At 40.2% G+C, this 144,179-nt stretch overlaps 1 protein-coding gene across 1 annotated transcript; it reads left to right on the top strand.

Annotated features, from left to right (window-relative positions):
• Nucleotides 1–45,340: 45,340 nt before the first annotated feature.
• On the top strand, nt 45,341–115,229 carry LOC122542173 (kinesin-like protein KIF18A). The gene is made up of 17 exons (XM_043679611.2): nt 45,341–45,692; nt 52,670–53,030; nt 58,840–58,997; nt 63,009–63,113; nt 67,039–67,149; nt 69,637–69,831; nt 71,596–71,772; nt 73,823–73,897; nt 77,473–77,579; nt 85,169–85,331; nt 88,127–88,291; nt 89,017–89,138; nt 90,603–90,850; nt 100,586–101,198; nt 102,041–102,127; nt 106,639–106,712; nt 111,046–115,229. The coding sequence occupies exons 1-17, from the start codon at nt 45,558–45,560 to the stop codon at nt 111,186–111,188; spliced, it is 3,039 nt and encodes a 1,012-aa protein (XP_043535546.2). The 5' UTR covers nt 45,341–45,557; the 3' UTR covers nt 111,189–115,229.
• Nucleotides 115,230–144,179: the final 28,950 nt, after the last annotated feature.

Here is a 144,179-nt window from a genome sequence, read left to right as displayed (position 1 = left end):
ATACTGCTGAACAGAAAGCGGAAATATTCCTTAAGTTAACTTCTTACATGAATCACGAGCTGACAAGCTTGTAAGAAATGGACACATGTCTGAAATATAGCCAGAAAGAAAACTACCAGTAAAACTCAGTACATACTTGTCTTGTATACCTCAACATGAAGCTTTAGTACATTCTTTTCCCCCCAAGGATTAGTGGCTTCTTTTTTACTTAACCTATATTTCTTACTCAACCAGTTCAGAGATGTTATTACACACCTCTGGAGCAGGTAGGACTTGAATCTTGGCCTCCTTGTCCAGGGATAGAGACATTGCCACTGTACCAAAAGAGGGCTTGCTTTTAAACTGATTTTTCACTCCAAGTGGAAGGTTTTGGAAGGAGGCCATGTCAGGGGTAGGGCAGCAGCTCACTGCATTAAAATAAATAAGTTGCACAATCTAAAAGACAAGAACAAACACAGTCAAACACCTAGCATCTTTTGACAGAGTGTGATCCTGTGATCCTGCGAGGCCAGATTTTATATGAAGATATAAGGTTATTCATTTAGAATGCCTGTACCAGCTGCCTGGACACTACGTGGCAACCTCGTACCTTGAAATTGGAAGAAACCACTGATTTAAGTCTGATGCTTATCAATTTGCCAAAACAAAAAGCTCGTGCCTCTCGGGAATCCTTAACATTACAGTCAATGTTTTTACAAGATGGTATCAAGGCCTGACCTGTCATGGGCATGAATCAGAAAATTCAACTAATCATCGATAAACTGGTTATAAAACTAGTCAGTGAGGAAAGAACACTCTTGCTATATTCAGGGCAACTGGAAAACATGCCTGAGTGACTGGTTTAAGGCGCCCTGGATTTTACCAGGCCTTGGTAAATGGGCTACAATATCTTTTAAAATGGTGGTTTAGGGAGGGGTGCACAATTTCCAATCTCTTCAAGACATTGTCAGAGTGTGGACCTCAGAAGATGGATGATTAAACCAATTAAGTGCTCAATTTTTAAGGTCACCTTCCGCACCGAGCAGTGTTTTAATTGTGTCAAGAGAGAAGGCAACCATATGGGAGACTTCCACTTAACCTCTAGAGGCCTCCCAGTGGTTTCTTATGGTTAGTCTTAAATGGTTGCTCCTGTCAACAAGAGCCATGCCTAGAAGTACAGTGTTGCCATTGAAGAGTTCACTGCCTTCCAACTCACATTTGGCCTTTCGGGGGTTAGTTTAGATTAAATGGGCTAAATAGTGCTTTTCTGCTCTTGGTTAAATGCAGTCTTGATGTCAAAGGCTGAATTCTCCTCTCACCTGTGGAATCCAGATATTCACCAGTGGATCTCACAACAAGGAATCATTGAGGTAAATCGCACTGATATACTCAAGGGACAATAAGTATAATTCATTTCCTGGATGTGGGTGTTCATGACTGATGTAATATTCCTAAATTCATGAAAGGAGGAAATGGGATGTCTTTATTCACTCATGGGATGTAGGCATCACTGGTCAGCATTTATTGTCCATCCCTAGTTGTCCCTCGAGAAGGTGGCGATGAGCTGCCTTCTTGAACCACTGCAGTCTGCCTGCAGTGGGTTGCCCCACAGTGCCAGTAGGGAATTTTTGACCCAGCGACACAGAAGAAATGATGATATTTTTCCAAGTCAGGATGGTGAGTGGCTTGGAGGGGAACCTGAAGGTGGTGGTGTTCCCATGTATCTGCTGCCCTTGTCCTTCTAGATGGAAGTGACCATGGGTTTAGAAGGTGCTGTCTGAGAATCTTTGCCAAATTTCTGCAGTGCATCTTGTACACGCTGCTGCTACTGAGCATTGGAGATGGAGGGAGTGGCCATTGATGAAGCAGCTGAAAATGGCTAGACCTAGGACATACCCTGAGGAACTCCTGTAGAGATGTCCTGGAGCTGAGTTGACTGATCTATAACAACCACCACCATCTTCCTCTGTGCCAGGTGTGACTCCAGCTAGTGGGGAGTGTGCCCCTGATACCCATTGATTCCAGTTCTGCCAGGGCTCCTTGATGCTATGCTTGGTTAAATGCAGTCTTGATGTCAAAGGCTGAATTCTCATCTCAACTCTGGAATCCAGTTCTTTTGTCCATGTTTGAATCAAAGCTATAAAGTGGTTAGGAGTTGAGTGGCCCTGGCAGAACCCAAATTAGACGTCAGTGGGCAGGTTGATGAGTTGATATGTTGATGAGGGTAAATGAAGAGATGTACAAACACTATCAGAATAAACCAGTTGAGCCAAATGCCTTGTTACAATGTTCTGTAATATATTCTGTAATATATATGATACAAGTGCCTAAAACAACATTTCTGTTTGATGTGTCACCAGTTTGATTTTACCCTCCTTCAGGAGGAGAAAGCATGAATTTACAGATGACAGCCAATGAAACTTTGGACATAATAAACACCAGACACTGTCTACTTCACATTTTTCTCCTCAACTCTTGACTTGTTTATATAGAGCTTAATGTCTGTGTACCTTCAATCTTGTTCAGAGCTCCTGGAGTGTAGTGGTGAAGACATTAGCATAATTTGGTCGGTAATGCATTGCAAATGTGGTAAATAGAGACAAATTTAAGGGGGAGAAGTGAAACCATGTGTGGCTGAGGAGGGAAGCAGCCACTGGAATTAAATCTGACAGAAATTGTCCACAATTTATGAAAAAGAAAACTGAACTGGCCCATCACCTTACAAGGCAAAGATCAGTCATCATTAACTTTCCAATCGCTGTAGTTCAGCTGCAGTAATGGCAGTTTCTAGGTTTAATCTACAATTACACATTGTAGCTCACTCAAAATAGGAGATTTGAAACATGCTTACTCTGCGCATTCCAAAGTATCACTTAAAGAGATAGAGAGAAACTGTTCATATAATGATCAAGAATGTGATGGCAGATTTAAATTGATTTATGAAACTTCACAAATGTGTGTGTGAAGACAACTTTTCACTTAGTGAATGGCTTGGTTCTGGAATGCACTGCCTGGAAGTGCGATGATGATAGGTTTAATTGAGGCATTTAAGAGGACAGAGGATGGTTATTTGAATAGAAACAATGTGTAAGGGTATGGGAAAAGGCAGGAGAATGGCACTAAGTCAGAATGCTCATTGGTTAGCCAGTGCCGACATGATGGGTTGAATGGCTTCCTCTGTACCATATCACTTCTGTGATATGCCTGCCACTGCATCTTATAGATCTACAGCTCAGTTGGCTGGATGGTTGGTTTTCCATGCAGAGTGACGCCAACAGCTGGGTCCAATTTCTGCAGCTGAGGTTTCTGGAAAGGAACTGCCTTCTCACCTCACCCATTGTTTGAGGCATGGTAACCTTCATATTAAACTTCACTAATTTTCTCTCTCTCTGTTGAATGAATGACTGAATTAGTTTTATTGCCACATATTCAATAGTATAGTGAAAAGCTTATACATCACTACTGACAGCGCCATCTTAGGTACAAATATACCTTGGTCCAGCGTTTTTAGATACATTAGAACATACAACATTACAGCGCAGTACAAGTCCTTCAGCCTTCAATGTTGTGTCGACCTGTGAATCCAATCCGAAGCCCATCTAACCTACATTATTCTATTCTTGTCCATATGCCTATCCAATGGCCATTTAAATGCCCTTAAAGTTGACGAGTCTACTACCGCTGCAGGCAGTAGGTTCCACGCACCTACTACTCTGAGTAAAGAAACTACCTCTGACATCCGTCCTATATATAAAGCTAAATTTAAAGCTAGCCATCACCATCCAAGGAAAAAGGCTCTCACTGTCTACCCTATCTAACCCTCTGATTATCTTAGATGTCTCAATTAAGTCACCTCTCAGCCTTCTTCTTTCTAACAAAAGCAGCCTCAAGTCCCTCAGTCTTTCCTCATAAGGCCTTCCTTCCATACCAGGCAACATCCTAACAAATCTCCTCTGAACCCTTTCCAATGCTTCCACATCCTTTTTATAATGTGGTGGCCAGATTATACGCAATACTCCAAGTGCTGCCACACCAGAGTTTTGTACAGCTGCAGCATGACCTCATGGTTCCGAAACTCAATCCCTCTACTAACAAAAGCTAACACACCATATGCCTTCTTAATAACCTGATCAACCTGAGTGTCAACTTTCAGGGATCTACATACATGGACACCAAGATCTCTCTACTCATCTACATTACCAAGAATCTTACCATTAGCCCAGTACTCTGCATTCATGTTACTCCTTCAAAAGTGAATCACTTCACACTTTTCTGGATTAAACTCCATTTACCACCTCTCAGCCCAGCTCTGCAGCTTTTCTATGTCCCCCTGTAACCTACAACAGTTTTTGGCACTATCCACAACTCTACCGACCTTAGATTCATCACAAATGTACCAATCCATCCTTATAAAAATGATGGGTTTATAAAAATGACAAACAACAATGGACCCAAGACAGATCCTTGCTGTACATCACTAGTAACTTAACTCCAGGATGAACATTTCCCATCAACTACCACCCTTTGTCTTCTTTCAGCTAGCCAATTTCTGACCATTAAATCACCCTCAATCTCATGCCTCCGTATTTTGTACAATAATCTACCGTGGGGAACCTTATTAAATGCCTTACTGAAATCCATACACACCACATCAACAGCTTTACCCTCACCCACCTGTTTGATCACCTTCTCAAAGAAGTCAATAAGGTTTGTGAGGCACATCCTACCCTTCACAAAACTGTGTTGACTAGCCCTAATCAACTTATTTCTTTCGAGATAATTATAAATCCTATCTCTTATAACTTTTCCAACACTTCACCCACAACTGAAGTAAGGCTTACTGGTCTATAATTATCAGCGTTGTCTCTACTCCCCTTCTTGAAGAAGGGAACAACATTTGCTATCCTCCGGTCTTCTGGCACTATTCCTGTACAAGATTTTAGAAAATAAAGAAATAAAAGTGTTCAGCATTGCAGAAATAAAAGTTCAGAATAACAGTCTTCCAACCCATACCATGCTGGCACATAGCCTCCAATCTGCAGTGGGCCCAGGCTTCAGACTATGTGGGCTTCACCTCAAGAATCAGGAGGCTGTGAGATCACTTCAGCCCACCACACCAGGTCAACGGGATGCCACTTCGGGCCGAGAGGATGCTACACCGGCGGGAGGCTGCCCTGCCATGCCGGGAGATCACCCTGGGAGGCCACTACACCAAGCCAGTAGGTCGTCATGCCACACTGGGCAGTCCTCTGGTACTATGGCAACTTCACCTTAATTGATCTATCTCCTAGCCCAGTATGCTAGTTCACTTCAGCCAGCTTAGATTTCATGTCCACAGTGTTGCCTTTAATTATGTTTAAAATACTAGTCTCACAGCCAATCTTCGCCCTTTCAAGCTGGATGCAAAATTCAATTAGATTTTGATCAGTGCTACCTAGGGGTTGCGGAGACATTTGTCTGTATCAAAGAACTTAAATGACATCAACTGTAATTTAGAAATTGCACATTAGTCAGGAAATTGAGTACAAGAGTCAGGACGTCATGTTGCATCTTTATAAAACTTTGGTTAGGACAACTTAGCGTAATGTGTTCAATTCTGGTTGCCGCATTACAGGCAGCATGTGGAGTCTTTGGAGACAGTGCAGAAGAGGTTTCTCAGGATGCTGCCTGGATTAGAGGGTATGAGCTGTAAGGAGGTTGTTTTCTTTGAAGTGGCAGAGGCTGAGGGAAGATTTGATAGAAGTTTACAAAATTATGAGATGAATACATAGGGTTGATAGTTAGAATAATTTTCCCAGAGTTGAAATGTCTAAAACTTGGGGGGAAGCATTTAAGGTGAGGCTTGGGCAAGTTCAAATGGGTTGTGATTGGTAAGTATTTTACATCGATAGTGGTAGGAGCTTGGAGTGCACTGCCTTGGGTGGTGTTGGAGGCAGTTACAATGGGGGCATTTAAGGGACTTTTAGATCAGTACATGAATATGCAAGAGATGGAGGGATATGGACCAAGGGCAGGGCAGAAGGGATTGGTTTAATTTGGTGTAATGTTCAGCACAACATTGTGGGCCGAATGGCCCATTCCTGTGCTGTACTATTCTATAACCTATTGAATATTATAAGAATTGATATTATAGTTTGAGTAAAGGGTTTTCACATAATTACACCCATTGAAGTGCCACTGAAAGTTCAATTTGAGTGTAAGGGGCTTGTAGAATGAATGAATTGTGAACGTTGCTAATTCCACTGCCGCAAGATCAGTTGTCTGGATGGCAACAATTGCCTCCGCAAAAGGGTGGAATTGCCATGATTTTACCATTAGATTTGTGGCGGTTTAATCGGAGGGCCACCGCACCTTGGGAGAGACTGAGAAGGAGAAACATCCATGGTATCCTTACCATGGGAATTGAACCCATGTTGTTGGTATGGCAATGGCATTGTCAATGGACTGGTCTGCCAATTGGGCTAAGTTGACCCTTCTCCCAGTATATAAACTTTGACTCAATTGGTAGCATGCTCATGTCTGCCATAGAAAGTTCTGCGTTCAAGCCCAGTGAGACGTAAACACAAAATCCTGCTCATTATGCTGGGAGTGCTGTACTGTTGGAGATGTGTGCTTTCACATGAGACGTAAAACCAAAGCTCCGCCGGTCTTCGCAGATGCATGTACAAGATCCCATAGCTCGTGGGGCAGCATGTTGGCTGTGGTTAGCACTGCTGTCTCACAGTACCAGAGACTTGGGTTCAAATCCACCCTAAAGCAACTGCCTACGTGGAGCTTGCATGTTCTCCCCATATCTATGTGTGGTTCCTCCAGGTGCTCCAGTTTCTTTCCACAGATGTGCAGGTTAGGTTGATTGACCATGCTAAATTGTCCGTAGTATCCAGAGATGTGCAGCTAGGTGGGTTCGCCATGGGAATTGCAGGATTACAGAGATATGGTAGGGAGAGTGGGATGCTCTTCAGAGGGTCAATGTGGATTTGATGGGCTGAATAGCCTGCTTTCACATTGAAATAAATCATCGTAGATTCCTACAAAGAGCAGGGAGAGTTACCCCGATATCCTGGTCAATTTTCATCCCTTAACCATTAGTAAACCAGATTGTTTGGTTAATCTCACATTGCTAGCTGAGGACAAATTGATTGTTGTATTTCACATACTGCAAGTGTCTACAATTCAAAAGTAAATCACTCGAACGTAAACTACATCGTAAGGTTGCAAAAGGTGCTATAAAAAAAGCTTTTTCAACTTAGGTGGTAAAACAATGCCATCCGTTTTATCAACAAAAAAACCAGCTGAGTCTTTGAATATAATCGAGGTTGAGTTAGACAGATTTTTGACTTGCAATGGAGTCAGGCTTATGGGGAACAGGCATGAAATTGCTCATTTAGTCCACAATCAGGGTCAAAAATAGAAATAACTGGAAAAGTTCAGCAGGTTTGTCAGCATCGGCAGAAAGAAATGAGAGTTATCATTTCAGTTCGAGTGACCATTCCTCAGAACCAAAAAGAACGCAAAACAGTTAGACAGACAAAGGAGTGGATAACAATCTGGCTAGGAGGGTAAATACCTAATGATGGGGACTGTTAGTGGCTAACAATGGGTGGTATGTAATAACAGACTGTGATAACAAGGCCTGGTTTCCGGGGGCTGGGGTAAGGAGATGGGAGAGCTCAAGCCCTAAAAGTCATTGAACTTGATATTCAGTCCAGAAGGCTGCAGGGTTCCCAGGAAAAAAATGACGTGCTGTTCTTACAGTATGTGACGAGCTTCACTGGAGCACTGCAGCAAGCCTGAGACAGATATGTTGGCCAGGGAACAGGATGGTGTGTCAAAGTGTCAAATAAGTGGAAACTCAGGGTCTTTTTTACAAACAGAATGCAAGTGTTCTGCAAAGCGGTCACCCAGTCTAACTTCGTTTCCCCAGTATAGAGGAGGCCACATTGTGAGCAACGAACGCAGTAGGCTAGACTGTGTGAAGTGCAGGTAAAGTGCTGTTTCACCTGGAAGGTGTGTTTGGGCCCTTTTGATCTTATTGAATGGTGGGAACAGCCTCGAGGGAGCTGAAAGGCCTACTCCTACTTCTAGGTTTGACGATGTCGTGATTATTGTGTTGTTGTTTGCATCACATGCTCAAAGTACACTTTTCCCAGGGACCAGCTCAGGCAAACTGAGCTGGGCAATGTCCAGCACACATTTTTCAATCTCAGCCCTAGTGCTCCAGATGTGTCTGGTAATTCTAATGAAAATTTTACACATCAGATCATAAATGGTCATAAAACTACATCCACTTAACATTATTCAGCTATATTCTGTGAATGTTGTCATTGGGGACCACACATGTAATCCAGTAACTGTAAAATATAGTGCACATATATGGGTTTTGTGATACCTTACATCAAATGCATGACAAATCATTATTGTCCAACACTTAAACATCAGACATACATGGGAAATCAGATAGGGTTAATTGAATTTCTAATGAGTAAATCAATAGAAAGAGTAACCGATGCCATACTTTTACAGCTATGCATTAAAATAAACATATGAACGTTAATCTTTTTTGTATTTATGATAAGACATTAAGATAGAGTTGTGCATGAATGTTTTGTGTTTGTGGTGACTGCTTCACTTTCTAGCGAATTGAATGGTGGCATTTCTTTATTGATAAGTATATACGCACAAAAGAAAGGTGCATTTATATAGTGCCTTTTTCAACTTCAGAACTTCCCAAAGTGTTTTACAGCTAGTGAAGCACTTTTCACTGCAACTGTTGTCATGAAGAAAAGACAGCAGCAAAATGATGAATGGAAATCTCCCATAAACAACTGCTAAACAGCAGTCAGCTAATCTGTGATGTCGATTGATAGGTATTGTTGCCCAGGAAGGATAAATGCTTCTACTATTCTTTGGAATAGCGCCAAAGGATCATTTACATTACGTTGTGAAGGTAGACCTAGGGCCTCAGTTTAACATCTTACTTGAAAGACAGTACTTTTGGTAGTGCAGCACTTGCTCAGTATTCCAATGAGCACATCAGGCTAGATTTTGGTATTCAAGTTTTGCACAGGGTCTTTAATCCACTGCTTTCTATTCAGAAGTGAAGGTGTTCCAACAGAATCACAGTTAAACCTTTCATTAGTTAAAGTGGATGCACAAAATTTACGTATGAAGCAAAAACAATATCAATATTTTTTAGAAGTTCATTAATGAGAGTTGGACATTGCTGGCTTGGGCAATATTTATTGCGCACTGATCATAGTCACAAATTAGCCATTTCTCAGGACAGGTCATAGGAGGCTTGGAAACATCTTTATTCATAATTTGGTGACCATGCAAAGTGCAACTTTATTACAGGAATGCATTCTCAGCAGGATGATTGCAGGGGTAGGGTGGGGAGTTGATGGTTTAGTGGCATCATTGCTGGCCTGCTAATCCAGAGAAACAGGTAATGTTCTGCAGACCGGGTTCAAATCCCACCATGGCAGAAACTGAATTCTGGAATTAAGAGTCTAATGTTGACCACGAATTCATTGGTGGCTTTTGGAAAAACCCACCTGGTTCACTAATGCCTTTGAGAAAACAAAATCTGCTATCCTTACCTGATATGGCCTGCACGAGACTCCAGAGCCATAGCAATATGGTTGACTCTTAACTGCCCTCTGAGCAATTAGGGATGGGCAATAAATACAGGCCTAGGCAATGATGCTGTCATCTCATGAATGATTTTTTAAAAATAACTCCTGAGAATCAGGTATTGCTGTAGGGATCTGGGTTCCAATCCCACCAGGCCAACCTTTGGAATTCAATAAACTGTCTAATGATGTTGATTACTAGGGGGGGGTGGGAAACCTATCTGACTCACTAAGTTCCGATAGGGAAAGAAACTTCTAGCCTACATGTAACTCCAGATCCATAGCAATAATGCCCTTACCTTGTGAATAAATGGAAGATTCTCATTTTGTGACAGCTGAGTAAATTGCAAACTTTACCCATCACTCTGTTGGGATCGTGAGTTTGAGAGTTAATGTAGCACTCTGCTCCAATCCAGTACCTACGTCAGTTGTCTTGTAAAATCAGTTTCACCTCACTCAAACAGTGGTGGACACATCATTCATGAATTCAGTCATTGAGAGAGATCAGACAGAAGCAGACTCATGAGACGAAACCCAGAGGAAAAAAAATGACAAAGATCAAAGTACATATGCAAGAGGCTGGGAAGATGTAAAGTACTCTTAACAGGAATCAAAATGGAATCATTAAATTGATAATGTCAGGTCACAAGAAGGAAAGGCGTGCTGCATTAACACACAGCTCACTGACCCTGTCTGCGGCTGGACCCTGTGAGACTGATAATGGACGGAATAAAGTTGAAAGGAAATTATAGCCAAACAGCTTCCTTCCTGTCAAACCCCCCAACGCAACAATCAAAAAGGAATTTCTGTCTCAATATTGCTAGTCTTACAACTGTGATTACAAGAAATTTGCTTCTACATTCTACATCCTCCCAGAGGGCTGAATCACTTCATCAATGATTTCTTTTTGTTAAAAATAAAGTTCATGCATTGATTTGGGTAGCACGTCGAATCACAATTTCAAAATTGTCTCTCAGTCATTCCAGGTGAATTAAGTGTAGATGTGCCTAAAGAGTTTTGATTTTGACCTAACCTGATGCAGGATGTTTGGATTCAGAATTTATTGTGGTCTTTTTTATGCATTCATGGGATGAATGTGTCGCAGGCTAGGCCAGCATTTACTGCCTGTCTCCAGTTGCCTTGAACTGGCTCTTGAATTGCTATAGTTCACTTGGTGTAGGGACATCCACAGTGTTTTTGACGTGGGGGACAGCTTTATATTTCCAAGTCAGGATGTAGTGTGGCTGGGAGGTGGACTTGGTGGTGGTGTTCCCAGGTGGCAGTTAATATCTCATTAAGATACAAATCACAGAATCCCTACAGCATGGAAAGAAGCCATTCAGCCCATCGAATAGCATCCAACTATCCCTTAAACTATCCCTGTATCTCCCAAGGCTAATTTTCGAGCCATTCACATAGCCTGCACACCTTGGACACTAATGGCAATTCAGCATGGCCAATCCACCTAAACCCACACATCTTTGGACTGTGGAAGGAAACCGGAGCACCCAGAGGAATCCCACACACACACACTCACACACACTAGGAGAAAGGGCAAATTCCACACAGACGATTGTCCGAGGATGGAAGCAAACCAGGGTTCCTGGAACGGTGAGAACCACTGAGCCACCATGCTGCCCATGCCAGCTAACAGATTGGTAAGATACTGGCTGACATAACTGGTGAGCGCCTGACTCTAGCCAAATTGCGAAACAGCAGTCAAGTATAACATAAGTGTAACCCTTTCATTCCTTTCTTTTTATTACAGTGATGACTTATTCATTATTCATGACCAGAGGAGGATTTGATTGTATTAATTAATCCCCACATTATACCCATTATCAAACACAGGCAGATATTACACATAATCCACTCAAAGTGCTGCGATATTGTTTGTCATGTGCCTGCCGTGTATATATGAAGCCTACAGAATTCTCATTTACTTATTTTTAATTTGCTCACAGGATATGGGTGTCACTGGCTCAGGCAGTGTTTGCTGCCCATCCCTAGTTGCCCTTCATTTAGAGTCAACCATCTTGTTGTGGGTCTGGAATCACAAAATCACACAGAATTATAACAGAACAGAGGCAATTCAGGAGTTCTGCCTCCACCAATTCTATTACTGATTACTTTTACCTGCCTTTTCCCCATATCCCTGCACACCATTTCTAACCAAATAAACATTCAATGCCCTTTCAAATGCCTCAACTGAACCTCCCTCCACCACATTTCCAGGCAGTGCATTCCATACCCTACATTTTTGCTGACAACATTTTTTGCAGAGAATGGTGCATATGGAATGAGCTGCCACAGGAAGTGGTGGAGACAGGTACAACTCCAACATTTAAAAGGCATCTAGATGGGTACATGAATTGGAATGGTTAAGAGGAATATAGGCCAAGTGCTGGCACATGGGACTAGATTAATTTAGGATATCTGATCGGCATGGACGAGTTGGACCGAAGGGGTATGTTCCCGCACTGTATATCTCTATGACTCTATATCATCCTTGCCTTGTTTAGATGTAGGCCAGACCAGGTAAGGTCAACAGATTTCCTTCCCTAAAAGACATCAGTGAACCAGATAGGCTTTTACAACCATCGACAATGGCAGCCCATCACCATTTGGCTAATTTCATCATCTAATCATGGTGAGATTCAAATGCACACTTACCAAGCACTAGACTTGGGCTTACAATTACAAACCCAGTGATATTATCATTACGCCTCCACATTCCCTCTAGCACAATATAGGGGTAATTTTTCACATTAGAATCTTGGTCTGCATCCCTTTATGCAACACAGTGGCAAAACCCTAGCCCTGGCTATACTCCCATCTGGAGTAATGGGAATGGAGGAATCTATTACCTCTCTTAATAAGCTTTTAATCTGTCATTTTGTTGAGTTTTCTGGTGCCTGAAATTTGTTAATACAAGTCTGCTATACAATTTTCTAATCAATCTAAATCTGAAACAATGATAACCAAAAGGACAAAGATTTTTGCTCAGCTGCACAGTCACATGATGCTTTGTCCTTGCAGACTAAAATCAGTATTGATCGCAACAGTACGGTGAGCACTGATCTTTCATCAAAGCAATGCCCTCTTAGTTTTCTGAGAACTTGAGGTTGCTGCTTAAATGTCAAGTCCCGCCATTTGCCCTTCAGTCCTTGGGATCAAGGTTCAAATTTACCTTTGGACAAAAGGAACCCTACCTGCTTTTTTGGGTCATGATCAGGTCAAGGATCAAGTTACATTCAGGAGATTTGTTTACATCTGTCATTGATTGGGACTTGATGTTGGAACGCTACATTTCTGAAATCTGTGGCAAGATATTTGGTGGATTAGGATTTCGGGAGAGGTTGTGCAGATTGGTCAAGTATTCTAAAACTAGCAGAATTATCTCAATAAACTGGAAACTACTGAGAACACACATCTCCTTCAGGAGTCGCAGCTAATGCACAAGTTAATTGTGTGTTAACGCATAATATTTCAGTATATTCAAATCACATAGCATTGTTGTACTTTATCTCGCAATTCTAAAATTCCTCATAAAACGTTTGGTTGGTTTGTCATACAGTTAAAAATATTGCCACTTGCTAGATTTTGCATTCATCACATTAGTTATAGCACACAGAAGTAGCACAGATAAAATGAGGGGATAAAATAGACTGCAAGGGAATTTTAAAATTTCATTCATGGGATAAGGGCGTCACTGGCTAGGCCAGCATTTACTACCCATCTCTAATTGCCCTGAGGGCAGTTAAAAGTCAATCTCATTGCAGTAGGTCAGGAGTCACATGTGGGCCTGACCAGGTAAAGATGGCAGTTTCTTTCCCTATAGGATGTTAGTGAACCAGATGGGTTTCTCCTGACAATCAACAATGGATTCTTGGATTGTGGGAGGTAACCTGGAGGAAACCCACACAGACAGTTGCTCAAGGATAGAACTGAGCCGGGTCCCTGGCGCTGTGAGGCAGCAGTGCGACCACTGAACCACCATGCCAGGCAAAATCATGTATTACACATTAGGCTATTTAGTAAGGCAGGAGCCCATGGTTTTGGGGTACTATGTGGGGATGGATAGAAGATTAGCTAACTAATAGAAGAGAGATTTGCGATGAAGGGGGCATTTTCAGGAGGGCAACCTGTAAATATCGGAGTGCGGCAGGGATCAGCACTGGGACCAGAATTATTTAGAACATAGATTTGAATGAGGGAACTTAAGGTACATTTGTCAAGTGTTTATGGATGGCACAAAGATAGGTGAGAATTTGCATTTGTCAGGATGGCACAAGGAGTTCACAGAGGAATGTAGATAGGTTAAGCAAGTGAGCAAACACGCAGCAGACACACAATGTGGGAAAATGAGAGATTATGCACTTTGGCAGGAAAAATGGTAGAGCTGAATATTATTTAATTGGAGAAAAACTGCAAGATCCTGGTATATGAATCACAAAAAAACTATTATCCAAGTTCAGCAGGTAACAGGTTGAGCAAATAGAATGCTAGCTGTTATTTCAAAAGGGAATGGAGTATAAAAGTAGCAATGTCTTGATAAAACTATCCAAAGTATGAGTCAAACAATAGATGGAATACTGGGAACAGTTTTGGTCCCTGCATTGAAGTAATGATATATTGGCACTGGAGGCAGCACACAGAGGGAGCACTAGGCAGACCTTGGGTATGAAGGGACTACCTTATGAGGAGAGGTTGAGTAGGTTGGAACCAAACTTACTGGAAATTAGAAGAATGAAAGATGACATTATTAAAACATGTAAGATTCTTCAAGGGTTTGACAGGTTAGTTGTGAAAAGGTCGTTTTTCCTTATAGGAGAATCTAGGATCAGATTATAGGGCATAATATCAGAATTTTAAAACTCACTCATTTAAGGCAGAGATAAGGAGGAAGTTTTTCTTTCAGAGGGTTGTGAATTTGTGGAATCCTTTACCGCAGAGGCTGGTTATTAAATATATTCAAACAGGAGCCTCCAGTTTGTCTACTTTGGATCGCAGCATCCACAGCTGTTTTGTCCCTATTAAGTATATATGTTCAAGGCTGAGTTTGACAGATTTTTAGTCAGAGAGTTGATTGAGGGTTATGGGGGAAAAAGCAGGAAAGTGGATTGGAGAGTTATCAGATCAGCCACAATCTCTTTGAATAGCAGTGAATTAAAGGGCTGAATGGCCTACTTCTGTTTTACATTTTACAGTACCTGAAATATCTGGAAAATAGAACAAGAAACAATCTATAAGCAGCCACTGACTACTCAAAGGGCCTGTTCCTGTCCTATGTTCTATGATCAACAATCTCAATCCTCATTACCTACATGAACAAACAAGTTACTCGCTCCATGCAATTTACCATAAATCCGACTAAAAAAAGAATCTTAGCTGCACAGCAACAAGTTCACTCAAGTGGATCAAAAACGACTGATGCTTCCAACAAAAATGGATTGGTTTGAACTTGTTCATTCAGTCAAAACAAGGGTCAGACGTTTCTGTGTGGATACGTATCTGACACACACCTGGAACTCCTGCCACTGCTACTCAGGCAAGAATTGAAGGGATTCAAACTCCATTCTGTGTAAAACCACACCCCTCCACTGAACTGTGGTTTCACACCAATCAATAATTGTTGATTTATTTACATTCCCTGCTCAGGAAGGTGTCAGCCCTAACGCAGTAGCAGCACTTACGCCTCAAGTCAGAATTGCATCAAGTTGCACTACAAGAGTTTTGCACACAAAATCTAAGTTGGTATTCCCAGTACGGACCATCTGGAATGACAGGTCACAGTTTTAGGATAAGAGACAGACTTAAAACAGGGATGAGGAGAATCTGTAGGGTCGTGAATCTGTAGAATTTACTTGCCCAAACAGCTGTGGACTCTGGGATATTTAAGGAGAAACAGGCAGATTTTTAAATAGTAATGGGTTGACAAATTACAGGGAGTAGGCAGGAAAGTGCAGTTGAGGCCAAGCTGAGATCAGCCATGATAGTATTAAATGACGAAGCAGGCTTGAGAGGCTGAATAGCCTTCTCCTGCTTATGTTTTTACATGCAGTAGTGATGGAGCTGTGGCATCTTTTCATCTGAGGTGCTAAACCAAGGCACTGTCTTCCCTCCACAGGTGGGAATAGAAGATTTGATGGGGCTGTTTTGAAGTTGGACTGGTGAGCTCATCCTAGTATCCTGTTTGATATCAATCGACTGCACAGATTACTTGACGGATCATTTTCACATTGCTATTTGTGAGACATTGCTGCGCACAATTTGGCAACCATGTTTCCCCCTTTGCTAGGCTGACTACATTGCAGATGCTCTTCTTTGGCTCATAATTAGTGCAGCGTGAATGCGTGCTTTCCTTTCTTGAAGAACAACCAAGAAGAAAAACCAATGTGATGACCAGTATGTTTATCAATATGCATAGATTTACTTTTGTTTTATTCTCCAGGTGGTGATTCTTGTTTCGTGTTCCACACCTCTTTATAGGGTTACAGAGAAGTGGCCATGCTTGATATGTGAACACATAACATGAAAATATAGAAACCAGGAGCAGGAATAGGTCTTTTGGCCCTTCAAACCTACTCCATCATTTAATGTGATCATGGCTAACTGGCCAACTCTGTACCCTGTTCCCACTTTCTCCCTATATCATTTGACTCTTTCGTCCTAAGGGGATTCCTTCTTGAAAACATTCAATGTTTGGCTTTAACCACTCTCTGTGGTAGAGAATTCCACTCTCTAAGTGAAGACATTTCTCCTCAGCACTATTCTAAAAGGCCTACCCCATAACTTTAGATGTGAACCATGGTTCTCAGCTCCCCAGTCATCTGAAACATCTTTCTTATACCTACCATGTCTATAAAGCGCGCATTGACATGTTACTGAGGAAGTGATGGCCTAGTGGTATTATTGCTGGACTGTTAATCTGGAGACCCAGGTAATGTTCTGGGGACTGGATTCAAATCCCACCACTGCAGATTATGGAATTCAAATTCAATGAAAATCTGGAATTAAGAGCCTAATGATGACCATGAACCCATTGTTGGAAACCCCCATCTGGTTCACTGTTTCCACACTGTAAGTAATCTAATCTAATACCCTTTAGGGAAAGAAACTGCTGTTCTTAGCTGTTCTGGTCTGCATGTGACTCCAGACTCTCAGCAATGTGGTTGACTCTTAAATGCCTTGGGCAATTAGGGATGAGAAAAGCCCTTATCCTGTGAATGAAAGAATAAAAAGAAACTCTCTGGGTATCGTAGCCAGACCAACCCTGTATTTGGCTGCACATTCTGTAAACAGGACATCCATCTACTTGCCCTATTTTAGAACCTTACGATTGAACATGTGGACATATGCACATACACATGCCTTTTCCCTAGGACTGGGGGACTTCAAGACTAGGGGGCACAGTTTTAAGGTGAGAGGAGAGAGATTTAAAGAAGAAATGAGAGGTAAATTCTTTACACAGAGGGTGGTTCGAGTGTGAAATGAACATCCTGAGGAGGGGGTGGATGTGGGTACAGTTACAACATTTAAAAGACATTTGGATAAGTACATGAGGAGGAAAGGTTTGGAGGGATATAGGCCAGGAGCAGGTAAGTGGGACTATTTAGTTTGGGATTATGTCCGGCGTGGACTGGTTGGACCAAAGGGTCTGTTTCTGCGCTTGATGACTCTATGGAGGAGCAGGCATAGGCCAATTGGCCCTTCAAACTTATTCTTCCATTTAATAAGAACATCTGATCTAATCATGTGGAATAGAAGGTGACAGCAAACAATAATGGGGGTACTGGTGTCGTGGATAGTGGAGACCTGATGGCATTTACTGAATATTTAGCTTTTGCCTTTGTGAACGTAACAAAAAACCACGCAAGAGTCCCCTTTTTACTGAAAGGGTTAAAGTGATTTTGATCTGTGGCTCAGCATGTAGCACACTAACAAGGTTGTGGGTTCAAGACCCACTCCAGAGCTTGAGCACAAAAATCAACACACACACACTCCACTGTCATCCTGAGGGAGATGGTGATCATCAGATACTATCTCTTGGATGTATTATGTCCCATTTGCTCGCTTGGGTAGACGTAAACAATCCCCTGACAACTCCAAAGAAAACCAGAGGAGCTATCGCCGGTGTCCTATCCAATATTTATCCCTCAATCAACATCACACAAAAAGGATTATCCAGGCATAACCACCTTGCTGTTTGTGGATCAACACCAGGTCCTTGACCAAGCCAACATCCCCAGTATCAAGGCATTGACCACACTTGATTGTCTGCGATGGGTTGGGCACATCATCTGCATGACCGACACGAGACTCCCCAAGGAAGTGCTCTATTCCCAGCTTCGAAATGGAGGGCAAACCCCAAGTGGACAGAGGAAGTGCTTCAGGGATACCCTCAAGGCCTCACAGATGAAGGGTGACATTCCTACAGCACCTTGGAATCACTGGACCAAGACCATCCAAAGTGGAGGAGGATCATTCAGGAAGGCATTGAGAACTTCGAGACTTATCATCAGGAAAAGCAGAAGCCAGGCAAAAATGGCAAAAGAAGCATGCTACCACACCAATGCCTCCCCACCCATTCCTGACCACCAGCTGCCCCAAGTGTAACAGAGCCTGTGGCAGCTGCAGACTGTACAGCTACCTACAGACTCACCTAAGTGTGGAAGACAGTCATACTCATCTGCAAGAGATTGCCAATGATTGATTTTTGTTCGTGGGAGTTTGCTAGTCAAACGTGGCTGTCACATCTCCTATAACAGTGACCACATTTCAAAAGTACTTTGAATAAAGAGCTCTGAAATGAGCAGTGGTCAGGAAAAGGATGATATGACTGGAAGACTTTCCTCCTTCAGACAGTATTAAATATGATGCAAGTGCTGGTTATCCTGAATGAGGCAAATTGGATGGCGGTTCACAAGTCACACTTTTCTGGAAGATGTTGGTGAGTAGGACCCTTGACCAATTTGCCAGCAAAGGCCAACTGCTATAACCCTGTCGAGCCAGTTAGCTCACAAAGGAATCAAACTCACAACATCACATTATTGTGTTGTAAGGTCGACCCATAGAACCCACATGTCAATCATGAATGGAAACAGTGCAGAAGCAGCAAACATCTCAAAGCTCATTACAGCAGAATTTAGAATTTTAAAAGTATGGTCCCTGTTTCAATATAGGAAACATATTAATTTCTTTGCTTGAGCACTTCTGAGGAAACCATACCCATATTACTTTAACAGTAAGGGCTCTGTTAGCGAGGCTGCTGGTTTTCAATCCAGAGGAAGGCCAACTGTCTGGGTTTAATTCCCAAACTGGTTGAAGTTAGCATAAAGATCCCATCCACCCTCTCAATCACCCTCACCCTTTGCTTAAGGCATGGTGACCTTCAGATTAAATTCATCACCTCTCTTTAGCAAGGAAAGCATCCCTCTGGTCTGGTAGGATAGTGATTTCACATTTGGTACAGATTATTGACAGGGCACTTTTCTGCCAATGATGTTTTTTAAGCACCAAGCACAAATGCGCATTGTCTGCCTCAGGTTATTCATTGCATACAGAGGAGCTGGAAACAGAGACCACCTTAAAGTCATAGCTCCTTCCTTCCAAAATTTGGATCTAATATATGATCATTTACATTTGACATCTATGCTAACAAGAACAGAAGTTCTCTGGGAAAGGCTGTCCATCAATATGGGATCTTTCTGACCTCTGGTTAGCATTTCCTCTAGTGCTGGAATTTGGTGATAGAGTGAAAACCAGATCTGCATCAACCATTCCATTATATTGTGAACTGCACCAGCACATGGCATAAGCCATATTTAAAACTGGTTGAGTCATTTTTTTATTTTCTAGCACTTAAATTTTAGGATTTTATGTGCATATGTAAATCCTTAATCTTGCAAAGGGTGATACCCTTTGTCCTCAAAACATCCTGTGATTACAATTTTTATTTCACTTTCATGCCAACATTTGATATTAAAAGTCACCATACTCCCTCTCTTATTAGATACAGACAATTGTTAGTGGTGTAACCTGAGGTGAGGTGAGGCGTTGAGAAGGAGTGGCCTTCACAGTAACCTCAGACAGTGTGGGAATCGAACCCACACTGTTGGTGTCACTCTGCATTGCAAACTAGCCAACTGACCCCCCCAATTTGATGCTAATATGTCCACATTTGTGTTTTTGCTTTCAATGTCACCTGTCATGTAGGCTCTCTCATTAGGTGGCTCTCTGAAGTGAATTTCTGAAATCTCTCCCTCTAGCCCCACTAATATTATTTATATAGAATAACCTCATAGTATGGATTTTAATTTGTAACAATACTTGGTTGGGGAAAGAATGAAACTACCATTTAAACTCGTGGGTTTACTTCTGCATACAAACTTGGACTGTTGTTTGAAACTGGCGGGAATCACAGCCTGGCCAATGAGGCGGATGAGGATTTTGGGCAGCAGTGGTCCATTGCTATGCACCTGGGGGAACAGAGTCTCCGGCATAATATCATGGTGAGAGAATTATCCAGAGTCAGAGTCAATCATCATTGTGGTAAAAAAAAAGAGGAAAATGTGAATCAGGCATGTTTGGAATTTCCTTGTGTGGTTGCTGTGGCAGGCACTCCTGTTCCAAACGTCAACATAAAAACCATTAAAAGAATCAAAACATCAAAGATTCAGAGCCTCAGAGTCATACAGAGGGAAACAGACCCTTCAGCCCAACCAGTCCGTGCCAAACATAATCCCACCTCTAGTCGAGCCTGCCTGCTCCTGGCCTACCCATTAATTTTATAAGTCCTACCCCTGTCTATTCTACTAAAATGCAATACCTCACACATATCCAGATTGAATCTGGCCATATTACTGCTCACTAGCATGTTGAATTGGCAGATTTGACCATGAGTGTGGTCGGAGTTAAAAATCTTATCCAAGGATACATTATGCCATTAAATCTTGAGATCTGAGTATTAATGAGGCTCTTATGTATCTGTGGGGTATGCCACTAATGCAATCAAACTCCTAGCCGTTAAAATGGCAATTGGTATATATGTATTGGGGACATGGTGAAGAAATGCCCAAACACCATTTTTATTACCTGCCTATCACAGTTGTCAGGGGAGACCTGGTTTAACCAACCTGTTTAAAATTGGGCCTCATATTACAAAAGTAACTGCAGGCAATGCTCTTGGCAACTGAATGGTTTTTCATTAAAGGTGGCACATTGTGTAGGATTGTATAGACCATGTACAGTGAAAGGACATAACCACATTATTCTGATAGATTATCTCTCAGCAGACTAAAAAGCAAAGATCATGCGTGATTGTCCAACTCAGTGCTCTGTTCCTGCTTTCCCTCCATACCCTTTAATTCCTTTAGTTCTAGTAACTATATCCAACTCCTTCTTGAAAGTATTCAATGTTTTGGCTGCAACCAGCTTTTTGTGGCAGATTGATCCTTCCCATTTTTGCAACTCTAGCATGACACCAAAACCACCTTCCCCAGTCCTCCCCTTTCAGTATTCTGCAGAGATTTTTCCTTCTACAACACATTAGTCACTCCTCAGTAACGCCAATAAGCACCATTCTTTGCAAACCTTTCCATTCCAGTGCAGGTGTTGCAATGCCTGCCCTTTTACCTCCTTGTCTTTCACCGTCCAAGTACCAAACATGCCTCCCACGTGAAACAGAGATTTGCTTAAACTTATTACTTAGTATTGTGGAAACACAGCTCAATCCACAAGCAAGAACCATCATATTGATCAAGCTTTTCAGAAACCCAAGTTGTTATTCCTGACTTAGTGCAATTTCTGACATTCTGCAAATTTTCATGGCTGAAAAATACTTCTGAAGAACAATTTTGTTATCATGAACAACTCAGTCTCTATAGTTTCTCTGTGGAATTATTTACCAAATTGTACTGGCAACCTGGGGTTCAGCAATTTTATAAAGTCCATTAATTAACTTCACAAAATCTCTGATTGTTTACTGTCCATGAGAGTTTGAACAAAATGATTCAGATCTTCATGGGGTTTAACCATCTTCAGGAATCAGCCATGTTTCAGCAATTCACACTAATGTCACAAATATTAAGGCCTACTGGCCTTTAACTTCATCTCTCAGCTTATCATCTACTGGGCTGATCCCTGCAAGGTTGAACCTTGAATGGTAGTTAACGATGGGAGTCTGATTTAGACACTCATAGAGATGTACAGCATGGAAACAGACCCTTCAGTCCAACCCGTCTATGCCGACCAGATATCCCAAACCCTTCCTATTCATATACCCATCCAAATACCTCTTAAATGTTGCAATTGTACCAGCCTCCACCACTTCCTCTGGCAGCTCATTCCATACACTTACCACCCTCTGCGTGAAAAAGTTGCCCCTTAGGTCTCTGTTATATCTTTCCCCTCTCACCCTAAACCTATGCCCTCTGTAGATCAGTTCATTCCACACACGAACCTAAGACAAGAATGAATGATTGCAATAATTTCAGTGCTCTAGGATTGGGACAATTACTTAAAATAGTACAATACAGGAACACACCCTTCAGTCCACCATGTCTGTACCGGTGATGTCATTCTAACCTAATCCCATCTGCCTGCACATGGTCCATATCCCTCTATGCCCTGTCTGTTCATGTGTTTGTCTAAATGCCTCCTAAATGTTTCTATCGTTTCTGCTTCTACCATCTCCACACCCTTCCTATAGCGTGGTGACCAGAACTGCACATAATCTTAAGTGAACTCTGAACTTCTGAATGATTACAGGATACTTCTGATGCTGGTGGGTTGAGTCTTCTGGGCATACACTCGAGGAACAGCCATCAGGATGTACTGTTACAGAAAGGGTGGAAATCTTTCTGTTCGGGAATATTCTCCTCACGGTTAATACTGGGTTTCTATGCAAATTCTAAATCAGTACCAGGTTAAAAAAAATAAATACAGGAAACACTGGAAAATTGCAACATCTTAAAAGAGACAAGCGAACATGGGTGGAGATCACTGATAAAAGCTACGGAGTTCCACGAAGCCTGTGGTACATTTCCAGAGAGTTTATTTTCATCACTCAATGTTTATAATGTCTACATATCATACTGTAAGATTATTCAAGAACCTGAATTTCAAATAGTTTCCCATAGCATCAAGGCAAAGATAATATTTTCTTCCAAACTCTTCCATCAGGCAAATGAAACAGAAGGTTGAACACACACGCACAAATAGATTCAAGTACAGCTTTTTACCTGTTGTTATTGGACTGTTGAACGAACCTCTCTAATTTCAAATCTAATGTTGATCTTGCTTTGTGCATCTTTTGTGCAGCCATAACCTGTATGCCTCGCTCTGTTTAAGGACCATGTCCTTGTCCTTCCTGTACCGCTTGCAAAACAAAGCTTTTCACTGTACTTAGGTATATGTGACCACAATAAGTCAAAACAAATCAAGGTGAAGTCACCATAGTCTCAGAAAACCACTCTCTCATGGTAGGGTCACCACACCTCAGGTGGGGGGGGGGGGGGTGAATGATTGAAAAGGAGAATCCTTTTCTGTAAACTCACCTGGTGTGGGACTTGAACCCACATTATTGGCATCAGTCTGCATCACAAAATAGTGATCCAGACAATTGAGTTGAATTCCCCAGCATCAAGGTGCCGTATATTAGAATAAAATAGGTGTATTCCAATGAAGGACAAATGGATTTGAAATTTTTCTGTGTGTCTGCGATGAGAAGACGCAGACTGATTGATACAAAAAGAGCAAACCTATTGGATTAAACATCATCGTACTCTTCCCAAACTAGTATTATTTGTGAATTCTCCCTTTAAAAGAAATGAGCAAAAAAAACTCATGCATTTATCGAGCACTTGTCCCAGCAGAGTAAACAACATCACTCCTGATCACTTTTTCCCATTAATTGATTTCTTGTGCTGCAGAAATGTGCACCACATTTTTTTCTTTGATTTGATGCCAACTTCTATGACATACTGTTGAATGAATGTAAAACATAACAATTTTAAAATAAAAAACAGCATTTGCTACAAAATCTCTTACCGCAAACCTAATGTATCACGTTTCATAATCTTCTGAGGATTCTGATGAATTAATTTGAAGCACACAGGTGGTGTTTTCACATAACTCAAATGAACCACTAACCATTTCATTCATTCTCATTTAAATAAAATTTGCGTGTTTTTCAAACTGGTAAAGCCTGTCTTTACAAACACAAGAATTTATTTTAGACTTGCCAGAACAGTTCCTTGTGGAATGGATATTATGAACCCCCTCCCATAGAAGGCTCCTGAGGCTGGGGGTATTGTTGAATAGTGCAATCCAAGGTGCAAGAGTACACGCTGACGGATGCATTTGGGACAGAAGTCTCAAATACAATGGTGAAAGTCCCTAGTCTAACGCCTTTCAGGCACAGAGCACTCAAAGAATCGAAACAGTGTAGATCCCTTTGGTCTGAGTGCCTGACAGAGTCATTAACTCAGAGTCCATCTCGCCCATGCCGACCAGGTATCCTAAATTAATCTAGTCCCATCTGCCAGCATTTGGCCCATATCCTCCTAAACCCCTCCTATTCATGTACCCATCCAGATGCCTTTTAAATGTTGTACTCGTACCAATCTCCACCACTTCCTCTGCCAGCTCTTTCCATACATGCACCATCCTCTGCATGAAAACATTGCCTCTTAAGTCCCTTTTGTATCTTTCCCCTCTCACCTTAAATTTATGCCCTTTAGTTTTAGGGTCCCTTACCCTGGGAAAAGACCTTCGCTATTCACCCTGTCCACGCTACTGGGAAAACAGCCCCACCCTATTTAGCCTCTCCCTATACCTCAAACCCTCCAACCCTGGCAACCTCCTTGTCAATCTTTTCTCAACTTTTTCAAGTTTAACATCTTTTCTACAGCAGAGAGACTGAATTGAATGCAAAGTGTTCCAAAAGTGGCCGAACCAATGTCCCCGTACAGCTGCAACACAACATCCCAACTCTATACTCAATGCACTGATCAATAGATGACAGAGGATGCACCTAGTAAATATCACAACTATTGCAATTGATTCAGAGTGAAGCATGGTGTATGGAGAAGCAGTATTTTATTGCACACTCTAATGTCCATTTGAAATGTTTTATCATTAGAGTCATTGAGTTGTATAGAATGGAAACAGACTCTTCGGTCCAACTCGTCCATATTGATCAGATATCCTGAATTAATCTAGTTCTATTTGCCAGCTGCCTTTTAAATCACTCTAAACCTTTCCTATTCATACATCCATCCAGCTGCCTTTTAAATGTTGTGATTGTATCAGCTTCCACCACTTCCTCTGGCAGCTCATTCCATACATGCACCACCCTCTGGATGAAAACATTGACCCTTAGGTCCCTTGTATATCTTTCCCTTCTCACCTTAAACCTATGCTCTCTAGTTTTGGTCTCTGCTTCAGATGGTTGTGCCAACTTGTGAAACCATCGAGGGACAAAGGGCCTGTATTGTGCTGTAATATTCAATGTTCTAATACTTTCTGCTGATGTCCTAAACATTACATGACATTTAACAATTAAAGTGAAATTGATTTAGAAAGTTCTGTCTCAATTCAAGATTAAAGATACAGAGTGCAAAACTGAAAATACAAGTGAGAGATTACTCTTAAAATCAAAACAGCTGTGCATCTGGAAGGAATTCAGATTGCAAAACGGTTTGGTGTAAATATTTGCTTGTACCAACGTGTAGTCAATAATTCCTGACCTTAAGCTTGGGATACTTCATGGAAAATCTTACCTTGTAAGAAACTTCACAAAACAATAAACCCGACATCTAAAAAAAATGAAAAGGCCACCAAAGTTAACCTCCGGTAATAAGATAGCCATAGCCTTGTTTAATGAACTTCCTCGACATTCTTGTGGGAAGCCATTAACAATTCAATGCAGAAATTACAAGATCACAGATTTTAGTCCTGCGATGTGATGTACTTGTTTGTGAGCAGATTAAGAGATTCAAGTAACCTCGATATCCTGGTCACGGGATGCACTGAACAATTTCCTTCCTCCTAACACTGTTCTGGGAAAGTGCCTAGGTACAGATATTGGAACATGCTCAGTTATTAAAACATTATTAGCATCTCAATACTGGGCGAAAGTGAGTACTGCAGATGCTGGAGATTAGAGTCAAGAGTGTGGTGCTGGAAAAGCACAGCAGGTCAGGCAGCATCCGTGGAGGAGGAAAATTGACGTTTCAGGCAAAAGCGCTTCATCAGGAATCTCTCAGCTTTTCAATACTATCTAGGTTTTCAAATGACCAACATAATGGAGGACTGTTGGTCCTGTATTAGCACTAATACCACAGAGACAGAATTTAATGGATGAAAAATCTGAACAACATGTCCAACGTAGTGCTCTGTTTTGGGGCATATGGTGGTATTTGGGTACCTGCAAGTGTTGTGCTACATTAGCTCCCCTGATTGACAATGCCTCAAAACTTACACAGCTGTTATCTCCACAACTCTCCAAACTGTTTGCATTGCTCAAATTCTAGCCTCTTTTGCATCACTTTGAAACATGTTGCCATCGATATCTTCAACTGACTGAGCCTCAAGCTCTGGCTCAAATGGTTTTGGGCCCCATATCTACAAATGTGTTGCCATTGAAGGAGATCCAGAGGAGACTTTCAGAGAATGATCCCAGGGATGAAAAGCTTGTCATACGAGAGTGGTTGAGGACTTTGAGTCTGTACTTGATGGAGTTTAGAAAGATTTGGTGGGGGGTGGGATGGGATCTGACAGAAACTTAAATAATCCTGAGAGGCCTGGATAGAGTGAACATGGAGATGTTTCCACCAGTATGAGAGACTAGAATCCGAGGACATAACCTCAAAGTGAAGGGACTACCCTTTAGAACTGAGATGAGGAGGAATTTCTTCAGCCAGAGGGTGGTGAATCTACGGAACTTATTGCCAAGGAGGGCTGCAGAGGCCAAGTTATTGAATGTATTTAAGACAGAAATAGATAGGTTCTTGATTAGTATGGTGATCAAGGGTTACAGGAAGAAGACAGGTGAATGGGATTGAGAAACATACCTGTGGTGGAGCAGACTTGATGGGCTGAATGGCTTGATTTTGCTCCTATATCTTACAATCTGGAATTGCTTCTTTAAGCCACTGTCTCTTTCTTCTCCTTCAAGATGCACTTTCAAACTTACAGTGAAAATCTGTACAATGTTGATTTACTTAAAATAGTTTCACTTTAAAGTTGTTATTAAAATAGGGACAATGTGTGTTTAAAGTTGCAACTTTCAGTTTAAAGTGGTTTCATACAGACTTCCTGGGTGGTCTGCCTACGATAAAGAACTTTCCCCATGGTTCCCCACACTCAGTGCCCCCTGCCCCACTCCAACTCCCTCTTCACCCTGCTCCCAGACTTTAATACTTTCAACTTTAAAGATCTTACTCCTCTACTCCTGCCATTCTAAATTTGGAATGAAGCCCTGAGCACCACCTAGTGATGAGAAACATCCTGAAGTGTTGCTGTTTCTTTCATATTTATAAATAATGTTATATTTATAATTTACTTTGTTTCGCAAGTTACTTCAGCTGAGATTACACACTTTTCATGTAGTATTTCCATCTGTATACATTTATTCCTAAGAATGTACTTAGTGGCCTACTCTGGCTTTAACCGCAATTCCTGTTGCTTCACTTAAAGTCGCAATTTTCAGGAACGGAGCCATAACTTTAAGTGAGAACTTTCTATACCACTTGGACTGAGTTTGTAATCATCCAGCTGACATTGCGAAGTGGGAAAATGGCGTGATGTTGTTTCCTCCATTCCTTTGACCCTTGTGGTGCTCTGTGACGGATTTTGTTTGATAATCCTCCTCTGAAGTGGTTTGCAATGCTTTCAAACATTACAGGTGCAATAGAAATGCAAGACTTTGGTGTTGTAGTGGAAGTTGACTGGTGGCAGAATGGAATTCAGTGCATTTGTATGTGCAGGCGAGGAGTTGAAAATGTTATAATATGAATAAATCAACTAAAACTACAGAAATTTTCAAAATTAAAAGCTTCTAGTTTATTATGAAACCAGGGAGAGGAATTCATGCTGTCAAAGCCGAATTAAAGTTATCAAGTTTGAAACCTCACCTGTGTGGTATGTGGTTAAAAACATGCACACATTATTTCTTGCTGCTCCAGTTTCTAAACACAAATCAGAGCTTGGTCTCTGCTTGTCATATGGTATAAAAGTAATTTTATGCTTTGCATATTATTGCTAAACTCCACTTGCCGCAGGGACAGAGGCATTACAGAAAAATTTAACCAGGCATTGTTATCATGAGGGATACAAAATTTTCGAAACAGATGTTTCCATAAACTAACAGCAGTTTAGACAATGAAAGGCTGTAGTGGTGGTGCACGTCTGTGGCAGATTTTTAGGAACAGGAGTTTTTGAGCCACAGTTTATTAACTTTCCAATGAATGGAAATGGGTGGTTCAAACATTGCCTTCTATTAGTGTCACTCGACTCATGTAATCAAATGTTAATGCTCTTCTCTCCCTTACCTTTCAGCACTCCTTACCTGAATACACAATGTCAGAAGCCTCTTGTGTTACTGGACAACTGATTCAAAGGCAAATAATGCATGGAATGCAAGATCAAATCCCGACATAGCAGCTTGAGAATTTTATTCCTTTTCAAAGATATCTGGAAACACAAAGATCTGCTATCATTCAAAAGCAAGATTGTTCCAAATTGCAAACCTTCTTTTTTATAAAAATGTACTTTTTGTTACTCTTTCAGATGATGTGAACATCTCTGGCTAGAGTAACATTTATTGCCCATCCTGAGTTACCCCTGAGAAGGTGGTGGTGATTCACCTTTTTGAACCACGTAGGCATGACCAATGTGCTTTCAGGGAGGGAGTTCCACGTTTTTGACTCAGTGACAGCAAAGGAACAGAAAACTGGTTCCAAGTCAAGATGTTCATGTAGCTTGGAGGGGACCTTGAAGGTGGTGGCACCTCTGCTGCCGGACGTCCCAAGTCCTGTAGAGAAGTAAACCTGTCATTCTGAGTCAACCTGGTTTTCTGTAACTCTGGTCCTTCGCTAATGTTTTTGACTAGTAACTTATCTGATAAGCTCTTGCAAGCCCCGATTGAAAAGATCCCATCGTTATCTTCGCAGTATAAGTGTAAATGTATGTACCAAGAATAATTGCAGAGATAAGCAACATGCTGACAGGTTGTTGGCCCAGGGTACAAGACAGTTATGGCCCTCCTCAGGTGTCCCTTCCAAATGTAGGGTATCAGGGAGACTGCAGTTTAAGCTGAGAAAGTGAAAACCCCCTGTTATGGGAAAACATAGTATGTTCATTAAAGTCTGTTTTAATTATTCCATCACACCCCTGACTTATTTCTTGGACAGGCTTCAGGATGTCAGGAGGTGGGTTATTTGCCAAAGAATTCTCAGCCTCTGAAATGCTTTTGTAAGCAAAGGGTTTAAATGATTGCCCAGAAACAACTGAACAAATGGTAACCACCCCAACCCCTCTCCCAAACATACACTCAAAGACCTAACAGTCAGAGGGACCTTGGTGTGCCTAACCAGATTCCTGAAGATAGCAAGACTGGTCGATATGGCGGTAAAGGTGACATATAAGATACCTGCCATTATTAGCCGAACCATCAAGTAAGAGAGTGAGGAGGTTATACTGAAACTGCTATCTGGACTTAAGAAGGGAAAAGTAATCATAATCTAAACTTATTCCATCCCCCTTTGCCCATGACACTTTGACTTACTTTCCATTATATTTGGATCTCCTGAATCAAACATTGTAGTCTCAATGTATTCCTTTCCACAAGCATTTTAATCTTCTACCCTCCCTGATCTTAAGCACTTGATCTTGAGAGACTTTTGGTCATCCAACATAATCAATCAAATCTTCACTCTTTAATTTCTTACTCAGCTGATGAGGTTGCAAATCAGCCCTCTCAGCATTGTTGTCACTGTTATTGTCTCTCCCTGAGATACACAGATACAATCTGACTCCCTGAATTCCCAGCACTGTCTACCTGGTCTGCTAAAACAGCTTAAAGACTTCCTTCCAGATCTGATGAGCTGGAGACTGCCAAAATTGAATTGCCCTTCTTGCTGGTATGGATCTTTTCTCTCTGAACTAGACCTGTTTGTGGACACTCTCCAACTGTCTTTCTCTGGGTCATAAGCCTTACAGTAAATGTTTCAGCAATTATCTCATCAGGTGGCTTATATGGGCATGATTTAATGAAAAGGTTGTTTTGACCCAATGCTTTAAAAAAAGTTTCTTACCATTAAAAAGAGTCACTTTTACAGGACTAAAAACCAAAAACCCATTTACTTTTTTTTTTACTTTAGAACCCAAGTTTCCAAATAATAATTTATTAGAAATTTTATCACATTCTGCACAAAAACAATCCTTTTCCACCCTTAATTTGTGTCCCATCCCACTTAATTTTCCATAAAATTTCCTCTTCCCAAGTACTCTTTCTTTATTTTCTTACTTCTCATTTGCAATTAAGGGAAGTTAGCTAGATCTGTTAAGGTGTTTACCAACTTGCACATCACCAATCAGCTTAAGTTCATTATCAAAATATAATCAGTAGAGTGCAAGGAAAATTCACTTGACAGGATATAGAGGTTGATTGGAGATAAGTGATAGACTGAATTGCTCAATGGTGAGCCAGAATAAACTCAACAGGCTGAATCAGCTCCTTGTGGACTTTATGTCAGTACATGTTTATATATTATATGAAGTGACTGGTCATTTATCAGATATAAATACAAGGTTGGAAATATTCAACAGGCCAACCAATATCTGCGTCTTGCAATGTCTTCCACATAAAAGTGGTGAATCCTTTTCAGTTAAATGTTTAGTTTTTCTCTACATATTGCATGTAAGTAATTTGAAATAGCTTGTCTTTACTGAGTTTCAGGTTCAATGTTTTGACATGTCTTCAACTTGGCACACAACAAAGACAGTGTGAGATAAACCGCAGATAAGTGTCTGAAGGTTTCCCTCTCTTTCTGCCAATTTCATTGCTTTAAGATTTTCACGATTGTATTGCTGATCAGAAAATCTGAATCCTTCTTTGACAAATGAGTGCTATGATTGTCGCGTATCAACAGTTCATCTTCCAGAAAAGAATTTAATTTGCGTAATATAGCTTCTTACCACCCTGGAGGAGCACTTATGGTTCAGCATTATGATAATGAGATAATTCGTGGACAGAGCTTTCAGAGTCTCACTTGCTCAGTGAAAGCCAGAAGAATAATTCCTCAATTATGCTCATAAACAATCAATATTGTCCAGTCAAACAGATCAAGTTCATTGCTTTCAATCTTTCATTTGTTAATTCTGTGGCAGTGAATCCCAAAGTGATCAGATTGGTATTAGGAGAAAACATTTAAAGAACTTATTTGTAGGAATTTAAGTGGCTGGAATTTTTCTATTTTGGGGATAAAGTATGGCACCAGGCACATAATTTCCACTACGGCCCTGGACAAGTTATCTTGTGTGATTATGTGCTTCGCACCATGTTATCTATGCAAGCAAGATGTTGCACAGTGACTCAGCAAATTATATACAGTGAGCAAACAGAATGTTCTCATCCCTGATGGGTCCTTCCAGGTCATAGGTTCTGGTATACATTTAAAGAGGAGCTGGACACCACAACACTTGCTGCAGGCCAGAATCTACCATGCAGGCTGTAGTAGTTGCCCCCTACATTGTTGAACATGCCACAAAGAAGCAGAAGCTCACACCACACTTTAGTGACAGCATATCACAGGCAGTGCTGGATTGAGTAAGGTAAAGGAAGAGGATGGCAGTAGGAGGCTGTACCATCAAACCCCTCTAGAAAAGAAGTAACCATGAAGGTTAGTGCCACTGGCCCCCAGCAGCACACTTGTCTGGGGTGCCAAAGAAAACGGATTCACTGCACTCCGTAAAGATAAGTGTCATCATCTTCTCGCTACTAGCTAACACACAGGACGAACCCCCAGGTTAACTCTTCCACTGCATTGCTATCTCATAAACAGTCACAATCTGCAGGGCTCAGTGATATAGAGTCATAAAGCATAAAAAGAAGGCCTTCAGCCCATTATGTCTGTGCAAGTCAAGCACTTAACTAACCTAGTAATATTTCTTTGCCTCTGGCATGTAGCCTTGTATGCAATGGCAGTTCTAGTGTTCATCCAAGTAGACTCCCTAGTGTGGAGACAGGCCATTTGGCCCAACAGGTCCACACCAAGCCTCCGAAGAGTATCCCAGCCAGACCCATTCCCCCCTACCTTATTACTCTACATTTACCCTGACTAATGCACCTAGCCTACACATCACTGGACACCATGGGCAACTTAGCACAGCCAATTCACCTAACCTACACATCTTTGAATTGTGGAAGGAAACCAGAGCACCCAGAAGAAACCCATGCAGACACAGTAAGAATGTGCAAACTCCACACAGTCACACGAGGCTAGAATTGAACCTGGGTCCCTGGTACTGTGAGGCAGCAGTGCTAATCCACTGAGCCACTGTGACGTACTTCTTAAGTGTTGTGAAGGTTCCCACCTCTACCACCCTTTAGACAGTGACTTCAACATACACCCCCACCCTCTGGGTGAAAAATGTTTCAAATCCCCTCTAAACTTCCTTCTCACTTTGAATGTAGATCCTCTGGTTATTGACCCCTCTACCAAGGTGAAGAGTTTCTTCCTATCTATCCTATCCACTGCCATCATAATTTTGTAAGCAACGTTTGTACCACATACACTGAAAGTCTCACATGCACCTCCTGCTCTGAATGTACCAACTCTTTCTAGGCAATATGTTTCCTACTCTGTGAGGATGATCCACCATCTGGCATAGTTTTGCAAATTTGCAATCACTCCTGCACCTACTGCCATCACACTCAATATAAAGATGGACTACAATCATGAAGACAGATGCTGTACATCAAGCTCCTCAGTCCTGTTGAAGAGTTGGCTGGGAAATGCGAGATGGAGAAACTAGGAAACTAGCAAGCAACATTCCACAATATTTTTCTTTCATAAAGGCAAAGACGTTATTCTGCTACTGCGCTTCTTTACCAACTAATTCTTTCCCTTCTCTTGCATGGGCATGAAGGGGACTCAGGCTCAGCACAGCACGAGAGACCAGAACCTGAACCCTCCCTCTTCAGCATCCCTATAAGGGTAACCCGTGAGCCCTCAGTGAAAGCACCAGCAAGGCTCTTACCAACAATCTAGAGAATACATCACTAACAAAAATCTGCAGCCAGTGAAGAAAGAATCACCCATGCCTCTGCACTGAGCTTTAGGGTCATGCTCAAACAGCACAGAGAGATTATCAAGCAAAGATGATCATTGGATGGTATGAGATACACTTTTAAAATCAGTTGAAACAAATTAAACAAAATTGAATAAAATTACAGGGTAACAGCCCCTTAAGGAACAACATAACAAAAATCAAATGTTTGAATTAAATTTACAAAATTTAAATTAAAATGTAATTTTGGGTGGAGTTAATGCATCCCAGCCACTGTGGTACCTACAAGCCACAGAAGGCCTCAAGCATCCCGGTGGACACCACATTCTCCTCTCTGGTTGAATGATGAGGTAAGTAGTCACGCTGCTTAAGTGGTAATTGAAGGCAGATGCTTAACATTGAATAAATCACATTGCCCTTCAGCTGGCCACACATTCCAGCCATCAACTCCAAACCCCTCTTTCAGAAAATATCTGACTTACTTCTTGCAGTCTTGATAGAATCAAAAGCATAGTTGATTTTCTGATCAATTGGTGAGCCTCAGAATTTGTTTTCATAGAGTTCTGGATTCATACAGCACGGAAACAGACTCTTCGGTGTGACTCATCCACATTGACCTGACATCCCAACGTGATCCAGCATTTGGCTCAAATGCCTCTAAACCTTTCCTGTTCATATACCCCATCCAGATGCCTTTAAATATTGTAATTCTACCTGCCTCTATCACTTTCTCTGGGAGCTTGCTAGACACACGCACCACCATCTACGTAAAAATGTTACTCCTCAGGTTCTTTTTATGTATTTCCCCTCTCATCTCAAACCTACGTCTATTGGTTTTGGACTCTCCCACCCCAAGAAAAAGATCTTGGTTATTCACTCTATCCACGCCACTCATGATTTTATAAACCTCTATTAGGTTGACCCTCATCCTCTGACGGTCCAGGGAAAAAGCCCCAGCCTATGCAGCCTCCCCCATTACTCAAATCTTCCAATCCTGGCAATATCCTTGTAAATCCTTTCTGCACCCTTTCAAGTTTAGATGGGTAACCAGAATCATACATAGGATTCCCAAAATGGCCTCACCAATGTCCTGTACAGCTGCAACATGACATCTCAACTCCTGTACTCAATGTTCTGACTAATGAAGGCAAGGATACAAACACCTTCTTTATCATCCTTCCTACCTTTCAAGGAACTATGAACCTGCATCCATAGGTCTCTTTGTTCAGCAACATTCCCTGGGATCCTATCATTAACTGTGTAAGTCCTGCTCTGGTTTGCCTTACCAAAATGCAACACCTCACATTTATCTCAATTAAACTTCATCTGCCACTCCTCGGCCCATCTGATCAAGGTCCCGTTTTGATCTGAGATTACCTTCTTCACCATCCATTTTGGAATCAGTTGCAAACTTACTAACCTTGCCTCCTATATTCACATCCAAATCATCTATATAAATGGTGAAAAGCAATGGACCCAGGACTGATCCCCATGGCACAACACTGGTCACAGGCCTCCAATCCGAAAAGCAACCCTCCACCACTACCCTGCCTCCTACCTTCAAACTAAATTTGCGTCCAATTGGCCAGCTCCCCGGATCTAACCCTGCAAACGTGTCTACCATGTGAAACCTTGTTGAACACTTTGCTGAGGTCCACACAGACAGCATCTACCACTCTGCCTTCATCAAGCTTCTTTGTCATCTCTTCAAAGCACTAAATCAAGTTAGTGAGACACAATTTCGCAAGCACAAAGGCATGTTGAGTATCCCTAATCAGTCCTTGACTTTCTAAATGCATGTAAATCCTGTTCCTCCCAATCCCCTCCAGCAACTTGTCTACCACTGATATAAAGCTCAGCAGTCTATAGTTCCATGGTGTTTCCTTACAGCCTTTCTTAAGTAATGGCACCACTGTAGCCAATCTCCAGTCTTCTAGCACCTCATTTGTGGCTGTCGATGATTCAAATATCTCAGCAAGGGGCCCAGCAATCTTTTCCCTAGCTTTCCCCAGAGTTCTGGGAAACACCTTTCGCTGCAATAAGTCACAAGCTCCCCATGACCCATGGTACAGTTCCCATTCTGAACACCCCAACCATCTCATAATCACTGTTTGCCCAAACAGCATTCAAATTCCTGCTGTCACCCTGCCCATTTTTAAAGTTAAAATCTATGCCCATTTTATTTCCAAGTCCCTCATAATCAAGGTCCCAATATCATTTTTGACCTTCCACTCTTCCAAGATCAACAACAGTCACCCTGAGTTACCTTGGCCCTTACCTTTCAATGCTATACTCTCCATATCTGAATAGAACCCACCTTACTACATTCAATTGCTCCCTTATGACAGTAACCATTCCTTCAACTTGTTAATACCCGTCATTGGAGAGTCTAGGGTCCAGAGGGCACTGTTTCAGAATAAAGGGTTACCAATTTAAGACACAAATGAGGAATTTCTTCTCTGAGACGGTTGAGTGGCTTTGGAACACATTATCATAGAGAGCAGTACCGGAAGATTATTTATGCATATTTAAGACAGAAATAGATAGCTTCTTGATCAGTATGGGAATCAAGAGTTATGGGGCAAGGGCAGGAAGAGGAATGTGAGGAGTTTGGATCAGCCATGATCCAAATGTTTGGTGGAACAGATTTGAAAGGCTGAACAGCCTACTCTGGTTCCTATTTCTTATGGTCAGTACAACCAGGCTAAACCCCACATTTGAGCTAGCTGCAGCCTTGATGGGTCAGCCAGAGAAGACCCAATGAAATTCCCTGGTCTATGGACAACCCAACCTCTGAGTGGCCATGAACCATCCCTCACTGACTTTACAGAGCATCCTGACCAATTTTGTTCGAGTCCCAGGCTGACTGTGACCCAATCCCTGGATGCGAGTTGGACTATCCACCTGACTTACTGTGGTCAACACCCCAGACTATAAATGGCCCAGCCCTAGGATTGATTGTGTTGGTACCTGTGCACTGTATTTGCATGATAGCTGAACGCATTGCACTACCTTCAGCACCATGACCTTCAGGCACAAGCTACTGCCTTGCCTTTCACCCCAAGCTGTCATGGAGACACAGACTACTGCATTGCTGTTTTTCACTTGGTTTCTGTGATGACCCAGGGACACATGTGTCCTTGGTTCTCTTGAATATGCCTCCTCCAGGGGTAGAGCTCGCCAATAAAGTGAAGACAACAGACCAAGGACTAAGTTGACATGTACGCACTTGTTAGAATAAAGGTAGAATACTGCAGATGTTGGAGACTTGAATAAAAACAGAAGGTGCTGGAAAAACTCAGCTGACCATTTCTGAAGTCATATCAAACTTGAAATGTTAACTTTTTTTTCACTGCACAGATGCTGCCACGCTTGTTGAGTTTCTATTTTTATTACACAATCTATACATGTTTTAGAGAATCCAGCAGAGCATCTCAATTGACACAAAATTTAATTGGGAAGGCAAAATTAATTCCAGCGGGATGTGCAATTGAATTGCACATGATTGTCAGCAGGTCATCTCACCTGAGTCAGGAAGACTTATTGCTGAAGTTTATCATGATGATGAGAATCAGATTTTTGGCATGATAAACTATCATGCTTGCCACTATTCTCGCCACCGCACCCAAAGTTGCTAAACCAGACCTCATTACGTGATGAAAATGTACTAATTAACTAGGGCAATATCTTGGAAATGTTCAATTGTGGCATGGAAGTTTAATGTTAAAGGAGACAAATTGAAAATAGTAAAGACCAAGAACAGGAATCAGGTATAACATTTGTTCTTGAGGAAGGATTGCAGGGGGAATTAGATGAGTAACGGGGGAGACAGAATATACAAAAAAGCTGGAGAGATTAGTTTATGGTGATGAAAAATGGCCAATCCAGTTAAGAAAATGTTCTTTATGGTGTTATGACCCAAATTCCCTCGAGAGGCCTATAAGTTAATTCTTCACTTCAAGTCCAATTCTTCATTGAGATATTATGTTTTAGTATAATGGGTTGCACATATACAAATGTTGATGTGTACATGATGATGCCACTTGACATCAGAAAAGCACGTGAGCACAGTCTAAAGAAACGCATGTAATGGAAAAGGAATGAAAGGATGTACTAACACCGTTTCAAGATCTGGCTCCTGAGACCATCCGCCCCAGGCTGATGGCATCCTTTTTTCTCTCTCCTTTTCTTTCTTCATCTTTGAGGCTGGAGCATTGTCAGCAGGGCAGAAGTGTGGAACAAGACTCCTGATAGCAACTTCAGTGCCCGAAAGGGGGACTCCTGGTTATGATAAGCACAGGACCTGGACTCTTTGTGGTGGCAGGGCGTCAGCTCCACTGGTGGTGGTGCCCAGTGTAGCAACCCCTGGCTGCAACAGGTCCAGTGTGGGCACTCTTGGCAGTGTCAACGAGGCAGCAGTAGCAACAGTGGAGCTGAGCTGTACCCAGCTGTCATCGTTGCTGTACCCAGAAAGGGGACTCCATGAGGCCATGAACACCTTGCAAAGCCCTGGAGCCCTGCTTCAGACTCAACTGGAACAGAAGGTGAACGTGATTTTAAGTAATTTCTTTTTATTCTTTTTGTAACTCAAAATGGCACCAGATTATGGTGACAAGACACTTTTCATTGTATCTTCCTAGATATGTGAAAATAAAATCATTAATTCATTCATAAACAGCTGTGTTCAGTTAATCAATATCTCAGTGTATATGAAAAACGTTCCAGTACTGAAGAGAGTGAGAGTGCCTTATTCAAGGATAAGGACAAACTAGGGAAGCTGGAGAGTTGAACACTACAACAGAGCAGCCCTGAAAAATGCAAGGGTAGACAACCAACATCTTACAGAGTCAAGAGGGAATAGAACACAAGAAGGGACAAGGCATGATAACCATAGTGTGCTCTCAAAGTGTGCTGACTGCACAATTTTCTTAAAAGCACATAAGTGTATCTCTAATATATTGACCATGTATGTCTCCTATGGTAGTGGTAAAATATGCTTGTGGGACAGAGGAATTGGCACCACATTTAATTAATACTTCTACTTGTATGCATAGGTCTGATTTTGAGAAGAAAAAACATGATAAGTAAGACAAAAAACAATTCACCTCAAAAATCGATTGTTTCCTCTCTCATTCAATCTCTGCAATCTAAACTTGTAGCCTCTTCATGCAAATGGATACTCATAAAAATATCATTCAGCAAGTTCCAAACAAAACTTGATGCATTAATTGTGGTAAACCCTTCTATTTCTGCCATCGTGCCTAAAATTAATAATGAAGCTGATCTGTCAGCATCAATGTCCTTATAGACAAGGAATCCTTGGCTTTAAGCCAACAGCTCCAAATAACATGGTGATATTCCCTTGAGAAACGAGGGACATTGTATTGCACTAAAGGAGAGTTCTGATGCAAAATCTTCAATTGCTGTCCCACTGGTAACAGTCAGTAACTATGACTGCATTTCTGTTTTGCACGATTTTTAGGTCAACTCCACACAGCCAACATCACAAGAAGTATCATTCATATCAAAAGACTGCAATGTCAACATTTGTTTATCAAGAGTAAAGAAAAAGTACAAGAAGCAAATGTGCTTGCAGCATGCTTACCAAAAGTTTGCTTTAGATCAATCAATGCAAGATACATCTGCATGTTAAAATTTGGGAGTTAGGAAATTCTGAACTGTTCCACAGGAAATAAGCTGATCACAAAACATTGACTGCACTGTAATGAGGTTCAAATTCCTAGTTAATACCCTTTTCTGATTGTTTGTAACAACACCTAATGCTGGATTTGTATGTAGACAAAAGAAATAGGGACATCGGCATAGTGTGCTCACCACTTGATCATGGCTGATCTGGGATTGTAATACCACATTCCCGTTCATTCCTCATATCCCTTCATTCCCAAAATATGTTCATCTTAACCTTAAATGTACTCAGTGATGGAGCCTCTACTACCTTCTAGAGTAGAGAATTCCAATGATATCCAATGCACTAAATGAAGACACACAGAAGGGCTTGATTTTCAATCCCAGATAGACACTAAACATTCTCCTATGGCTAACATGCGGTTTCCTGTCCCCCTGTCATCACAGTTCATTAAGAGCCTATTGCAGCCAATTAATGGAAGCCAACTGGAATTTTCTACTCAGCTGCAGATTCCTATCGGCAGGTGAGTTGTGGTTAAGGTGCTTGGAGGTAGAATCCCAATAACAAACCAAAGAGGACAGGAGTCATTTTTATTATTCATTTTCTACAAAATATAGAACGGAGTACGAGAGAAACAAATGTCTGGCGCCCTCTGGCAATGGTAAGACAGGGGGTAGTCATCTACACAAACTATAAAGACCATGTGTTTCCAGGCAGACTGTCAAGCAATCTTTCTTTCCAAGATCAATCACACATATTACAAAATGAGTGACTCAATTTTGAACTGCCTTCTCCCTCACTTGTCTGCTTTCAATAGGGAAGCATATGAACTAAACCATTTAGAACTGAAACAAGGAGAAATTTCTTCACCCAGAGTGGTGAGCTTATAAAATCTGCGACCATAGATAACAGTCAAAGCCAAAACATGTATGATTTCAAGTAGTTGGATATAGCTCTTGGAGTGAAAGGGATCAAAGGATGTAGGCAAAATCAGGAACAGGTTATTGAGTTAGATGATCAGCCATGATCATAATGAAAAATGGAGCAGGCTTGAAGGGCTGAATGGCCTACTCCTGCTGCTATTTTATTTATTCCTATAATCTTGTCTGTTTCAACAATATTCTTCTGCAATGACATTTAATGCAAGATTAATTGTGAATTTTTAATGAGATTTAAAAAAAAATTAACCAGAAGGGATATGGGACAAGAGTGGCGATTCACAGCTAGGTCACAAAGCAGCCATGACCGCACTGAATGGTGAAAAAAGAAGGAGGGGTGAATGGCTTCCTTCTGCTTAAGTTAATGTTTTGAGGCAAATTATGACTCATACCAGAAAAGGCAGTGATGGTACAGATATCCTTTTTTGGGCCCCCGTTGCTGCTGAGGGAAATTCACTGATAACCTGTAAAATAATACATATGATAATATTCTAAGAAAGTAGCAGTGAGTGATTTGTGGAATAAATAATAACTGCTAACTCTAGCCCTGTAAGATTTTACTGATGTTAGTGATAAGAAGTGCGAACATCACTGCTGCCATTAGTAACACTGATGAGGCTCAAAATTCATAGAACTACTCACTCTCCTGTCCCCACCACCCCACACAAAGCAAGTACCCATAGCATTTGTACAACAAAACATTAGGTCAACTACAGTTTCCAATGAAAAGCAAAATTCAAACTTTGACACGGCAAAAGATTTGGCACTGTCCAGCCTTTTAGGGGCAGGGGTCTGCCAATTGTCACACCACGCAATTTCAATCCCTGTTTGTCACTTGGAATGGCATCAAATGAAGCGCAAATTCATTCCTGCTGAAGAGTGACAATAGGAGGTTTGGAAATAGATTGCTTATGACTGGCTTCTTAAGACAATACATGACTAGAAAATTGTTTTGAAAGTGCAGAAGCCAGAACTAAAGAACAAAATTCAAATTGGGCAGATACAAAATCAAAAATGGGCCATTCACAGCAATTATATAGAATTTAGGATTTTATTTGTCCTCACTTGTATAGGTAAAGGTAGGATAATATTATTTGCGCCTGAAGCAAAATATAATTTCGGAAAAGATGGCATGTAATTACCAGATCTAAGAAGAAAACACGTGTGTAGAAGGCCTTATGCCTGATATGCTGCAAGCTAAATTGATTCAGGTTTGCTTTGGACCTTCAGGTACTAATAATATTAGAGTCTGTCTCATGTTCCTTCAGCCATCTTAGGTTTCCTGTTTCCTTGTTTAAAGGAGAATATGAATATTAATTGACTCTGAATGCACAGTTCAAGTAAGTGATATCTTTGCCAGCACTGTTCAGCATACCACACAATAATGTAACAAGAGATCCTCAAATTCTAATTTTGCCACAGTTTCTTTGTCTGCACAAGCCTTTGAAGTTCAAATATTTGAAACGAATCGACCACAGTGAGGCTTGTGAACACCTGGATCATGTTGGAACAACGTTTTAAAAGAAGGTATCCATTTTCCAACCATGAATGGGTTGGATGTACAAATATTTTCTTGGTCTGCAACACTGGACTGAACAGACCTTTCTTCTCCCTCTGTTTCAGACCCAGTGACGTCAATCAGCCATGATGTAATGCAATACCCCAGGTGTAAAACCAAATAACAGCATAATACTGTGCTATCTGGAAATCAGAAATAAAAACAGTTAAGTGCGAGAGAAACTCAGCAGGTCTGTAGCATCTGTAGAAAGACACATGGAGTTAACGTTTCAAGTCCAGTATAACTCCATTTCAGAACTCAATACTTCCTGGAATGTAGTCTATTTGATAATGCACTTCAACTGCAGGTTGGAAGAAACATACAAGAAGATCATGAGGAGAATGTTTCCCCTTTTGGGAGACAGACTAAAACTAGGGGCACAAAAGAGATGAGGAAAACTCCTTTTTTTTCCTGAAAGGGTTGCAAATCTTTGAAATCTCTTCTCCAGGAGCAATGGAGTCAAAGTCACTGAATACTTTTAAAGCAGAGGTAGATATATTTTTTGACTAACAAAAGCCAAAAAGTGACAGGACTAAGTGAAAAAGTGAAGTTGAACCAAATGGGGGAAGCTTGTTTGTATTTCTATTTTTGAACCTTGTCAGTTACGCAAACTCTCATGGAAACTTTTCTAATACGAAGTGCTTGCTAATACCAACAATCCACCAGTAATTGCCAACTGTGCATTCACACCTTCAATTTAACTCATTGTGCAAATGTGCAATGAAAGGGATTTCTTAAAAATTAACAAAAGAATCTACTTTCCTTGATTTTTTGATATTTACCAATACATGGTTTTATTCAATTATTTTTGTTTGTAAGTGTTTACAAGCTTTTAAAAAAATTTTAAAAAATATCTTGGGTTTCATAAATGCAGCCTCTTTTTTAATAGTGTCTTCATCTTATTGCAGGGTGCCATATTAGTCACAATTATCAATCAAAATGTTGACCTTGAGTCTTATGAAGAACTATTAGGGCAGGTGACCATAAATCTTTCCCAGAGTGGTCAGCTTTAAGGGGCAATTCAAAAGGATGAGAGATACAGGGTAGTGCAGAGGATGAACAGAAAATTCTGGAATTTATAGCCAAGGCAGTTGAAGGTATAGCTATGAATTATGGAGCAATGAAAACAAGAGTTGTGTATGAGGCCCGAACTGGAGGAAAACAATTATTTGGAAGCCTCAAAATGGCGGTGAATGTCAATTTGGAATGTGATCAGCTGACATGCACAAAATTCAAACAAAGTACTGATTGTTAAAATGTGTAAACTGCTGAGATTCTTCCAAGTTCATCACTTGAACAGAAGCAGAATTGATCACACAGCCCCTTGAAGCTGTTCTGACATTCAATAAGATTGAATATGATGAATAAAATTGCCAATGATATTTTGGGTTTCAATTCCAGTTGGCAACAATGTACAACTGCTATTAAAACAGTTAAATGGAAGTCGCCAAAGTCCCAGAGTACCATAGTACCGCTCTTTCATCACAGAAAAACGACTGGCGGCAAGTTTAACCTGAGGGTCACCACACCTCAGGCAAGGGACAATGCTGTGAAGGCAGAACATTCATGGTAACCTCAACAAGGTGTATTACGTTGTGGAGAAGGGGTCAAAAGTACACTTTTGCAATTCATATGGTGACGTTAAAATTGCTTCCATCTTCATTACTGACGTTGAATGTAGGGTTACAGGACCACAGTTGGTCAAGGCAGAGGTTTTCTTGTTCAGAAAGACAACATTTCTCAAATAGTAATGTTTAGGTATTAACATAAGAAACACAATAATCAGAGCAGGAGAGGCTGTACAGCAAGGATGGCTTATATTCTACCCTAACTCCACTTGCTTACACAAGCCCCACATCTGCACATTTCAAATTGAGATGCTCACAGCATCACCGACCGTTCACTCACAGCTCCATAAATCCCCTGACCCCAACTCGCACAGCTTCACCAACTCAACCTCCATTCTTGCGGCCTCACTGACTCCACCCCATCCCCATTAAAAATTTGCCAGTCCCCCAACTCCCATTCTTACAGTTTCACTAACTCCCTCATCCCTAGTTTCATAATTCATCACCCCACCAACACACTACTCTCACTTCACAAACATCCCCACCCACCCTCCTTTCAGTTTCATGCATCTATCTTTCCATCCTTCAGTTTCATTCCCCCATCATCCTTTCATAGATCCATACGCCACCATCTTCCTGTTTCATCCCAACACCTCGGTTTCACGGTCTCATCCATTCCTCCTTCTCACAGTTTCGTCTGTCCTCCCCTCGCAGTTTCATGACCCTCCCACCAACATTCTTCTCTCTGTTTCATGGTCCCACCATTCTCCTCTCAGTTTTATGCCCTTCCACTTTCCACTGTTTCATGCCATCCCTAGTTTCACGAATTCCTCCCAATTCTTCAGTTTTTTGAAAGCCCCCAAATCACCTCTCAGTTTCATGACTCCCCCCATTCTCACCTCTATTTCATGATTCCCCCCCATTCTCACCTGTTTCATGATTCCCCCCATTCTCACCTCTGTTTCATGATTTCCCCCCATTCTCACCTCTGTTTCATGATTTCCCCCCATTCTCACCTCTCTGTTTCATGATTTCCCCCCATTCTCACCTCTCTGTTTCATGATTTCCCCCCATTCTCACCTCTCTGTTTCATGATTTCCCGCCATTCTCACCTCTCTGTTTCATGATTCCCCCCCATTCTCACCTCTCTGTTTCATGATTCCCCCCCATTCTCACCTCTGTTTCATGATTCCCCCCCATTCTCACCTCTGTTTCATGATTCCCCCCCATTCTCACCTGTTTCATGATTCCCCCCATTCTCACCTCTGTTTCATGATTTCCCCCCATTCTCACCTCTGTTTCATGATTTCCCCCCATTCTCACCTCTCTGTTTCATGATTTCCCCCCATTCTCACCTCTCTGTTTCATGATTTCCCCCATTCTCACCTCTCTGTTTCATGATTTCCCGCCATTCTCACCTCTCTGTTTCATGATTCCCCCCCATTCTCACCTCTCTGTTTCATGATTCCCCCCCATTCTCACCTCTGTTTCATGATTCCCCCCATTCTCACCTGTTTCATGATTCCCCCCCATTCTCACCTGTTTCATGATTTCCCCCCATTCTCACCTGTTTCATGATTTCCCCCCATTCTCACCTCTGTTTCATGATTTCCCCCCATTCTCACCTCTCTGTTTCATGATTCCCCCCCATTCTCACCTCTCTGTTTCATGATTCCCCCCCATTCTCACCTCTCTGTTTCATGATTCCCCCCCATTCTCACCTCTGTTTCATGATTCCCCCCCATTCTCACCTCTGTTTCATGATTTCCCCCCATTCTCACCTCTGTTTCAAGATTTCCCCCCATTCTCACCTTTGTTTCATGATTCCCCCCCATTCTCACCTGTTTCATGATTCCCCCCCATTCTCACCTGTTTCATGATTCCCCCCCATTCTCACCTGTTTCATGATTCCCCCCCATTCTCACCTCTGTTTCATGATTCCCCCCCATTCTCACCTCTGTTTCATGATTCCCCCCCATCTCACCTCTCTGTTTCATGATTCCCCCCCATTCTCACCTGTTTCATGATTCCCCCCCATTCTCACCTGTTTCATGATTCCCCCCCATTCTCACCTCTGTTTCATGATTCCCCCCCATTCTCACCTGTTTCATGATTCCCCCCCATTCTCACCTCTGTTTCATGATTTCCCCCCCATCTCACCTCTCTGTTTCATGATTCCCCCCCATTCTCACCTGTTTCATGATTCCCCCCCATTCTCACCTCTCTGTTTCATGATTCCCCCCCATTCTCACCTCTGTTTCATGATTTCCCCCCATTCTCACCTCTGTTTCATGATTTCCCCCCATTCTCACCTCTGTTTCATGATTCCCCCCATTCTCACCTCTCTGTTTCATGATTTCCCCCCCCATTCTCACCTCAGTTTCATGATTCCCCCCATTCTCACCTCTGTTTCATGATTCCCCCCCCATTCTCACCTCTCAGTTTCATGATTTACCCCATTCTCATCTCTCATGTTTCATGATTTCCCCCTCCCCATTCTCCTTTCTCAAGTCTCATGATTCTCCCCCCAGCAATTCTCTCACTTTCACCTCACCCCCCCATTCCATTCTCCTCACCCCCCCCCCCCCCCCACACACACACTCCATTCTCACCCCCCTCCCACACATACACTCCATTCTCCTCTCACAGCTTAAAGACTTCCAACCCCACTTCTCTCAGTTTTAGGCCGCTCCATCCTTCTCACATAATTTCACCTGCCCACCCCCATTCTCCTCCTCTCAATTTCATGTCTCCACCAATTATCCTTTCCTCACATTCGCCGGTTTTGGTCCGAGTTGTTCTCCAGTTTGAGACACTGCGGCGAAAGGGACGACGACAACAACAGTGAAAGAGGGAGATTCGACCTGTGTCAACGCGCATGCGTAGTCACGGAGCGCGAACGTACAGCAAATCCACACCGAACGGCCGGACCAGCGCATGCGTAGTTCGTGCGCGCGAAATTTTAAACCGTCCGAGGGCGAGAGGGAGAAAAATCTGAAACGGCACCGGAGTCGCAAACCAAGCGGGAGGTTCCCGTCTCGTCAGCTGTGGGCAGATTGTGAGCGGCACTCGGTAGGTAGTCTGACCGGGTTTGCCTGCCGCCGGATTCCGTTGCCGATGTTTAGTTTTGAGGCGCTTATCTATTTTATTTTGCTATGTAACGGCCGGTCAGGGCCTTGGGCCTATGTTTAGGCCTCGGGTTGTGATTGTCGCCACCGTTCGTTTGTAAACACTTCAGCGTGAAGGAGGCCTCCTTAGCTTTCTCTTCCCGATTCCATCCACTGTTCACCGAAAAAGGGTCTCTGGACTCGAAACGTTTTCTCACCATAGATGCTGCTAAACTTGCTGAATTTCTCCAGCGATTTCTGTTTCAGATTTCCAGTACCCACAGTTGGTTGTTTCATTACCAAACCTAGGTGTCTGTTCAGACTTGGTACCCATGGAAACCCTTTCCGTTAGCCTCTCTGGAGTCAGTGGGTGTGGTTGGGTTGAAATCCTGGATCTCCGCCCTTAACATCGCTAAGGACTACAGCGAGAGGCAGAAAAACTGCAGATGCTGGAATCCAAAGTAGATAAGCAGGGGGCTGCAAGAACACAGCAAGCCAGGCAGCATCGGAGTGGAGTATATGATCCAAGAAGACAGGTCACTACCACCATCATCTTCACTAGGGCAATAAACCTTTTATTTTCCAAGTGTGGACCGAAAGGTCTGTTTCCATGCTGTACATCTCTACGACATCCAATTTCTGATTCTCGTAAATGCAGTGCAAAAGGAGTATTTTACCGTTGGAGGTGTTATGTTCCAGAAGAGACTTTAAACTGAAGATCTGATAACTCACTCAGGTGGTTTTAAAATATATCATTCGCTTTGAGGAAGACCTGGGGAGTTGTGGACACAATCCCTCGATCAATGTTGCACAAATGCATTTTTGAATAGATTTATTATTGTCACATGTACTGGGAGCTGTTATGTGCAAATTGACTGCCGTTTCTCCCACAGTTACAGCACATTGACTGTAAAGTACTGACTAGATTGTCTACATTATGAAAGGTGTTGTAATAATGTAAGTTTTTTTTTAGATGGAGCTTTTTATGCGATGGCTGACAGTCACTGCTTTGCAGTGCTCCCAACCTTGGAAAGTGTTGCCTTAAACATTGAATATAGTCTTTGCAGTTGTGGGATGAGGCAGGGGTGAACTTATTTCCGAACCGCATTTGCTGCTACTTGCCCAATTTCTGATAATTATGAAAAGGATGTGTTGAATTCTATTGCAAAAAAAGCACATGAAATCCACCAGCATCTTTATAAGACAGATTGATAAAGCCTATAATCAGAGCTAGTCTTGTACCTTTTTTCTTTTAAGTCTAGTAAACTTTTAAAATTTGATTTTTTTTTAATATTTCAAGCTTTATATTTTTATCAAGGTTATTCAAATAGACAAAAACAGAAAGTGTATAAATTCAAAATGGTAGTAGATCAAGTGAAATAATCAACTTGTGAGCATAAAATGAGACAATTAGAGGCATGATCTTGCTCACTATAAAAACTAAATGCAGTATTGTTTGGGACTAAGCAAACACATCATCTTCTCTAAAATAAAACAACCAACTGTGGACCCTGGAAATCTGAAACAAAGAGAAATTGCTAGAAAATGTCTGGTCTGGCAGCACCTGTGGAGAAAGTTTTGCATTCAGTGACCCTTCAGAACTGGCGGTCACCGGACTCAAGATGTTAACTGTGCTTTTTCTCCACAGATGCTGCCAGACCTGCTAAGTTGCTCAGCAATTCCTGTTTTTGTTACATTTTCTCTTATACCCTCTGGCCCAAATCAAGAGCAATATGGCTGACATTTATCAACAACTCTTACTCCAGACTGAGATTATTGTTTTTCCTGAACAAAATAAGGAGTGAAATAACCGAAATGAAGAAGAATGTGCATTTCAATTGAGGCATGGGGCTAGGGACTTGTATTTCTACATTCTGAATAAAATAATCCCTGACCTAATCTTTCAACAATTGAATCTAGTGAGAGGATTCTATATGAAGTAGTTAATATTCACTTTATTACATTTGAGCACACTTTCCTTGGTTTTATCCTAAATGTTATATTTCTGAATGAATCTGATACAAAGCTGCAGTCTCTAGCCATTGATGTAATGTCTGTTCCTGAACACTGTGAAGATCAGTTGCAGACGATCTTTTATTCTAATATGCCTTTGAGCTGAACTTCTGACTATGTTTTGTCCATCACCAAGACTGCTGTCTTCTGTAATACTTTGCATTGCAAGCTCAGCTGACCAACTGATAAAACCCCAAACCAAACCCTTAAGCTATATTCTGGAGTATTTCAATTCAATTTTTCCAATACTCTTCAAGCTAGTCTCTCACTTTCCAATCTGCCAACCTGAGATTATTCAAAGCCCTATTGCTAGAACCATTATTCTCATCAAGACTTGTACACAACTTCACCTTATGTTCACTGACTACACCTTGCTCAATTTTAAATTCTCATTCTTGTCTTCAAATTTGTCCATGCCCTTAACTCATCCTGACCTTTTATACCCTTCAAATGTCTACATGCTTTTTGCTCTTTTGTACGTTCTCAACTTTCATCTCTCTGCTGTTGCCTTCATCTGCCTGGGCTCTAACAACTAGAATACATTAATGAAACCTCTCCAACACTGTCTTTTAAGGTACTTGTTTCATCCATTCTCGTTGATCAAGCTTCTTGTCACTTGTCTCGATATTTCACAATGTAGCTTTGAAGGAGATTACTTCTGTGAAGAGCCTTGGGTTGTTTTATTATGCACAAAGGTAGTCTAAGATACTTGTGTGAGACTCAACTAGGTTAATTTTAGCAAATTAACTGTAGGTTGAGGAACTCTAGTTATGCTCATAAGTTGGGACTGTTTATCATTTGAGAAGGGAAGGCTACGATTTAATAGAGGTGTTTAAAGTCAAGGCCCTGGACGTAGGGAGAAGCTGTTGCCATTCGTGAACAAAAGGGCACAGATTTTAACCAATTTGCAAAAGGAGGAATGGTGACATGAGTAAACATTTAGTTAGCGATTAAAATGCACTGTGTGAGAGTATGATAGAGGCAGATTCAGTTGAGGGACTTGAGGAAATTGGATTATTATCCAAAAAGGAAGACTGCAGAGCTATGGGGCGAAGGCAGGGAATAGCATTAAGTGAATTGCTCCTTCAAAAAACTAAAAGACATTATGGACTGAATGGCCCCCTTTTGTGCTGTAATCGTTCCCTATTTCTATCACAAATAAGCCTTTCCAGATGGGTTAGATGCAGGATTAACCTCTCCACCCCAGAGGCTCTTTCCTGATGAAGGGCTCCTGCCCAAAACGTTGATTTTCCTGCTCCTCGGATGCTGCCTGACCTGCTGTGCTTTTCCAGCACCACTCTAATCTTCCTCAATTAAAACCCAATTTCAATTATTTTATCTCTACTGTTGTCAATCTTGTAGTTTAGCTCAATGTGGCTTAGAATCAGGCTTAAATTTATTTAGTCTGACGGAATTATCCACTTTTTTTGTTTTTGATGTTTAAAATAGCTTGAAAATATTTTTTGAAGCCAGAGCTTAAACTAGCATGCCTTGGTTTGTTGATATCTTGAGTTCATCTCATGTTTCATTGAAGGAAGCGATGGCAACATCTAAGATGAACGTTAAGGTTACTGTCAAATTAAGTTACATTAAAAGATTGGTTCTATAAAAGCGGTTTGGTTTTGATACTCAAAGTCTAGACAAAATTCAAGCGTTAAAAAGCATGTTTAAAATCAGCAATCAAATTCGAATTTATGGTTGGCTCCTCCAATGGAGAATTCAGAGAGAAGTACCATAAAAGCCATTATGTTTCCAGATGTTGGATTGGTATACTAAAGTAATTAAAGCAGCAATGTAAAAGTTAGATCAATCTATGGCATTGTAGGTTTGTGGTAAACCTTGCATTGCCTCATAGATATGTCTTGAGGGAGTGTTGTGATGTAAGGTACAATAGAAAGTAATCAAGGCAACCTATCTGAAGTACCTATGTGTAATCAGAGGAGATCTGTCTGGAAAATGTATCTATATAATGAATGCAGGCTATAGGTCTACCCCTGTTCAATGCCAGCTATTCTGAACTCTAGATTTGTTCAATATATCGTTTCAGTTGCATGACACTAATTTTTTGCTATAAATTATGTGTCTTATGATCCAGCTCCACAGCTACCTGTTTAAGGAGCAACACTCCGATAACTAGTACTTCAGAATAAACCTGTTGGACTACAACCTGATGTTGTGTGGTTTATTAACTTTGTCCACACCAGTCCAACACCGACACCTCCACATTCTGGAACATAGCAAGTTGAGCATGGCTGTTGATTTGGCAAATGTATGATTAGGATATTCAATGTGGAGAATGGAACCATGTATGAGAATAATATCCAGTGGAATGATTTGCTTTTGCTGCCCAAGTACAAATTGTCCAACTATCTTTCTTGGCCCACAAGTATATGCAACCTAAAATAGTCTCCTTTTAGAGGAAGATTTCCATATCTTAAATTATGGAGGGAATAACTTGCAAAGATGTTTTCACAGTATTATTGAAATTTTGCCAGCAAGGTCAGTTTGCTGATTTCTGTTGTTCTCTTGAGTGAAAAAGATAACGTGAAATTAATTGCATCTGCAGGTCACATTCAAAGTGCAGGTATTTTCAGGGACACCTCAGTTTGTTAATTTGAGTGCTGTACCTGAAGACAACTTCTTGGCTTCTCTGCTAATGCTTCATCCCGAACAGCTTTCTTGGCAGTTCTGTCAGTGATAGTTTGCCAATGCTTTGCACAGTATGTGGCAGGCTGAGGAGGCAGATTCCAAGCTTAATTCAGCCAGAGTAGAAATTAAACCCACACAATTATCATTAATCTGATTTGTAGACTCGCTTAAAAACGTGTTGCTGAAAAAGCGCAGCAGGTCAGGCCGCATCAAAGGAGCAGGAGAATCGACATTTTGGGCATAAGCCCTTCTTCAGGAATGAGGAGGGTGTGCCAAGCAGGCTAAGATAAAAGATAGGGAGGAGGGACTTGGGGGAGGGGCATTGGGAATACGATAGGTGGAAGGAGGTTAAGGTGAGGGTGATAGGCCAGAGAGGGGTTGGGGGCGGAGAGGTCGGGAAGAAGATTGCAGGACAAGGCGGCGGTGCTGAGTCTGAGGGTTGGGACTGAGAAAAGGTGGGGGGAGGGGAAATGAGAAAGCTGGAGAAATCTGCATTCATCCCTTGTGGTTGGAGGGTTCCTAAGCGGAAGATGAGGCACTCTTCCTCCAGGCATCGTGTTGCTATGGTCTGGCGATAGGGGAGGCCAAGGACCTGCATGTCCTTGGCGGAGTGAGAGGGAGAGTTGAAGTGTTCAGCCATGGGGCGGTTGGGTTGGTTGGTGTGGGTGTCCCAGAGGTGTTCTCTGAAACGTTCAGCAAGTAGGCGGCCTATCTCCCCAATGTATAGGAGGGCACATCGGGTGCAACGGATGCAGTAAATGATGTGTGTGGAGGTGCAGGTGAATTTGTGACGGATATGAAAGGATCCCTTGGGGCCTTGGAGGGAAGTGAAGGGGAAGGTGTGGGTGCAAGTTTTGCATTTCTTGCGGTTGCAGGGGAAGGTGCCGGGAGTGGAGGTTCGGTTGGTGGGGGGTGTGGACCTGACGAGGGAGTCGCGGAGGGAGTGTTCTTTCCGGAACGCTGATAGGGGTGGGGAGGGAAATATATCCTTAGTGATGGGGTCTGTTTGGAGGTGGCGGAAACGACGAAGGATGATACGAGATATCTGGAGATTGGTGGGGTGGTAGGTGAGGACCAGTGGGGTTCTGTCCTGGTGGCGATTGGAGGGGCGGGGTTCAAGGGCAGAGGAGCGGGAAGTGGAGGGTTGACGATGCTCTCCACTGCATCTCCTCCACCAACCCAACCTCCACTCCTGGCACCTTCCCCTGCAACCGCAAGAAATGCAAAACTTGCACCCACACCTCCCCCCTCACTTCCCTCCAAGGCCCCAAGGGATCCTTCCATATCAGTCAGAAATTCACCTGCACCTCCACACACATCATTTACTGCATCTGCTGCACCCGATGTGGCCTCCTATACATTGGGGAAATAGGCCGCCTACTTGCTGAACGTTTCAGAGAACACCTCTGGGACACCCGCACCAACCAACCCCCCCCCCCCCCCCCCAGTGGCTGAACACTTTAACTCTCCCTCCCACTCCGCCAAGGACATGCAGGTCCTTGGCCTCCTCCATCGCCAGATCATAGCAACACGACGCCTGGAGGAAGTGCGCCTCATCTTCTGCCTAGGAACCCTCCAACCACAAAGGATGAATGCAGATTTCTCCAGCTCTCTCATTCTTTCCCCCCCCCTTCACCTTTTCTCAGTCCCAACCCTCAGACTCAGCACCGCCGCCTTGTCCTGCAATCTTCTTCCCGCCCTCTCCGCCCCCAACCCCTCTCTGGCCTATCACCCTCACCTTAACCTCCTTCCATCTATCGTATTCCCAACACCCCTCCCCCAAGTCCCTCCTCCCTACTTTTATCTTAGCTTGCTTGGCACACCCTCCTCATTCCTGAAGAAGGGCTTATGCCCGAAACGTCGATTCTCCTGCTCCTTTGATGCGGCCTGACCTGCTGCGCTTTTCCAGCAACACGTTTTTAAGCTCTGATCTCCAGCATCTGCAGTCCTCACTTTCTCCTTTGTACTCACTGTCTAGCCAACTGAGCGAACAGGGTTCTTATATGCATCAATTAAATAATATAATTATATAAGGATTATTTACTTAAAGATTCAGTTGACATACTTGATTGTCATTTCTTTCTTATTCTACTGTATACGCTTTACTTGTACTAAAAGTTGAAACATATGCAACTGTACTCCTGATGAGTTGGTAAGATTTGGGCTGTCAGAGGTACAACCTCAGATTTACTTGTTGGTACATGTAGGTGTGGACCTATCTGACCTGTCTTCTGAATTCTCTTTTTCAGTTCACCTTGTCTATGTTTTCTTGGGTTACAGGTACACGAGGAGACAGAGTCAGTGAGAGTTATAATTGTTGTCATGGCACTGGAGGAAGAAGGAAACGTTACTGTCGTTGTCCGAATACGACCGCAGAATCAACGAGAACAGGAGCATGATAACCAAGTAGTTGTGGAAGTAGTTGATGAAAATGTTCTGGTCTTTGATCCAAAGGAAGACACGAACGATGAAATGTTTTCTGGAGCTAAATTGAGAAACCGAGAAATCCCACGACGGAAAAGCAAAGATCTGAAGTTTGTGTTTGATAGAGTTTTCAGTGTAACCTCTACGCAGCAAGAGGTGTTTGAGTTCACAACAAAACCTATTTTGGATGGTGTTTTGAATGGATATAATTGTTCAGGTAAGAGTCAAAGCTGAAAACTCAAAGTCAATATTGCTGAAGCACAGCTGTGCATTTGCATTTATGAACCTAAGCAACTCCCTTGTGCTAGCAACTTAAAATTCATTTAAACCGCTGCTGAAGCCCACATGTACATGACTGGTAACAGGCAACGTTTGATGTAGCCAATTTGCAAAGATGTTTGAGTAACAACATTGTTTCTGCCCTGCTCAACTGTAAACAGTTGTTTTCATGTACGAATTGCCTTTACTGTAGTCTAGGTGCAAGAGTGCCCAAACCAATTAATAAATTGTTCAGATCAGAATATTTTAAATTCTGAGGCAGACATGCATCGAAGCCATTGATTAGATGTTGGAAATAAAGGCACGTCATTCCGAAGTGTCATTTTAATCCCTACAATAACTGCCTCGTCCAGACACTACTTTGTGAGCTTCTGTTGCCCCTTGAGACTAAGCAACTTCTGATGTAATGCTGTGTGGTCTGGTTTAATTCAAAGCACTATCAGTTATTTACAACAGACTTATAATTCATCCTGTGAATCAATGCTGAATTGCCAATTGATGGGAGCATTTTTGTTATACAAAGGAAAATACTGAAAGGCTAAAATGAGTATTGCTGAGTTGTCTTTGTAGGACTAATATCATATTGTGTATTACCAGAATGAGACAGAATAAACTAAGTGCTATGGTCAATGGTAAGATTTAAGGAATACGGTACCAGAGTTTTTAGCTTCCGTATTTCATAGTAAAATGAACTGATATATTCAAATGTTTTCATTTTTCTTCCATTATGATGTAAATTCTTTCTTCCCAGATTTTATTTCACTTAGTTTTCCTTCCCTCTCCTCTCTTTCCCCTTCCCGCTTTCCATTCTTCCTTGCCCCTCAGATTTTGCTCTCTTATCGAGAAGCTTAACTTGTACAAAACTAAAATACTTTGGATGCTGGAAATTGCAATAAATACAGAAAATCTGGAAATATTCAGCAGGTTTAGTAACATCTTTGGATAGAGAAACAGAATTAATATTTCAGATCAGTTAACTTTCATCAGAACCAGTTCTGTTTCTTTCTTCGTAGATGCTGTGAGATTTGCTGCGTACTTCCAGCTTTTCCTGTTTCTATCTGTGTTAAAGCATAGGTTTATCATATATTCCACTCACTTAAGTAATTGCTAGTTTTAAATCGTCTAAGTAGCCAGGAAGGCTAGGATTGTGCATCAGGGAAATTAACAGAATAGAAAGGTCTTGAGAAAAAAAAGTGCCTTTAAAATTGAGCTCAAACTAAATCTGGTTAATGTTGCTTAAATTTACTAATGACTTGTGTTAATACGGCCTGTCAATGATTAACAGCACAAATATGTTTGCAATTAATGCTGGAATGTTGAACTGTAATCATTGTTAACCCTTTATAGGTTTGCCTGTTTTATACTTACAATCCCAAGCAACATTGTTATACATCCATTGTTGTAAGTACTTCAAACAGACAATACCACAGCCAGTCACTTGAATATTTTTGAGGTCCTGCTATTTGGTAGCTCACTTTTAAGTAGATTTAAATTCACCCTTGCTTATTAGTTACTATAAATCCAATTAGCAATGATTTAGTGGATGTAATTTTTACAAAAATATTTATATAACTACAAAAATATAAGTAGCTATCAACTACTTGTGGTTAGGTTCGATAAGTTTGAACTTGAAAATATTAGTCAGAGTAATTACTGGTGGCTTGCATTCTTGAGGCCCAAGTGACAAATAATCACTGGTGCATTCTTTCTCCATTTCTTGAAGAATCATTCACATTCTGGATGTGTAGACTATAAGTAGAAAGTCTTTTTGAGCATATGTGCAGGGTATAAGCATAATTAATTAAAGTTGGGCTTTCCAGAAATGGTACGATTTGAACTGAGCGTGTTGACCAGATATACATGTCTTGATGTTGGGTGCCTATTAATCTGTGTATTGTAACTCCTTATTGACTGGAGAGGAGTGTGGTTGATGTTTAGAACTCGCTTCCACAAGTGGCAATGGATACTAGATCAATTAACTTAAAACTTTATCGATCTCCGATTTAATGAAGTAAAGGTATTGACAGATATGGGCTAAAGCATGTTGGGCCACAGATCAGCCATGACCTCGTTTGAATGGTGGAACCAGTTCGAAGCGGTGAATGGCCTATTCGTATTCCTGTGTTCCTAAGTTGACGTTTTGTGGAATGTATTCAGGGCCAGATGTTGGATTGGTTTGCATTTAAGAATATCATGGAGTAATTTTACAAATATGTTGTAAATAGATGTGATTGTGTGGTTCAGTGGACCACACTCTTGCCTCTGATTCAGAAGGTTTCAAGACTCACTCATATTTATGCTGATACTTCAATGCAATACTGAGGTAGTGGAGCTCTGCTGTCATTTAGGTAAGCTGTTTGAAGCCCGCTGAAGTGAATCTAGAAGACCCATAACTTTTATTTGTATGAGAAAAGGCTATTCGCTCCAGTGCACTGGTCAATATCTATTCACCCAGCATCATTATGATAAATTAACTCATTATTTTACATAGAATACACAGGCATTTGGCCACCTTGGAATTTATAATTGACATGAACTTCCTCCTATCTTTCCTCCATTTAACAATCAGCAGACCTCTTAATTCCATTCTGCCTCATACACTTACCTAGCTTGATTCATTTATCTTACTGTTGTTTATGTGACCTTGCTGGGTGTAAAATGTCTGTTACATATGTTGTATTTGTTCATGGGATATGGACATTGCTGGCTAAGCCAGCACTTATTGCCCATCACTGGTTGTCCTAGAGAAGGTGGTGGTGAGCTGCTCCAGTGCTTGGAATGTAGGGACACCGAAGGTGGTGCTAGTGAGGGAGTTCTAGTGACAGTGAAGGAAATGTGCTTATATTTCCGAGTCAGGAGGATGTGTGGCTTGGATGTTAAATTTCAAGTGGTGGTGCTCCCATGTATCTGCAGCTCTTGTCCACCTAACAGGAGGAGATTTTGAGTGAGATGGTCCTGTTGAAAAAGCCTTACTGAGTTACTGCAGTGTACCTCGTAAATGATATACACTGTGGTCACAGCATTGGTGGTGGAGGGATGAATGTTACGTGCGATGAAGGAGGTGCCAATCAAGCGAGATGCTTTGTTGTTCTTTGTTCCTCACTTCCGATATCATGGAGGAGAGAAGGCCACTGATAAGGTGGCTACAGATGGCCGAGGCTGAGAAACTCCTGCAAGAATCGCCTTCAGAAAGGGCAATCATTCACATCAGCTCTGAAATGTAGTTTTTGTCCATGTTTAGTTTAAGGCTGCATTGAGATCGGGAGCGGAGTGGCCCCGGTGGAACCTAAACTGAGCATCATTGAACAGGTTATTCCATTGTAAGTGTCACTTGATAGCAATGTCATTGACTCCTTCTATTGCTTTGCTGATGATCAAATGTATACCGATAAAGTAGTAATTGCCATGGTTGGATTTATCTTTCTTTTTGTTTATAGGACATACCTGGTTAATTTTCCAAGTTGTTGGGCAGATGCCAATGTTGGAGCTGTAATATAAGAACTTAGTTAGGGGCCACAGCTATTTCTGGATCACAAGTCTTCAGAACTATTACAAAAATGTTTTCGAGCCCATGGCCTTTGAAGCATCCAGTGGTTTCAACCATCTCTTGATATCAGGCTGATTTGAATTAGCTGAGGATTGGCACCTTTGAAGCTGGTGATCTTAGGAAGAAACATGACTTCATTCCACAGTGACTATGTGGTGGTCATTCCTACTGATAATGCAATGGACAGATATATCTGGAACAGCCAAATTGATGAGAGTGGGGCCAAATAAGTGTTGTCTCCCTCATCACCTAAAGCAAACCTTGCATAGCAGCCATGTCCTTTACAACTTGGCCTGCTTGATTATAAGTGTTAATACTGTTTCAATGTGAGCTGATGCGATTACTTGACGGGTCAAATCCCAAACAGGAATCTGGATTGATGGATCATATTTTATTTGTTTTGGTTTTAGTGACGAGGTCTCCTGCTAAAAATGTAAGCATGCAATGTTGCAGACTTTGCTTTAATCTTAAAATGGATGTTTATTATACAAAGAAAACGAAAGCTGAATAATCCAAACCATTTGTTTTTAATAAAAGGTCAAAGATTTTTAAACACCGTTAATCCCAAAACTTCTGTAAATTGAAAAGAAACAAACAGCTTTTGTATAGTATCCAAAACACACCAATGACAAATTACTCAAAACACCACATGCATAATATTCCTGTATCTAAAACCTTGGTAGGTTTAAGTCACTTATGACTTCAACTTTCAGACTGGAACTTCTTCGTGGAACTATCATACATCAGAGCTTCAGTGTACTCAGCTTTAAATAATCTCTATCTTATCCTAATTCATCTAGTCTGGGACGAGCACTAACTCCTCTCACTAAGGTAATCTGATTCATTATATATCCTTCCCTTCTCAGAAGAATTTTCTACACAGCCATCCTTTTCAAAGGCCTTCAGAGGACTGCTCCACTCAAAAGTCAAACTAAAAGTCTTCCTCTCTCAGCTATGCATGTTTCTCTTCAGCTTGAAAAAAAAGTTCAATAATTAGCAATACTAACAAACCATGAGTCTCCATTGTTTGCCAAGCTGGGGTATGATCAATCCAAAATAAACATAAATCCATTACTACTGCACAAAACGCATTCATTCTAAAGCCAGACCTCAAGACTATTCTAAAATTAAATCAAAATGACTACAGAAATACTTGGAAGATAATTATTTACTTAAGAAATGCAGAGATCTCACAGGTTACATTTGCGTATATATATATATTAAATAAAAAGCATATTAAATCTCAGTTTACTTCACAATACAATACAAACTACTCCCAATAATGGCCAATTAAGTTTCCCCACCAAGAGTACATTATAGCCCCTTTCCATCCTTCAAGTGGTATTCAATATGAAGGAGTATTGATTCATTATCCTGAGGCAGGGGTTCAGCACATTGTAATTATGTTTGACCTGTTGCCATGAGACTATATGGGGTCCAGAGTCAATGCTGAGGATCGCAGAATAGTGCAGTGTTCGCTGTATGCCATTGTGCCACCACCTCAGATGGGTCTGCCAGTCGGACAGGAAATACCCAGGGAAATAAAAATGATTTCTGGGACAAATGGCCATAGGAGAAAGTGAGGACTGCAGATGCTGGAGATCAGAGCTGAAAATATGTTGCTGGAAAAGCGCAGCAGGTCAGGCAGCATCCAAGGAGCAGGAGAATCGACATTTAAGGCATGAGCCCTTCTTCAGGAATCTAACTGGTCATACTCTCAGAATCTTATCTAATAGATAATGACACTTTTGATGAATGAAACTGTGCAGCTCAAATCTCTGGATGTTAATAAAGAGAGCTAAGAATTTCCTATATTACAATTTGAAAAAGAAATTCTTAATTGGCTGTCGAGCACTTTAGAATACCCTGAGGTCATGACAGATGAAAAGTATAAAAGTTTGTGTTTTATTCACTCTTTACCCATCATCCCCGTTTGCAACCCTGAATCATTCCCCATGTATGAGCAGAAAAGCAAAGAAGTCTACAGCTATCTGTCCATAACTAGATTTTATATTATCTTTGCATAAAAGTATGAAGTGAAGATGGCAGGTTCGCAAGAGACGGAGCAATATTACTTTTCATCACATTTACCCTTTTTTTTTCTGTTTATATAGGAGCACTGAGATAAAGATTCATTTGATTGTTGGTGAGAAATATCCACTGAGACAATTTCTAATGTACTGTGCATTTTATTTTCCAGTCTTTGCTTATGGTGCAACAGGATCTGGGAAGACCTATACAATGTTGGGTGGTGTTGATCAGCCGGGAGTGATGTATCACACGATGGTGGAACTGTATGAGAGAATCGAACAGATGAAAGATGAGAAAATTTGTGAAGTTGCTGTCTCATATTTGGAGGTGAAGAGATGGGTGTTTTTTTTTAGGGGATTTTGCGTGAAAACTACATGGACCGTATTATTAAATTTTATTTAACGTTGCTTTCCTTTTTATCTTGATGAACATTTTACAACAATTTATATTTATATCGTGCTTTTAACATAAGTGCTCCCGAGTGCTGCAAAGAAGCAATATTAAGCAACATCACATGAGGAAACACAGAGGAACCTCGATTATCCAACAAGATTGCAATGTCCCAATGCTCGACTAAACTATGTTATCCGGAATTCGATTAACCGAATGAAATACTCCCCGCCCGTGTCGTAGAGTCATAGAGATGTACAGCATGGAAACAGACCCTTCGGTCCAACCCGTCTATACTGACCAGATATCCCAACCCAATCTAGTCCCACCTGCCAGTACCCGGCCCGTTTCCCTCTAAACCCTTCCTATTCATATACCCATCCAAATGCCTCTTAAATCTTGCAATTGTACCAGCCTCCACCACTTCCTCTGGCAGCTCATTCCATACACGTACCACCCTCTGTGTGAAACAGTTGCCGCTTCGGTTTCTTTTATATCTTTCCCCTCTCACCCTAAACCTATGCCCTCTAGTTCTGGACACCCCGACCCCAGGGAAAAGACTTTGCCTATTTACCCTATCCATGCCCTTCATAATTTTGTAAACCTCTATGAGGTCACCCCTCAGCCTCCGACACTCCAGGGAAAACAGCCCCAGCCTGTTCAGCCTCTCCCTATAGCTCTCAACCTCCAACCCTGTTCTTGTTCTTGTAAATCTTTTCTGAACCCTTTCAAGTTTCACAACATCTTTCTGATAGGAAGGAGACCAGAATTGCACGCAATATTCCAACAGTAGCCTAACCACTGTCCTGTACAGCCGCAACATGACCTCCCAACTCCTGTGCTCAATACTCTGACCAATAAAGGAAAGCATACCAGGCGCCTTTTTCACTATCCTGTCTACCTGCGACTCCACTTTCAAGGAACTCTGAACCTGCACTCCAAGGTCTCTTTGTTCAGCAACACTCCCTAGGACCTTACCATTAAGTGTATAAGTCCTTCAGATAATTGAGGTTCCTCTGTACTAGGTTAGCTGAGCTGTCCAAAAACTTGGACAAAGAAATACACTTTAAGGAGTGTCTTAAAAAGGAAAGGCAAGGTTCTGGGAAGGAAATCCAGAGCTTCCGGCCTAATCAACTGAAGGCATGGTCACCTGTGATGGGGGAGTTATAGTTTGAATTTAAAGATCTTCATCTGCGTTACCAGCAAAAAAATTGATTGATACAATACTACCAATTTCCCCAAAGTGTAACTCTGTATTGATGAAGTCACAATGGAGTGTAATCGGCCATTGATCCAGTGTACTCCCAACTCAGACTAATGAGTGCATGGCTGGTATTTGAAAGGAGTGAATGTGTGTGAAGAGACTATAAATGATGGTGGTTGCAGGTAGAATAATTACTGGTTCACATCGATTATTGGAAAAGTAAAGAGCGCTGGTTAAGACTCATGGCAAGGGATAATCATTAGTAAAGTTAGTGTGTGGGTTAAATGTTCAGCAGCGGTTTTCGATGGATGTTTGCAAGGGCAAGTCATTTGTACTTTAAACTCGCCATTTGTTTCCTGTAGTCTTTGGGATTTTCTTGGACTGCGCTATTTTATTTAGACCTTCCGGCCAGTGCTACACGCTAACCCCCGTTAAAACCCAGTTTCTATAAATAGATTCTGTTTAGTTCAGGTGATCTTCTGTGTGGTATGAAGCATGATGAATCAACTGTCCAGCCATTTGTTTCTACCCAGTAATCAAACCAAATGTTCCAAACTAATGGTTGCATCACAATAGTTGCATGGTAACATTCAAATTGAAGCACTAACAATTTGGAGAACATTGTCTGTTGTCATTGACTGTGGTGTCAACTGTTGCCAAAATGAAATCAATTAAAACTTCCAATTATGTTTCGTTTCAAATGGGCATCTGAAAATAACAAAAAATAATCTTATACTTGGAATGCAGATGATGATCAGAACCATTCGAGTTTTGTGCTGTCAGGTCCTCTGGACTTTTCTGTGTGATTGCTATCTTGGAAGCCCCTTTGAGTATCCTTGTAGTCCCAAGATTGTTATCCAGCAAAGTTTCACAAAATAGTCCATTTGAACTGCTTGACATGAATGGCGCTGTAGGAGGTGGAATTGGATGGAATTCAGCAGTGCTCAATAAGTACAATGTCCATTGAAGCAATAATTTTAGCTGTTGAATGCTTGCAGATCACTGATGTAACTTGGGATGTGTAAGAAATAATCTTTTGTGCCAGAGTTTAGTGTTTGTCTTTGCACTATTGCAACGCGTTGGGTAAATGTCATCAGGTTTGAAATACTGTGAGCTATTAATTTAACATTTAATATTATTTCTATAAATTCTGGGGAATAATTACCAGAGAAGTTTGGAATTTTAAATGCAGAAAGCTACTCTAGTACAGAATGATTTGAAGAAACTAAAGTTTTCTAAATTGATCTTGTGTTATATTAACACTTTTATTTCACTTGGATTCAAATACTATAGAGCTGGTTAACATTTTCCTGTGAAATGCTTTAAGCAGCGTCGTCATTTATATTTATCATTAAGAAACCTTAACTACACTTTTTCATTCTCAGAGTAATCAGCAACTTTGCGGCCTATTTGAAATTACATTGCTCTATTGCGATGTGAGAGAAAATGAAACAAGATGTGTAGTGTTAAGCCATATTTTGTGAAATAAATCTGTTTTACATTCTGAGATTAGCCAGCCATGTGATCTATTGCTAAATGTTAAAGTGATACATGTAATGTTGTGGCATAACTGGTACATTTGTTTAGAACTTTTGCCTTTGGGCATTTACAATTTACAATCAACCCGTTAACACTGCTAGCTGTGGGCAAAAACGCAGTACTCTTTCAAGGTGGAGAGAAAATTGGAGCAAATTTGGGAAGGGATAAGTAGAAAATAGAGAGTAAAGGTCTTCAAGTCCTTTGTCAGAACAGGAATAGAATAGCTGGAATTAAGTCAAACTCATTGAAAAATAGTCAAGAAAGTAAATACAATGCTTAACAGGCCTAATGAACTTGTACCTTGCAATTCTTGATTTTTGACCTTTGCTCTTAACTTTGTTCGGAGATTTATATGAATCGGCTCCTGTATTTCTGTGCACTGTGGCTAGGCGCTGAGTCCATGTTCTCCTATGTGAGTCACAACTAATTTAGCAACACTTTTAATATAACTGTTCCAAAAGTGCTTCACATGACCAATAACATCTCTCCACCCTGGAAGCTTCCTGCCTCTATTCCTGATAAAGGGCTTTTGCCCGAAACATCTATTTTCCTGCTCCTCAGATGCTGCCTGACCTGCTGTATTTTTCCAGCACCACTCTGATCTAAACAATAGCATTCTCAGCCTGCTGAGCCACCCCCTCCATCTTAAGTCTTTTCTGACCCCTTCATTGTACTTAGAGGCTTGTCCTCAGTAATTGTAACTTCTGCTGAGCAAGAGGAGAGGGAAGTCATGATTTGAATTCACATTCATAAAGTATCAGATCTTTCCAAACTGCAAGCTCATTGGTTCTTGGCTGCATATCTTTGCACTTAGTCAAATATATTCATGCACTTTGTGACATTGGATGATTTTAATCTAAGATAACAATGAAAGGAATCCCAAATATATCAGACTGCACAGGAAAGGTAGTCTTGTTGAACGTAACTTCTGAGGTGAAAAGTTAAATTTCTTTTCTCCATGCTTTTTGATGCCCCAGAAAGGGCAATGCTATCATTATGGTCATTGAGTATTGTGCTGATTTGCTATATCACTAGCAAAGGAATATTGATTGACAGTCTGGGCAATAAATGTTACTGGAGCAGTCATAGTCACAGGCAGGATGTGTCGTCTTCTGATTTGACATTACTCGAACAGCAAGAATCAATGTTATTCATTAGCAGCTATAAACGATGCTCATATTTTACACCAATTATTGCATTGCCAGGTGTACAATGAACAGATTCAAGATCTGCTTGAACCTAAAGGCTCACTGGCTGTAAGAGAGGATCCTCAGAAAGGAACAGTTGTCCAGAGACTAAGCTTTCATCAGGTAGGAGTCAGAGCAATGTTCACATGTACCCTCATATTTTTTGACCATTTCATTACATTACTATTAGTTGTTATCAATATAGGTATTAAGAAGCCATGCTTGACATTTATGAATAAATAAGGAAAATTATCATTTATCCCAGGTACTGTCTTGAAGTGGAAAGGATAGAATTACTTGCAAAGTTTAACCATATTCAGGATATATGTTACAAGATAGTGCATTACATCGTGAAATATTGAATGTTTTTACATTTTTAAAAGATTATAAAATTCGCTGATGTACCAATACTTATTTATATGTTGCAAGTATTTAAATATGGGAATCAGGAGTTAGTCTTTTGATTCTCTTTTGCCATTTAATTCGATCACAGCCAAACTGTATTTGGTTCTTTTGAGAGTAGAAAAATAAAGTTTAGATATTGGATAAATGTCATTTCATTCAAGTGTGTGTTATATTTGAAAAGGAATTTTTCTTTTCCCCGCCTGTTTGGATTTATTGTGCTAGATGTTCTGTACATGGAATCAGACAATCCAAGTTGTCTGATACTGCATGATGGTGGTCCTTAAAAATTCTGTACATAGAGAATTTGGAAAGGAATTTGTAGTATTGTACCAACACAGCTGATGACATAACGGTCAAAGTTGGTCCGAAGAGGAGGGGGTGCATGATCAAATAGCAGAGTTTGAGGAACTTCAATCTCTGAGAAGAATGCAGGCAAATGTAGCATTTGAGATTGTATGGTGAGGGATTCAAACCATGGTGAGGGCTCAAGCACATACACATGAATTCTAAGTTAAAGGTATTGAGCAGCTAGGAATAAATGTACATCATGGGTGAATGTGTCTTGCAGGGTAGATTGAGATCAATGTTTTGATAAACTGAGATTAGGGAGCACACAGGCTGTCCAGAGCATTGGATGAGTCAAGTGAGGAGGTGGCAATGACCACTATTCAGGAGCAAAACAGAATTTTAGTAGCATTTGGGCGAAGGCAGGAAAATCTGTACTGCAGAGGTGAAAGAAAGTGATATTTTAGATGGGGTAGGGAGTTCAGCTTGGTGTGTATATAAATTGGCTGATCTAACTATTAATTGAATAAGCTTATTGGCATTAAATAAGATTGAACCAGATACTAGTTACATTAAAGCACACTTCAGAAAGATAGTTATCCCAGATAGGTGTTTATCCTAGATAGTTCTTTTTGCAATGAAGATTTAGTAATACATTTAAGTTGTTAAGTATATCGTTGCTTTGGATGTTTTCAGCAAACTGATAGGCCAAGGGTCATAAGTGCCCAATGAAGTTACATTCAGTGACCTCAAGGTTACAAGCTAAATTTAATGACTTCAGTGAATTGTGAAAGTCATAAATGTGACCATATATGGGAAATGAAATTAATATCCAAAGGGGGGAAAAACTCTTGATATTTGTCACTTCGGGATAACAGGAGACAGCATCTGAACCTTGCCGGCTGTTTCAAGCATGTGGGTCTGCAGTCAACAATTTAGTTCCTGTTTGTCTTAGAACTGGGCTGAGCCTTGTTACCTGTCTATTAATTTTACATGTAGATTGTCTTTTGATTCAACCAAAATTTAGATTTAACTGATATCTAATGAGTTAATTTGAATCTTGAGCCTAACACAGTCTCGGAGATTGTATTTAATGAGATTGACTTGATTTGAAGCAAATACTAATCTAGACTCTTACACTCTTTCCTCGTCCTCATGCCTGTACTTGAGATAAAGGATGTGTGTTCTACATTACCTCGATTTTAAAGGTATTACATAGCAGAATTTTATAAAAACCTAACAGGATGCCAAGATTGCAAGCAATCCACTATTTTCTAAGACGTTCTTGGAAAGAGTGGTGGAATGGAGTTTTCGCTGGGACGTAAATAGAACCGTTTTGGTCTACCCAATACTTTAAATACGAAATCATGACTGACCAAAGACAGTATGAAACACTTAGTCTGGAAACCTCAAAACTAATGGAATAGTAGAGAGATTGGACTGGGTGTTATCAACATGCATGTGAGGTTGACCCCATGACTTTAGATAATGCACAATGGCAACAGAGAAAAGGGGAGGAGACTAAATATTGTTTCTTGATGGTCTCAGTAGATTTTGGTACAGGGGTAAGAAAATATTTTGTTGCCAGAGATACTCTAGCCACAATTGATGAGGTAAGTTGGAACCTAGGAAGTGTGGTCCAATTGAGCTGGACAGTTGTGGAGGAACATTGCAGCCTTTGGTGCAGCTGTGCAACAGTTGAAGATAAATTGCTCATGGACAGCCTCAGTGTCATTTTGGGTTTTTTTCACTTTAAGCCATTTAGAGCTATGACAAGAATAGGACCTGATTGGAGAAATGTAATTATGGAGTTGCAGTGGAATTATGGTGGATATGAATTTGTCAGTGAATGAGACTTTCAAATACATTACAGTCAAAAAGGAAGTAAATGTGAGTTTTGCTCTTAAGCAGAAGAAGGTTGAGATTTCTATTTAGAAAAAGGGATGAGAGTAGCTAAGGCAAGGGAATTCTTTAAACATCAGCTAGCTTGAGGATCAAGAAAGAAAATTTGAATGATTGTAATAAGTGAGAATTGGAACAAAATTTGCTGAAGGTGGACCTTGTTGTTAAGTTGTGTTTGGTGAAGGCATGATTGGAAATAGTAGGTAAACTATGGGAAGATGTAGACATAATATTATCCAGCTTAACAATAAGCAACACCTAAATAACTCAACAGCACAATTTCTGAACTGAAATGAATAGTATCGGCAGTGGTTTAGCTGATAGCCCTGTTGACTTTCAGTGCACGGAATGTTGCATTGTTAGAAGTATTGCCTTTTGGAAGAGATGGTAAACTGAGGCCCCATTTACCTGCTTGGACAAATGTAAAAGATAATTACCACTATTTCGTAGAAAGGCAGGGAAGCTCTTTTTGGATTTCTAACCAGTAAAAGCAGCTTATCTGTGGTTTGTGGGAGTTTACTGTGAACGTATTGGCCACATTGTTTCCCACATGACAACATTAATGGATTTTAAAAAAGGTAAATAATCAGCCATAAAGCACTTTGAGACATCCAGTGGTAACACAAGATGCAATATAAATGCAAATCCCATTTTACTAGTGAGCAATGGAAGGGAAGGAGTAGGCAAAAATCTCCAACATTTCTCCAGGTGTTTTGAAGCAATAAAATTTACTATTTATTAATATCTATTCCGGAGGCATGAAAGGCAAGTAGCTTTGCACTAAAATAACTTCTCCATAGAATAGTCACTCCTTTAAAGTGTACCAGTGTTTGTTAGCCATGACATAGAGGGGTGGAACAATATTCTGCATGACCCAATAATGCTAAGCCTGTGGATAATTATGCACCTGCTCAATATACAAAACAGCAATGACACCGAAAATCAGACTTGCTCATGGATACATTTTCATGTGAATCAAGAATACTTACAATATTAACAACTGTTGTTGATCCAGGATCTTTAAACAACTGTGAAGACTGGTTAAAACTTTGTCTCATGAATACCCTAAGGACTTAATCTGTATATTCTATTAAATTCTTTTTTCTTCAGGACACTATCCCGTTTTAACTTTGTGTGCATGTGCATGCTTGAAGTTGTGTCCATTATTTTTCTCAGGGTTAGCAAAGAATAAAACTGATTTTCCATTCACTCAGTAACGCCATGTTATTGGCTCTTTATCATTTCTTGTGACTACATAACTGTGTTTTAATGGGAGTGAGGTGTAGCTGCATGCTAAAAAGAAATAAAATATTTTGTTGCAACTAATTGAGGAGGGTAAAAGGAGGTGAGCTGATTCATCTATTCTCATTTGGTTGTAACCCACTGCTCAAAAATAAATTTAATTTGTTGAATTAAAAAAAAATGTCTTCTTAGGGACTGTTTTATGTTCCTACAGCCCAAATCTGCTAAAGAGCTTTTAGACATGTTGGCAAATGGAAACCTGAACAGGACACAACATCCAACCGACGCAAACGCCACGTCTTCACGATCCCATGCTGTCTTTCAGGTGAAATAAATTGTCAGAACAAAAATTATTCTTCTCTTAAAATATTTCCAAATTGCGTGTCAACAGGATTTTTAAGAATTTATAGGATTATAAGCACAAATGGAACTGGATGCTTGACTCCTAGATTGGCTCTAATTGCTTCCAATTTATATTATTACCAGCATTCACACCTCGTCAGTTGCTTCCCTAATAACATGCATTGTGATTTCAGCTGTTATTACTAAATTAATAAGACCCTAGATTGAAATTTGGCTGTATAGATCATATGGTGTTTTCTTAGACAGGGTTGATGCAGGTAAACTGTTTCTTCTGGTTGGTGAATCTAGGACCAGGTATGAGCAGTGTTGCTTAGGTCCGAGATGAGAAATTATTTCCCTTGAAAGGTTGTGAACCTTTGGAATTGTCTATCACAGAGGACCTTTGAAGCTCATTCTTTGAGTATGCTTAAGGTATAGATTGATAGATTTACAATTATCAGTGTTCTATGTATGCCTACAATGTCTTAATGACATAGTCTCTCGCTGGAACAGAAGCATGCAATATTGTAGATTTGATTTTAATTATAAAATTAAAATTTATTAATCAAAAGAAGTTAAGGCCAAATACAATAGACTAAATTATTTCCATATACTACACTTTTTAAAAAAAAGTTAAAAATCACACAATACCAGGTTATGGTCCAACAGGTTTATTTGAATGTACTAGCTTTCGGAGCACAGCTCCTCCTTCATCAGTGTGAGTTTTAACTTGTCCACCCCATTCCAACACTGGCACCACCACATCATGCCTTTTTTTAAACATAGCAGAAAATATAATCCCAAAAATTTTTACAGTACACAAAAAAACTCCCTTACAAATCCAAAAACATCTTTTGTACAGCAGTCTCATGAGAAAGTCCCTTTCCCTAATACTTGGATTTCAACTCTGTCTGGGAGTCAGGTTGCCTTTTCCTGAAACTATTGTACACCAAGTTTAAATGTTCTCAGCTTCAGATTACCTCTTCAGGCTTATCCAAACACTTATGATCTGGGACTATCACTAAACTCTTTACTATAAGGTAATCTGTTTTTACAATCTTTTCCCTTTTTCTGGAGCGTAGTATTCATATTCATCCAAACACTTCTGCAGAATTGCTCCAAAGTGGAAACCAAAAAGCAGTTACCCCCCCCCCCCCAAGCTACGCGAGTTTCCCTTAATCTTCAAAAAGTTCAATTGTTAATTCTGTTCAGTCTTAAATCCTCCTACAGCAAATAAAAATCCGTTAGTTCTTGTGTCCTTTTCACAACTTACCTCTCTGTATGAATAGAAAATGCTGAGGAAACTCAACAGTTCTGGCAGCATCTGTGGAGAGAAAAACAGTCAATATTTCTATCCAATCTTCTGAACTGTTTTTGCACAATTATATGCTTTTATATTTAAGATTGTTACTGCCTTTTAACCTTTTCAGTTAACCATGGACTGTGGGTCCTTCCATTGAACTTTTAATTTCTCTTTGGAATGTATGCAGTCTGTGTAATTCTGAAATATTCCCTTGCATCTCTATTGATATTTAAACAGACCTTCATAATTGTCATTGAGTCAAAGAGATGTACAGCATGGAAACAGACCCTTCGGTCCAACCCGTCCATGCTGACCAGATATCCCAACCCAATCTAGTCCCACCTGCCAGCACCCGGCCCATATCCCCTTTTTAAAGTTTTTAAAATAGAATTTTTGGACCCACTCCTCTCCCTCAAACTGACTGTGAAATTCAATCATGTTCTGATCATTGCTACCTTGGGGTGTCTTCGTTATGAATTCATTCATTTATTCTATCTTCTTGCACAGACTTATTACGTCTAGTATAGCCTGCTCTTTGCTTGACTCCAGAATGTGGTGTTCTAAGGAACTATACAAATTCATTCTATGAATTCCTCATCCACGTTACATTTGCTCATCTGATTTTTCTTGCCTATATGTATATTGTAATTCTCCATGCCTTTTCTGACAAACTCCCATTGTTCTTCTTTTGTACTCCATACTACTTTGCAGCTACTATCAGGGGGCCTGTCCACCACTTTCACAAGAGACTTCTTGCCTTTATTGTTTCCGCAAGTTCTTCTAAGATTTGGTTTCTTGAAGTTTTATTATCTCTCTTTATTGTGCTATATCATGATTGATAAATAGAACCAGCTCCTTCTGTTCCTAGCTTTCTGTCATTCCTAATTTCTGTCATTCAATATTCAAATTCAGATGGTCAAGCCAGGAGGCAGGGAATATCATATAGCAGAAGATAGGGTATCTTAAAAACCAAGAAAATTTCATTACAAAATGAGATGTAGGGCTACCTAAAACAAAAGCTTAGTAACAATCATTTGACTTTTAATATATTGCATTACAGGTAACCGGTCTAAGAGCTGATGATGTTCATCATGACTGACAGAGAGACTGGATGTATGTGGATAATTATTGTATTTTGTCAGCCTTCCTTTTTTTTTCTTGGTGTAGGTGTATGTGAAGCAACAAGATCGTATTGCCAGCATCAGCAAGAATTTGCGGATTGCCAAGATGTGCTTGATTGATCTAGCTGGATCAGAGCGTGCCAATGCAACTAAGGCTCAAGGAGCACGATTTAGGGAGGGGGCAAACATAAACCGCTCCCTGCTTGCATTAGGAAATGTAATTAACTCACTGGCAGACAAGGTACAGGTCATTCCTTTTAATTGCAAGCGGCACAGTTTTCATGAAATGAGATTTTGGTGAATTCTTTTGGAACACAGATACACCAGAAATTATTTTCAAAAGCATGATATTGACACTTCTATATAACTTTATGGCAAAGATTATATAGCACTTCCACCAAGAATTCATCATTTTTATTTTCTTGAAGACTGTTCTTTTACATGACAAAATTTATGCTGAATGTTGGCCTCCTCCTTTAGAAAGTAATCCTGCACCAGCAGGTTTATTAAATATCTAATTTAATAATTATTTGACTTTTAATACATTGCATTGTTAGACAAATTATATCAAGGATATAATTTGTTTCAACATTTCTACACTGCCTGTTCAACTATCTTTCTACAGACTCATGAAAGATTACCATTTTCCCACAGAGGGAGAGGGTTAGTCTGCTCTTGCACCTATCAGCCGATAGTGGAAATGCAGAAACACAGATATCTGGGATTAGGTCACCTGCATTGTTTTGGCTATGGATGGTGCAAAGCAAAAACTATTACAGCAAAGAAACAATGCTTGTTGGGGGTTAAAAAACGCTATCTGATAGTGCTGTCAAAATTCATGTCAAAGTTCAAATCTTTAAACATATTTATGTCAGGAACAATAAAAGCCTTTGAAACTTCACAGTCCTTCTAGATTAGTTTGGTAGCGCTTGCTTAGCTGCTAGCTCAGTTTATAAATCTCACACCATGGACTTAAGTACATGAACTGGTGAATCTCTAGTGCAATACTGAAGGAGAACTGAACTGAGATGTGAACCTTTGAATGAGACATTAAAATAAAATACTGATTACCCTTTGATTTGAATTTTAAGATATCAGTAAATATTTAAGTCACATCCTGTAATAGACTACCCAAGAATGCATAACAGCACATTTAAGAAGAAAGTATTAACACTGAGCCATTTTAGGGGACATTAGATCAGATGACCGAGAGCTTGGTCAAAGAGAAATGTTTTAGGGAGCACCTTTAAAAAAGAGTTAGGGAATTCAAGAGCCAAAACCTGATGCAGTAGATACATCAATAATGAAGCAAATAAAATCACTGATGCTCAAGCGGCCAGAATTAAAGGCTTTCAATGTCTGGAGGTTTGTAAAGCTGGAGGAGTTTGCAGAGATCAAGAATGATGAGGCAATCTAGGGATTTGAAAACATGAAGGAGAACTTAAGATGAAGAAATTGCAAAGAACTCCATGGTACCCTGGCCAGTATTTATTCCTCAGCCAGTCACTATTAAACTGATTAACTGCCTGTGAGCTTGCTGTGGATAAATTAACTGCTCGCCTTCCTATACTATATCCGTGCCTACACCCCAAAAATACCTTGCTAACTGCAAATTGCTCTGGTGTCATGCAATGTAAGAAAGAACTGTAAATAAAAGTTTTACTGTGCCTTGTATGTATTTGTACTTCCCATGAGCCTTGGGGAATGAATGTAACAAGCTAAGCATTAAATGTAGATTTAATAGAATGACAAAGTTGAATTTAAGTGCCAATACTGAATTGTCAGGAAAGCTACGTATACAGAAATAGCATACTGCCTGAGTGCAACAGTCCTTTGGAGGGAAGGCTTCTGCCTCAGCTGCATCAAACCTTCAAAAAGGACACTGTGTGCCTGCAGAATTCTGCACTGTTAATGACATGCAGAATATTGTATGGATTTCTTTGTAGAGGGGTTCAGTATGAAATTTCAATGAAAGTTATTTTCCTTTCTTTCTCAATATATTCAGGCTAAAAGGGCCCATATCCCTTATCGAGATAGTAAGCTGACCCGCCTCCTTAAGGACTCATTAGGGGGAAACTGCCGTACAGTGATGATTGCCACTATTAGCTCTTCAGCCATTAGTTATGAAGATACATACAATACCCTAAAGTATGCAAACCGTGCTAAGGATATCAAATCTTCGGTAAGTTTATTCTCATTTATCTTGTATATAGCCTTATAATTTGGTAAATGTCCAATTGCACAATATTGTTCTGTTTTATCTATCTTTTATGAATCTTTAAATTATAGAATTTATTAAAAAACACCAAAATCTGCCTTGCTATGATAAAGAAATATAAAAGTAATTTGTGATGTTTTCAAATAATGCTTTCACCGTCACAAAGGAAGGGAAGCGAGCATAAAGAAGCTGGAATGGGACAATATTCCCAATAATCTATGCGACAGGATAATATTTGTGTTATCTGTAGATCAGGTTTAAGATTCTGCTCGGTGGAGCAGCTCAGCATAAGGTGCGAGCTGCTTCCATCTTCCTCTATATCACCTTTTGTTTGAGATGTGGGTCACTGTTTAAAGTATAATCATTAAAGGAGTTAATGCTCATGGCACATATAGTCACATACACCCACATAAGAGGTTGTCCTCGAGCTTTCTGAGGGAGAAAATGTACCTGTACTACCTTCCAAAGATCCTGATAATTACGCCTGACCAAATGTAATTGTACATATTGTGCAATTGTAACCTAAGAGCAAATATTCTACAGTGGTGTGTCCTCCACCACTAAGCAATTGATAGACCTAAAACAAAACAAAAGCAAAGAAAAATTGATTTGGAGATGCCGGTGTTGGACTGGGGTGTACAAAGTTAAAACTCACAACACCAGGTTATAGAAGCTTCAACATATTGTCTAGCTATCACCATTGTTAACAGCTAACCCGAGAATGCAACTTAGGTTTTGTGATTTACAAATGAAAGAAGTGAAACTATCACTGTATTCTAACAGATGAAAGGCTTAACACACAATCAATTTTTCAATGTATAATTTCAGTTACATCACACTGTAAATTTTTGCTATAAATTCTGTGTTACGATCGAGCCCTCCATTATCACCTGATGAAGGAGCGTCGCTCTGAAAGCTAGTGTGCTTCCAATTAAACCTGTTGGACTATAACCTGGTGTTGTGTGATTTTTAACTTTGTACACCCCAGTCCATCACTTGCTTTTGGAGCGCTGTTCCCTCATCAGGCAACCACCTGATGTAGGAGCAGTGCTCAGAAAGCTGGTGCTTCCAATTAAACCTGTTGGACTATAACCTGGTGTTGTGTGACTTTTAACTTTGTGCACCCCAGTCCAACACTGGCATCTCCAAATCAAAAATCCCTAACCTAGTTTCACACATTGGTAGGGGTATCAAGTACCAGAAAATACCAGGAGTGATCATCTGGGAAAATACCAACTACCCAATTTGGTTAAGTTCTGAGGGCTTGCTTTAGAAGTGCATGAAAAGCAAATTTGAAACCAGAATTGAGGGGTTTTTTGTGTTAAATCTGGTGAATGAGTAATAGGGAATGGGAACTATGCAGGCATAGGTTGAGACATGCTTTTTTAAAGTCAAAGTTGAACTTCATTCTAAAGACATTGTAAAGCTTGACTGCTGACCTGAGGTGTATTTAATGCCTTTGGGTGTTGAAGAGATGAAAAGATTTGCTAGCTTTAGCTTTATGATCCATTAGCTTTGGCTCAAATGCAAAGCAGGTAAGCCACTCCTTATTTTGAGGGCACTGGTTTATAATGAACAGAATAAGTAAAATTTTTTTGTATTTCATGGAAGATTGGAATTTTTACATTCGTTTGTTTTGGGAATGATCATATTCCTTCAAGCTGTCTATTTTTCCATGAGAACTGCAAACCAGCAGCTTTGATTGGATTTGTACCCAACCTGCTCTTAAAAGTTATCTGAAAGGTAGGCATAAATACCGAAACAGTGTTGCTTGATTAGATTCTGAAAGAGAAAGCAAGTTCAGCATTTCAGTTAAGTGGAATTCAAAAGTTTGAGCTGTTTGTTAGTACACTTTTAACACTTCCTACAGCTTTGTTCGAAATAAATAACTTTAAAGCTAAAAGGCCCTGGTACTGACTAATGACTTTTCATGCATTTCTCACTTTAAATCACCAGTTTTAGGAGTGATAAAAAATTATTTATAAACACTGGTTTCCTTTTGTTCCTGTTACAGCTGAAGAGTAATGTTGTGAGCCTGGACTGTCATATAAGTAAATATGCAGCGATATGTGAGGAACTACGGAAAGAGGCAAGTGTTTCATTCACGCTATTTGTATGGTCTAATATTTATTGTGATTGAAATAGTTCTGCATAGGCTCTGAATCCATGATTATTCCCTTGTGTTGTAACAGTGTATCCTTCAAAGGTACTTTGGCTGTAAAATACCTTCAGTGGACCTTGAAAAGTGCTATATAAAGGCAAATTATTTCAATTAAATTGCTCCATATTGCTGCTTCTCTATCCAGGCCCAGTTCTTTGAACTTCTCAATGTAACTAAGGTAATTTAAATGATTAATTTAGATTGTGGCCCTTTTCTATACCCTTTCCAATTCCTGAATATTGCACACCATGTGAGAAGACCAAACTGGAGACATCTTGAGGCCTAGTCAAGATCTTATCCAAAAACAAAATCATATTTCTCTAAGACATTACTCTGCAAGTTAGAATTGTGCAAGATAGCATGGTAATCTGCTACAGTAAAATAAGAATTAACTGTGTAAATGTCAATGGATCTGAGAATCTCCTGAGGTTCAGTTATTGTTATTAGGATCTCTTCTTTACTTTGAGTTGCATACCAGCTAGATATTAGTGAATCTGCAGATTTTCAAATAATGACAAGATTAGGATTATGCTGAACTGCTACCGTTAAATCCCAATATATTGGGTAAATAGGCCTATATAAAGTTGGGTGTTGTGCAAATGGATCTATCTGATGCGGAATAGAAACAAACACAATGTGGAACAGAGGGAAAGCAGTCTTGAAAGGAAAAAGGTTGCGCTACTGTAGTCCATAACACTCTGAAGTTTCATGATCAGTGCCATGGAAGTATTTTGAAAGCAAACAAAGGATTTGTTGTGCTCACAAGATGATTCACCACAAAACAAAATGTTCCATCGTTTTCTGTAGAATTTGATACTGTATGATGTAACTATGCATAATTTTCTGTTCATCAATGGATTTCAGACTCTCACTTAGCTTTCTGTTTCCTCAACCCTCTCTTTTGCATTCCTATACCCAACCAAAATTAGCATTTCTCACCATGAAGCCATTTCTCAAAGACTACTTTTTCATTCTTGCTAATTCATTAATTACTTGAAAAGCAGTCATGTATTAACAATGCCTTCTGTATTTTTGTTGATATGAGGTATTTAGATTCAAGCAAAAAACAGAACTAGAATTCATCAGTATGTCCTCAATAATCATCAGCCCACTGGAATTTATTACCTCAGTGAGTTCAGGTTTTCCTGGCTCCAAGTTATCTGGGTATTACTTTATTGACAGGCTTAAAATCTGTTTCTTCCAGTTTACAGTTTCCCTCCCAGTTCCTTTTTGCAGCTATTTGTTTATCCCTTTCTCACCATTCAACCATTTTTGGCATTCACCTCTCCTGTTCAGTCACTCCTCCCCCCTTTATTACCACTCCACCCCCAACCCACTCACATGGCTGGCTCACACACTCCTAAGCCCACTCTAAAGATCAGCCTAACCCGTTAGACCTGTGTTCTCCCAAGCCTCAATCAGCTCCCCCAGCTCTCTGCAGCCAAACCAATTATTTCACCACAACTCACTTATATGCTGCTCCTTCAATCATAGCATCTTTCCCTCCACCATTTGATGCTGATAGGATCACAAATGATGGTGGGACAGGATAGCTGGCATTGGGGGGAAGGGCAGTGACAGATGGCTTGGAAGCGGATAGGATGGTGAGACCATTGTTGGGATGGTGTTGAATTGCCTGGGATGGGATTTAAAGTATTGTTGCAATGCAGATGTTAATTTCACTTGTGTTTTGCAGCTTTGTTAACTTAGCTTTGATGTAAAAAAATGTTATTGCCTGCTGTTCTCTGCCTACTTCACAGGAAGCCTGCTTTTAAAGAAAGAGGCATTCTCTAGTGTAAGCTTGTTTTAACTTCCTTTTCATCTGTCATTTCCCCCATGTGATTCTTCTCTGTTTGCTGTGAAGATGTGTTCCTCCCTCTGCTGACACATCTGTTCTTCTCCTCATTGGCAGCTGGGCATTTCCACTGCTGTTCCTCACATATGAAGGTCTTGGTTCAGTTTTGTGTATTTGTACACTTCAGATATCTGTGATTTTTCTTAGTGTATCTTGTAATATGTTTATGGTGAATAGTTCTGACCATCCTACCGCAGGATGTGAAGGATTTATGGTACTTCATCCTGACTGTCTGTCTGAATACATGTTATAATGGATTTACCGTGCTCTTCTCTAGCTATTCTGCTACACAAACTAATAGATTTACACTGTGGGGTTCTAACTTTTCTTAGGACAAACTGTAAAGTGTGTTATGTACACAGATCCTGTGCAGGATCTGTTGAATTTATGTTGTATATCCTGGCTTTCTTGGAGAAAAATGTTGCTTAAGCCTGTAGACAGACCTTTGTGAATGTCTCAATTTGTTTTATGTGCTTATCTGGGCAAAGCTACATAAAAATCTGTTCCATTTTAATCTTTGGTCCAGACGAATAGATGTAATTAACGTCCAGGGTTTAGGACTCTTCTGAGCGAGGTGTGTTTTCTATCTCCTGTTAAAGGGATTTCATTATTTGCTGGTTAACTGCAGCATACTTAAATACTGCAGATTAAGTGTAATTGTCCTAAAGAGTTTGTAAGCTATAATATCTGCTTCATTGTGTGTGTTCATCCTGATTATTGATTCCTTTTTCTGGAACTTGGAGCCTATAATTTGACTTGCAATTGCATTTGCATTTATTCTGCCCTGATTAGCCCTGTTGTATCAAAAAATTTAGTAACGAATTAAGATTGAAAAAATATGCGTGTTTTTTTTTTAGATTAGATTACTTAGTGTGGAAACAGGCCCTTCAGCCCAACAAGTCCACACCGCCCCGCCGAAGCGCAACCCACCCATACCCCTACCTTTACCCCTTACCTAACACTACGGGCAATTTAGCATGGCCAATTCACCTGGCCTGCACATCTTTGGACTGTGGGAGGAAACCGGAGCACCCGGAGGAAACCCACGCAGACACTGGGAGAATGTGCAAACTCCACACAGTCAGTCGCCTGAGGCGGGAATAATGTGTTGTGATACATTATTTTTAAAAATTCTAAACAGAGTTGATACTGATCTCAAACACTTTTACATCAGCATCATTCAATGCTACTAACCACTGGGATGGTGCTGATTTGCTGTTCTACACAGGCAACAGAAGGAAAACACTTTACAGTCTACACGATTGGGGCTCAGTGGGACTGCCTTTCCAAGATAAATGGCAATTACCTCTGCGGTAGTGTTCTTCTATACTATTGTTAGGCCAAGCAGATTGCAAATATCCTTCCCAGTTCGTAATGTTTGGCATTAAAGTTATGTCCAATCATCAAATTCATTCACTCATCAGCGCTGTTGTTATTTATTATATCCTTTTGAGTTGAGAAACATCAGTCTTGGGTGTGCCTAATGGAATAGAAGAAAGAGGGGTTGTGGTTGGCTGGCTTCTGTGGAATTCTGTTTAGAGCATGGCCTACAGCTCCTGTGTAGTAATAAATTCCTGCGTGATTAGCTGCAGCCTAACTTTGTGAAATGGACAATGACTGACTCCTTTGGAATCTTATTTATCCTCAGGTCACACAACTGAAAGAAAAGCTGAAGACCTACCAGGATGCCAAAAGTACCGTCTCCAATTTTGATTGTAGTCCAGTGCTGGCAAAATCACCCAGTCACCGTCAGCGGTAGGATAATCTGATTTCACTTCTTCATTGAGCCAATGTCAGACAAGTATAGGATAAATTCTCTTTTTTTAAAGAGAGAAATATTTCCTTTTGAATTTCATCGTAAATGGATGATGCAGTTCCAAACCAATACCCTAAGACCTCCCACATGATTTTGGATATAATGGAATAAAAAGCAAAATGAAACACAAGGAGCAGGGACAGCCCCAAAACTTTTGAAGTTATTTTTCAAATGTCTCAATCCAACTGTTTTAAATGCTGCACAGAATGTGGAGTGCACGGAGTACTTACAGCTTCAACTGTAAATAAGTATAGTTGAAGGTTTTACATGGCTATGCCCCAAAGGACCAACTCTGAACAGATTTCTTGTTGTCTGTTAAATGTAACTTGACGTGTTATATTTGTCAGTAAATTCTTAGAAAGTCTATATATATTCACATTACTCTGAGTTTTGGGGTTCATTTTGTCCCCTCCAAAGTACTTGGATTCAAATGCAATGCAGAATGTCTTATTTAAGTTATGAACTGCTGTTAGGTGAAATGTATTATTTACTAACAGCCTTGACATTTGGCAAGAATTCAATCAACTGTAGAAGAAGTCACAGAAGTTCTATTGTCAATTAAATGTAGCATGTATGTTTGATCCAGTTGAGTGCATGCTCTATTTGGCAAGTAAACACTTGATTTTTAAAAAAACATTTCCCTATTGGAAACTTGCATGATGAAGTGATTTTAAAGCTCTATAAACTTTTGCATAAAAAGAGATTCTTTCAAAACCTGTACAATGGAAAAGTATAAATCATAAGGCAACAATTTTCAAACGTTATCAGTAATTAGACATTGCATTCCACATTTCAAGCCTCTTTGGTACTAAGGGATGTTAAATTGAGCTTTGGAACTGAAGGAAATTCAAAATTTACTGTAGATGATTCAAAACAGCGTGCTAATCAGAAAAAAATCAGAAAATACAGTGCAGTTCCATCTGCATCAGTGAAAACAAAAGATGGATTTAAGTTACAATTTTTTGCTGGTTTGTCTGAAAGCTTCCAATATTCAACGTTTTTCCAGCTGTTTCTGCTTTTGTTTTAAATTTTCAATATTTACATGTTCTTTTATATGCATGGAATTCAGCCCCATTGTAACAAATGAAAGCAAATTGCGCACACAAATATAGATCAGCTTTAAATAAGAGGGGAAAAAAGGGGGGAAAGTTTAGAAAATGCAGACAGTCTCAGTCTCAGTCAGCTTAAAAGGAATAGTGATCTAAATTTAGTTGGGTTTGACTGTACCTAATCTGAATTAAATACAGGGATGAAAATATAACATTATCTTTGTGGATTTAATGTAAAAGAATCATATTCTCTATTCTTTTGCTTTAAAGGAAAGCCTGACTTCTTTGAGATATTATGAATAATATTTCGCCTTGAGTATGGGCAGCCAGGATAGTCTCTTGAATAATGCAAAAATGCTTTACCTAAAATTGTTGATTCTACAAAGCACTGGTGAATGGCAAAGATAATAGGAACTGAAGCAAATCAGAATTGTCTTTCTTTTAAATAGGGCTTTTACTATAGGGATTTTAAGTAGGATTTTTACTAATTTAATATTTGCATTTTTCTGAAAGTAAAGGATTATGACTATTTTAAAATATTTTTAATGTTTCTTTCCTAAATTAATTTCTAAACAACCACTCTTGTTGCCTTCTAAAAGTGGTGACTACTGCTGAACTACAGTTCTAATTTTGCTGTTCCATTTAATCCAAATGACTATCCTTTGTATGTGAAAATGAACTACAAATGTTGTGCAGCATTGATTGTAGAATTGGAAGCCTGTCACCACTGAAACCAAGCTGCAGCCCTTTTGCTGATTAATCAGTGCGTAGCAACCTCACTGATGCAGTCATTCTGAATTACCTTCAGTGAAGATAGATCATTCTACATACCAATCTCTGTGAATCTAATGGGTTCATATTTGGAATGCTTTGGGAGCTAATGGCATAAATCTTACCCAACCGGTAGCTTCTGTAAAAGTAAACTGAGAAAGGACTTCAATGCTGGTGCATTTCAGGCCAGCGTCGCTCTGTAATAATCCCTTTAACCATTGCGCCATAGTAGGGTGAGTAGCTGATATTTGAATCATGCATCAGCGTAATCATAACTACACGCAGCATAAAGTCTTGCATACAATGCATAAGATTCACCCGTGCAATGTAAAGGACAATAGCAGTAAATGGAAGGGGATACTCAGACAGCTACTTTAGGACTCCTGACCCTCAGAATCACAATTCCTCAGGCTACTGTGGCCCCTATATTCTTAAATACATAAGGGCTTTTCAATTGAAAATATCTAAGACAAGACTAAACAGTGCTAAATATGGAAGAGCAAATGTGTTGATCCTGCTGTTCTGTTGATGTTAGCTCTGATGGTTGGGAAACACCTTTTTATCTCTTCATCCATCAAACAATTGGATAGGTGTTGATTTTGCAGGCATCAAACCTCAGGTTGCTGAGGGAGTAGGCATGTGGTAAAGGTGATTGCACTCTAGTTGTTTAAGGCATGTAAAGAATGTTGCAGTAGATTGCCCAGGTGAAGAAGTTATTTTACTGCAGAATGTTAAGATGATTGATTTTGGAGTTGGAAGTGGCCTCAGAACCCTGAAGGGACTGCATGTAGACAGGTGAATTATTATAATTGGCGTCAACAATTCCTGAGAGTTTGGGGGATAAAAGGGCACTCATTAATCAAACATCTAATCTTGATGTCCTTTCTTCCTCATACACTATATTCTTAGCTGGATGCTAAAAATATTCAGCTGAAGTCTGCATTAAGCATTCCAAATGACTGCAGACTTGGCTGCTGAAGGTTAAGCATTGCTGCAAACTCGTTGAGAGTTTGCACAAGCCTTTCTGTTCAGCATCAGGTTAGGCCCTGACTTCAGATACATCTACAATATTGCAGCTTCCATTGCTTTGCACAGCTGCTACAGTTACAATGCAAATACACCCTTGAGAGAACTTGGCATGTCCCAGGTTTTTTTTTAAACATTGTTGACCTTTGTCAGCTTTTGTCCCAAGTGCCCATGATGTTGACTAAGAGCATGGGAAAGTGACTGCAGACATCCCCAAGTCTACACCAACACCACTTCAATAAATGGCCTGTGGAGGTGTTGAAGAATACTTTCAGCTGACATAATATTCTCGTTGGTGCTCTGCCTTTAAATACAACTACAATTGACTTATCAACTGAGGAAGAACTGAAGATGTTGGGAGTCTAATGTTCGAACTAATTTGTGTAAATACGTGGGTATTGTTGTAATTGTGCAAATAACTTGACTATTACATCTTCCAATGCCTAATGATTGATAGCTTATGCTCCCCCAACTGGCAATACTCCGAGTGCTTAATTTTACCTGCAAGTTTAACCTGCAGCTAATGAGGAACTGCACTATTCCATAATTATATATATTTTGCTTTGGCAAAGCCAGTACAGTCCAGTCTGCTATAATGCATGTTTCCTCAACGCAAATTGGCTTTAACCTGATTAAAGAATTTAGACCGTTATTTGCAGAACGCAAACTTGCCTTGCCTAATTTGGTTATAATGCGATTCCGGTCCCATTGGTTTAAATGCAACGGCTATTGTGTGATTTTCTTATAATGCACGATTGCATGAGAACCAGACTATTGTGTTATATCAGAACCGACTGTACTGTACATTCAAATGGTTTGATTTATTTAAGGAAGATCAGGAATAACACATACAAGTACATAAACAAGGAGCAGGAGAAAACTACTCACTGTCTTGTGTCTGCTTTGGAGAGGGTGCAGAGGAGGTTTGTCAGGATGTTGTCTGGTATGGAGAGTGCTAGCTATAAGGAGAGGTTGAGTAGATTAGGATTATTTTCATCGCAAAGGAGGTTGAGGGGGTACTTGATTGAGGCCTACAAAATCATGAGAGGTGTAGATAGGCTGGATAGCAAGAATCTTTTTCCCAGAGTGGAGGACTCAATTGCTAGGGTTCACAAGTTCATAGTAAGAGGGGAGTTATGTGTGGAAAGTTCTTCACGCAGAGGGTGGTGGGTGCCTGGAATGCTTTGCCAGTGGAGGTGGGAACGATAACGTCATTTAAGATGTATATTGACAGATACGTGAATGGGTAGGGAGCAATGGGATATAGGTCCTTAGAAAATAGGCAGGTTTAGACAGAGGATCTGGATTGGTGCAGGCTTGGAGGGCTGAAGGGCCTGTTCCTGTGCTGAAATTTTCTTTGTTCTTTGCTCCACCTTTTAATAAGGTTATTGATTTGATTGTAACCTCAAATTGGGGCAGTGGTTAGACTGACTCTTGTTGGAGGTGGTTATTGCCTGGCATTTGTGTGGTGCGAATGTTACTTGCCACTTTTAAGCCCAAGCCTGGATAGTGTCCAGATTTTATTGCATGTGAACATGGACTGCTTCAGTATCTGAGGAGTTGCAAATGATGACGAAAATTGTGGCAAACAGCTACATTACTGACCTTATGATGGAGGGAGGACTATTGATCAAGCAGCAAAAGATTGTTGGGTCTAGGACACTACCCTGAGGAACTCCCGCAGAGATGTCCTGAAGTTGAGATGACTAACGTCCAACAACCACCAACCATCTTTCTATGTGCCAGGTATGATCCAACCAGTGGAGAGTTTGCTAACAGCTATTGATTCCATTTTGCTAGGATGCCACACTCTCAAATGCAGCCTTGGTGTCAAGGTCATTACTCCCAACTCCCCTCCGAAATGTAACTCTTGTCTACTTTTGAACCAAGGCTGTAATGAGGTCAGGAGCTGTGAGACCCTGGCAGAATCCAAACAGCATGTCACTAAGCAGGTTTTTAGGGAGCAGGTGCTGCTTGATAGAGCTGCTGAGGACACTTTCCATCACTTTACCGATGATCAAGAGTAGACTGACGGTGTGATAATTGGCTAGGATGAATTTGTCCTACTCTTTGTGTACAGGACATACTTGGGCAATTTTCTACATTGTTGGGTAGATGACAGTGTTGTAACTGCACTGGAAGAGCTTGGCTAGGGGTGCAACAAGTTCTGGAGCACAAATCTTCAGTAGTATTGCCTGACCTGCTGTGCTTTGCCAGCACCACTCTAATCTAGACTCTGGTTTCCAGCATCTGCAGTCCTTATTTTTACCTAGTTGATTTTAACCCTACTGCAAATCTTCTTGCAAGGATGCCTGCCTTGAAGAAATTTTCCTCTTACTGGTATGCTGTCAGGACCTAAAGCCTTTGCAGTATCCAATGCCTCCAACTGTTTCTTGATATCACGTGGAGTGAATTGAATTGGCTGAAGACTGGTAATTTATGATGCTGGGGACCATTCTAGGAGACCGAGGTGGATTGTTCACTCTACTTCTGGCTGAAGATTGCTGCTAATGCTTCAGCCTTGTTCTTTGTGCTGATTTGCTGGGCTCTTCCATTATTGAGGATGGGGATATTTGTGGAGCGGCCTCATACAGTGAATTGTTTAATTGTCCACCATCATTCACGCCTGGATATGGTAGGACTGCAGAGCTGGGGTTAGATCTGTTGGTTGTGGAATTGCTTAGTTTTGTCTATCAATTGCTACTTATACTGTTTTACATGCAAGTAGTCTTGTTTGGTAGCTTCACCTGAGTGACACTTCATTTTTAGGTATGCCTAGTGCTGCTCCTGGCATGCCCTTCTGCACTGTCAGTTGAACCAGGATTGATATCCTGCTTTGATGATAATGGTTGCATGGGGGATATGTCAGGCCATGAGGTTGCATATTGTGCTGGAGTACAATTCTGCTACTGTTGATGACCCACAGCATCTCATAGATGCTCAGTTTTGAGTTGCTAGATTGGTTTTAAGTCTGTCCCATGTATCACAGTGACAATACCAAACAATGCATCTACAGTTGCTTCACTATAGGACAAAATATAAATTGAAAAATGTTGGATGCTGGTAAAATGGGCAGTTGTCAGGCTGCATTTTAACCATATGGTTCAGATGGGCCAGGGGAACATAATAGATTAATTTTTAGAGCATAGAAGTGATTGCATCTTAGAGAAGTAGCTTGTTGAACCTACCAAGAATAGGCTATTTTAGATCAAATAATGTGTAATACTAGGGGATTAGTAAGAGATTTCATAGTTATCCCCCAGAGAATCCTTAACTATCATAACATGGTAGAATTTCAAAATCAATTTAAGGTAGAGTAACTCTGATTTCAAACCAGTGTCCTCAACGTAGCGGAGAATCACAGATATGAAGAAAGAATTGCCTAAAGCAGGTACAACAACAGGAGACTAAAAAGCTCATGAGGGTGAAAATTGATTATGAAAGTAAATTGGCCAGAAATATAAAAGCAAATAACAAAAGATTCCATTATTAAGGAAAAAATAGTAGATCATTTAGAAAAGCTCAATGTAACCAGAATGAGCATGGTTTTATTAAAAGGACATCTTTTGACAAATTTGCTCGAGTTCTTTGTGGATATAACAAGTAATGCTGATAAAGAAGAACCAATAGATTTGATTTCCAGAATGCAGATGAAAGGTTATTGCACTGGATAGGGGATACACTATATTAAGTGTAATATACCAGCATACATTGAAGATTGGCTAACACACCTGAGACAGAGTTGGGTTTGATGGGTCATTTACAGGTTGAAAAGACTTAACTAGCAGATTGTCACAAGGTTTAGTAATATATCCAAACTTGCTGGCAACACAAAATATGTGGGAGAGCATGTTGTGATGAGGACATTAAAAAAATCGAAGAGAATATAGAAACATTGTATGTGTGTGTGGGCAAAAACTTGTCAGATTAAGTTTAATGTGGGAAAGTGTGAGGTCATGCAATTTGGTCAGAACAATCAAAAGGTAAACTATTAAATGGAGAGTTTCCTCAAAAATGTGCAGTGCAGAAGGATCTGGGTGTTCTTGTGCATTAAACTCAAATGTAGCAAGCAAGTAATTAAGAAGTAAATGGGGAATTTGGGCTTCTAGTTCAAAGATTGGAGTTTAAAATTAGAGATGTCTTGTAACAAGAATAATGGAATCTTACATATAAAATTAGAGATGTCTTGTAACAAGAATAATGGAATCTGTACAGACAAAGGTATACTACCACCTGCACTATCCCACTTTCATGCACTGGGCCCATAACCTTGAATGTTATTATACTTCAAGTGCGCATGCAAATATTTTTTAAAGGTTGTAATATATACAATTTTGCTCCCATATTTAAGAACGGATATACTAAGAGTTTCCGTGACTTGGTTCCTGGGATAAAGAGGTTGATTAATCATGAATAGCTAAACAAGCTAGACTTTTATCTGTTAGAAACTAAAAGAATGGTGATCTTATCAAAACATACAAGATTCTGAGGTGGTTTGACAGGGTTGATATTGAGAAAATGTCTCCACCTATGGGGAATCTCAAACTAGGGAACAAAGCAACAGGACAAGAGGACTTATCAAACCATCATTTCATCAACTACAATTCCTTATGTAAGTTACAGAGCAAATCCGCCATTCTGAGAACAATTCCAAACTATTCTTTTCATTTCTCAATATCCAGCTTGGTGAAATCTTTCCAGGAGGTTTTTGCTGATCGCCAAATGATTCAAAAGAGCTATTTTGACTTGGAAGCACTTGCAAAAGAAATGGAACTGAAAACATCCTTTCGATTACGGGACCAAGAGAGAATTAAAATACTTTGTACTGAACAGAGATTGGAACAGGTAAGGCTTTCCAGATTAAAATGGAATCTTTAAATGACTGGATAATTGCACAGTTAATGGCAACAATATGCTAGGATGTCTTTGCTGTGATTTAATAATTAGATACAATAGTTTTTCCTATCTTTAATATTTGCCATTAATTTTGAATAGGTTTTGTACAGATTGATTGATTCTTTACTCGATCTTTTGTTACAACTGTGACAGGAACAATGTGCTGATAATCATTATAAATGTTTGATGTATTCACCAAAATAGCTAATTACATAGAAACATAGAAAATAGGCGTAGGTGTAGGCCATTTGTCCTTCAGGCCTGCTCTGTCATTCAAAATGATCATGGCTGATCATCCAACTCAGTCTTCTGTTCCCACTTTTGTCCTGTACCCTTTGATCTCTTCTTCTTGAAAGCTTTCAATGTTTCAACCTCAGCAGCTTGCTGTGGCAGAGAATTCTACAGATTCACCACTCTAAGTAATTAAATTTCTCCTCATCTCAGTCCTAAATGGCCTATTCTGTATCGTTAGCCAATGACCTCTGGTTCTGGACTCCCCAGTCATCGGGAATATTCTTATAAATTCCAGTGAATGTAATCGAACTAATCCAGTTTCTTTTCATAGATCAGTCTTGCCATCCCAGGATTCAGTCTCATGAACCTATGTTGCACTCTGTCCATTGCAGTACATCTTTCCTGCGATGAGACCAATACTGCACACAGTAGTCCAGGTGTGGTTTCACTGAGGCCTTGTACAATTGCAGCAAGACATCTCTGCTCCTGTCCTTGAATCTCTTGCTATGAAGGCCAACAGACCATTTGCCGCCTTCAGTATTACTGCACCTCCATGTTTATTTTCAGTGACTGGTGGGCAAGGACACACCGTTTTTACTGCATCTCCCCCTCTTCGATCTCTGTCGACCTCGGGGACTACATTACAGAATAAGGAGGCACTCATTTAAAAGTGAAATGCAAAGGAATGCCTTCTCCCTGAGGGTAGTGAGTGTCTGGTATTGTCTATCCCAGAGAGTTGTGATGGGTAGATCACTGAAAGTATTTAAAGAGGAATTAATAGATATTTAAAATAATGAGAAGTTGAGGGATATGAGGAGCTGGCATGAAAGACGATTTGAGGCCTGGGACAGATCAATCGTGGTCTTGAGGGTGGGACTGGCTTGAGGAACTGAATGATCTTTATTTCTCGATGAACATAGTCGTGAGTTTGGAAGGTGCTGTCAAAGGAGTTTTGGTGAATTTCTGCATTGTCTTGTAGATGGTATACACAGCACACATGAATTTCCTTATTCTTTTTCTTGTATTCTTATGAGAGAGAAGAAAGTAATTCTGCATCCTGGCCAAAACAGACTTGTTTACATTTTTGCACTGAATCTTGACTAGTCACTTGTGAAATAATTATTGGATTTGGATGTTGAGAAGGATTTGCTGTTTCCTAGATAACAATTGAGATACTACTCACATAATATTCATAGCTCCTATTGGTTGTTTTGTTCTGAATCATTCAGATTTTAGACTTATGTATTCAGGAAACCACAAAATTATCAGTAAAATAATTGTTAGGAGCTTAGGAACGCTTAAAAATGGTTAAGATGGTAATGAAATTTGTACGATTTTATTTTAATCACTATCAGGAAATTGAGGCCTCTCATTCTCATTCTGTCAGGGAGCGCTGGATGGGAGAGAAAACAATTTCCCAAAAGGGATCATAGAAATCACTGGCGATCAAACCCATTTGCCTCTTACATTTCTTTTTAATATTTAAGAAAATAAAACAAAATAGCAAAATTGTGCTCTTCGTTTAATTTATAATACCTATGATATGTACCTATCAGTATATTCAATTCACAGCTGGCGGAAAATAATACCATACTAAAATATGGCTATAATTAGTAGGTACATGTATCCTGTAAGCTTAAAAGCCAACATTACAACTGCTGCCTGAATTAAATTCTGGATGGTCAGAGCTAATAGATAAGTACAGTACAAGATGAATAGCTATCAAAAAAGATTTGCCTCTTTCGTGTCCCAGATTGTCAGTCTACCTACAGCACATGGACTGCAACAAGTTCAAGAAGGCAACTTACCACCACCACTACCACCTTAAGGGTAACCAAGGGCAGGCAATAAATACTGACCCAGCCAGCATTGCCCACGTCCCATGAGTTTAAAAAAAAATGCAAAGGATATTGCTAGCTTCAATACTTGGGTCACTATCAAATTGTCATAACAAATTAATTGCCATTGATAAAATGCTACACAGCTGGAGGTACTCTCTTTCAAAAGAGACATTAAACTAATGTTCTCTTTTATTTTTTTCTCAGCTGAATGTAAAGAGATCCATGGCACTATTCAAAGAAGAGCAGAACAGCTCTCCTGGACAATATTTATTCTTTAACAAGCAATAGGAGAAATCAGTTAATTTGCTGTGTACAAATTGGCACACAGTTTTTCTAATTCTACAACAGTAACTTCAATTTCAAAGCCTTTCAATAACTTCGACAAAATTTACAACATTGAGTATTCAAAATATTTAACTCCGTTCCTTAACTGGTTGCATTGTTGTCCATAGTAAGTGTCTCAGATTAAACCAGACTGTTGGATCCTCAGTGACATATTTGACAGTGAATAGCTCTTGCACTAAGCGCTTAAAAGTTTTAGACAATGCAATACAATTCTAATTTAGTGGTTTAGATATTTTGCCTTTTCTGAGGCTAAGAATGTTATGTGAGAATTCAGTGAATGAATCAACTACAATTTGAATAATTCTGATTGTTCTAACTGCACAGGCTTCCTGTAAATTTGAACGTAGCCAGGCATCCTCCAATAGGCGGCGTGACTACCTGCTGGAACAGATGCAGCAAGTCGAAGAAAAGCTCAAAGAGAATGGGAGCCTCCTGTCCGAGATGGGGAAAAAAATAAGTTCAGATGGAAGAAGCCAATCAGTGCCTCAGGTATGAGAGGGATCAATTACACTGAGTTGGAGTCATACCTCTTCCTCCTGATACTTTGAGCTAAACAACTTTTACTAATTGTTTCCTGTTCCATTGCTTAACTTGTCATGTCAGCATGAATTTGGGGGGAGGTTTACACTATTGAGACAGACTAAAGCTTAAAGGTACTGTGAAAGTTTTCAAGTCAGGCAACACCACATTTAAGAGAAAATGAGGTCTGCAGATGCTGGAGATCAGAGATGGAAATGTGTTGCTGGAAAAGCGCAGCAGGTCAGGCAGCATCTAGGGAACAGGAGAATCGACGTTTCTGGCATTAGCCCTGAAGAAGGGCTAATGCCCGAAACGTCGATTCTCCTATTCCCTAGATGCTGCCTGACCTGCTGCGCTTTTCCAGCAACACATTTCCAACACCACATTTAAGTCTGGGAACTATTTGTTATTTAGATTTGGCTCCTGCTGCTGCATGATTTCAGGTTTCTTCTGTGTTTCTGAATGACATACTAAGCAGGAAGTTGACAAAAGTGCCTCAGAATAAGGTCAATTCTGAGGTGGTGATTCTAGTAATGGAAATTCTGGAGAAGACTCTGGTCCTATTACTTTTATCTTCCAGGCTTAAAAGTGTATTTATGTAAGAGACAAAAGCTGCAGAAAGCAATTATGCTTCTAGAAAATGAAAGGTACCATGACTAGTGCATTAATTTTTTTCCAAATTTATTGATGAACAGGTCTTGAAATTGAGTTTGCAGAAAATTCTATTAGAGTCGGAATTGAACAGCTTAAAGCAACACAGTGAATACATAACCCAACTGATGATGCTACAGGATCGAGACCGTCGACAGACAGAAAAGTAAGGATGAATCAGGATGACCATGAAGTATGTGGCATACTAATTTAGTATGAATGGGAAAGTCTCAAGCTTGATCCTGACCATAGCTATTCAGAATGTTGTTGAGGAAATGAATATAAACAAGACTTTTTATTGTTGCATGGGATATGAATGTCACTGGCAAGGTTGATATTTATAGCCCATTCCTAAATTGTCCTTAAACTGAGTTGCTGTGGGTCTGGAGTCACATCTTGGCCAGACTGTGTAAGGACAGCAAATTTCCTTTCCTAAAGTGAACCAGCATGTTACTTTGTGGCTGGGCCAAGAAGTTTGAACTAATTCACCCACTCTACTTGAGGTTGAACCTCAGTCCTAAGCATTACAGCTAGTTGTATATTGTGCTATTTATTTTTTTCTTTTCTTTAGCTCAATCATTTGTAAAGGCTCCAAATTGGTTGTCATCCTTTATTTGAGAGGATGGCGAATTCCCCAACACCTCTTCCCGGTAAAGATAATTGGCCACTGTGCCAAAGTTTAATAACGCAATTGGAAAGGACACAGTGACCCAATCTGATTTCTATCTCACTCTGCACTCCATGCTAACGCCTCCATCCACATTACTCTGAAAGGAAGCAGAGATCACTGCTCCCAAAAGAGATCCCGACCACCTTGTGAAATTTGAGGCTGATTAATTCCACAGTGACACAATCTGTCTTTGCTATTTTCGCATACCAACTGTGTTACTGGGGGTGATCAGTATTTTCTGTCAATTTCTGTTTGATATTAGCAAGGGTGTGGATCAAGTACAGCCCAAGCCAGACTGACTCCTTTCGTGAAAGGGTATTCTTTATGATTAGCTCAAATTATTCTCCATTAAGTGGTAAGGTGATCAGAATGTAAAGTGAAAACATACTGTGAGGAAAAAAAAGCTATAAATATTGGAATTTTGAAAGGAAAGCAATGCTGCAAACGCTTTGAAGCAGCATTTAAAAAGAATGGACTTGTTAATTTCTGGGTGTGGCCCCATTGAACAGGGAGGATATTGCTAATGAAAAATGGACAAAATGAAGGAAACACAGATAAAAATAAATGTAAAATCCTATAAATACTTAAGTTAAATACATGAGATGATTAAATTAAAATTGTTCAAGCAAAAGACCAAAGGGACCATAATGAAAAGGGAAATCACAGTCAGCACCATGTCATTTTAAGATGTAAACAGTCAATATGTAACATTGATTGGCTGATAACTGCTTACTAAATTTGAGGAATGAACTGCAGTGGAATTCCCGATCATGGTGAGTGGTGAATGCGAAAGTACTGGCATTAGTTTTCAGATTAGTGGCAGAATCTGATTAAGGACAAACTGTTCCAGAGATTAAATCCTAGCCTCCCATGAAAAGTGTGAGGGAGTTCTGAAAGAGTTGGTTGTCATTGCAGCTGACTAATGGAACTGATTGCCACTTTTTTTTTTCTCAATCTTAGGTTAGTGATCACTCTACTGCAGATTGTACGTAAACAGTTTTACACACTGAAAGAAACTAATCTTGCAACTGCAGAGACAGTAACACAATTCAATGAGTTGGAGCGCCTTGTACGGGGAGAGAAAGCCGTTCTATGGGCAGATCAAATAAACACTGATGAAAGTAAAGAGAATCAACAATCAGAAATAACTGCTCTTGCTACATTTTCGAAACTGAACATTCTACCTGAAACATTTTTTGAAATTACTGGTAAGCCTCTTTCCTCCTCACTTTGTGTACTGCACCACATCTACATACATGTACATACACGAGGAAATGTAAATATTTTTGAATCAACCTGTTTCGAGATGTCATTACTCGTCTCTAAAACAGGTGAAATTTGGCACAGAGGTAGGAATACTACCACTTTGCCAGAAGTGACCTTCACAAGTAAATGTACACTCTTAGAATTATATAGCTGTACGATATACCTCTTTACAGCTTAATTCATTGTTTAAAAATATTTTTTTTCCACCCTTTCATCATTTGACCTCAGTTGACTTGTAATTCAATTCTCACTGGTAAATTTGTTCATCTCATTTTTAACCACCATTTAATACCCTGTTTCCTGATTTTTATCACTTGCAGGTGGCTTAAAACTCATTATTGGGTTTCTGAAACAAGTATATTTCAAGGCATAGGTTTCTCATGTCCTTTTGTGGAAGCATATCCACTCATCATTTCTGTTAGTTATGTATAACCTAGAGTTGTGGTGCGTTATGACATGCGTTAAATGGCTAAGTTTAGTGTGTGACATTTTCTATTAACCACAGCCTAGCCTTCCTCTAAATTGCCACCTTCATATGGTTCCCTTTTGCATGACAAATTTGTGAGGGTTAACAGTGCCCTGAAGTGTTAATTGCAACTTATTTAAAAGTGGAGTATCTGTTTTCTGTTAAACAGAATAACTGCTTTCAAAATATCTTATACAATTTTTAAAGGATTAACAAGGCTGAGGTAATTATTTAGCTAAGAATCCAGATCTTTCAAATCCATAACATAACAGCAGGAGCAAATTTTTATTACTGGAATTTGAGATGGCTCATAGTGTGCAGACTTGCAGCATTTCTGCAACTAATGATTGCTCAATCTGTTTAAAGTGAGTTGTAAAAATCTTAATCACTGCCCTGTACTCATTTTACCTACAAAAGTAAGAAAACTGCCTTTTAACAGTTTAACTATTTGATTGCTGATTTTAAATTACCTTTGGATGGGATTTTCCAATTTTCAAACTAAGTATGAAAGTTGTAAAGTTTAGTGGGAAGAAACTCTATTTACATTTTATCAGATAGCCTGCTGGATTGATTGTCAATAGATGGCTAATTGGCAGGTTTTTGACTGGAATTACAAATCCATACGTGGAAGTCCTACCTGACTGGAACAGCCAGTCAGAGGCTGACATTTCAAGAACTCAGCAGCACCACATTAGAGACTACATTAGGATTCCCTGATGGAGGTTCAGCAAATCAAATAAGTGTTGTTTGGAGTGATTCTGGTATAAGGAGATGAATTAGAGGTTCTGAAGCAAGTTTGGGGGCTTGGCTTTTAGAGACTATCCTCTTTACTCACTACATTCCAAAGCAGGGCTTGCCAAAGTGGGGATCAGGATCCTGAGTGGGTCACAAGCTGAAATTTTGGTGTGCCATGCTCCGAAAAACCATTGGCTGCCATGGAGCTTCAACTAATTTTGTGCTGAAACAATTATAGGCTGGTTGGGATGAGGCCTTTAGGTGCTGTAAATTGACCACTTATGTGTTTTAATTGGTGACAGTTCTGGAAAGTAAATGGGAAGAAGATGGGTTTCTCCTCTGGTTCCAACTCAACTCATTTGCCCACTCGTTTGGACACTTCTCTGGAGGGGCAAATCTAGGTCTCAGCATTTGTTGTCAATTATGCATAACAAGGTTTTGTATGTGCGTCACTCATGATTTTCATATTTTACATCCACAAATTCATGGCCTCAAGTATTGACAATGTTTCTTTCATATAAAAATGTTTGCAATACTTCTCAGTGAATTCATCTGAATGTCTTTCTGCTGATCATTAATATAAACTGTACTGATGCACTGTGCTATCTTTTTTACATGCCCTCATTATCTCATAATTTATTCACTTTCCTACAGAGGTCTGTAGACTACTCCCACCTGTGTTGTCTTCCCTTTGTTACTTCTTTCTTCAACCCACGTAGATTTTCCATCTTTCTATCCGAGATCTTTTCTTGCTATCACAATTATTCCAATCAGTACCAACAAAGCTACCTACTATTCTTTCCTCCTACCATTCTTTCCTCCTACCATCCTTCTGAAAAGTTACGTCACTGGAATATTTAGATTCCAACTTTGATCTTGTAACCATGTCTCCATAATGGCTGTAAGATCATACCCAGTAGCCTCTATTTGCATCGTTAATTCATTTATTTTGATTCAAATGCTGGATGTGTTTATGCAAAGAGCAATTAATTTTGCCTATTTGCACCACTCTCCCAAAAAAACCTTTGCCGTTTCTGTTGTTTTTTAAAATATTTATACTTGACCCATTCTGTCCCGCTCTGGGTATCATTACTTACATAGGTGCCCTACAATCCATTGTATCTCTTTGCTTTGTAAATCTACTTATCCCCTCTTCAGAAGTAACTTTTTCTCTTCCCCGTACACACACACACCACACATCCTCCTCCCCCCCCCCCTACCGCACCCCCAAAACCTCCTGCCTCTCCCCAACCAGTTGTGGCCCTCTCTACCAATCTAGTTATTTGTTTTGCCAGATCTCTGGTCCCTGGATGGTTCAAGTGAAACTTGCTCTAACAGGACAACTCCCTTCTACCTCTCTGGAGCCAGTCCCCCATGAATTGAAATCCATTCCTCCAATGAGAAACTCATTTAATTCCTTGACTTGATTAGCCCTTTACCCGTGGCTCAGCTAGTAATCCTGAGGTTATTACCTTAGAGTTTCCGCTTTTTAATTTTGCTACTAACTGTTCAAACTCTTTCAGTTAAGCCGCCTTTGTATTCTTCGAGGAGAAAGTGAGGACTGCAGATGCTGGAGATCAGAGCTGAAAATATGTTGCTGGAAAAGCGCAGCAGGTCAGGCAGCATCCAAAGAACAGGAGAATCGACGTTTCGGGCATAAGCCTGAAGAAGGGCTTATGCCCGAAACGTCGATTCTCCTGTTCCTTGGATGTTGCCTGACCTGCGCTTTTCCAGCAACACATTTTCAGCTCGCCTTTGTATTCTGTCAATGTTGTTGATATCAATGTGGACAATGACAAATTAGTCCCTCCCCTTCCATTCCAAATTCCTGACATGTTCTTAATCCTGGCATCAGGCAGGCAACACAGACATAGAGACACTTTGCTCATGTTGCAGAAAACAATACCTAGCCTCCAAATTATACAGCCCCCTACATCTGCTAAATTCTTTTTGCCTCTTGTCTTGAATGGCTCCCTATATCACAATGCTCTGGTCAGTCACTCATCCTCACTGCAGTCCCCATTCTCATCCCCTCAGCCTGCATGAACTCTTACTTCATTGCCTTCTAATTATCTTTCCTTGAAATCAAATGACCCTTTGTATTCCTTCCTTGTCCCAATCACTGGTTCTAAGTTAAAGTTGGTTATTTAGTTTTCTATTTGAACAGTCAGTCACTTATTTCAATCAAGTTATGATGCAGTCAGTCATTCTTGTACCACTCTGCTGTCCCACAAAATAAGTCGTGTATGTCTAAAACTCTTAACATCTTGCCACTGTACCTAACCAGTGTTGTTACTTGTGAAGAATCATCCTTATTAACAACCAGGAGGAGGAAAAGATGTAAAATAATTATTCCAATTGCATAACATATAGCAATCCAAATGAGGATACTGAAGAATATGAAATGGAGCCTTCGCCAAAGACCACCTACTGATTTTCCATCAGTGTTCCCTTCTTTCTTGCTGGCAGATCAGAGGCAGGAGGGAGCACAGCACATAGACATTTCTGTAATTTAATTGCAACTCCCTGTATACAGTCTTAATTGGACCTTGAGCAACATATGGGAACTTTCAACAAATAATCAGTGCCAAGGCTTCGGGGCTTACTTTCCTGGTTCATAATTTTGTTTTCCCCCTCAAAAGAATCCCAAACTGCTTTCAGTAGTTACTTTGATATCTTGAGAGCTTGAATAATTTTGAGGGAATTTAAAGCCATACTTGTTTACATTTGATACAAGGCTTGTTTCTCTCTATGTTAACAGTAACTCTTTAGCAAATACTCTTTAGCTTTTCCCATTTTCCCCTGTGCTACTACGTTGTTGAATCTCATTTGCCAGTCAAGTGTTTGGATATGAATCGTATCAGACAACAGATTTAATTGATGCCTTTATATTTAATCCTGCACTCTAAAAGACATTCTTCCACTTCCAGCAGATGAACTTGTAGACTAGTTAAATTTTATTATAAAATATAATGTAAATAGGATAGTTTGTTCTGTGCTGCTGAAATATAATATTATGACCTCCAAACTGAAGCTAAGGTCCCCCTCACAGAAAGCTGTCAGGTCACTGTTAGTAAAAAAACAAATCGGCTTCAATTAAAACTAAAGTGGTTTCAAAGTCTAAATAATGGTTGGCATACCTAAATAAAAAGTATGAATTTGAGGTGAACATACTTATGTAGTTCTGAGATCTGAAAGACTTAGAAAAAAAATACTTGACCACCCTCTATGCACAATTAAGCTCTGAACTTAATAACTTTATTCAGCTCTTCCCTTACCAAAACATAATTACATCTGTTAACAACCTAAATGTTCATGTCAGCCAGACTGAAGGCTATTGTGAAATGCAATCAGGTCACAGAAGCCTGAGAAGCTTTGCAGTCAGGTAACCTAAGGTAATGAGCTTAGGAACTCTTATCAATATCATACGATATGTTTGTAGCAAGCTGCAAATTGGTTTATCTCCCATAAACTGACACAAAGACCTCTGTGGTGAAAGGGTAGTTTGGAGTAATCTTTTGCCAGTTGGAAATGTAGTTTGCACAGGCATCATCCAACCTGTGGGTAGTCTATGATCCATGATCATTGAAAAAGAACAAGGATGTTCATGGGTAACTGATATGGGTAACCATTGTTCTTAAGCATAATTTGTCCCTATTATCTTAAAACGTGAGGTCTCCAGTTTGATCCTTGCTCTTAGCTGAGTTGCTAATCTCAATTAGTACATTCAGATGGGTCCCCATTTTGGATTGTTATCTATGGCCCACCAGTGAACTTGAGAATTTCAGGCTGAAATGTGGTTATAATGCCTCCATAATCATATAGATGGTTCACAGGCAAGATCTAGCCATATGCATTAACAATTGGCACTTGTGAGGCACGGCAGAATATTGGAGCAATGATTCACATGCCAGTGTGTCACCAGTGGTTTCGAATAATGTGTAAGTTATGCCTGAAAGTTTGTGCATCAAATTAATGTTAGAATCAGGCATGCATTATCTTTGTGAAAACTTTAAATTGTCTTTTTAAGCAAGGTTAGCTGGTTTCCTTGCTGTTGTCTACTGTCCCATTTTTGGCTTACAAGTTTGACAAAAATGGCTTTTTTGAAATGACTCAATGTTGGTGTGTTCAGGATGTGCTATAAAACTATGCTCAGTGGTTAATGTGAGTAATAATGCAAGCATTTAGGGTTACAGCAAATAAACAAGATTGAGCTGCCGCCTTATTACTCACTGTAATATTTGTGTTTTTTTTAAAAGAGGCTCTTATTCTAACTGCTCAATTTATTTTATGGTGCTAATTCTGAGTGTTGGGGAAACATCTTATAAATAGGAAAAGTTTTATCTGTTCAAACAAAGGTTAAGTTCACAAGCAAATGATCACATTGGGTGCTCTCAACCTTCAATGCAGCTAATTGTGGGATAAAAATTCCTGTCCCTTATGTGTAAATTATCCTGTGAGAAAGCAGTTGTCGCAGGTGCAAATTCCCAATACAAAATCAGCCATTCAGTTCAAATAGGGATCAGCAACAAATATTGGTGTTTCTAGCGATGCTCACATCCTATCAAAGAATAAGAAAAAAAGGTGAAGCTTACCAATAAAAACTGAAAGAACTGTGGATGCTGTAAATCAGAAACAAAAACAGAAAATGGTGGCAAAGCTAAACCGGTCTGGCAGCATCTGTGGAGAGAAATCGGAATTAAGGTTTGGGCTGAGTGAGCCTTCAGAACTGAGTTCTGAGGAAGGGTCACTCGGCCTGAAATGTTAACTCCGATTTCTTTACACTTATGCTGCCAGATCTGTTGAGCTTTTCTAGCAATTTCTGTTTTTGAAGCTTATCAGTAATTGTAAATATCTATTTAGTTGTTTCCTCTCTATAAATTAAATCTAAAAGTTGCATTTATAAAGTTCTTTTATGGCATCAGTACATTCCAAAGTGCTTTACAGCCAGTTAATTGTTTTTGAAATATAGTTAATGAAGCAAAGGAAATATGGAAGGCAGCCTGTTTGTTTGTACACAGCAAATTCCTACAGATGAAAATGTGATAATGACCACAATCTACTTGAGTGATGTTGGAAGAGCTTCCATGCTCTTTTTTTCCCAAATAGTGGCTGTGGGATCTTTTCCTTCCATTGAGAAGCCCTTGATTTAATATCAGATTTGAAAGATGGCACCTTGACAGTGTGATGCACAGCGGGATTTTATGTTCAAGTGTCTGGATTGAGGAGGGATAAATGCAAATTCTTTTGATTTGGGTGAAAGTACTACCTCTGAGACTTGACTGATATTCAGTTTATCTGGCTATTGTGTCCTCACACTAAAAGGTAAAAACAATTGGGACTTTAGTTAAAAATATAGTGCAACCTGAAAAAAATGTCAAAGAAACAAAATGTTTCTGAAAAACGTGCTGCATGTGTTACGAGATGGGTAGACCTCCCTGCTTAATTTAAACCAGCAACACAGAAAAGATTTGTCCTAAGCAGTAATCTGAAAATTCGAGAGGCCAAGAACTATTTAAAGTTAAAAAGTAACAACTTTATTTCTTAAAGTATAACAGAGAATAATTATCTAACAACTATTTACAACTCCTTCCTCTAACCTTTTACTTTCCCTTCTATAATACTAGTCTGATAAAACCCCTGAGTAAGATTTACAAAAATTTGTTTCAAAAAGAGGCAGCTATCGAATCTTTCCCTTGTATCTTTCTCTGTAGATTTTCTCCTTCTTAGAGATTTCTGTTTCACAGGTATCTTTAAGATAGATAGATACAAGTATCTTTAAGAGAGCGGTGTTTCAGGCAGTCTATAAATGCTGGTGGCTTAGCAGTTCTCCCCTCAACTGTTCAATTTTTCCTGGCCTTATACCCCAAAGCATTGGATTGTTTCATTGATTTTTAATATTGTCAATATACTAAATTCAAACTTGATTGAAGGTTGGTATTTTGTGGTATAATTTTGTGGGTGGCACGGTGGCAAAGTGGTTAGCACTGCTGCCTCACAGCGCCAGAGACCCGGGTTCAATTCCCGCCTCAGGCGACTGACTGTGTGGAGTTTGCACGTTCTCCCCGTGTCTGTGTGGGTTTCCTCCGGGTGCTCCGGTTTCCTCCCACAGTTCAAAGATGTGCAAGTCAGGTGAATTGGCCATGCTAAATTGCCCGTAGTGTTAGGTAAGGGGTAAATGTAGGGGTATGGGTGGGTTGCGCTTCGGCGGGGCGGTGTGGACTTGTTGGGCCGAAGGGCTTGTTTCCACACTGTAAGTAATCTAATCTAAAGCATGGATTTAATGGAATGAATGGCATCCTTCTGTAACTGATCCTTAAGTACTGCAGTTTTAGACATTTGCTCTTCCTCAACAATTTTTCTTCCTCCTGCAGTTACATACGCAGTGTGCTGCTTTATGTGCAAGTGGCTAGCAGGTTCTATTTTAGCTGCAGAATCAAGAAAATCACTGCTCACAATTCATTTTATCAGCGGAGTTTTTTCACAAATCCAGCTTCATGGTGATAAATTACACTTTAAGTTCTCTATACATTATCAAAGTTAAAAATCACACCACACCAGGTTATAGTCCAACAGGTTTAATTGGAAGCACACTAGCTTTCGGAGCGACGCTCCTTCATCAGGTGATTGTGGAGGGCTTCATCACCTGATGAAGGAGCGTCGCTCCGAAAGCTAGTGTGCTTCCAATTAAACCTGTTGGACTATAACCTGGTGTTGTGTGATTTTTAACTTTGTACACCCCAGTCCAACATCGGCATCTCCAAATCATTTACATTATCAGATATTGACAATTCAACTTTGTATTTTGTGATTAAAGTGCTAGAGAATTTTGTTATCAGCACTTCAAGGTGACCACAAACCTCATTATCGAATGTCTGTATGTGGCTTTAACAGGATGTATTGTGCAAAAGGCACAGTTCAGCCTAGTGGGCAATAGGCTGAAAATGTTTTTGCATTTTGCCAACAAACGAGACTGTAAAACCACAACTATTCCAAGGCATTAATAATTGCGCAATGAACTCATGGGTTGCTTCAGACTTCTAGGACTCCAAGTAATACCACAAAATCAACCACAGCTTCATAAAATAACCATCAGCTAAATATAAATGTAATAATTTCTCTTATCCAGAAGGAGCCAGATCCTTCGAGGTTACTGGCTTATAGATGCTGACAGCTCTCCAGTTCCTCACTCGTCCTTTATATATAAGCTCAGGCAACATAGTGGCTACCTATTTGGAAAAGAATTGGGAGTTTTGGATATTATACCTAACCACAAAATATGTCATCTCATATTCACCTATCAGGATAAATTCCACTATAACTGATTCTGTATAACACCAAAGATGTCTTGATTCTCAGAGTAATCTGCGTAGCCTGCCTTGTGGTCTTGAGAAATACTGACTGCACCTATAACTGTAATGTACACATGGATAATTTTTTTTTAAAAGTGTTTTTGTTTTTATTGAAAGCAAGCATGCTATATAATGAGATGTCTCCTAGGGGAAAGGAAATTTGTCACCCTTGTCTTGTTTGCCATAAGTTTTCAAAAATTTGGTTGACTCTTAACCTCTGAAATGGCCCAGTGAAACAAAAAGTGTATTCAAGAAAATAGTTTGCCAGCATCTTCTCAGGGGCACTTGGACATGGGTTAAGTAAGAAGTTGACCATGCCAGATATACCACATGTACCAAAACTTTTTAAAAAAAAATTAGTCTATAAACCACTTAGATTAGTTTAATCTCAACTCTTGCACTTTTTTTTTTCTACAAAAGATGATAGAAATCTGGATCCTTCTCAAAAAGCTCAGGATGCAATGTCAGTTGAAATTTTGATTTGGTAGATTTCCTTTAGGTAAGCGAGAGATGGAATTGAATTGTAAAACAAGTGATCCATGATTTGACTGAATAGGAAAGAACAGTCTTGAGGGAATCTTATCTCTCCAATCTCCTCCAGCCTCAGAATAATCGGATATGGTTGCATTCTGCTAATTCCAGCCTTGTGTGCATTTTCAATCTTAATTGTTCCATCTTTTGTGACTATGCTTTCAATTGACCAGGTGCCAAGCTTTGGAATATTCTCCCTCCTCTTTCCATCTCTCTACCTCAATTTCTTCCTCTAACGCATTCCTTAAAACCTCTGTTTGAATTAAATTTAACTTATGTGACTCAAGGACATATTTGTGTTTATAATGCCCCAGTGAAACAGGACATATTCCATAATATCGAAACTGTTCTATAAGTTATTGCTGAATGAAATACGTTCTCCTGTTTTGTTTCATTATAAAGTTAGAGTTCCAAATATAGCATCAAAAGTATCAAAAGCAGTATTGGTAACTATCTAACTGAACTAATTAGCAGCAAAACAAAATGCCCAAATTTGAATCCCACTGCCAACAGTGATCTGAACATTATTAAGCAAAACCCAATCACGTTTGGATTTTTTAAAATGCTTAGACCTTTTTTCTATTGATTTTCAGGTTCACCTAAAAAAGAAGATACAGCTGCACAACCAACTGAACAGACTCTGTTAAAGACTGGCACACGCAAAAGACTACCTACAAAGCGGTGTCTAACAGAGCTTAGGTCACCAGCCAAATCTCCCCAGAGAGTGCGATCTTCACCATTAAAAAGAAGACGATTGAAAGATGAGACTACTTCAAGTAATCCTGCAATATCTGAATTACGAAGAAAACGCAAAAGGACCAGAACTGACCCACTGACAATTTTGCCAAAAGTGTGCACAAAGGAGACCCAACCTTTTTCAAATCGGAGTAATCCCCTTGGCAATGAACGAATTAACTTTATGAGCTCAGTCCAACGACATATCAAAAGAAACAGTCCACTTACTGTTACCAATAAAAGAATTATACCTGTCATCATCACTCCCAAAAGCTGTAATTTCCCCGTGGTCACCTGTACTTCTATGGCATCCAAATGTCCAAATTTGAATGAAACCTTTGAAACCACAGATGCAGGTGATCACGCTTGTTTAAATGCAACCATAACCATTGGCCCTTCAGATGTTCAGAGATCAGAAATCGCTGTGAACCATGACACTTTTCCGCAGGCCAAGAATTTATTTCTACAGAGGTTTGTCTAATTTAATTAACATTTCTTTACTCTTCTGAATTTGTTACTCATATTGTACTGTCCAAATACATTATTGCGTGCCATTTAATCAGAAAAAAATCACAGCGCAGTGTCCTGTTGAGTTTTTACTTGTCTTTGCAAGTGTGCCCTGTCAGTTCTCCATTGCATTTCTTTGGTTTTCCTCCATTTTTGTTTTGAGGCATTAACTAGAGTTCAAGAATTCAAAGCAATACAACAAGGCATTAACTCTAGTTAATGCCTTGTTGTATTGCTTTGAATTCTTGAAAGCATTTTTAAATCACATTGGGGAATTGAGGCTTTATCTGGTTAGATTAAAAATTATAGAAACTAACAGTTTCATTGTCTTGACAAATTTTAAAAGTGTAATGAATGTTTGCTGTTGTGCAAGAATGAAATGCCATCTGAATTAACTCGAAGCGATGTTAAAAAAGAACATGATGTCAAATGCAAGTGCACCAAACCTGTTTGATTAGGGATTAGGATATTGGTTAGTACCCTTCTCGAGGTTGTCTAAGTACTCTGAGAAATAATCTTTTTGCAGAGATTTTCAGGTGTTCCTCATTTTTAATGTTTATCACAGGTATTCCTTGTTAAAAATACTGACAGAAATGCATTTTTTTGAGCAATTGCAACTAATTAGTAACTAAATGGTACCTTCAAAGAATGAGAAAAAGGAATCGCAATTATTTTTTATTTTTTTTAATTTGACCTTATGCCCCCCTGGGCTTGTTTCCTGGCTAAAAGAATGGCTGGGTCATCTATTTCAAGGTCTTTATTTTTCCCACTTTGGTCAGTGATGTTCTGTCATTGTACTTTTGCAGGTCGGGGCAGCCACAGATGTTCACTGCCACAAATCCAGCAGCCACTGCTACTCAGCCGTCAACACAACGGAAGAGACGGTCTTTAAGGTCTGTCAGCAGCAGTTGGAATTCATAACTGTCTTTAATTTTGAGATTACGTTCAAAGTTCTGACAAGCGTTTTTCATTAATGAATACTCCTGGATCATGAAGCTGTTGTTAATTGCTGCAAAAGGTTAAGATTAGCTAATACAATGTTTTTGATATATATCTTTAATGTAATGCTGCTAGCATAATTTGTAAACTAGTTTTGAGAATATACTGATTAGTCAGTGAGGGAGCTGTGGTATTCCAGTAGTGTTCCAGTAACGTTAGTAATTTTGGCATGTAGGAATAAAATATGTATTTCCTGAGATAAAGTACTATTAATGGTAAGTGCCTACCCACCAAATAGCAACAAGAGTAGGTCATTCCGCCTCTTGAGCCTGCTCTGCAATTAAATTACATCCTGGCTGATTGCCACCAAGAACTTAATTTGAAATGTGGATGAATCGTGTTTATAGGGCACTGGAGTTTTGCACAAAATTAGGATGTATTTAAAACCAAGAGGTTACCTAGCAACATATCCACAACATAACTTGTGACTATGGTATCTACCTTTTGAACATTAATCACCTAGCTATAGCCAGAAGAATTCTATTGACTCCAATGTTTTAAGCAAGTAATACAATTTTCTTAATTTTCTTCCTGCAACAATTCCTATTAGTTGTAAGGACTGCCAAAAGCTCTGTAGCAGATACAATGAAATGTAATGGAAATGTAGTAGTTGATTTGAGTTTGAACTTCCTTTTTATGCATTCCTGGAACATGGCTGGCCCACGATTATTGCCTGTCCTTAGTCTCTCTTGAGAAATTGATGGTGAGCTGCCTTCTTGAACCTTCTTGAACAATCCGTGTGCTGTAAATAGACCCACAATGCCATAAGAGAGGGAATTCCAGGATTTTGACCTAGTAACAAGGTAGGAATGGCAATATATTTCCAAGTCAGGATGGTGGGTGGCTTGGAGGGAACTTACAGGTGGTGGTGTTCCCATGTATTTGCTGCCCTTGTCCTTCTAGATGTATATCGTTGTGCGTTTGGAAGTTGTCCAGGGTTCTTGAGTGAATTTGTGCAGTTCATTTCGTAGGTGTTATACACTGCTGCTATAAAGTATCAGTAGTGGAGAGAGTGACGTTTGTGGATGTTATTTCAATCAAGCAGGCTGCTTTGTCCTGGATGGTGTCAAGCTTCTTGAGTGTTCGAACTGCACCCATCTAGGAAAGTGGGAAATATTTCATCACACTCCTGACTTGTGCCTTCGGGACACCACCCATGCCCTCCACCTCATCCATGATTTTCGCTTCCCCGGTCCCCAACACCTTATCTTCACCATGGACATCCAGTCCCTGTACACCTCCATCCCCCATCACGAAAGACTCAAAGCCCTCCGCTTCTTCCTTTCCCGCTGTACCAACCAGTACCCTTCCACTGACACCCTCCTTCGACTGACTGAACTGGTCCTCACCCTGAACAACTTCTCTTTCCAATCCTCCCACTTCCTCCAAACCAAAGGAGTGGCCATGGGCAGCCGCATGGGCCCCAGCTATGCCTGCCTCTTCGTAGGATATGTGGAACAGTCCATCTTCCGCAGCTACACTAGCACCACCCCCCACCTTTTTCCTCCGCTACATCAATGACTGTATCGGCGCTGCCTCGTGCTCCCACAAGGAGGTTGAACAGTTCATCCACTTTATCAACACCTTCCACCCCGACCTCAAATTCACCTGGACTGTCTCAGACTTCTCCCTCCCCTTCCTAGACCTTTCCATTTCTATCTCGGGCAACTGAATCAACACGGACATTTACTACAAACCGACCGACTCCCACAGCTACCTGGACTACACCTCCTCCAACCCTGCCCCCTGTAAAAACGCCATCCCATATTCCCAATTCCTTCGCCTCTGCCGCATCTGCTCCCAGGAGGACCAGTTCCAAAACCGTACAACCCAGATAGCCACCTCCTTCAAGGACCGCAATTTCCCCCAGATGTGGTCGACGATGCCCTCCACCGCATCTCCTCCACTTCCCACCCCTCCAACCGCCACCAGGACAGAACCCCACTGGTCCTCACCTACCACCCCACCAACCTCCATGTACAGCGTATCATCCGTCGCCATTTCTGCCACCTCCAAACGGACCCCACCACCAGGGATATATTTCCCTCCCCTCCCCTATCAGCGTTCCGAAAAGACCACTCCCTCCGTGACTCCCTCGTCGGGTCCATACCCCCCACCAACCCAACCTCCACTCCCGGCACCTTTCCCTGCAACTGCAAGAAATGCAAAACTTGCGCCCACACCTCCCCCCCCCCCCCCCCTTACTTCCCTCCAAGGCCCCAAGGGATACTTCCATATCCGCCACAAATTCACCTGCACCTCCACACACATCATCCATTGCATCCGCTGCACCCGATGTGGCCTCCTCTATATTGGGGAGACAGGCCGTCTACTTGCTGAACGTTTCAGAGAACACCCCTGGGACACCCAGACCAACCAACCCAACCACCCCGTGGCTCAACACTTCAACTCCCCCTCCTACTCCACCAAGGACATGCAGGTCCTTGGACTCCTCCATCGCCAGACCATAGCAACACGACGGTTGGAGGAAGAGCGCCTCAATTTCCGCCTAGGAACCCTCCAACCACAAGGGATGAACTCAGATTTCTCTAGTTTCCTCATTTCCCCTCCCCCCACCTTGTCTCAGTCAAATCCCTCGAACTGAGCACCGCCTTCCTAACCTGCAATCTTCTTCCTGACCTCTCCACCCCCACCCCACTCCGGCCTATCACCCTCACCTTGACCTCCTTCCACCTATCGCATTTCCAACGCCCCTCCCCCAAGTCCCTCCTCCCTACCTTTTATCTTAGCCTGCTGGACACACTTTCCTCATTCCTGAAGAAGGGCTTATGCCCGAAACGTCGATTTTCCTGTTCCTTGGATGCTGCCTGACCTGCTGCGCTTTTTCAGCAACACATTTTCAGCTCTGGTCTCCAGCATCTGCAGTTCTCACTTTCTCCTTGTCAATGGTGAACAGGCTTTGGGAGTCAGGAAGAGGGTTATTTGCCACAATAATTCCTAGCTTCTGACCTGCTATTTTAGCCACTGTATTTATCTGGTGAGTCCAGTTGAGATTCTGGTCAATGTTAACCCCCAGGATGTAGATAGTCACAGATTCAGTGTTGGTAATACCATTGATGTCAAAGGGCAGTCATTAGATTGATTCTTATTGGAGATGGTCATTGCTTGGCATTTCTGTGGCATGAATGCCCCTTGCCATTTGCCAGCTCAAGCCTGGATATGATCCAGATGTTGTTGCATTTGAATGTGGCCTGCTTCAGTATCTGAGAAGTAATGAATATTACTGAGCATTGCTCAATCATCAGCGAACAGCTCCACTTCTGACCGTATGTCTGTATTTTTTAAAAAGATTGTATCACAGGTAGCAAAAATAATTGGACAATTGTACTTATTCTGCCACCCACTGAAAATTATCAAGTAATAGACTCATGTAGAAATTGCAGTGTAGAAGTAGATTCATCATGTCAGTGACAATCCTTTGTAAGAACAATTTAGCCACTCACACCTCAGCCCTTTCCTTATCACCCTGCAGATCTTCTCCCCCTTCAAGCACGAAGTACCTCCTTTTTGAAAGCTGTGATTGATTCTGCCTCCACCACTCTGAGACAATGCATTCACTACTGAAAAAAGATTTCCCTCATGTCACCTTTCAGTCACTTTAAAACCTCTTTTGTTCATTAGAGTCTACACTCTATTCAGTATTATGATTAGTGTTTGTGCATCTGGATGTTTAAATCTTTTATTGCTTTTAGTTTACAGCTCTGAATCTGGCACAGAATTTTGCTATTACCAATGTAAATGCCACAAAGTAAAATTTCTTGTAGAATTGACAACTGTTGGACAGCACATAATGTTGGAAACCGCTGCCACTTTATTATAAAATATACCCAAGTTCAGCTACTCATTATTTTGAAATGCATTTACTTTCCTGAAAATATTAGTGGTTTTTAGATCTCTTGATAGTGATAGCATTTCATTTGTCTAGAAAAATACAATTCTGTATTGTGTGCTCCTTTCTGGGAGAACTCTTGGAAACTTCACCCTGAAAATACTTGTAGGCTAAAGGGACTGGTTCATGAAGAAGTGCTGGTTTTAACTGTGAAAAATGTCTTGTGCTCCTGGACTGGAATGAGCAGAGATGAGGCAAATCAAAGCAGCTCTAATTCCTCCATCGTATCAGTTCAGTTTTCGTTTGAAAAACGTTGACTGTGGATTTTTCCATTTAGTCAGTATAATACTGAAATATAATATTCCTAGATACTAGCAGCAGATGTTTCAAGTAAGTAAACCTGTCAGCAATTGTTGTAATAAACATTTTGAATGTAATGATAGAATGTAAGGACTTCATTTCTTCAAGCCTGTTTAATTTGCAAAAGTTAGAGTGGAAATACTTTTGTTGACTCTGACATGATAATCATTCTTCTACTTGATATTTATTTCTTAGTGGCATTTCAACCCACACCAATTGCCAGAATAGATCCAAGAGGTCGCAAGTCTGCAAGAATCGACCATTGTCAGGTATTTAAGAAGAATGTTAACAATATTAAATATAGGATGCTGTTTCACGTGTAACATTAATATTATGTTCTCAGATGATGGTACTATTGGTCAAGTTAGATTTCAGAAGCCCCAGCTTGATAGAGGTTGAGGCTATTTAGAAAAGGTGTTAATTGTACATGAGAAATGATAAATATTCCAAGCCATCTAAAAATATACAACAGTTAAAATGATCACAAAGCATATAGCCCAACAAAGTTTTAAACTGTTTCCCAACACTAATCATTGGAAAAACTAAAGACCAAAGTAATTTTAACCCTTGTCTTACATCTTTAATGTTCCAGTTAACTTGACCATGGTCTGTGGAGACAATTGGGTGAGTGCATTCCAAATCAACTGATCTGAAGTTTTCCACAAATCTGTCAACCCAAACTTTCTCAATTTTAATAAACAGAAGGTTTCTAACAGAGTGCTTCTGGTTTGGAAGTTTCACAAACCTTCTGTTAAGGTAACACTAATCCTTAAAGTCCTAGGACAGAAGCCAAACTTACTTCTCAACTCAATGCTGGTATCCATTGAACTGCTTGTTTCTAAACTTGTTTTTTAAACTTATTCATCCTAGCTTCTCTGAACTGAACTTAAAATTAAGCTAACATGTTTGTTCTACCTGTTTTAAAACCAATAGCATAGACATCTTTCCAATAACACCATAGATAAATACTGGAAAAGGTTATGGAAGGATCCCTGACCTTGTTTTTATTTTTAAAAAGCTTTCACAAATGTAACCAATACCTACATGTCACTATTTCAAAATACCATTTCCTCTACACCTTTCATAAATGGATGCTACGTTATGAACCCAACTGATAATAACACTAGACAAGTCAGATTCCATGATTTAACCTGGCTTGATAGACTATATGTTTTAGTTATATAACTGAGTTAGTTTGGTGGTCAGTCACTGAATATTTAAAAGAGGTTGCCAATGTACTTTCAAAATGAATTTGATTGAAAGAATAGATTTTAAAAAAAGCTAAATGCCAATTTGGAAGAATCTTCTAACTACCCAAAAGAGATATTCAGCTATTTTTTCCCAGCAGTATCCTTTACAGACAGTTAATCTCTGTACAGTGTCACTTCTTTCTTCACTTTGAAATTTCTTATTCAACTGACTAAGTCAGAAGTGTTTCCTCTCAGTGAATTTCTGCACATTCATCAGATATGATTCTTTCCATTATTGTCTCTGTCCCTCCATGTACAGACAGCTTCTTTCTGAAATCAAAGGAAAACGCTCTTTTTTTTTCAAGTTACTTTGACTATTTTTAAGCTGTAAAACAGCACATCTGTTAGTAAGATCTTGAATTCCATAATGAGCCTGCTTCTGGTCTCTCGCCTCTTTCATATGTCTATCTCTGGGTGATAAAAGCTCAACTTAGTAGTATATTATAAATCTTCATCGTACCTTGAGGTATGACAAATGTACCTTTCTCATAATATTGATTGGTGCTTTGTTTCTGGAGACTGAAGAAAAAGAAGTAATGCGGATGCAGGAGATAGAATCGCACCTGTTTTGGTTATTGAATGAGGCAGTGGCCTAGTGTTTCTGTTGCTGTTACTCCTCTGTCCAATGCTTACAGGCAATTTTTAAGTGGCAGGAGGAAGTCTTGAATATGTTGTGATCATCCAACTAGATGTCTACATCTCCTACCACATTCCCTTAGAATTTCTGCTTCACAGCCTTTGCCCTGTTTACTGAACTGCTCCACAGCCTCTTTGTAATGACATTAAATAGAACACAATATATCTCACAACTGGTAATAATCTGTGACAGATTAGACATGTCCTTAGATTAGCTTGTACTATATGTTTTATTGTACTATCATTTGTTTACCTCTTTCAGAAACAATTAATTTCTGTCTGTGACAACGTAGTAATAGCTGGAAAATTTGTGGGAAACACTGGACATTCTATGATATAGTTAATTGTTTTATAAACTGCTGATTAACTAAGTTTATGACTGTACATCATGATTTGGATATCAAAATTGAATTAAAATCCAGTGGATAAAATCAATCTTCTTCATCACTATTTTAAATATAAAGTTGTTGACAGGAGAATGTTTAACAGCATTGTCAAACTTGGGTCTGCTCCACCATGAGTAAATTCCAAACTTTTCCCCTTTTACTGAAAGTTCTTTGCTTCTAAAACTTGATGTTTTTGGAAAGTTGATCAATTTCAACTTCAGTCCTTATTTTGCTACAATTGGTCTTGGCCTCGAGAAAAGTACTTCTGATTTTCACAAAATGACTTCCATCAGCCGGTAGGAATTAGTCATCAAGTCAAAATAGAATTCTAAATGCCATAAGTAAAATGTTGGGGTTTTTTTCCTCCTTTTGGTTTTCTGTTCAGTTGCAGCATTCACAATCTGCGAGAAGTGTCTGCCTTACTGCTGATATTGAAATTTAAGCTAAATAGTTTTTAAGCACAGATGTAAACATTTATTCCTTTCTTGGAATAAGGGCTTAGATCATCTCAAGCATGGAATAAATGTTAGCATCTGTGCTTGCTGTTCGAAGGGTCAGAACACTGATTAAGTAGAGGAGAACTGAGAACTCACTGAATCCAATTGTAATGGACTTCAGTGGCAGTGATTCGATTGATATGTCGATTTACAGTCACATAGGAAGTTTTAAATTCCTTCAGTATTTGACCTGTGCCCAGTCCTTGATTTATTAAAATAAATTTGCGGTTCCACTTAGTTGCCCTCACCCACTTCTGACTCTCCATTGGGATCCTGCTTGCAAAGCACATTTATTTACACCATGAGAACTGACCTGATTCTGCCAGAACTGATAGCATTCTGCTTTCAGTAGCACAGGCATTGACAGTAGACATCTTACTACAGAAAATACACTGTATTTGGATTTCTATAAGATTGAAAATCCACAAGTGAATGCCACAAAAATCTTTTCCAAACTTCACCCAGCTTTCCCCAACCCTAACCAAGGATCTTTTGAATTCTGTTTTTCAGCAGTCACAGCTCGATGTGAATCACCATTAGGGTAGTAGGGATAATCAAACTGTTTGGACATGTTCTGGCACACCTCCAGGAAAGGTGTGTCTTCATTCTAAATTTTCTGGCCCATAGGTGGGTTCACTATTACCACCCATCCCAATTTGTATACTTGCATCAACCTCCCACTTATTTCTGACAAAAGCTCCCAACAGTTTTGGGATCCATTCACAAATCATTACAATGTTTCGTTCCTTCATTGTCTTGCTTCCTAATTTTGGATACACTGCTGCATGGTTTTAAAGTGTAAATGGAGCAAAACAAAATCTCGCTGACATTTCAAAGTACACTGGATCTCCCTGTTGCTCTTTTATGAAAAAAAAATGAATTAGTTAGAGAGTTATGAAAGTGCACCAAGTTTGGTCTCAGTAATCAATAACTACAGAGGTGATCACTGGACTGCACTAGTGGCATAATTTCATCCAGGCCTGAGAGCATCATTCCCAAGAAGAGGGGAAGAGGCATGATCAGCTGTCGCTCAAAACATGTACATCCCTCGAGAAAAGATGGATTTGACTTCCGCCTCGATATAAAATAAGCAGCTCTTTTGCTAATCAAGGCTGCTGCTGTTCTGAATTTACAAGTTTAACAGTTGTGCTCAGAGCATTTCAAGAAAAAAAGTCTCTTGCAGAAAGTGTTTTGTGTTCCTTTTAGTTGAGGAATGTTGCTGGGCTATGTAACAGGAATTCTGAGCTGAACGCAATCTTAGTTGTGGTCCAATCATTTCCAGCCTTGATGAGCACACAGTTGACAGCAACGTTAGTAGAGTTATACTAATCACCCTGTTCACTATGATGAGTATTCCAGATTTCTACACAAGGCCAGCAAAATGTTTCTTCTTCTACCCACACAACCACGCACTTATACACACTCACTGTCACACGCTCTCTGTCATGCACACACACTCCATAATCTCTTACTCACACACATGAACAGGCAGAGAATAAACCATGTGCAGGCAGATGGGATTAGTTTAGAATAGCATCACACTTGGCACAGAACTGGTGGACCAAAGAGCCTGTTGCTGTTCTGTACAGTTTTATGTTTTATTTTGTTCTGTCTATCTTTTCACTGATTCACTGAGTAGGAAGACCGATATTAACAGCTCAATAGGTTAATAATTCATTCCCTAATTGATCTGTGCATCTGATACTCAGACCACCTCACAGGTTTTAAACTTCTATTCATACCTTCTTGGTATAAAGTTTCAAATATAAAGAGTGTGGATTTTGTTTTCAGTAAAATTATCACACATGACCTAATCATTTTTTCCTTACACAGCACGGTACTCCAGTCCAAGGTTACGATCAGTGGGCAAGAAAAGCACGATCAGCAGTAAGTTGCCTTCATTCCCAATCAGCCAGGACTTTCAATTCCTGCCACAGTCCAATTCGAAGAATTCAAATAAAACATTTGCTTTCTGACCAGTACTACTTGTGCAGACGTGATACAGTGATTAGTTGGATTTGTTTGCTCTTGTCTAGACTGTCTGCATTTGAAAGTGGACCTGCATTATTAGTATTGATTATTAAGTAGTCTGGTTTTGCTTCCGATTCTACAAAAGTATCATAATTTCCCCATCATAATTCACCTTTTCATTTAGATATGGATCCAAATCGTGGGCATTCTGTTGTCATTTTCTGTCTCACTCTGTTGGTAACCAGTTGGAAATATGATGTGATTTGTGTTTTATCATGTTCACTGATGGAGTTATTTGCTGTGCTCCAAACTCATCTTATGGTTTTGCTGAATTCTGGTGAAATTTTCCCAATGAATGAGGCGACTTTGTAGAAAAGCTGTATGTTCCCTTTAAATGTTATTATCCATCATCATATCATTCTCAGCTTTGCTACAAATTTGCTTTTGTGTTAGTTTATGCAATTTTTAGAGAGGGGGCTGATTTCATTTGTTAGCTATTGGATATGCTAAAGCTCAACTAAACAGCAGGCATGTTTAAGAAGTTGCAAAATGGATTAGAAATAAATCCAATGACAAAGATTCATTAGAAAATAACTGGACAACAAACTTCTTAATTCTTATCCTTTAACAAACAAGACTTTCAAGAGTGACTGTCAGATCCAGATCAGTCGGTGCAAAGAAGAGTTGCATTCCCCAAATCAAATTCTGAAGCCCAGCTGTGGTGTCCTCCCTTAATGTCTGTTCTCCAGAGTGCATTTCAGTCAGTGATGTTCTGTAAAACAGATTTCCGCAGCTCAAGGTGGATATTTTTTCTCCTCAATTGACCATTTTCTCATAGTATATGTTGCACTCAATTTTGCAATGAGATGCATTCTTAACAGGAGTAGAGATAAGTTTGTGGTGGCACAGTTCTGTTTTTTGATTGACAGATTAGGATTCAGATACAATGCCTTTGTTAAAATGTACTAATCTTATCCAGTGATGATTACCTTCATGAATGGCTGTTTTCAGAGTAAGGAATGTGGCAATATACACATGAGGAAGAGCAACATTCCTTCTATTTGAATTGGACCACACCTTTTCTTTTTACACGTGGGAGGAGACATTGTACTTACTTTCCCAAACAACTTAATCAAATTCTGATTTGAGTCATGATCTATCAAATTGTTGAATGTTTTTTGTCTCCCTGGGAATTAGTATTGCTGCACATAAATATGATTCAGAAGCTGCAAAAAACTGGAACTGTGTTAATTATGGTAATGCCATGCAAACAAAGGAAAGTTTCTCTAAATGTGAATATGGATCAGCATCAGACCTTTCAACAGCTATGCAATCAAATGCAGGATTTAAGCATGCAGTGCAAAGTGTAGAGATTTATTTAACCATTTCTAGGGCAAAGTACAGCTTCATTAAAATTGACTCCAGAACACACAATATTAGCAACTGATGGATTTGAATTTAAGAAAGTCTATAAATAATGGTTTATTGCTCTGGGTGTAGTTCCTCTGGGCCCTTATAAAATATGGTATTACCCATTTCTATCGACTTTTGAGTTTCAAACAGATAAATGCTTATAAAAGGCTCTTTTATTTCTTTGGAAGTGTGAAGTGATATGTAAGTGATATATAATTTAATCTGCTTTATATATCACTTATCAGTTTTTCAAAGCAACAATATAGATCCTTGTGATTTATAAAAGTCTCACTTAAATTAGGATGAACCCAGTTCAGCAAATTACAATACTGTGGCATGGTGGCAGTTGCTCTGAACAGTGATGACTCAATAAATGTATTTGTGGTCTTGAAAAAGAATTCCTGGTGCAATTCTTAGTGCAATGCTGACTGTTGCTATTCAGACCAGTTAAATACAGCATTACACACAAAACAGCAGCAATCATTGGCATGCTGACTCCACCATGGTTGAGTAGTTGTCCTTCTGGCATTGCAGTTAAGACTTCCGGAATTTCAGAAGCTGAATGGCAGTTTAGCAATGCTTGCTTCATGCCCGAATTAAATGCGAAATGTGTCAGACTTCATTCGGATGTATAGAATTCTGTTTCACGAAACACATTGACTGCTGCATCTCAGGGAAGAGCAATTTTTCTCCATTTCCCCCCTTTATGTCACTGCAATGCATGAAGCTGATGATCCATTCAAATCAGGTCAATGTTCAGTAACTGGTAACAGGTAAAGGTTTTCCCAATGCTGAAACTCATGGATTATATTTACAGAGGAATCTCAATCATCCGAATGACAGGGGTGGGGAGTATTTTATTCAGATAATCGAATGCTGGATAACACAGTTTAGCCAAGCATCAGGACTTTGCAATCTTGTCCAGATTATCCAAACTTTGGATAATTGAATGCCGGATAATCGAGGTTCCTCTGTAGATTGTTGAATATAGATGGTCAGAGTGGCACAGGTTTCCTTTCTCATGTATAGTATTCTTGTTTTTCTCTCTCTATAGTTCTCTTCCCTCTCAAAATCTGCTCCTTAAGGACTTTTTAAAAATGCTTCTCTATGATGGAATTAAACAGTAGGGGGAGAAAGGTTTTAAAAACAGTTGATCATTTGTGTCTTAACGTTTCAAAAAAAAAGCTTCTGATGGTGTCTACTACTGTTTAAAAATTGTATGTGTGCACGCATTCAGATTGTGCTGAAATGTGTTTTTAAAGGGAGATTTATTTTTAAATTGTACGTGGCACTCCAGTGTTGATCTTGTAAATGAAAATTAATGAATCTCAGTAACTATGTAATGACAATTGCAGCACTTTCACTCAGTGAATGACTTCACCACTTTTTTTCCCTGCCTGTGGTGGGATTGCTTTTTGTCAGTTTTTGTGTGGTCAAGCAACATGGATTTCAGAGTTGCCACCAGCACTTCCACAGAATAAGTCCTGTCTAATGAACAAAAGTTGTTCTTACTCGGCTGCAAATCACAGTGATGTGGTATAGAAACTCCAATATGGTTTAATTGCTGAGTGAAAGTGTAAATCAAGGCTACCCTTTTGATTTTACTGTAGTCAAGTAATTTGTAATGTTGGATATGTGTATATAGCTTAAAGGAAGTGATATAGATATTTTGTTAAAAGCTTTCATTCATTTTGGTGCTGTATTTTTTTTAAATTTGTCTTTTAAGTGTCTGTTAGGTGCAAAACTCCTATGTCCCTTAGTGTGTTTGAAACATAAAAGTACTGATTTTATTAGTGTTGTGAGAGCAGCCATAAAATGTAAACATGAAACATGTCCATTGCAATATATCAGCAAATATAGGATTTTTTTTCTACTGTTTTCTACTCAGTCGCAAGCTGCTAACGTTACCTGGCTAGATGTTACGCAGTTCACACATTTAGATGCATCGGGTAAATTTGTGATAGAAACCGAACCAGGAGTTATTTCACTGCCATTAACTTGCCCCTGATTTTCTTCAAGGTTAATTTAAATTCCTGCTGATTTACTAGTACTTAATTTGCAATCCTTTTCTTTTAAGTGAGCATTTGTGATTAGGCGAGACACAGTAACATTTTCAGTAACCTTCTATTTCATTATTGTGCATCATAGTTGCTACTGAAATCACGAAATCAGCACAAGACATAAAATCCTATGTTGTTGCTGCAGTAATGAACTCAAGTAATGTTTTGTTACACTGACATCCATTTTATATTGGGTCTGTCTTCTGTTCAACTCCATAAATACCAATCCACATTGTCCAGCATGAATAAATAATCTGCATGACAGAGAGATCTTGGAAATGTTCTAATTCTTAAGTACTGCAATTTTTTTGCTGATATATCTCCCATGTATTAGCCTTTTCATTATAATCTAGGCTGAGTTGGTGTGAAGGGACTCTTGTAATTTCTTTACATCGAATGAAATTGAACTAACTTGTCTTGTAAGTGGTTAATGGTTTTTTTTCCGAACGCAACTGGGGACAAAGTCGTTATTCTGTACAGTGCAAAGTTGCATTTGATGACTGCTCCCTTTTCTTGTGTTGTCCAAAGTGATAATTGTCATTTTTTGTCTAATTTTTAAATAAAGATTATTAGTAACAATATTGTGTGAACGTTGAGTTATTAATTTATATTTATTATACTTCTTTAGTCCTTCCTCAAACTAAAATGGCAAGTGGTTTGATCTTTTACTCATGTTTCTACCATGTAAATTTATTTTAGTTTGGCAGCAACTTTCATCCTCATACTTTTTTATTATCCATTAAACACAAAGATATGGTTGTGAATGAACATAAGACTCTTGTTTTACACCCTAACCATATTTGCTAGCCTTCCCAAAGTGAATTTAATTTTTTATATCTTGTGGCATCATAAGAGTGTAGATTTTCAGATTCCTGATGCTTAGCAAGGAGCTGGACTGGTAGTGAATGAGAACACGTTATATGGACAGCCATATGATTTCCTCAGCTGGTTTTAATTCCTTGAAGAAACTGGAGAGGCAATTTACAGAATGCATTTCCCTCATTGACCTTGGGATTTCCTGTCTACTCGTCGATTCCATACCTGTGTTGACGTGTCTGTTCATAATACTCCAGAAGTGGAGTGTGGTTCAGGCTTGATGGAGGAGCTGGGTTTTCCCTTTGTTGTAGAAGGCTTTGTTATCAGTCTTATGAGCTGGTATTTGATATTGCTGCAGCAGTTAGATTATTGATGAAGGAGATGCAGCTACTGACCAGTCAATAGAATATATTTAATCATTGTAGTTTCTGGTGCAACTTTTTCTTTGTGTCAGTTGTGTCTCAGTGGTTAAGACGCTCATCTCTGAGTGAGATTGTTGAAGGAGCCGTCATTTAGATTAAACATTGAACTGAGCTCATGTTTCCTCCCTCAGGTGGATATAAAAAAATTTCATCATACTTTCAAAGGAGAGCAATGTAGTATCTGGTGTTCTTGCTGCTATTTATCCCTCAGTCATTATTGCATCGCAAATAGGCTGGTCAGTATATCATTTAAGCTTTTGGGACCTTACTGTGCGAAAATTAGCTGACAATCTTTCAACAGCTTAGTGTTCTAGGATATAAATGCGATAGAAAGGGGGCGAGAGAGAGGGGGATTGACGTTGTTGATGAATGATAGCATTACTGCTGTATTTAGGAAGATATTCCTGGGAATACATCCAGGGAAGTTATTTAGGTGGAACTGAGAAATAAAGGGATGATCACCTTACTGGGATTGTATTACAGAAATTGAGGACTGCAGATGATGGAGATTAGAGTCGAGAATGTGGTGCTGGAAAAGTAGAGCAAGCCAGGCAGCATCCAAGGGTCAGGAAAATCGACGTTTCAGGCAAAAGCACTTCATCAAGAATTAAGCTGGAAGCTTTGGGGATGGAGAAGTAAATGGGAGGGGGATAGAGCTGGGGGGAAGGTAGTTGAGAGTGCGATAGGTGAATGGAGGTGGGGGGTAATGGTGATTAGTTCGGAGTGGAGGGTGGAGCAGATGGGTGGCAAGGAAGATGGCCAGGTAGGGCACGTCGTGAAGGCGATGCCAAGCTGGAAGGTTGAAACTGGGATAAGGTTGGGGATAGGGAAATGAAACTGGTGAAATCCACTGATGCCATAGGGTTGGAGGGTTCTGAGGTGGAAAGCATTCTTCCTCCAGGGGTCGGGTGATAAGGGAATGGCAATGGAGGAGGCCCAGGACCTGCATGTCCTAGGCAGAGTGGGAGGGGAAGTTGAAGTGTTCAGGCATGGGACGGTGCGGTTGGTTGATGCTTGTGCCCCAGAGATGTTCTCTGAAGCACACTGCAAGTAGGCATCCTGCCTCCCCAATGTAGAGGAGACTGCATCGAGAGCGATACAGTAAATGATGTGTGGAAGTGCAGGTGAAAGGCTACTTTGGTACCTTGGAAGGAGGCGAGGGCGCAGGTTTTGCAATTCCTGCAGTGGCAGAGGAAGTTGTTGAAAGGGGAGCATAGACCTGATGAGTTAGTCGTGGAGGGAAAGATCTTTACAGAAAGCAGATAGGGGAAGGGTGGGAAATAAATCTCTGGTGGTGGGGTCCATTTGTAGGTGACGGAAATGGCAGAGGATGATGCAACGTATACGGAGGTTGGTGGAGTGGAAAGTGAGGACGGGGGGGTGGGGTTCAAGGGCGGAGGTGCAGGAAATGGATGAGATGCTGTGGAGGGCATCATCAACCACGTGGGAGAGGAAATTGCGGTCTTTAAAGGAGGAGGCCATCTGGTGTGTACTGTGGTGGAACTGGTACTCCTCGGACCAGGTGCGGTGGAGGAATTGGGAATAAGAGATAGCATTTTTACAGGAGGCAGGAAGTGTAATCCAGGTGGGTTTGTAGAAGGTGTCATCGTTGAGTCGGTCACCATTGATTGTGATGGAGAGGCCCAGGAAGGGAATGGAGGTGTCTGAGATTGTCCAGGTGAATTTAAGGTCGGGATGGAATGTGTTGGTGAAGTTGATGAACTGTTCAACCTTCTTGTGGGAGCACGAGGTGGCGCAGATGCAGTCATCATTGTAGCGGAGGAAAAGTTGGGGATTGATACTGGTATAGCCGCAGATTATAGATCCCCTAATAGTCAGCGGGAAATTGAGAAACAAATTTTATAAGGAGATTTCAGTTATCTGTAAGAATCTTAGGGTGTTTATTGCAGGGAATTTTAACTTTCCAAACATAGACTGGGACTGCCGTAGTGTTAAGGGTTTAGATGGAGAGAAATTTGTTAAGTGTGGATGAGAGCACTTTCTGATTCAGAATGTGGATGTTCCTACCAGAGAAGGTGCAAAACTTGACCTACTATTGGGAAATAAGGCAGGGCAAGTGACTATGGTGTCAGTGGGGAGCACTTTGGGGCCAGCAAGCATTGTTCTATTAGTTTTAAGATAATGTTGGAAAAGGATAGACCAGATCTAAAAGTTGAAGTTCTAAATTGGAGAAAGGCCAATTTTGACAGTATTAGTCTAATTTTGATGGTATTAGACCAGAATGTTCAAAAACTGACTAGGGGCAAATGTTCACAGATAAAGGGACAGTATTATTTGTATTAGGGTGAAAAGTAAGGCTAGTCGGTGTAGAGAATGCTGGATGACTAGAGACATTGAGGTTTTGGTTAAGAAAAAGAAGGAAGTGTATGTCAGACATAGACAGGAGAGATTGAGTGAATCCTTAAGACTATAAAGGCAGTAAGAGTATACTTAAGAGGGAAATCAGGAGGGCAAAAAGGGGACATGAGATAGCTTTGGCAAGTCGGGTTAAGAGAATGCAAAGGGTTTTTATAAACCGATTAAGAACAAAAGGGTAATTAGGGAGAAAATAGAAGCCCTCAAAGATCAGCAAGTGTATCAGCATTACCACATACAGATCTGCTAAGAGTATTTTGCATCACTATTTACTGTGGAGAAGGACATAGATTGTGGGGAAATAGATGGGGACATCTTGAAAATTGTCCATATTACGAAGGAGGAGGTGCTGAATGTCTTGAAACACATAAAAGTAGATAAATCCCCAGGACCTGATGAGGTATACCCTAGAACTCTGTGAGAAGTTAGGGAAGTGATTGCTGTGCCCCTTGCTGAGATATTTGTATCATCGATAGTCACAGGTGAGATGTTGGAAGACTGGAGGTTGGCTAATGTGGTGCCACTATTGAAGAGAGGTGGTAAGGAAAAGCCAGGGAACTATAGACCTATGAGCCTGACATCTGTGGTGGGCAAGTTGCTGGAGCGAATCCTGAGGAACAGGATTTACATGTATTTGGAAAGGCAAGAACTGATTATGGATAGTCAGCACGGCTTTGTGCATGGGAAAACAATGTCTCACGAACTTGATTGAGTCTTTTGAAGAAGTAACAAAGAGGGTTGTTGAGGGCAGAGTGATGGACATGATCTGTATGGATTTCATTAAAGCATTTAACATGATTCCTCATGGGTTACTGGTTTTCAAGGTTAGATCTCATGGAAGACAGGGAGAACTAGCCATTTGGATACAGAACTGGCTTGAAGGCAGAAGACAGAAGGTGGTGGTGGAGGGTTGTTTTTCAGACTGGAGGTCTGTGATCAGTGGTGTGCCACAAGGATCAATGCTGAGTCCATTACTTTCCTTCATTTATATAAATGATTTGTCTGTGAACATAGAAGATATAGTTAGTCAGTTTGCAAATGACATCAACATTTGGAGATGTGGATAGCGAAGAAGGTTACCTCAGATTACAATGGGATCTTGATCAGATGGGTCAATGGGCTGAGGAGTGGCAGGATAGAATTGAATTTATATAAAGGCTTTTTGGAGAAGCAAATCAGAGCAGGATTTATACACTTAATGGTAAGATCCAGGGGAGTGCTGATGAATGAAGAGACTTTGGAATGCAGGTTCATAGTTCCTTGAAAGTAGAGTCGAAGATAGATAGTGAAGAAGGCATTTGCTATGCTTTCCTTTATTGGTCAGAGCATTAAATATTGTACTTGGGAGGTCATGTTGCAGCTGTACAGGACATTTGTTAGGCCACTTTTGCGTACAATAATGGTCTTCCTCCTATCGGGAGGACATTGTGAAACTTGAAAGGTTTGAACTGTAGGGAGAGGCTGAATAGGCTGGAGCTGTTTCCCTGAGCATCAGAGGCTGAGGGGTGACCTTATGGAGGTTTAGAAAATCATGAGGGGCAATGAGAGGATAATTAGACAAGGTCTTTTACCTGGGGTAGGGGAGGCCAGAACTAGAGGGCATAGGTTTAGGGTGAGAGGGGAAAGATATAAAAGGAACCTAAGGGGCAACTTTTTCACCCAGAGGGTGATGCATGTTTGGAATGAGCTGCTCGAGGAAGTGGTGGAGACTGGTACAATTATAGCATTTAAAGGCATCTGGATGGTTATATGAATAGAAAGGGTTTAGAGAGATATGGGCAAGTGTTGGCAAAAGGGACTTAATTAGGCTAGGATATTTGGTTGGCATGGACGAGTTGGATCAAAGGGCATATTTCTGTGCTTTACACCTCTATGACTCTGAGTTCTATTAGTGGTATTATTCAAGTGGTACTTCATTAGCAAGAAAGCACTTTGGGGCAACCAATGAAGTCTCTATGTAAATTATGTAAATGTTAGTCTTTTTAACCATCACTTTGCTCTTTCCGATGTTAAAGCAGTGATTGTTGTGGGATACAGGTGCCCACTGCTCTCCTTAACATTTTTGAGCAAAGTGGTGTTATGGACTAGACAAGTCCACTGAAAACATTCTTAAGCTAACTTTGCCATTTGTTTCGGTAGGGATACAGTGAAAAATACCTGGAGTAAGATAGCTAGGTTGACGACTAGATTTTAAAACCGACAAAAAATTATTTACAAAATTACACAATGAAACATTAAGAACCAAATAAAGAACCCATACAGAACTCAACCTAGACTTCATTATGCTGTTCCGAATACACACAACAGTCCGCCAATAAGGAATCCTGAAGAAGGGCTTATGCCCAAAACGTCGATTCTCCTGTTCCCTGGATGCTGCCTGACCTGCTGCGCTTTTCCAGCAACACATTTTCAGCTCTGATCTCCAGCATCTGCAGACCTCACTTTCTCCTCATAAATGGAACACATGCTTACAGGTTGAAGTTGAAGGGCAGAAAAGAGAGAGTTTCCGCACTGTTCCCTGTTGTACTTCCAGTCAGATTGAACTAAAAACAGCTCAGCTCAGCTAAAGAGCTGACCACTCCCCTGTCGTTATGCAAGTCACTTCTAAAACGTGACCACTTTAGCCTGAAATCTCATCTGTTTACATATAAACAAAAGGCCTCTCAAAATCTTTTTCATCTCTGTACTAAGCCAGACCGATCAGAGTCCGGCCTGGTTTATTGCCCCCTGAAAAAAATCAAGGACAGAGTCTCCTTGAGCTCAGAAACCGCTTTTAGAAAAAAAGGGACGAGCTTTGAGAGAGAAGGGCAACATCACAGTGAAGTCTGATCATGTCCTCAATGAATATGAAGTGCCTTTTGAAATTGCTTGTTTTTTTTCTACAGATGTATGCTTTGTGTTAGTTACGGCTGTTGGTATGACCCAATGCCTCAGATGAGAGGCAGAGACTTTGAAAATGGGATCAATTAATCCCAGCTTGTTTTTTGAAAAAATACTAACTGCAATGTGTTGTGTAATTGAAACATCAACAATGATTAAAATGCATTCTGGAATACTATGAATTTCCAATTGCATGATTAATATTATATTTAGAATTTTTTGTGTTCAAGGTTTATCTTTGTTCAGCTGTGTTATTTCCTGAAACCTACCCTGCTAATAAAGTCAATAAAATGATCCACAACTGCCCTCTGGGACCAATGGGTAAGGAGTCAAAGGCAAAAGAATGTTGCTTTGTTTGCAAACATCTGCCTGTAATATTATGCTAGCCATACTTAAAACCCATTAAACTCAAACTCGATAGGATTCCAAACCTATTACCTTGATATCTTTGTCAGTACTGATTATGTTATTACAAATGGTTGTTATTTTGATTGTGTTAGCATTTGGGTAAGGTTATCAGAGAGATCACATTACGGTAAGAAGTCTTTTGAGCCCATAAGGAATACTTCAATTCACAAATTGGGTGTGAATAATTCTTTCAGTTGGCTAAGGGCAAGATTGTTTGTTACAGCGATAAAAATGGATTTTTAAAGTGCCCTCTTTTACATATCTGGCAGCAGAATCGGGGGTCTTGACATTTTGGAATAGTTGTCCGAGTGGAGCAGAGTACTTCCTAGTGTTATGAAGGTGTAGAAGTGTACTATACCTTTTTAAGAAAGTTAAAAGCTAGCAGAAGTACCTGACAGCATCAAGTGTTCTGAACAAGACACAATGTAACCTTTTGGTCCAGCAGCTAGTATAGCTAGTTGCCAGGAGACGAAAACAATTCGAATTAGTTTAAGAACAATTAGACAATTCGAATTAGACAAGAACAATTCCAATCAGTTGAAATTGTACCCCAAAAAATACCAGACTCCAATCAAGTTTGAATTTAATATATTGACATTATTAAAAGCCAATGATACAATCCGATGTTTTGGGGTATAAGACCAGGAAACTTGAACAGTTGAGGAGAACTGCCAAGCCACCAGCACATACAGAGTGCCTGAAATACCGCTCTCTTTAAGGTACTTTTATGTATCAATGACCTGTGAAAGAGAAATCCTAAGAAGAAAATCTCCAGAGGAAGATACAAAGAGAAGATTTGACAGCAGGCTGGTTTTGAATTTGAATTTTTTGGTAAATATTACTCGGGGGTTTTATCAGGCTAGTATTATAGAAGGGAATGTAAAAGATAGGTTAAAGGAAGGAGTTGTAAATAGATGTTAGTTAATTATTCTCTTATACTTTAAGAAATAAAGTTGTTACTTTTTACTTTAATTAGTTCTTGGCCTCTTGAATTTTTACAGATTACTGCATGGGGAGAATCTTTTCTGTATCGATGGTTTAAAATTAACAGAGGGGGATTTGTAACAGCTTGGGGGCTCGTCGTAGGGATTTAAATGGTTTTGTGGTGGGGTGGGGAGCTTTTGTCCATGATTTGAACAGTTTGGGTCTTTGATTTTTGATTTGAACAGGTTTAGATAGATTTGAATAGATTTGTGGTACGAAAAAGCCCAGTAGATTTAAACACTTGCAGGTTAGTGTCCTAGATCTTTAAAATGTAGGTGAGACGATTTGTTTAATTTTGGTGATTTGTCGTTGATTAAATTAAAAGTGAGAGAAGTGGCTCTTAAAATTGCTAAAGAGCTTCTGGGATTTGAAGATGATTCTCAAATGTGCCAAGAAAGTTTAGAAGGAAAGAAAAAGGCAGTACTTTTAGAATTAGCGAGTAAGTTGGATTTGAGTTTAACCAAGGACAAAAGTAGAGCTGAAATTGTAAGGGAATTACTCAAACACTTAGATGTGTCTGAGGAACAGACAAGTGCAAGAGATGTAGAAAAACTTAAATTACAATTGAGGAAAATGGAGTTAGAAGATAAACAAAGTGAGAGAGGGGAAGAGGGAGAGAAAGAGGAAAGAGAGAGAGAAGCTTAGCTGAGCAAAGGGAGAGAGAAGAAAGGGAGAGACAAAGAGAGAATTTGAATTTGAGAAGTTGTGACTTAGTCAGCAAAGTCAAATTAACAGGATGGAGATTAAAAGAGAAAGTAGCGATTATATACATGTACATCATAGCTCTGCCACATTTTGATGAGAAAGATGCCTTCTTTATTTCATTTGAAAAATTGGCTAGGCAGATGGAGTGGCCTGAGGATTTATGGGTAATGTTAGTTCAGACTAAACTGGTTTGCAAAGCTAGTGAGGTATTTGCTACACTGTCAGATGAGGGATCAAGGCATTATGAAGAGGTTAAACAGGCTATTTTAAGTTCTTATGAATTGGTACCAGAAGCATATAGACAGCGATTCAGAAACGCAAAGAAAGAACCATGTCAGATTGCATTGCATTTGAAAGAATTAAACATAGTCATTTTGATAGATGGGTGCGTGCTTTAAAAATAGATAGGATCTTTGAGGCTCTATGTGAGATTATTCTGCTGGAGGAGTTTAAAAATTCATTTCCAGAGATGGTAAGAATTCACATGGAGGAACGGAAAGTTCAGGAAGTGAGAAGAGCAGCAAAACTAGCAGATGAATACATGGTGCATAGACCAGCTTTTTGCCAGAATTTCATCCTGTGAGGGTTAGAAGTTAGGAGCAGGGGAGATCCTACACTATGAAACCAAGAGTAGAGAACACTGATAAGAATTTACCATAGGATAAAAAAAGAAGTCCAAGAGGGTGGAAAGGAGGTGAAAAGCCTCAGGTGTTTCCACTGTGTTAAAGTTGGACACACAAACTCAGAGTGCTGGTCATTTAAAGAAAGGCATTGTGGGAAAGGATGTAGTAAAAGAAGCTAAGCCTGAGACATTAGTGAAGGTAGTAAAGGAGACCCCAAGAAGAGCCGAGGAGCTGCAGAAGAATGCACAGCCTAGGGAGGGACTGGGTATGGAGTTGTACCTGATCTCTACAAAGAATTTGCCTCTATGGGTAATGTTTACTCAGAAAGAACAGAGGGGAAAAGACAAGAAATTATAATTTTGAGAGATATAGGATCTAACCAGTCGCTGATAGTAAGGGATGAGCAAATAGCACTCTTTCTGATCTGTTACCTGAGATTGTGGTAATTTGTGGGATAGATGAACAGAAATTTAGCGTTCCCCAATGTAAGATCCGGTTGGAGTGCCAACTCAAGACCGGGGCAGTTACAATGGGAGTGATTGATAGTGTCAGTTCCAGGAGTTCAGTTTGTTCTTGGGAATGATTTGGAGAAGCCTAAGGAAGACCAAGAAACTGAGGAGTTAAAACAGAAGTATCCTGATATTTTCCCAGACTCTGTGGTAACCAGATCCCACTATCATAAGTCACAGCACAAAGTGAAAAGTAGTGAAAGATGGAGTTGAAGTTCAGATAGCGGATATCCTCTTTGATGTAATGGTGCAGGAAAAACCTGAACAGGGTCAGACAGAAGTGTTCAGTCCTGAAAGGCTAAGAGACTTGCAACAGCAAGACAAGATGATAAAAGAAATATATGTGGATGCGTACTCCGAAAAGGAGGCAAAGAATATTGCTGAGGGATATTTTCTGAAAGATAGAATTCTAAGACGAAAATGGAGACCACAGCAGGTTAGCGTAGAGGAGAAATGGGCCAAAGTGCACCAGATTGTGTTGCTGGTAGCATACAGACAGGAAGTGTTACGTGTATAACATGAACTACCTGTAGGAGGTCACCTAGGGGTATGAAAGACTCACGCTAAGGCACAAAAACATTTTTGTTGGCCTGGAATGCACAAGGATGTGATTAACTTTTTCCATACGTAGCATACATGCCAAATGGTAGGTAGGCCACGGGTGATAATAAAACCAGCACCTTTGTTGCTGATTCCCGCATTTGAAGAACATTTCACGTGGGTTATAATAGATCGTGTATGTCGTCTCCCAAGAACTAAAAGTGGGAACCAGTACTTGTTAACCATAATGGATATGTCTACCGGACTTTCAGAGGCAATTTCATTAGAGTATCAAGGCAAAAAAGGTGGTAGAGGAGTTAATAGCTTTCTTCACACAGTATGGGCTACCCAGAGAGATTCAGTTGGACCAAAGGTCAAATTTTACTGCTAGGCTATTTAAGGAGTTTATGGTATCAGCCTGAATCCCAGGGAGCTTTAGAAAGGGGCATCATACCTTAAAGACCATGTTGAGAGCATACTGTCAGGATTACTCAAACTATCCCATTTGTATTGTTTGCCATTAGAGATGCCTCAAATGAATCTGCTCAGTTCACTCCCTTTTGAGTTAATATTCGGGCATAAAGTAAGAGATCCTTTGAAATGAATTAAAGAAAAATTGACAGGACGAAAGTCTGAGATCTCATGCTTAGATTACGTATTAGAGGTGAAAGAGAGACTAAATCGAGTAGGTGAGTTAGCTAAACAGCGCCTAAAGAGGGCACAGTGTAGAATGAAGCAGATGGCAGGTAAAAGCTCTGAGACTCCGATGTTTTCCCGAGGGGTGATGTGTTAGTACTGTTACCAGTGGTAGGAAATCCCTTCAAAGCCAGGTTTAGTGGATCCTATCAAATTGAGAAAAAATTGAGTCAGGTGACCTATCTAGTAAAGATGCCAGATAGAAAAGAAAAGGTATTAGGTATATCATGTGAACATGTTGAAGCCCTATTATACAAGAGAGAAAGAACTGGAGAAACAGGTGTTAATTACTGCCCCGCAGAGTGAGGAATCAAGTCCAGTTGATGTGCATTTTGAGATGCCTCAAAGTAGACTCAAAAATGAAGAAGTCCTTGAGGCATGGGATAGGTTAGTAAGCTATCTGTCTCAGGAGCATAGAGCACAGTTGAAAGATTTGTTACTGCATTGTAAGGACAGATGTAAGAATCAGATGGGGAGGACTAATGCTATTGCACACAAAGTAGATATAGGGAATATTGCTCCGATAAAACAACACCCCTATCGGCTCAATCCTTTCAAAGCCAGACATGTCCAAATGGAGGTGGAGGCCATGCTTGACCAGGACATCAACAAACCAAGCCAGAGCAAGTAAAGTTCACCGATCGTCTTAATTCCTAAACTAGATGGGATTCAATGATTCTGCATGAATTATCAGAAGGTCAATGCCATTACAATATCGGACTCCTATCCAATTCCTAGATTGGAGGACTGTATCGAGAAAGTGGACAAGCCAGTTACATCACCAAGTTGGACTCAATGCGTGGTTACTGGCAGGTATCTTTATCAGAGACTTGCAAAAGGAATTTCTGTGTTTGTAACCCCAAATGGGCTATATCAGTTTAAAGTGATGTCCTTTGGAATGAAGAATACACCCGCCACATTCCAAAAACTCATGGACAGAGTTGTGGCTGGGTTAACAAACTGCATTCTGTTTCGACGATGCAGTGATTTTTAGTAAGCCCTGGAAAGATGACATGGTAAAGTTGGCAGAGGTTTTTGAGACTACGAGAAGCAAAACTCTTGACAAACTTAAGTATAACTGAATTCGTGAAAGCAGCGGTGACATTCTTGGGAGATAACATCGGTCATGGAAGATTGACCCCACAGAACACAAAGACAAAGGCCATCAAAGAACTTCCACGTCCAACCTTGAAGAAAGAGGTGCATCGATTCTTAGAACTCAGCGGATTCTATCAGAAGTTCGTTCCAAACTTCAGCAGTGTTGTGCTACTGTTAACCAATTTGCTGAAGAAGAGCACAAAGTTTCAGTGGACAGAACAATGCCAGGAGGCATTCGATCATTTGAAATCAATATTAACCACCAAACCAGTTTTAGCTACACCAAACATTTCAAAACCTTTTAAAGTCGCCATCGATGCTAGTGACATAGGAATTGGAGCTGCACTCCAACAGGAAGGTGAGGATGGGATTCAACTGCCAGTTGGTTACTTTTCGAAGAAGATCAATATCCACCAGAGGAAATACTCCACGATTGAATAAGAACTATTGAGTTTGATACTAGCTTTACAATATTTTAATGTGTATGTCACAAACAAAGACAAAATGAGACTATTTCATTGGAGTCTTATGTTACAGACTTTTAATTTAAAAATTGTACATTTTGCAGGTCATAATGTAATCGCAGGTGTGTTATCGTGGATTTAACTGATTTGTATTTATTTAATGTTATATATACAAGTATATGGGAAGAAGTTAAGGTTAACTTATATTAAAGTTATCGGTGTGAAGGTAATGTGTTTAAAAAATAGAAAAGAAATGAAGCCATCTTTTCATTATGATCGTTCATTTTTTTTCTTTAGTGGGGAGGGATTATGAAGCTGTAGAAGTGTACTGTACCTTTAAGAAAGTTAAAAGTTAGCAGAACTCCTGACAGCACTAAGTGTTCTGAACAAGATACAATGTAACCTGTTGGTCCAGCAACTAGTGTAGATGGTTGCCAGGAGACAAAAACAAATTTGAATTAGGCCAATCAATTTAAATGTACCCCCCCAAATAAACAGACTCCAATTAAGTTTGTAATTAGTATATTGACATTATTAAAAGCCAATGATGCAATCCGATGCTTTGGAGTATAAGACCAGAAAAACTTGAGCAGTTGGGAGGACAACTGCCAAGCCACCAGCATGTACAGACTGCCCAAAACACAGCTTTCTCTAAGGTACATTTATCTGTCAACGACCTGTGGAAAAGAAATCCTAAGAAAAAAATCTCCAGAGGAAGATACAAAGAGAAGTTTCGACAGCAGCTGGTTTTGAATTTGAATTTTTTGGTAAATCTTACTCGGGGGTTTTTTATCGGTCTAGTATTATAGAAGGGAATGTAAAGCATAGGTTAGAGGAAGTAGATGTAAATAGTTGTTAGTTAATTATTCTCTGATACTTTAAGAAAAGTTGTTACTTTTTACTTTAATTAGTTCTTGGCCTCTCAAATTTTCATAGATTACTGCATGGGATAAATCTTTTCTTTATTGCTAGTTTAAAATTAACAGAGGGGGTTTACCCCATGTCATAACACTAGTGATTGAATAAATGACTTGCTCACCATTCTATTGTATTGTGGGGGTGGGGGTAGGGCTATCCTGGTGGTAATTGGTTTCTCTTGGCTGATTTGAATATTGTATGTGGATGCTATGGGGAGTCAGAATTTCAATCATTTGTCTTAAAGTGTGCAGGTTCTGAACTACTCTTGTAGTTTCAAACTTTGTGACTGGACCATTTAAATTTCTGGTGATCCTCTGGATACTGATGGTGGGGTATTCAACATGAAAGTGTTATTTTAGGGCCAGAGGAGATGATTGGACTGTGTTGTTGGATATTATGCTATTTGCCACTTAGCAGCCTGTCAGAATGTTGCACACATCTTGTTATGCTCAGAAACAGACTGTTTAATAACCTGAGGAGCTGTGAATGAGTTTTGTGGCCACTCAGTGGCTTCCCAGGCAATTTCAGACTGTAGCTAAGTGTTAATCACATTGTTGTGGTTCTGGAATCGACAAGCATAAGTTGAGACCGAAGACTTTTTCCCCCTAAAGGATGTTAGTGGAGCAGATAGGGTTTCTTTTAAAAAAACAAATGTATGGTAGTTTCATGGTCACTGTTACTATATCAGTTTTTGTTTCAAATTTATTTAATTGATGGAACTTTAATTTAAATTCCCTACCTGCCTTAGGAGTGTTTGAACTCATTACATGTTAAATCTAGTAATGTAGTCAAAATGCTACTGTGCCTGGATTTACTATTCTTTAAAGCTAATATATGTTAAGTGCTTTACAATTCTCATTTAATGCTTTCTTTTAACTATGCATCACTTCAAATACAGAGATGCGTTAAGTGCTCTCTGGGTCATCAGTCACAAGAAAAGTATACGCCAACTCAATATGCAAGCACATGGTCTGGCATAACCCCGATTCAATATTACCATCAAGCCATACCTAAAAGTGAGGTGCCAACCTGGTGAAGCTATGACATAGAACTATTACCATGCCAAATGACACAGGACTATTAACATGCCATATAACATAAACAGAGAATGATTGACAGAGCTAAGCGACTGATCAAAATATCACTTCACATCTAATCTCTTCAATAACTCATGAATGGTTATTGACAATGAAACAAATCGTTGTAGAAGAAGGCTACATAAGTTCATTTTCTCGGCGACAGTTGCAGTGGGAGGAGCAACAGCAAGGACCAGAGGCCCGATGGGAAGTGGGGTAAAGTTTAAAAACTTTCTTCAGGTATGGGCAGAGCAAACGCTGAGCAGGAACAGACACAGGACTGCTAGATAAGTGAGGCTTTTTATTTGGGCAGCTGCTTTACCCAAAACACTACTGGGGTAGTGTCTCCCACCCATCATCCTCCTCTAACCAAAAAAATGATTCTGTGCGCCGGATGGATAAGATGATTAGTCTTTTTCTTCCTCTCTTTTAGGTTTCAGTAGGCTTGTTGGGAATTCAGAATAGTGGGAATGGAGGTGAGGGCAGTTGAAAGTTCCTCCTGCAGAATCCATCATTAAGGATGAGGTTTCTAAATTCTTGGAAGAGCAGGGTCGGATTAGAACAAGTCAACATGGATTTAGTAAAGGGAGGTCATGCCTGACAAACCTGTTGGAATTTTTTGAAGAGGTAACAAGTAGGTTAGACCAGGGAAACCCAGTGGATGTGGTCTATCTAGACTTTCAAAAGGCCTTTGATAAGGTGCCACACTGGAGGCTGCTGAGCAAGGTGAGGGGCCATGGTGTTCGAGGTGAGCTGCTGGGATGGATTGAGGATTGGCTGTCTAACAGAAGGCAGAGAGTTGGGATAAAAGGTTCTTTTTCAGAATGGCAGCCGGTGACGAGCGGTGTCCCGCAGGGTTCGGTGCTGGGGCCACAGCTGTTCGCATTATATATTAATGATTTGGATGAGGGAACCGGGGGCATTCTAGCGAAGTTTGCCGATGATACGAAGTTAGGTGGACAGGCAGGTAGTACTGAGGAAGTGGGGAGGCTACAGAAGGATCTAGACAGGTTGGGAGAGTGGTCCAGGAAATGGCTGATGGAATTTAACGTGAGAAAGTGCGAGGTCTTGCACTTTGGCAAAAAGAATAAAAGCATAGACTACTTTCTAAATGGTGAGAAAATTAATAAAGCCAAAGCACAAAGGGATCTGGGAGTGCTAGTCGAGGATTCTCTAAAGGTAAACATGCAGGTTGAGTCCGTGATTAAGAAAGCGAATGCAATGTTGTCTCTTATCTCAAGAGGGTTGGAATATAAAAGCAGAGATGTACTACTAAGACTTTATAAAGCTCTGGTTAGGTCCCATTTGGAGTACTGTGTCCAGTTTTGGTCCCCACACCTCAGGAAGGACATACTGGCACTGGAACGTGTCCAGCGGAGATTCAGACGGATGATCCCTGGAATGACAGGTCTAACATATGAGGAACGGCTGAGGATACTGGGATTGTATTCGTTGGAGTTTAGAAGATTAAGGGGAGACTTAATAGAGACGTACAAAATAATACATGGCTTGGAAAAGGTGGATGCTAGGAAATTGTTTCCGTTAGACGAGGAGACTAGGACCCGTGGACACAGCCTTAGAATTAGAGGGGGTCATTTCAGAACAGAAATGCGGAGACATTTCTTCAGCCAGAGAGTGGTGGGCCTGTGGAATTCATTGCCACGGAGTGCAGTGGAAGCCGGGACGCTAAATGTCTTCAAGGCCGAGATTGATAGATTCTTGTTGTCTAGAGGAATTAAGGGCTACGGAGAGAACGCTGGTAAGTGGAGCTGAAATGCGCATCAGCCATGATTGAATGGCGGAGTGGACTCCGCCTTACTTCCACTCCTATGTCTTATGGTCTTAATGTGGAAGGTAAGAGTCACCATTAGTGTCCCTGCTGACTGCATCTGCAGGAAGTGGACCCAACTTCAGTTCCTCAAAAACAGTGTTCTGGAGCTCGAGATGGATGAACTTCAGATCATTTGGGAGGCGGAGGGGGTTATTGAGAGGGGTTACAGGGAGATAGTCGCACCTCAATTGCAAGAAGGAAGTAGATGGGTTACCATCAGGAGATGGAAAGGGAACTGGTAGGTAGTGCAGGGATCCCCTGTGGCAGTTCCCATCAACAAAAAGTAGACCATTTTGGATACTGTTGTGGGAGGAAACGACTTACCAGGGATAAGCAATGGGGCACAGGTCTCTGGTACACAGTCTGTCCCTGTTGCTCAGAAGGGAAGTGGGGAGAGGAGCAGAGCTTTAATCATTGGGGACTTCATAGTTAGGGGGACAGATAGGAGGTTCTTTGGGAACAAGAGAGACTCACAAGTGGTTTGTTGCCTCTCAGGTGCCAAGGTTCGTAATATCTCTGATCGTGTTTTCAGGATTCTTGCAGGTAAGGGAGCAGTCCCAAGTCTATTGTAAATAGGAGTTGGAACTGTACTCCCACAGCAAGATGAGGATGGGATTCAACTGCCAGTTGGTCACTTTTTGAAGAAGATCAACATCCACCAGAGGAACTACTCCATGATCGAAAAAGAACAATTGAGTTTGGTACTGGTTCACATAGGCACCAACAACCTATATAGGAAGAGAGATGGGGATTTAAGGCAGAAATTCATGGAGCTAGGATGGAAGTTTAGAGCTAGGACAAACAGTTGTTATCTCTGATTTGTTGCCTGTGCCATGTGCTGGTGAGGTGACGAATAGGGAGAGAGATGAGTTGAACACGTGGCTACAAGGATGGTGCAGGAGGGAGGATTTTCGATTCCTGGATAGTTGGGGCTCTTTCTGGGATAAGACCTCTACCAACAGGATGGTCTTCACGTGAACCAGAGGGGTACCAATATCCTGGGGGGGGTCAGGGCATGGAATTTGCTAATGCTCTTTGGGTGGGTTTAAACTAATTCAGCAGGGGGATGGGAACCTAAATTGTAGTTCGAGTATAGAGGAGGTTGAGCATAGAGAGGTCCGAAATAAGGTTTCAGGGTCGCAAGAGGGAACTGGTAAGCAAAACGTTGGTGTGAAATGTGTCTATTTCAATGCCAGGAGCATTCAGAATAAGGTGGATGAACTTGCAACATGGGTCGGTACCTTGGATTTCAATGTTGTGGCCATTTCAGAGACATGGGTAGAGCAGGGGCAGGAATGGTTGTTGCATGATCCGGGATTTAGATGTTTCAGTAAGAACAGAGAAGATGGTAAAAGAGGTGGGGGTGTGGCATTGTTAGTCAAGGACACTATTATGGCTGCAAAAAGGACGTTTGAGGACTCGTCAACTGAGGTAGAATAGGCTGAGATTAGAAACAGGAAAGGAGAGTTGGGAGTTTTCTATAGGCCTCCAAATAGCTCCAGAGATTTAGAGGAAAGGATAGCAAAGATGATTCTCTATAGGAGCAAGAGTGACAGGGTAGTTGTTATGGAGGAACTTCAACTTCCCAAATATTGACTCTGGATACTATATTCAAGTACTTTAGATGGGTCAGTTTTTTGTCCAATGTGTGCAGGAGGGTTTTCTGACACAGTATGTAGACAGGCCAGCAAGGGGCGAGGCCACATTAGATTTGGTATTGGGTAATGAACCCGGCCAGTTGTTAGATTTGGAAGTAGGTGAGCACTTCAGTGATAGTGACCACAATTAAGTTACATTTACTTTAGCGATGGAAAGGGATAGGTAAACACTGGAGGGCAAGAGCTCTAGCTGGGGGAAAGGCAATTACGATGCGATTAGACAAGATTTAGGATGCATAGGATGGGAAAGGAAACTGCAGGAGATGACCACAATAGAAATGTGGAGCTTATTTCAAGGAACAGCTACTGTGTGTCCTTGATAAATATGTACCTGTCAGACAGGGGGGAAGTTGTCGAGTGCAGGAGCTCAAATTTACTAAGGAAGTTGAATCTCTTATCAAGAGGAAGAAGGGGGGTTATGTTAGGATGAGATGTAAAGGTTCAGTTAGGGCAATTGAGAGTTACAAGGTAGCCAGTAAAGACCTAAAAAGAGAGCTAAGACGAGCGAGCAGGGGACATGAGAAGATGTTGGCAGCTAGGATCAGGGAAAATCCTAAAGCTTTCTATAGATATATAAAGGATAAAAGAATGACCACAGTACGATCAAGGATAGTAGTTGGAAGTTGTGTGTGGAGTTAGAGGAGATAGGAGAAGCGCTAAATAAATATTTTTCATCGGTATTCACACTGGAAAAAGACAATATTGTTGACGATAGTGAGAAATGGGCTACGAGACTAGATGGAATTGAGGTTCACAAAAGGAGGTGTTCAAAATTCTGGAAAGTGTGAAAGTAGATAAATTCCCTGGGCCGGATGGGATTTATCCTACAATTCTCTGGGAAGCTATGGAGGAGATTGCTGAGCCTTTGGTTTTGATCTTTATGTCTTCACTGTCTACAGGAATAGTTCCAGAAGACTGGAGGATAGCAAATGTTGTTCCCTTCTTCAAGAAAAGGAGTAGAGACTCTAATAATCATAGACCAGTGAGCCTTACTTTAGTTGTGGGTAAAGTGTTGGAAAGGGTTATAAGAGAGAGGGTTTATAATCATCTCGATAGGTATACATTGATTAGGGATAGTCAGCACAGTTTTGTGAAGGGTAGGTTGTGTCTCACAAACCTTATTGAGTTCTTTGAGAAGGTGACCAAATAGGTAGATGAGGCTAAAGGCCATTGATGTGGTGTACATGGATTTCAGTAAAGCGTTTGATAAGGTTCCCCATAGTAGGCTACTGCACAAAATACAGAGGCATGGGATTGAGGGCGATTTAGCGGTTTTGATCAGAAATTGGCTAGCTGAAAGAAGATAAAGGATGGTGGTTGATGGGAAATGTTCACCCTGGAATTCAGTGACTAATTGTGTACCGCAAGGATCTGTTTTGGGTCCACTGCTGTTCATCATTTTTATAAACGACCTGGATGAGGGTGTGGAAGGATGTTTTAGTAAATTAGCGGATGACACTAAGATTGGTACAGTTGTGGATAGTACCGAAGAATGTTGGAGATTGTAGAGGGACATAGATAAGCTGCAGTGCTGGCCTGAGAGGTGGCAAATGGAGTTTAATGCAGAAAAGTGTGCGATGATTCATTTTGGCAGGAGTAACGTGAATACAGAGTACTGGGCAAATGGTAAGGTTCCTGGTAGTGTAGATGAGCAAGGAGATCTTGGTGTCCATGTACATAGATCCCTCAAAGTTGCCACCAGGTTGATCGGGTTGTTAAGAAGGCATATGGAGTGTTAGCTTTTATTAGTAGAGGGATCGAGTTTCAGAACCATGAAGTCATGCTGCAGCTGTACAAAACTGCAGCACGGTGACGTGCACAGGGCAGACAGTGGCTCAGTGGTTAGCACTACAGTCTCACAGCACCAGGGACCTGAGTTCGATTCCAGCCTCGGGCAACTGTCTATGTGGAGTTTGCATATTCTCTCCATGTCTGTGTGGGTTTCCTCCGGGTGCTCTGGTTTCCCCCACAGTCCAAAGATGTGCAGATCAGGTGGTTTGGTCATGCTAAATTGCCAATCGTGTCAGGTACATTAGTCAGAGGGGAATGGGTCTGGGTAGGTTACACTCTGGAGAGTCGGTGTGGACTGGTTGGGCCAAATAGCCTGTTTCCACACTGTAGGGAATCTAATCTAAAAAAAACTGGTGCAAACACACTTGGAATATTGCGTACAGTTCTGGTCTCTCCATTATAGGAAGGATGTGGAAGCTTTGGAAAAGAGTTCAGAGGAGATTTACTAGGATGTTGCCTGGTAAGGTTGAGGAACTTAAAGTTATTTTTGTTAGAGAGAAGTAGGTTGAGAGGCAACTTAATTGAGACATACAAGATAATTAGAGGGTTAGATAGGGTGAAACAGCCTTTTTTCCTAGGACAGTGATGGCTAGCACGAGGGGATTTAACGTCAAATTGAGGGGTGATAGTTATAGGACAGATGTCAGTGATAGTTTATTTACTCAGAGCGTAGTAGGAGCATGGGATGCACTGCCTACAACAGTTGTAGACTCGCCAACTTTACAGGCATTTAAGTGGTCATTGGATCGGCATATGGACGAAAATGGAATAGTGTAGATTAGATGGGCTTTGGATTGGTTTCACAGAGCGCCGCACCATCGAGGGCTGAAGGGCCTATACTGTGCTGTAATGTTCTATCCCTATTTTCAGTGTGAGGGAATAGAGTGTATTAATGCAAAAGATAAGGTTGAAGTATTTGCAAAATTTACAACCAGCTGTGTCAACTAGCTGATCCACCTCAGCATGTGGAGGCCTCCAACATCACAGATGCCAGTCTTCAGCCAATTTGATTCACTCCAAGTGGTGGAAGTCACTGGATATTGCAAAGGATATGGTCCCTGACAATATCCCAGCATTAACACTGAAGACCTGTGCTCAAGAATTTGCACGCTGTAGCTAAGGTGTTCCAGTGTAGGTACAACACTCCATCCAGCCTGGCAATTTTTACCCCATCCGTGTATTCTCTAAAGCCAGGAAAGTTATGGAAGTGGATATTAACAGTCCTATAAAGTATCCCCTCCTTATGCTCAGCTTGAGTTCTACCAGCACCACTTCATGTCTGACCCTCAAAGTCTACCTTGGTTCAAACGTGGGCAAAAGCTGAAATCCATAGTGAAGTGAGAGTGACTGCTCTTGCCATTAAGGCCACATTTGACTGTGTATGGCATCAAGGAACCTTGACTGTAATTTTGCTAAAGCCCAGGTCCAGAACACCTCTTGTAGATGTCATACACCTAACCACTCAGCTCCTTCTTCAATGACTTTCCCTCCATCATAAGGTCAGAAATGATGTTAAGCACCATTCACAATTCTGAAGTAGTTCCTATCCAAGTGCAACAAGGTTTAGAATATATCCAGAATTAGACTGACGTGGCAAGTAACACTTCTGTCACAAGTACCAGACAATGGCCACTTTCAATTAGCGAGAATGTAGTCATCACCCCTTGTCATTCAATGGTATTGCCATTGCTGAATTTCCCACTATTAACATTGTAGGAGTTACAGTTGTCTATAAACTGATTTGACAAAGCCACATAAATGCTATGATTGCAAAAGCAAGTCAGGTGCTAGGAATCTTGTGATGAGCAATTCACCTCCTGATTCCCCTGAACTTGTCTACTGTCTGCAAGGCACACGTCAAGTGTTATGGAATGCTCCCCACCTGCAACAATACTAAGGCTTGATACCATCCAGGTTCCTTGATTGGCAAGCATCCTCAAACATTCACTCTCACCACTACCAACACATGAGCTGTAGTTTGCACCAATTACAAGATGCACTGTAGAAATACATCAAGGCTCTTGCCAAAGCACTTTCCAAACTCACTACCACCTAGAAATTCAAACTCAGTGGATTCATAGGAAGATCATCACCTGCAAGTTCCCCTCCAAGCAACTTACTACCCTGACTTGAAATATATCACCCTTTCTTCACTGTCACTGGCTGATAATCCATGAACTTCCACCCTAACAGTACAGCTGGTGTAGCTGTGTCAAATGGATGCAGCAGTTGAAGAAGGCAGCTCACCAGTTTCTCAAGGGCAATTAGGGATGGGCAGCAAAGCCCACATCCCTTGAAAGAATAAAATAAGTAGTGTGGGCTCGCTTTCCCTTTATCTTACTACACATTTGAGAAGAACAGCCAAAAACCTGTAGATATTGATGCAAAAGGTCTGTTAGTTTTGTTAGCTTAGTATCACACTGCATCACAAACCAACTACTAACAGTGGGTTCAGTTCCTGACTGAGGTTACAATGAAGGACTTTTCTCAACCTCTCCCCTTACCTGAAGCATGGTGACCCTCAGGTTAAATTAGCACCTGTTGCATCTTTCTCGAGAGCAGCCCTATGGTCCAGTAGGACAGTGATGGGACATGACTAAAGCATGAGCAATCCACACTGCTGCTCCTCCTGTTTTGTGTGAACTCTTTGCTTCCAATTGTGGTAGGGGTAAACTAATTGGTTGTCAAAGGAAAAGAAGCTCATGTCTTTAAACACGGTAAGATTTATTTCATGATAGTAACTATATACAGACATTGTGAGGAAAAAAAACCAGATAATAAGACTTATTCCTTTGCGGGTCCTTGGATGGTCTCCCACCCAGTCCATGTGACATTATCATAATAGTGCTTAAGGCATTCTTTAGTCTTAACTCTTTCAGACCCTGTCATTCTATACATCATTTGCTATTAGAGGAAAAGAGTTTATTCTTGTTTTTGCAGCTCTTAAACGTAGTACCTCTACATTAACTTGGTGTGACACAGCGCAGTTGAATATGTGGAACCATGTAACAAAGAAGAAGGACATTCAGTCTATGGTGTATCTACAGATACTTTCCCCTTGCTTTTCCCTTTATAACCTTGCAAAATATCCCTTTAAGTGTTTATCCAATTCCTCTTTGAAAGTTGCTATTGAATCTAGTTTCCCCATCCTTTTGGACTGTACATTCCAGATCATAAACAATTTAGCAAATTAAATTATTTTTTCAATGTTCCATTGAGTTCTTTTGCCAAAAATTAGTGGCCTCTGGTTATTAGCCATCCTAGTGGAAGCAGCCTCCCTAGCTACTGTATCAAAACCACTCATTATTTTGAACACTGTTAATTCTTCGGTAAAACGTCAACTCAGTCTTGCTGTATAAACACGTCCAAGAATTTCTGTAAAGATTTAATGCTTTCTTTCAGAGACAGGTGTGGTTTAACAAAGACATCCTCAGGGTTAAACATCCCCAGCATGTAAAGCTGAGTAAGAATATCTGAACAAATATGCACTCCACTGGCATTAAAAAAGCAAGTGAAAGTGGGGAGAAAAAAAACTTCTCTCTAAAACTTTAAAATTGCACCTTAGCTGAGTTGCTAATCCATCCTCATCCTGGCTTCCTCAATTTTTCAGATGCCAGGCTTCAGCCAGTTTGATTCAGCTGATGCAACAAAAACTATGACTCCCAATGACATTGCTGTGATAGTATTGGAGATTTTTAATCAAGAATTAGCCAGGCTCCTGGCCAAGCTATTATGAGACAGCTACAATCCTAGCAACCGCCTAACAACAGGACAATGGCAAGATATGTCCTATTCACAAAATGCAGGACATATTCAATTACAGCCATCTCCTGTCCCATCAATGTATTCTCCAACATCAGCAAAGTGAGGGAAGGCGTTGTCAAACATCAGTTAATGTTGCACAGATCATGAACCAATGCTGAGTTTGGGTTCCGTTAGGAGCACTCAGCTCTAGACCTTGTTACAAGCCTTGGTCAAATAATGGGCAAAAAAGCTTGAATTGAAGAGGTGAGGTGCATGTGTCTGCCCTTGACGTAAAAGCTGCATTTGACCAAGTGGCATGGAGAAGTCCTAACAAAATTTAAATAAATAAGAAATGAAGGTAAATTTCCACATGTTGGAGTTTTACTAAGTACAAAAATAATTATGGTTTTAGCGGGATAATTATCTGAGCCCCAGGATATCATGGCAGGAGCAAGTTCAGCAATGCAAATGTTTCCCAATAATCACACAAGGTTTAGCATATTCATGGTTCCTCTGGTATTCTTGGCACACACAGACTTCAACAACATTCTGGATTTGTTTGATAAATGCTAACATTCAAATCATTGCATGTCTTAAGCAATGCCAGTCTCCAAAATGAGAGATCAAACCATTCAAAGGTATTCATAGACATCCTCACTATGAATGTCTTGGTATAGTATTGGGGTGTAGGGACTACTATTGAGTAGAATCTGAGCAGGGCCAGCCATATCAATATTTTGGCTATAAGAGCAAATCAAAGACCAGGAATTATTCAGCAAATAATTCATCTCCTCACCAAAGCTGTCCGTCATCCACAAGGCACAGATGTGATGGAATCTCCATCAGGTTGGATAAATGGACCCCCAATGACGGTCAAGAAGCTTGACATCATCCACAACACAGCAGCTTATTTGAATGGAACGCTGTTCATCAGTTCACACCTTTCAACACAAGTGTATTGTAGCAGACTGTGTGCCATCTACTTGCACTGCAAATATTCATCAAGGCTTCTTCAACAGCACCTTTCAAATCCACGCCCTAATACCACCCAAGGAACAAGGGCAGCTGACATGGGAAGATGCAACTTACAAGTATCCCTGCAAACCACACACCATCTTTGACTTGAAATTACGTTCTCAGACCAAATTCTGCAACTCCATTCCTCACAGCATTGTGCATGTTGGTATGCAAGATGGACTTGAGAGAGCTCAAGTCCATCTTGCATACCTTTCTGTCAGCATTTGGAGAAGGACAACAAATGCTGGCCTTGCCCAATGGTACTCACATTCTAAGAATGAGTATTTTTTTTTAATAAAGAGCATTTTTTTCCTTTCAGGTATTAAACTTTAAGCTTGGCCTATTGCATTACTTGTATTTTACTGTTAATATTAAACTATTGAACTTCCAGGATAACAACCGACCATTCAGCTCAACTGGTCCATGCCTGTGTTTATGCTCCACAAAAGAATCCTTCACCCACTTTATTTAAGCAGAAATTTTATTCCTTTCTCTCTAATGTACTTACCTAGCTCCTATTAAATGCAGCTATACTTTTCCACATAGGATCAAGTTCGATATTTCAACCAATCTGAGTAATTATATTTCTCCTCAATTTATCATATAATTTATGAAGAATTGTCTTACATTTATCTAATTTTTGTCTCCCCAATGAGCAAAAACTATTTTCTCTGTCTACCCTTTCAAGCCCTCTTATCATTTTCAAGTACAGGTCCCTCCACTTTTCTGAAGAAGGAAGCCCTAATTTGTTCAATCTTCCCTAAGTGCAACTTTCTACCAGTTACTTTGTTTTAATGACACCAGCTCAGCTTCTTAAGTTATTAAAATAAATGAAATAAAAACTGAACTGATGCTTTTGTGGCTCATTGATTGTTTCAGAGTAATTTACAAAGTGGTGCCCCCAAAAGATACAAATTGAATAAGGGATCCACATTTGTCACAGTACAATTCATGTGTAAGTGCTGAACACAGCTATATTGTGCATGTGTCTTGTATATGTCATTGTACACTAATGAGGCTTTACTTATGATGGCCATTGGAAAAGGTATGCAATTGCATGTGTTCTCTACAGAACTGTGAACTTGAACATCACAACTGAGCTATGCGGGAGGAACTGCTTCTTTCACATAGCATACATTGGCTGTGTTCTTGCAGGAAGCTGGAATTTTAACTTACCAGCAATTATATCGGGTTATATAAAAATAGGTGGCGAAATCCATTCAGTTGTACGTAAGAACACTTCTTGATATAAAGACAAAAGAAAAAAATAAAAAAGACGGGTGGTGAGGATGACACAAAGAGTCTGTAGAGGGATATGAACAGGTTACGCAGTTGGGCAAAAACTTACAGATGGAATAGAATGCTGGAAAGTTAGAGTTATAGAGTCATATAGCACGGAAACAGGCCCTTCGATCTAATCAGTAACATAGTTCCAAAGTAAACTAGTTCCACCTGCCTGCTCCTGACCCATAACCCTCCAAACCTTTCCTATTCATGTACTTATCCAAATGTCTTTTTTAAATGTTGTAATTGTGCCCACATCCATCACTTCCTCAGGAAGTTCATTCCACACCTAAACCTGTGTAAAAATGTGAGATTATACACTTCAGCAGGAAGGTTGTAGAGCTGAATATTATTTAAATGGAGAAAGCAGAGAGCTAGAGTTCTGAGGGATTTGAGATTCCTTACACATTTATCACAAATAACAAGCATCCACATTCAGTGGGTAAAAGGAGGGCAAATGGAATGCTGACCTTTCTTTCAAAGGGGATGATGTATAAAAATGGGAAAGCCTTGCTAAAACTATACAAGGCACTGCTGAGGCAGGAATAAAGTTGACTGTTTCGGGCTCCTTATCTAAAAGGATATGTACTGATATTGGAGGCAGTACACAGAAGGTTCAATAGATTAATCCCTGAAATAGAGGGACTGTGTTATGAGGAGAGGATGAGTTGACTGGAATTTAAAAACACAAGATGCATTTTTATTGAAGCATATGAGATTCTTAGAGGACTTGACAGGGTAGATGTGCAAAGATTGTTTCTCCTTCAGGAGAATCTAGAACCAGAGGGCATAATCTCAGAATAAAGGGTTGCCCATTTAAGGCAGAGGTGAGGAGGAAATTCTTCTGTAAGAGGATACTGATCTGTGGAATCCTTTACTGCAGAGGGTATAGAGACTGGGTTCTTAAGTATATTCAAGGCTGAGATAGATTTTTAATCAGTAAAAGAAGCAAGTGTTATGTGGAAAAGGCAGGAAAGTGCAGTTCAGGATTATCAACTCGGGTACCATCTCAATAAATGGAGAAGCAGGCTCGATGGGCTGAATGGCCTACTTTTGCTCCTACATCTTATCTTATTTACTACAATCTTCAACTATATGTTATTCCCTTAGCTTGAAGAGGGACAGCATTCAGCTAGAGTGGCAACTGCTTAGTAACATCCAAATTAAAAGTCACTGTAGTCCTAACTAGACTATAGGGTTGCTCTCTCATTAGAATCAGATGACTGTTGATGGTTTAACCTGAGGGTCACCATGCCTCAGTTAAGGGGAGAGGCTGAGAAAGAAGAATCCTTGATGGTAACCTCAGCCAGTGCAGAAATTGAACAAACGCTATTGGCATCACTTTTCATTGCAAACTCAGCCAACTGAGCTCACTGATTCCCCCAATCCAAAATGAGGAATGTCATTACAAATAGTACCTTTCACAACCTTCCAACCTTCTTACAGCCAATATGGTTTTCTTAAATCTCCGGTGTTTTGTGGACTTCAAATTTTGGAACGTAGATAATGCTGCAGCAAATTGGCACTAGATTGGTTCTAGATTACTAGCCTAGTGACATTATCTCCCCAAAATGTGTACAGAACATATAGATTCGAAAGGTTGTTTTCTGAGTGTAGATATGTGAAACATAGATGAAAAAAGACAATTTCAAAACTAGCCAGGAAAATTCTTACAAACAGCAATATGATAATGACCTAATAACATTCTTGTTTTGCAGGTAGTAGAGAAATAAATGTTAACACATGCTGTATTCTCACTGGCCCAAGAATGGATGGGAAAAACACTAATGTTTAATCCTTCTATGCAATGCATGTGTAAATCAGGGAGCAAACAGAGGAGTAGAAAGCATGTACGGGCAATCTGAAGGAGTTGAACTCTATTTATTTCAGAAGGTTGTAAAATGCCTAGTTTGGAGATGAGATGTTGTTCCTCCAGTTTGCATTGTGATTCACTGGAGCACTTGGCATGCCGAGGACAGACAAGTGCAAACATGACCCCGATCTTGCCATAACCAGTCATTTTAACACAGCATCCTTCTCACATGCCCACTTGTCTATTGTCGGTATGCTGCAGCGCTCCAGTGAATCACAGTGCAAACTGGAGGAACAGCATCTCACCTTCAGACCTGGCACTGATTAGCTCTGATGAAGAGTCATCTAGACTTGAAATGTTAGCTTGCTTTCACTCCATAGATGCTGCCTGACCAGCTGTGATCTTCAGCATTTATTGTTTTCAGAGAGTTCATGGTCTTCACTAGGCAATGGGGGAATTTGAATCCATGCTTCTAGAACATTAGTCTGAGGTTCTAGATTACTAGCCTAGTGACATTATCTCCCCAAAATGTGTGCAAAACATACAGATTCGAAAGGTTGTTTTCTGAATGTAGATATGTGAAACATAGATGAAAAAAGACAATTTTAAAACTAGCTAGTTACATGAAGACCAAAAGAGAAGAAGGATATGTTGAAAGTGTGATATGGTATAAAATCAGAGTGCCAGGAGGTTTTTTTGGAATATAAACCTGATGGGTTGAATGGCCCGTTTCTATGCTATAAATCCTACCTAGTTCTGACAAACACCAAAGAGCACTCTCTTCTCATACAACATGATCTGTAGGAAGCATGTTGTTAAACTTGAGAGGGTGCAGAAAAAATTTACAAGGATGTAGCCAGGACTGAAGGGTTTGAGCTATAGTGAGAGGCTGAATAGGCTGGGGCATTTTTTCCCTGGAGCATCGAAGACTGAGGTGACCTTATAGAGTTTTATAAAATCATGAAGGACATGGATAGAGTGAAAGTAGGAGGTCTCATGACACCGGATTATAGTCCAACAGATTTATTTGAAATCACAAGCACTGTTCCTTTGTCAGGTGAAGGAGAATAGTTTTTCCCCATCTCAGGGACTGTAAACTGTAATTTGGTCAACTTCTGGCGCGCCAACGTTGATTGAAGCAAATTGTTTTGTTAACTTGTTTTATTTTGTGCCGTTCTGATCGCCCAGTTATAGGAATGATGTCATTTAATTGGAGACGGTTCAGAAGAGATTTACCAGGATGTTGCTTGGAATGGAGTTGGAGGTAGAAGGAGAGATTGGATAGGCTCGAACTTTTCTCACTAGAGCTTAGGTTAAGAGGTGACCTCATAGAGATTTATAAAATCATGAGGAGTATAGGTAGGGTGTCTTTTCCTTCGGGTGGGGGATTTCAAGACTAAGGAGCGTATTTTTAAGGTGAGAGGGGAGAGATTTAAAAAAGACATGAGGGGCATTTTTTTACACAGAGAATGATTCATGTGTGGAATGAACCAGAGAGAAAGTGGTGGATGTGGATACAGTTACAACATTTAAAAGGCATTTGGATAAGTACATGGATAAGTAAGTATTTGAGGGACATTGGCCAAGCGCAGGCAGGTGGGACTAGTTTATTTGTGACTATGGTCGGCATGGACTGGTTGGACCAAAGGGTCTGTTTCTGTGCTGTATGACTCTGTGGCTGGCTGGATCACATTGACCCTAGGAGAGCTTGTTACCAATCAACTATTTATCTGTGATGTAGGCACATTGAGGAAGTAGGGAAAAGAGGAAAAATGTACCAGTTAAAGGTTCCCCTGAAAGCAAGTTTTTAAAAAATATTCTTTCCTGTGAATGCTGCTACTTGAGACTTAGCATACGCACCCCTGCTATT

This window comes from Chiloscyllium plagiosum, unplaced genomic scaffold (genome assembly GCF_037043375.1).
Source record: "Chiloscyllium plagiosum isolate Xiang-an unplaced genomic scaffold, Cpla_swu_hap1 HiC_scaffold_33, whole genome shotgun sequence".
Lineage (NCBI taxonomy): Eukaryota > Metazoa > Chordata > Chondrichthyes > Orectolobiformes > Hemiscylliidae > Chiloscyllium > Chiloscyllium plagiosum.
The sequence above is the reverse complement of the archived record's forward strand: the minus strand, read 5'-3'. Positions and strand labels throughout refer to the sequence as shown.

Excerpts from the sequence above, each read along its gene's own strand:
- LOC122542173 (XM_043679611.2), top strand. The coding sequence starts at position 45,558 with ATGCGTAGTTCGTGCGCGCGAAATTTTAAACCGTCCGAGGGCGAGAGG. Across the intron at positions 58,998-63,008 it reads TTGCTGTCTCATATTTGGAG|GTGTACAATGAACAGATTCA; the intron begins GTGAAGAGATGG and ends TTGCATTGCCAG. Across the intron at positions 71,773-73,822 it reads CTAAGGATATCAAATCTTCG|CTGAAGAGTAATGTTGTGAG; the intron begins GTAAGTTTATTC and ends TTCCTGTTACAG.